This window comes from Chrysemys picta, chromosome 11 (assembly GCF_011386835.1).
Source record: "Chrysemys picta bellii isolate R12L10 chromosome 11, ASM1138683v2, whole genome shotgun sequence".
NCBI lineage: Eukaryota > Metazoa > Chordata > Testudines > Emydidae > Chrysemys > Chrysemys picta.
This window is the reverse complement of record NC_088801.1, coordinates 53,798,814-53,942,992: the sequence shown is the minus strand read 5'-3', so window position 1 is coordinate 53,942,992 and position 144,179 is coordinate 53,798,814. Positions and strand designations below refer to the sequence as shown.

General features: G+C 40.0%; 1 protein-coding gene and 1 long non-coding RNA gene across 4 annotated transcripts; both read left to right on the top strand.

Annotated features, from left to right (window-relative positions):
* Window positions 1-67,942: 67,942 nt before the first annotated feature.
* Window positions 67,943-70,548, top strand: LOC135974376 (uncharacterized). Its single transcript, XM_065562022.1, has 2 exons — window positions 67,943-68,884; window positions 69,879-70,548. The coding sequence occupies exons 1-2, from the start codon at window positions 68,308-68,310 to the stop codon at window positions 70,352-70,354; spliced, it is 1,053 nt and encodes a 350-aa protein (XP_065418094.1). The 5' UTR covers window positions 67,943-68,307; the 3' UTR covers window positions 70,355-70,548.
* A 3,911-nt stretch (window positions 70,549-74,459) lies between these two features.
* Window positions 74,460-128,179, top strand: LOC101935863 (uncharacterized). Of its 3 annotated transcripts, XR_010591630.1 has the most exons (6): window positions 74,460-74,813; window positions 84,434-84,603; window positions 85,809-85,848; window positions 119,287-119,341; window positions 123,226-126,636; window positions 127,630-128,179. It is a non-coding gene; the product is annotated as an uncharacterized LOC101935863 (long non-coding RNA). The 3 variants fall into 3 exon arrangements; XR_010591629.1 differs by having other exon boundaries at window positions 123,226-128,179; XR_010591628.1 differs by lacking the exons at window positions 84,434-84,603; window positions 85,809-85,848; window positions 119,287-119,341; window positions 123,226-126,636; window positions 127,630-128,179 and adding an exon at window positions 78,381-80,909.
* The last annotated feature ends 16,000 nt before the right edge of the window (window positions 128,180-144,179 follow it).

Sequence of the window (144,179 nt, the reverse complement as noted above, 5' to 3'; positions counted from 1 at the left end):
TAGGAGGTACACAGTTGTATATTTTAAGTATTCATCATGAATTATTCTAGAGGTAGCTCCATTAATTTAACCAACAAGGAGCAGAGAACCACAGTCAGACAATTTGATCTAACAAATGAGAACATAAAACTTTAAAATCTAGCAATTTATTTAATGCCCAGCTCTGATCTGATCCTCAGTAGAATCCTCATGCACCAAAGGTTACAACAAGCAGTTTTCATCATTCAGTGTGTTGCCTGGAGGAGGAAAGAGTTTAGTCAGGGGATTTAATGGGGGTAAATAAAAATAAAAAGAGACAGTAGATTTCTTGAAGATAATGCAGAACGCTACAGCACATGGCTTTAGATCAGCATTTAATCTTTGTATCTATTCCTCTCCCTGTGGGTACAGGAGCTGAAATATACCCACATCTTTCACATAATTGCTTGTTAGCAGAGACGATTGGATCTGCAAACAGTTCAAATCCACTTTTTTCCACAGAATGCTTACAAAAAATCTAGAATGCCTTAGATGATCTTTGATGTTTAGCTACAAGTTTTAAGAAAGCTACATTATTTTCAATAAAAAATATTCAGTTCACATGAAAGATGTGAGAATTACAGTTCTAGAGTCATGTTTAGCCACTTCTGCTTCAAGGTTGGAGCTCTCCTTTGCTTCTGTCAGGGCCTGTTTTAATGGCCTGTCCAGTGACATCAGTGGATCAGGTAGCATGATCCATGGACCATGCTATCAATTGCTTGAGTCCTTGGATTTCCTTGACCTCTTTCAATCTGTTTTTAGGCCTGGATATAACAGAACTTGAACTATTGTCTTTGGTCATTGATCTATTTCTAGTACTGGGCAAAGATCAGGTAACCAAGCTGATTCTTTTATTTTGTCAGCAGAATCCTTCAAGCCCAATCAATACTTTTTAATTATGTCTAATGTAGATGGTGTTAAGTCATTGAGCATTCATTAATTTAGTATCTTTGTCCACCTTTGAAACTTTTGTCTAAAAGCTTGATCATTTGCATATGACTAATTTGGCATAAAGCTTGAGATTTAGCATATTAATCAATCCTTAAATTTTAGTCCATGGTGACAGATCTGTTACTAAAATTATATATTACTATATGCAGTGTTGTTGTAGCCATGTTGTTTCCCATGATATTAGAAAGAAAAAGATAGACAAGCTTGTCACTCTCACCAACAGAAGTTAGTCCAATAAAAGGTACTACCTCACCCACCTGGTCTCACTAAAATCATACCTTTATTTCAACTTAATTATAGTCTCAGGTGATTCCTGTAAGTATGCCCAAATAGGACAGGGTATTTTATACAGAAGAGGAAAAAAGGCTTCAATTAAACTTGCAAAATCACAACCTCCAGTAAACAGAGCAGCAAACCTGCCTGAAAGTGCTATCTACCAGAAGATTTTCAGGCTGTGGTAGTTTAACACTCCATTGGGTTCCAGAGAAAAAATAACGTTTTCTTTGTTTGTACTCACCTACAAAGTAAGAAGTTGTAGAAACATGGCAGTTATTTATCAGCAAAAGACCTGAGAACTAAAACCTAAATATGCAACTTGTAGAGACAATGTCAGGTGATCTTCAAAACTTATACGTCAAAAAACTGGTTTGTGTGATGAAATATATTTCTGATGAAATTCACAACTCAGAATGTAAAAAAAATTACTATATTAGCCAGATTGGACTGAAACAACGTATAAAGTTTAACTTACGTCTGTTTAAACACAGATTAAACACTGAAAACCTACAATCAATTATACATAGTGACAGGCAAGGCATTTTTGTGAATATCTTCATGACAAATGGTTTGTTTCGTTTTATTTTTCTAAAAAGCACTGGGCACTAATCTACTTAGCCCCCAATTATCATCCTCAGATGACTGTTTAATAAAGTCAGATTTTTAAAAGGACTAACTTTCAAAAATGATAATGATCTGATCAATAAAGTATACACATTTTTAGAGAACTAGTTGGGAGACAGAGAAATGATCAGGCCTTTGCATTCAAATATACCCAAAGTATCAAACAATACTATTTATTCACCAAGAGTTACTACTACACAAAAGCTGCTGACTTCCAAATTAGTATTACGAACCATACCCCAATGAATTAAATTAATACAAACATGCTTCTTATGGCTTCGAGACAAAGCCCAGTGAAGTCAATAGGGGTGTGTCATCACTGCATATATCTGAACTATGCTATTGTTCCTGTTGAAGTTATTGTAAATTTTGCTTTTGACTTCAGTAAGCCTATAATTGGGTTCATTGTATAAAAATAGTATGATTATGTAATTAAAGACAATCAGCATGCATATATGCAGAAAAGGCCAAATTAGGGTTGCACACACAACCTTAATTCTGAAATTTCCTAACTTTTGAGTGCTTGACTTTGCAACCTTAACATTCTTTTAAACATAGGTTTTATTTTGTTTCCTTTTTCTTTCTTTCTTTATTTTATATACAAATAAATATTTCCACAGACCGACTTGCAATTACATTTTCTGTCATTATTAATTTTGGGATCAAATTTTCAGGGTCACAAAGGGATTTATATCCCCTAATACATACAGAAGTCACAGTACTCAAGCTGGAGTGAGCAGATATGAGTCATTATACCATATATAGTCTTCTCATTGTTATTGGAAGAAAAAGGGAGAAATAAAGCTGAAGCATCTGCTGAAAATATCTTTCCAAATGAAAGCACTGAATAGCTGTCACCATCCTGTCTGCCAAAGTCAGTCTGCAGAGGCCCAAAGGGAAGTCTGGGATTCAGAGCTGGTTTTAATACTTGGAAGGAAATGAAATTCCATGACAATTGTTGTGATTTCACCCATTCCTGGCATTTTCTAACCAGCTTTAATGGCATGTAGGGACAGGGTCAGAGCTGGAGACAGCTACCTTCTGAATCATGTTCCCTTGAACAAATAACTCCAATTTGGGCCTTTGATGGAGGACTTTTGATGTAGAAACTCACTCCCATCAGACATTAGGTTGAGCCCAAAATCTTGCAGACCTTAGAACACAGTTCAAAACTTGCCTCCCTTAAGAGCTAAGCTACCCAATAACTTCAATGGTATGTTTCTTTGAACCTAAACCTAGTTACCGATAAATAAATACCTTTAAAAAAAGGGAGGAGGGAAGGAAACCTGAAGTCTCACTGATATACATTCTAATTACAGACTGGCATCTTGATACTACAGTGGTGTGAGCCTTGGAAATGTATTTGATAGATGCTGCCTTCTATATTTTTACTCCATCACAAAATCTAGGAAGTGCCCCTCCTTCATATTTTGGCAATGTCATTTTACCTGGTTTGTTCCTGTTTATCATTTTTGCTTTACAGCTAATAAGAAGTTTGAACACTAACACAACACCTTGTATACTTTTTTTTTTAAGAATTCCATTAGAAAATAGTTGCATTTTTTAGCCATTAGATTTATCTGAAAAAGCATTAATAAATGTCACTCCACGGTCACCCTAACTAGACCTATTAAGAAGAGAAGCAGATCAGCGAAAGCTTTCATACCACACCGCCTGTGTGACAGGCAGCTGTATGGTGTACATGCTCAGCATGTTCATTCAGCAGTTACCACAAATACCTTCAAGTGTGGAGAGGAAGAAGGGGAAAGATCCATTTTATCCAAACAGCCCAATCACAGAACAATTGTTGTTCCATGTAAGAATATTAAACAGTTCTTAGAAAGGCTAATTCATAACAGACAGCACCGTATGGAGTTTGTAATAAGTGCACTTCACACAGGTATAGAATTATTTTATATGCATCTAATATTCAATAGAATAAACAAAATAACTCTAAACCTGTCATCTGCATTAGCAATGCTGGCTCTAAAAGCAATCAAAATAAAATCTGATAACCTTAACTGTACTTAGGCTGCCAGAGAACACTCTAATTGTGCTATTTAAGTGGTTCAGTTTCAATTAAATAGAAAAAATAATAATAATAGAATTAAGTACTCCCCCATTTGCAGTACTTGAGTGAATACGATTTATGCAATCTAGACTAACACCACATTAGCAGTTCTCTGCTAAGGAACCATAGTGATTAAATCTGTGTGTGTGTTATTGGACTATATCCGATGAGAATGAGCATTCCCATTGCTATTAGAGGCCTTGTTGGGATTTTAAACAATTAGAAGCATCAACAAATTTTATGGATAGTAAAGATTTCTAAGCCAGAAATGTTTTAAAAATGGGTTAAAATGCATGTAATGGTACTATATTTTTACTCTAATATGTTTCACTTCCTCCTTGGCTCATTAACATTGATACCAATTACGCCCACTTTTAGTCATTAGATTTCAGTTCCGCAGTCTAGTCCTCCCAGCACTGGCCATTAATCTAGTTTCATACAACCTTTCCCTCCTCCATCTACTTTCCCCAAAGGGAGCATACTTTTCAATAAGTGATTCCCACACTGATATCCGGAAACTCAATCCTCATTACTATGGTTACATATCCCAAAAGGACTGATAATGTTATGAAAATAGGCACAGCAATCTTCCAGTTTTTCTGTTTCCCTCGCCCAGTTTAGCCAATCACAACAAAGAAGAATATATGCGCCCCCCAGCACAATGGTGCAAAAAGCCTTTACTAATATTCTAGAATCCAGAGACTTATTTATGCATTACTGTCCTCTTTTTGTTAAACCCTAACAGAATTATCATCACACACTAAAAGTAGTTGATTCACTAAAAAATACCAAATAGACTAAAGCCCTGATTCTGCAGCCTGTTGTGCATGGGTACAAGGATTCACCTGCACAGGGTCAGTGCAGGATCAGGGCCTAAAGTTATATCATTAACTGAAAATGTTTATAACTGCACATTACAGCTAGAATTATACCATGGTCCGGTATTGCTTACCTGTTATGAGTTAGGTAGTGCAGAGATAACAGATCTATGGGTAAGTTTATGAACTACATATCCTGATCATGGGCATGTTTACCTGTTTGCATTCAGGCTTTCAAATGTTCCTTTTGCTGAACAGTAAAAAGGAGCAAAAAAAGGAGCACACAGTGCAAACTAAGGATAAAATAGCAGTTGGTTCTCCAGGTGAGTAATAGTAATGGTTTATTAATAGTGACTTAGGCTTGGGCCAATGCGCAGAAAATAAAGTATTACCATAAAACTTAAAAACTAAATCCAAAATTCTAAAATATTAAAATACTTATGGTCAACCATATCTGGGTTGGCAGTGGATGGCCAGGCTGCTGTTCTAAACAAGAGGTGGTTTTTTTATAGCATTTTACTTACACTTGTATATGAACTTTGACATCGAATGTCAAACCTTCTGAATTTGGGATGTGTTTTTCTCCCCATTTGAAAGCTTGTTTTATTATGGTGTTACTTAAAAGCACCCCAATTTCGAAGGGAAATGTGCTGTGCTCCCTGATATCTGGTAGAGAGTTTCTGCTGGCCTGACCAGTTCAGTGTACCGCAATTCATTAACATCATAAACTGGATCTGATATGTGGCATGTAAGGCATCACTGGAAAACTAAAAACACACTGATCATTAATATTCTTGTATGGTATGTGTATAGTAAATGCCCAAAGGATCATACAAAACTGAAGGAAATATGGTACTAAAATGTGTTCACCAAACAAGTCTGGGAAGTGGGTAAACTGGGTTCTTCCAGACAAAGGACAAGCTGATCCCTCCAGCCAGGTGTCATTAAAGTTAACTAGCAATCACATGTCAAGTGGCTATTTATTTACATCAGAGGGGGCATTTCAGATCATTTTGCATTATAGGAAACACCAGCAGGGGAAGAAACCAGCAGGGAACTTCCTTCACCACCAGACTCCATGTCTCCTTCCTGACTGCTCGAATAAACTTTATTTTGGGAGGCAACTTCAGAAGAATCCATTTCAAATGTCTATTATACTATAAACAAGGAACAAAGAGCCCCAAGTTATCTTTCACCCAAGACAACAAAGAAACCAAGCACTTTGGACTTTGTGGGAGATCCTGACAATCTTGATGGAAGGTAGTGGGGTAAGAATCTTGCCTTGAACTAGGACTGTGGTTTTGTTGAATCATAGTCACTAGAAAGCATATTTTTAAATTTTGTTTGTTGTACTTTCTAGCTTTATCCCTTCTACTTGGTATCACTTAAATCCTATCTCCTTTTGTTATTAAACTTGTTTTATTTTTACCTGAACCAACACAGTGCAGTGTTTGAATTAAAGTGATAGTGCAATAAAAGTGATAAACTATGCAGATTGTCTCTTTAGAGGAGCAGACAAACATTATGATTACTCTGACTATTCCAGGAAGGGACTGGACATTGCAAAGTACACAGTTTGAGGAAAATTTAGGACTAAGGAGTGCTGGGGGTCATCTTGCCAAGTGTAATCAAAGCTTGTGAAAACCAGGGAGTGACTCTTTTGTTGCAGGAGGCAAACTGCTGATGTCAGAGTATTGGATCAGGGTTGCAAAGCGTACAGACAGAGTGCATGCTTATTGCTGACTCTGAGCATCCCAGGCAGGGAGCTGCAGCAACGGAGCATTTAAAGCATGGAGGGTTACAGATCAAGTGATGACACAACCACTCACTAGTCTGATTTGTATTCACAAGGTTACACATGGTCACCCCAATAGTCTGGATGCACAATTTTCAGCTCATGGTGTTGAGAAAAACTTATTTTAACTTCACTATTTGCTGTTGGTCATCTAGTGACATGGCAAATTCTCTTCTCAATTACCCTCCTGAAATTCCAGAGTAAACCTGTGGAACTCTTTGCCAGAGGATGTTGTAAAGGCCAAAACTATAAGAGGGTTCAAAAAAGAACTAGATAAATTCATGGAGGATTGGTCCATCAATGGCTATTAGCCAGGATGGGCAGGGATGGTGTCCCTAGTCTCTGTTTGCCAAAGGCTGGGAATGGACAACAGGATGGAACTACATTGAAATTACTTGAGTTGAAAGAATTTGGTTCTAGATATAGTATGTATATTATAAAACAACATATTTAGCACTGTCATAAACATACAGCTAAGGGTAGCATACAATCCCTCCTTTACCTGTAAGGAGTTAAAAAGCTCAAATAACCTGATTGGCACCTGACCAAAAGGACCAATAAGAAAATAAGATATTTTCAAATCGGGGCGGGGAGGGGGAAGGTTTTGTTTGTGCTCTCTTTGTTTGTTCTCTCTCTGGACGAGAGAGGGACCAGGCAGGAAAAAAAATCTCCTAAAAACCTACCTGAAATGAGCATCTAAGATTACAAAAATTGTAAGTAAAGGCAAGGCAATGCATTAGATTATCTTTTGTTTTAGCTTGTAAATTTTCCCTATGCTAAGAGGTAATTTCATTCCTGTTTTGTAACTGGAAAACAGAGTCAGAGGGGAATCCTCTGTGTTTTAAATCTTTTTATTTACCCTGTAAAGTTACCTTCCATCCTGATTTTACAGGTGTGATACTTTTACTTTTTTTAAAAAAATATTTTTTTCTTCTGAGAACTTGATTGATTTCACTGCTCTACAGCCAAAATGCTTCTGAAATAAATGTAGTCAAACTTTACTAATTCTGGGTCACTGAGAATGAAAATGATGCTTAAAATTGTTGATTGGCTCTAGTTTTCAAGATATGCTATTGGGTCAGTATATATGACCCTTGACTTGGGAATGGCGGAGGATAAGTGAGTTATAAAGGGAAGGGATCTCAATTTAAACCAGAAATCACTAAAATACATCTTTGACTGGATCTATGAATAAATCTGTGACTGGGTTTGGACAGTACTTGCTTTTTAAGCAAAACAATGAATGATGCAATCTGAAGCTGGTATTGTGTCATACATGATATGAATTGCATCATGTTATTCCTAGAAGTCATGGATGATGCAATCATAACGAAGCTTACATCACTCTGCTGAACAAATTGCCCTGTATCAGCTCTAGAAATCATAGAGTGTTGTGCTCTCTTATTTGTCAGTGTTTGATTTTGCAAAGGGACACATTTCTGTTTAGCCAAAGTGAGCAGAGATGCCTCGTACTTGTGTGAACAGTGCAGATAACTTCTGCTATGTTTGTGGTGAAGTGACTTTTGCATCACAAAAGTGCAGTATAACCACTATGGTTAAAAAAGCCTATCACCTTTATTTTGGCTGCAAAATTGGAGATCAGGACAAGAGGTGGGCCCCACACATATGCTGCAACACTTGTGCAACAAATCTTCGCCAGCGGTTGAACAGGAAAAGGAAATCTATGCCTTTTGCAGTGCCAATGATTTGGAGATAGCCAACAGATCATACTAGCAATTGTTACTTCTGCATGGTGCCTCCAGTTGGGAAAGGTGTGTCAAAGAAGAAAAAGTGGACTGTGCATTATCCAAACATTCCATCAGCTATACGCCCAGTACCCCACGGAGAAGGACTGCTGGTTCCTGATGCACCAGAATCATGCTCACTTGAGTCAGACGAGGAAGAGGATGAAACTTCTGGTCCTGAACCATCAATGTCACAGGACCCACATTTTCTCCCATCCTCCTCCTCTGAACCACACCTCAAAACACAAGGTGAACTGAATGAGCTTGTCAGGGATTTGGAACTACCCAAGAGTAAGGCAGAGCTGTTGGGCTCCAGACTACAGCAGTGGAATCTCCTGGCAGGTGATGTTAGGGTTTCCATATTCCGTGACCATCAAAAGGATCTTGTCCCATTCTTCTTCATGGAAGATGATCTTGTAGCCTGCCACAACATCGATGGTGTGATGGCAGCCCTCAACATCGTTCACGATCCAGATGAGTGGAGACTGTTCATTGATTCATCAAAGACGAATCAGCTGTTTTATTGCATAATGGTAATGTTTTACCATCAATTCCAGTTGGTCATGCAGTCCATATGAAGGAAACCTATGACAACATGAAAAAACTTTTGAGGTGCATAAACTATGACCAACATCAGTGGCAGCTTTGTGGCGATTTGAAGGTTGTTGCTCTCTTGCTTGGTCTGCAGACTGGATACACAAAGTACTGCTGTTTTCTCTGCGAATGGGATAGTCATGCAAGAGATTCCCACTACATCAAGAAAGATTGGCCACTCCGACAGTCATCAGAGCCTGGGAGGAAAAGTGTTCAGCATCCACTACTTGTTGAATCAAGGAAGATTTTGTTACCACCCTTACACATCAAGCTGGGTCTGATGAAGAACTTTGTCAAGGCCATTGACAAAACACAAGCAGCTTTCAAGTACCTCTGTGGAAAATTTCCAAGGTTAAGTGAAGCTAAGATAAAGGAAGGTGTCTTTGTTGGTCCTCAGATTTGTGAACTTTTTCGAGATGATGCATTTGACCATGCACTGCGTGGCAAGGAATAGACGGCATGGAAAGCCTTCCAGTTGGTGGCAATACATTTTCTCTGAAACAACAGGTGTTGGTGGAAAACAACAAGGCAGACAACTACAGGTGTTGGTAGAAAACCTCCTCGAGGCATACAAAAGCCTTGGTTGCAACATGTCACTAAAGATACATTTTTGCACTATCATCTACATTTTTTTCCACCGAACTGCGGAGCAGTGAGCGACGAGCATGGCGAGCAATTTCACCAGGACGTTGCAACAATGGAGAAACGCTATCAGGGCAAATGGAGCCCATCAATGCTTGCAGACTATTGCTGGACAGTGACAAGAGATGCTCCATTTAATGAATACAAGAGACAAGACAAGAAGCGCCGAGTAGACACTGAATAGGACTAAACTATGTACATAATAGTTTTTTGTCTTTTTTGTTTCATAGTAAATTTTATTTATATAACCCTTTTGCTGATTTTTAAAGCGTTACCTAAACAGGACAGGTGAAATATTATCATGTAAAGCAACCATAAACACATGAAAAGACCTAGGTTTACAATTTATGATTAAAACTCTACTATCTACACAATATACATAGACATAAAATGTAAAAACTTAAATATCTTAGAAACAGTAGCCAATCAGTTGTTTTAATTGTCATATTTGAATTCAGCATATCAAAATACATAATAAATAGCACATTTTATCTCTGAAGCAGACGACTTCTCAGAAATTGTAGACCACTGTTTTCAGTGTCCAAAAAACCCAGGGGTTTGGTCTGTACTCACTTTGTAACCAATTGCTTAGTATATTATTCTCAAGCCTCCCCAGGAAAGGGGGTGAAGGGTCCTTGGGGGGTATTTGGGGGAAACAGAGACTCCAAGTGACCACTTTTCCTGGATTTTTATCTAAATCAGTTGGTGGTGGCAGCAATACCGTCCGAGGACAGGGAAAGGATTTGTGCCTTGGGGAAATTTTAACCTAAGCTGGTAGAAATAAGCTTAGGGGGTCTTTCATGTGGGTCCCCACATCTGTACCCCAGAGTTCAGAGTGGAGAGGGAACCCTGACAAGCACACAACTAGCTTGAGGCACTTTTGAAAAAGAGAATTTTTGATACAATAGATGTCAACAGCTCCTTTGGAGCGGTTATCGGCTTATTTGTAAACCCTTCCTAGTTCATGGATCATTGACCTGAAAGTATACGTTTATAATAGAAATGCTGACACAACCTTAGTCACAGTAGCATGAAGATGATGCTATAATTTTAAAGATAGTCTTCCAATTTCCTTGTAAATCTGAGTAATTTGAAAGTCTAAATACAAACAGATGAGGAGCTAGGGAGACTGGGAGAGTTTTTCCCCTAAGAGAAAGCACTGGTGTTTAGAATTGCGCAAGATGTAAAAGTGAGCAATTTTAGCTGTTTACACAACAGATGTATGGAGGAAAGATATTTTATTTTCAGCATAGGTGAAAACCAGACTTTTTGCTAGAAAAACTGCTTTACTGTTACTGAAAAATGCCACCCATTTGACTTGATGGGCTTGGAAACTTGGTGGGGCCAGTGGTGAAAAAAGCAGAGGGTAAGAGGCAAGGAGGAGTGATAATATAGGGTTGAACAAACCACTGTTGATTAACTAAACCTTTCTCTTCAACTTACTTATTGTTCACAACATTTCACACCTCTGCTATATCGCATTCTCCTCTCTGCTCTTCCTGAAACTCAGTTCTTCACTCTCCAGTCTGCTGAAAACGAGGCTGAGAAAAACATTTAACTTTCCTGGTGATACAGTCACATTGAACCCCGTCCTCAATCTCTCTATTGGCTCCCTGGTCTATCCTGCAAATATGCAATGCTGCTTGTTCTTGTCTCCCATGCCCTCCACAACTTAGCTCCCTCCTACCTGTTTTCCCTGGCCTCTTCATTCAGCCCACGCTGGTCACCCAGAGCACCACCTGTTTTGTGTACTTCTCCCATGCCCACCACCACATCTTTTTTTTAAGACCTCCTCGAAATCTGATACTCCATACCTGACGCCATCTGCTAGAACTCATCTCCTCCTCCTTTAAAAGTTGCTTCTCAGACCTGGATTCCTAGACTTTGCTTAGACAGTATTGACTGAATTTTCAGGTGCACTAGAGCAGCACACAGTTTACCTGATGGGGAGACGAAAAAGATGGCTTCCCAACAACTTTGTCTCCCCAGTCTTAAGGTGCTACGAGGGGCTGATTTGGCTCCAAGGATAACTTAGTGAAACCATAGGACTGCTCTAAATTGCACCTACTTGTAACAGTCCCATAACTGGATGGCATAACAGGCTTGTTATGCCATCCAGAGATCACCCTCTCTAGGCTCTCCCTCTCTACTCCAGGGAGCAAGCAATGATGACAGAGCTGTATGGAGGATTCACTCATGCCAGTTAAATCCTCAGCTACCCTCTCTGAGCAGCTTTTAGTTCCTTTTCCACTGCCTCTGTGCTGCAATGGGAACTTAGAGTAGCTAAGATCTGGCCCAGTGACCTCTAATGAAATGAAAACAATTAACTCAAATTATATAAATAAGCCACCAATTGCATGCTGTACGTGGCCATGTCAGACTGTCTACTTTACCTCACTGAAATGCTGCATTACTGACACATTCTCACTGGTCAGTGAGAGGGCCCATTGTCTGTCCATTTGTGTATTTATTCATTTATGTCAAATAAATACAGATTAAAGATTCATCCTGTTTCTGCTTTTCTCTCTCTTGTGCTTTTGGTGCCCAAGACACTTAGAAGTGCTGTTTTAATATTTTTATGCTCATGTCACACCTGCCTCGATTTTCTCCTTCTCTGTCTGTGTCTGACACAGTCATCAGTCTGGCCTCATGCTGTTCACTTCTCATACCCAGTCACCATTAGATCATGATAAACTGCTCTCATTCTGAACATGACCTTAATGTTCCAGCAGAGATGGCTCCAGGGGGTTGAAAGTTTAACTGTACATGCACCTCTGTAGCCCGAGCATTACCACTTTGCTTGCCTGTTCACTTTTCATCATGAGCCCAGTGGGTTCATTAAAGTTTGCAACAAAAACGGCGTCTACCAACATCAGGCAAGTGTCAGCAAGGTTATGAGCTAAATAGGACTCCTTCATTCAAATAAGTCCAGCAATAAGTTTCCTTCATAAAAGTCTCTCACTGAAATATTAACCCTGTTCTGACTACGCTACTGCACTCCATTGTAAACTCTGTCTTTATCAAATGACTTTCAAAGCATTTGTCATTCATGAGGTGATTTATAGGGAGATGTTAGTGTAGAAAATATGCAAGTGGAAATAAAATAACTGGGAAACTGGTTGTAGGGAGGGTTTTTTTTTTTTTTGCTGTAGCTTTGGGAAATAATCTTAAAATCACTTTCTCTGGGAGAGACTAGCAATAATAATGAGCGCAAGTGCCTCCATTGTGTGATTTCAGCATTTGGCTGGCGAACAGCTTAATAGGTTCTCTATATTAAGTAAATAAATGCCACTTTCTTTTAGCATTCCTATTGTTTGTTAAATGAAACCAATGCATCTGGGAAAATTTATGACTCTCGGGTGACAGCTTTTTGTACAGATTATACCCTTTCATTCAATAAATGCAAACTCAGACAGTGCAGTGTCCCAGCTGTACACATAACAAATCCCTGTGAGTCTAGCCAGAGCAGACTGCAATCGTTTTTACTTGTTGCACAAGTAAAGAGCAATGGGGTTTTGGCAAGATCGGAATTCAGAAGCATTATATACAGCAAAATTGCTAGGCAAATGCTAAAAATTCTCCAACAGCTTCATTAGGGATATACATGTGTTTTAAAAATGTCACAATAGCAAAATGTAATCCATAAGACAAGTGATTGCAGGATGCTGATGAAAGAAACTTTATAGAAACTTTTTCTATTGTCCATAGAAGCCAAACTCTTCAAACTTGGGTGCCTAAAGTTAGGTACCTAAATCCATATTTACACACACATGCATTTGGCCTGACATTCAGAGATGTGTTGAGTTCTTATGGCAGATGTCATTGGGAGCAGTGGAGACTCAGCACATCTGAAAAATCAGACTGCTTGCTTAAGTATCTAAATATGGCTTTAAGCATCCAAATGTGAATATTTTGGCCATTTCTTTGTAGTAGTTTTGTTTTGTTCACATCAGTTTGCAAAATTTTCAAATGCACCTCAGCCCTTACAACTAAAGCATAGTTTCAAAATAGTGACTCCCGTCATTTTATTAAAATATGAAATAAAGTTTAGAACAGTAAAATGGGTATCTCATGATGTTTTGCTGTAAGCATTTTATCCATTTTTTTGTTTTTTTTGGGGGGGGGGTTGTGACAATCAAAGTTCAGGCATCTCAAGGGAAGAATAGAGGGGTCTGAACCCCCCCACCTCCAAAATTAAGCAATTTAATCAACCGTATGTAGGTAATGTTACTGTGTATAAAAATATGTTAAGGTGGATGAGGTAATACCTTTTATTGAACCAACTTCTGTTAGTGAAAAAGACAACAGAAGTCAGTCAAATGAAATATTATCTCACCTGCTTTATCTCTCGAATATCCTGGGACAAAAATGGCTATAACAACACTGCAAACAACAATGTGTAATAATCCATCACAACATTGCTCTAAGCTATTCACTAGCTTGCTCCAGCACTGTTTCTGCCAATATTATATTTTGGAAATCCCTTTGCTGCCTTTGCCCTGGGAGACTCTTGGAGACCAGATGTGCCTTTTCACCAGTGGTTGCTGTTAGCTACTCTCTCTAGGTTCAGCATGCCAGCTGAGACAAGGTCCCGTAGGTTGCTGCAGAGCCTGCACAGCTGCTTGGAGACACAGTGAGAGTAAAGTAAGTTTCCAGGAACAACTGCAAGCAAATTCCCCCTTGCTGGGATCTACTATGCAGAGGTACCACCTTTTGCATATATTCCATATATCCCACTAGGAGTTACCATTATTTTAGATCATTCCCAAGAAGAGCTCTGGCCCATGAGCATTGTGTGGTACTGAAAGCAATTCTTAAAAATGAAGATTTTGAAGGTCAGTAAATTCCAGGTGATGGTTCCTGCTAGTTTGGAGAAGAGTAGAGCAAGTATTATCATGTAGCCATGTCTACATAGCGACATCTGGAAAATTAATCTAAATTAAGTATGAATTTAAATTGGTTTAATTAAACTGCATGAAACCCCTGTATGGACACACTCATTCAGTGGCCTTTATTCAGATTAGCTTAATTAAAGGGTTTCTTGCACTTTAATTCATCCACTTTAAATTCACACCTTTAGTTAATTTGGATTAATTTTCCTGAGTATTCCCATGTAAACAAGCTTTATGTTGACTTTGAACATCAAATGACCAGGCCATGCTCTGGGAGATTCCTTTCTCCCTGTCCCAGGTCTATGGATCTTCAGCAGTCAATATGTACCTGATACTGCCACCATGAGGCTGCAATAAGGGAGAATGTCTTGCTAGATCTGTGCCAGTGATGGCTCAACCAGAATAGCCCCATCTTCAAACAGCCACCCCAATCCCACGTGACAATATGTTATATATTCAGCCATGCACAATCTCTGCTCTATGAAGGCTCCTCAAATATTGCTCTCACTTGATTCCACTGCATATGAGGACTGCAGTCCCCTGGAGTGTGGGCGGGTGACAGGAGTTGCTACTATGTACGGAGATATCTAATCTCTGCCTTATTTATTCTTTAATTTTTACTACCCGTAACTTATTTACATTGCTCTACCCTAAAGCAAGTGCAACAGATTACCTCAATATGCAGTACATAAATTTAGAAAGTGGCAAAAAACGTAAAGAAGAGTATAATGATCAACTGTGGAAACCTGCAATCAATTCTGCATGAATCCATTTTAAAAGTGATTGCAGATGCAGTAGCTCTCAAATGAAATGTAGTTGAAACTTGAATGAACTGGAATTGTGAACCCAAGCACTATACTTCACTTACTGAAAATCTCCACCGTTAATGGGAAAGAGATAATGTATTATGGATGAACTCCCAACTAAAATAAATCTCCTCAAGCATTACTCTAAACAGGTATCTGCTTAAGTATGTGACTCCCTTTTTAAAAAAGCATCAGGTTATTTTCATTAAGATACAAATCTAAAGGAGAGCAAATGTCTTTTTAAAAGGCCTCAGAATGATTGTTGGTCATAAATTCTAAAGACCAGAAGATGTATTTTTCAACTCTAAGTGGCACCTTCATTTTATGCTGGTTTCTGCTGGGTTTTTTTGTTTGTTTGTTTGTTTTTGTTTGGTTGTTTGGTTTTGTTAGATCTAAATACTCTGACTTATTTTGAAAGTGACAAGGAGCCAAGAGCATAGAATTAAGTCTCAGCCCTGCAAGCTGATTCAGACAGGTTAAGACTACCTGACTTCAATGAATGGTAACGGTCAATCCTCATTGATAAGTTTCAAGGCCTCAACAAGCCAGAGCAGCAAATCCATGGCTATTCAGGGCTCAATGACACAAGGTGTTGGGCACTCAAGTCCCAAACCAGCAAAGCACATGTTTAACTTTAAGCATTTGCATATTCTCATAGGTCTATAGAACTACTGTGCTTTAATCCTTTGCGGGATTAGGATTCAAGCACTCAGCAGCTTCAGAATTAAGCCCTCACAAAGAAAATTCAGTAGCAAAGTGGATTCACTAATTAGTACTCAATGCAAATAAAATGCTGGTCACCTTGGGAACACATGATTTTACTCACTGTTAATGTCTTAGATGAAAATGCTAAAGGATCTTCTTTACATTACATAATTCATATCAGTTGATTTTATTTCACAATATTAACATCTAATATCTACAAATGGTTTGACCAAGAGGAATAGGTTCTATTGAACCTGTTGGAAAAGCAGGAAATATCTGCACTATTAATATACCGGTAACATTAGTTAATCAGATACAATACATATCACCAAGCACCAAAATTATCATTTCTGCCTGAATCTCATGAGTTAGCTGAACAGACAATTTAGTCGGTTTTAATATGATACAATAGACACAAATTAGTCTTTTGAATCCCTGCTGCAACCTAACAGGCAGGAACCACAGGGGGAAAAAATGTTAGTTAAACCTGTCAAGTGTACTGCAGAGCTAACGTGAAAAGCATATGGTGGCATGAACAACCCGCCAATCGCCCGTGAAGAAATAAAAAAAAAAACAACAATAAATGAAGCCAAGCAAGACAATCACAGTGTCTCAAAATATACCCAGATGAATCTCACACTAACTGCATCAAGCAGATAGAGAAAACAAATACAGTGACACCCAATCCCCCAAAGAGAGTCAACATTGATATAACAAAAGAGAACCTGAGTGATTCGGTAATCACCGTGCAAGGAAAAAGGAAATGGGGTGTTAATGCACAACTTGGATGCCTACTAAGTAATGACAGAAGGAGGGATAAGTAGACACGGAGTGCCTGGTGATGGGCATGGTATAAAAATCTGAATAGAACAGAATGGGGGGGGGGGGGGGAGGGAATCTGTTTAGATAAAATAAGCAGCAACCCATTCACTGAGAAGTTGAATCTAACCCATTTTGTACATGTTCAAAAAGGTTTTTTTTAATACCATTTTTCATTTTCACTAATCCTTGCACTTCTGGTTCCTTCTAGGAAAAGAAGTGTCAAAAATTCAGTGGCGGGTAAAACATAACTTTCAAAAATTTGGTCCATTTTTCTATTTGTGTATTGTCCTGAATGGGCAAGAGAGTTTGCAGATTTGTTCTAGGCTCACATTTATTCAAAAACTATCTTGTCTGAATGTACTTCAGCCTACTGATGATTTGCAGATTGTCTCTTGTGAGAATTGCCATGGATGTTTCATTATTTTCAATTCTGCATGGGAGATCTGAGTCACATGTTAAGGGAGATCTGAGTCACATGTTAAGGGTTTTGTTCTCTGATTGAATGACTGACTAACTTCTGTAGCTGGTAGGAGGGCCTGAATAAGTCATTGGGCTTTGATTCTGTCAGGGAGAGGGTGGGAAGAAGCTCCATAATCATTCCTCACAGATCTAGACAATATCACAGTTATAGAGAATAGTCTGAGTATCCATGCACCCACGGCATCTGGCACATCTAAACCTGCCCAACCCTAGGGTCTATCAGTCACACTCCACTGGTGTAAATCAGCAAAACTCCACTGACTTTAATGAAACTACTTTAGTTCACACCAGTTGAGGATGTGGCTCAATTTATTTGTTCTACCTTTACCATAAATGTCTTTCATGTACTGTATCCGTAAAATATTCACTATTAGCTTAATGTAAATATACACCTCTACCCTGATATAAGGCGACCCGATATAACACGAATTCAGATATAACGTGGTAAAGCAGTGCTCCGGGGGGGGGAAGAGAGCTGTGCACTCTGGTGGATCAAAGCAAGTTCGATATAACGCGGTTTCACCTATAACGCGGTAAGATTTTTTGGCTCCCAAGGACAACGTTATATCGGGGTACAGGTGTAGTGGAAAATATATGGTCTGATTATGAAATCATGTATTCTCTTACTATATTGTGAAATATAGTAATTATAGAGGATATAAATATTCACAGATTTTTAAATGAGAAAAAAAATATGCATTATCTATTTTAATGTATGCCATGTATTTAAAAAAATATACAGAGCAACAAATAAGTGGAAAACTTATGGCAATTTCTTCTTTGATAGAGGAGAACAAAGAAAGGGCTTAAAGGCTGTGCTTACTTCCCCACTCTCTCATCTTCTCTCATCCAACTTAAGGCATAACTTGCTTGTCTTTAATTACCATGATGTCGGATGAAAAAACCCTGAGACAAGAACAGAGCAAAAAGACAAAACCAGCAAATCTGTCAGACTTCCAGAGAAGCATTTACCAAAAGACTGTGCAAACAGAGATTCACCCTTCAGGAAAGCATTGTCAACCTCGGGGGCTGATTTGGGGTCGGTAAAATAATGTTGCATCTTCACTAGCTGAGGGAAAGCAATTATAGTGGGGGAGGGAGGGAAGGAAATGAAAGACATGGTAAATTAAACCTGGTACAGTAAAGATAGTTATAATTGGAGCAGTACAAAAAGTTTCACACACAAAGCACGATAAGAGACTTTGGAGAAGTAGCTAAATTTTGCAATAAGGCTGCTTTTTACTTTGCAACAATGAGATTTTACGTTTAACTTTCAGGAAGGATGAAAAAGAAGGGAAAGTCAGAAGGCACATTCAACCTAATACAAAAATTATTTTTAGTCCTGATTAGAACCAGGTGACAACAGATTTTTCAATTTACTGGCAATTCCGAAAAATGAGAAAAAATTTTTTTGGATTGAATCAAAATTGAATTTTTAAAATTGTTTGACGCAAACTATTTTTTAATTTTTTTCTATTTCCTAAAATAAACTGTTTTGTTCAACCCAAAACTAAAGATCATTTTGATTTTTAGCATTTTTTATTTAAAAAAATATAAAATTAAAGGAAATGTCTAAACAAAGTAATTTTCAAATGAAAAATTAAAATAGTTCATGTACAAAATATGAGAATTAAATATTTAGGTTTTGTTTTGTTTTCAGACCAAGACAAAATTCAGAAAAATCATCAGGAATTCACAAAATGCTTTGGTGTTACTGAATCTTCATTTTTCACTGAAGAAAAAAAAAGGGGGGGGGTTAAAAAAGTGTCACCCAGCACTAGTCCCGAAACAAAAAGCAAAGACTCATCATATTTGTGGTGGTGTGAAGGACGGTGCCCAGAAAAGTTAGCTCAAGTTTGTCAGTAACCATTTTACAACTAACAGTCATGAGATGCTCAATCCACATCACCAATTCCGACTGGTACCAAGTGAGCATGATATTGCCTTAAATTACAGAATGATAGAAATATAGTGTTGGAATGGACCTGGAGCAGTCACCTAGTCCAGCCCCCTGCACTGAGGCAGGACTAAGTATATACTTAGACATCCCTGAAAGGTGTTTGTCTAACCTGTTCTTAAAAACCTCCAGTGATGGGGAGTCCACAACTTCCTTTGGTTGCCAATTCCAGTACTTAACTATCCTTATAGTCAGAAAGGTTTTTTTCCTAATATTTAACCTAAATGTCCCTTGTTTCAAACTAAGCCAACCACTTCTTCTCCTATCATCAAGGACCATGGACAATGACTGACCATCCTTCTCTTTATAACAATATTTTGCATCTTTGATGACTATTACCATGTCCCCCCCCCAACCCCATCCTTCTCTTCTCTAGATTAAACGTACCCAGTTCTTTCAATCTTTCTTTATAAGACATGTTTTCTGGGCCTCTTATCATTCTTGCTGCTTTCCTCTGGACTTTCTCCAATCTGTCCACATCTTTCTTAAAATATGGTGCCCAGAAGTGGACATAATACTCTATATGAGGTCTTACAAAGAGCCAATTAGAGCAGGACAATTGCTCCCTGGGTCTTACATATGATACTCCTGTTAATGTATCATGGAATGATATTAGCTTCTTTTGCAACTGCATCACATTGTTGACTCATATTCAATTTGTGATCCACTAAAACCACCAGATCCTTCTCAGCAGTACCATTGCTTAGCCAGTTAGTCCCCATTTTATAGTTATGCCTTTGATTTTTCTTTCCTAAGTGTAGTACTTTTTACTTGTTTTTATTAACCTGTTGATTTCAGAACAATTCTCCAATTCGTCAAGGTCATTTTGAATTCCTAGCCTTTCTTCCCTCTATCAATGTCTCCCAGCTTGATATCACCTGCAAATTTTATAAGCATACACTCTACTCCTTATTCAAGTTTATGAAAATATTGAATAGTACTGGACCAAGGACAGACCCTTACAGAACCCCAATAGATACATGTCCCCAGTTTGACAGCAAACCTATTTATAAGTATTCTGAGTATGGTCTGTCAACCAGTTTTGTACCCACCTTATAATAATTTCATCTAGACCACCTTTCCGTAGTTTACTTTTGAGAAAGCATGTGAGACTGGGTCAAAAGCCTTATTAAAATCAAGATTATATCATGGCTACAGCTTTCTCCCCAGCCTGTAGGACAGTGAACCTGTCAAAGAAGGAAATTAGGTCTGTTTAGCATGATTTGTTCTTGACAGTCTCATGTTGGCTATTACTTATAACCCTAATGTTCTGAGATTGCTTCAGCTAATTCCTTACGTTTATTAGGGTGAATTTCAACTTGAATACTTCTAATTTATCTAAATATTCTTTAATCTGTTCTCTCTTTACTCTGGTTTGTATTTCTTCCCCTTTGTTGTTAACGTTAGTTGTGTTAAGCATCCAGTCACAATTAACCTCTTTAGTGAAAACTGAAGCAAAATAGGCATTGAATACATCAGCCTTCTTGGGGTCATTCATTATTTATTCCTCTTTCCAAGTAAGTTGTGGACCTACATATTCCTTTGCCTTTCTCTCACTCCTAATATATTTACAGAGTTTCTTCTTATTGCTTTTTATGTCCCTTCCTAGATATAACTCATTTTGTGCCTTAGCCTTCTGATTTTGTCCCTAAATGTATGTGCTATTCTTTTGTACTCATCCTTAGGAATTTGTTCATGATTCCACTTTCTGTACAGTTCCTTTTGTATTTACAGGTAATTACAGTGAAAGCTGTGTTATCCAGCACTTTACCAACTGGAAAGCTCTATAAACTGGCATTTCTGATCTTCATTGAAAGTCTGGTTTATAGTTCGATAGGTGTGGGGTTGGACAAGCTCCCTACCTGACTCTGTAGAGCTCCCCCGAAGTAGCAATATGTCCCTGCTGCCCCTAGGTGTAGGAACAGTCACAAGGGGTTTGGAGTGCAGGAGGTCTGAGGGGCTAGGGGATGGGGTGTGGGAGGGGTTGTAGGCTCTGGGAGGGAGTTTGGGTGCAGGAGGGGACTAGGGTCAGGAGGTTGGGATGTGGGAGGTGTTTTGGGGTGCTGGATTCAGGCAGCGTTCACCTCTGACGGCTCCCCGCAAACAGTGACCTGTCCCTGCTGCTCCTAGGTGGAGGCACAGCTAGGCGGCTCTGCACACTGCCCCCGCTCTGCCCTGAGCGCTCACTCTGCAGTTCCCATTGGCTGGGAACAACGGCCAATGGGAACGGCGGCGGATGGTGCCTGTGGGCAGAGGCAGGGATAGGTTGCCACTTGCAGGGAGCCGCTCGAGGTGAGTGCCACCCGGATCCCGCACTCCAGCCCCCTGCCCCAAGCCCCCTCCCATACCCAAACTCCCTCCCTCTTAGTTAACCGATATTTTTCATTTACTGGCACCCCCCATCCCCCCAAACATGCCAGAGAAAAAAGCTTTTACTGTAAATAGCTTCTGGTGCAGCCACATTGGCCTCTTCCTATCTTTCCTTTACATCAGAATAGTTCCTGTTGAGCCTTTAACAGAGTGTCTTTGAGAAACTGCCAGCTCCCCTGAACTTCTTCTCTTAGATTGTCTTCCTATGGGACCTTATATACAAGTTATCGGAGTTTCTTAAAGCCCACTTTTTTAAAAATCCATTGTCCTTATTCTGCAGCTCTCATTCTTTTCTTTCCTTAGAATCATAAAAATCTATCACTTCATGATTATTTTCACTCAAGTTACCTTTTACCTTCAACCAATTCCTCCATTAGTCATAATCAAATGTAAAATGGCTGTGCCTCCGATTACTTCCACCACCTTCTGAAACAAAAAGGTGTCCCCAGTATATTCCAAGAATTCATTGGACATTTTTTGTTTTGTCATGTTACATTTTCAGCAGATGTCTGGATAGTTAAAGTCTTGTGTTTTGGATATTTCTGTTATTTGTTCTAGAAATGCCTTATCTACTTCCTTCTCCTGATTTGGTGCTGTATAGTACACCTTACCATCACATCATCCCTGTTTTTTCTCCTTTTATCTCCAGCAGTGTGCATGTATTTGATTTACTAGCTAGATTTACAACATTTCATGTATCTTGACGATGTATCTTGCCTTTTAGCAATGAAGAATGATATATTTATGTACTTAGTCACATTTTTAATCATTATTCAGTTCTTGTAGTGGATTTATATATTGGGGAAAGGTGCTAGATTTCTAACTCCAGTGCTGTCAATCTTCTCTTTAGGTACAGTACATGCAACACACTTCCATGTCAAGTGTCCTGAATCATGGAGGGACCACTTTAATGCCCTCAGTTAATTTTCCTATATGGCGGATAGGGGGTGTTGAAAGGGATGCAGATGTTGTATGATGGAAATGAGTTGCTGACAAAGTAAGGGTTCCAAAACAGTGGAGCCTTGTGAGAATACCCATTAAAAGATGCATGGACATGGCCCAGTTGTGTTATGGGAAGACTTATGGCAGTAAAACTCAAAGGTTCTGCATCACTTTGGTTACAGATTGAGGGGAACTGGCAACAGGCTGTGGAATCTTTCACCTCTAGGTTGCTGGTAGTGCATGAAAGTTATGACTATCTGAGCTATATGACCATCAGTAGAAATATGTTCACATCACAAAAACCAATGCCACAATTGGCATATTGGTTGGCATTCTTGAAAGAGAGGCCAAATACTGAATTACAATGGTGCCTGATCACATTGTTGGACTATATTAGCAGGGTGGCATGGGGAAGTTTGTATTGCCATCGTACCTGTTCACATGGATAAACAGAGGACTCCAAATGTCAACTAGGCCACCACCTTTCATGAGCACTAAACTGACTCAAAGTTGAGCCCAGTATTCTTATTCGTATTTACTTAAATACCAAATACACAAAGCATTACAAAATACAAAAGAAAAGAACCAAACCCTCAAAGCGTGTCCATTTAGAAAACATCCTATACAAGGACCGTATAAAAAAACCCATCCCCAGAAGAGTCAATACCTGACTAGTAAGAGATGGGGAAAACAGATGCCAACAACAGGGTGAGGGAGCCCCAAATAGGTCAAAAAAGTGTCCTTGAAATAAGTGGTCTTGAACTCTGCCCTAAAGGCAGACTTCCTCTGCATCAAATTCTTTCAGGCAAAGTCAAACATTCATTTAAACATATTAAGGATTGTGAAGTACTTTGAGATCTACTGATGAAAAGCACTGTATGAGGCTATGTCCTCACTGGGGGTGTGTGTGTCGATTTAAGATACGCAAATTCAGCGACGCGAATAGCATCGCTGAATTCGACGTATCGGAGCCGACTTACCCCGCTGTGAGGAAGGCGGCAAATCGACCTCCGCGGCTCCCCCGTCGACGGTGCTTACTCCTACCTCCCCTGGTGGAGTACAAGCATCGATTCAGGGATCGAATGTCGCGTCCTGACGAGACACGATAATTCGATCCCCGAGAGATCGATTTCTACCCGCCAATTCAGGCGGGTAGTGTAGACATAGCCTAAGAGATAGGCATTATTATTATTAAGCCATATGCAAAAGAGGAACTACAGTTTGTAAATTATGCCAATTAAAAAAAAAAGATTATGAATTCTCCACATCCTTTTTGGAATCCATTGTTTCTAAAATTCTAAACCTCTCTACAGCGTGTGGGAAGAAAGCACAATTTGTTAGAAACTGCCTCACATTTTATAAGAGGAGCAGATGTTTTATTGTAATTAACTCACCTCCATTTTGTACAAGGTGACCTCTTGGAGGATGCATATAAACAAATATACTGTCTTGCTTTCATATGAATTATGATGATCCACAGCTTTCTTGTAAAGCTAACTTATATAGTAGTTACTTTTAATAAAATCTCTATTTCAGCTCATATGGCATTTCATTTTATTGCTTATTTAAGCCCTAAATAAATTCTTTTAGTTACTATGTCTTGAATCTTTATGGGAAACCTTCCCCCTATAGTATAAAAAATGAAGCATAGACTTCTGAGATTAGTTACCAAATGAACTCAATGTAGGGTTGATTAAAACATGCTTAGTAGCAATGTATTGCATTGTTACACTTGTATAAGCAATTTCATGTAGTTAGAACTATCCAATTACTTTTTAAAATGTATTAGTGAAGCACTGTAAACACTGCAGTGTGCTAGTTTAAACAGACAGTGAAATATGCATTAAGTTAAGTAAATCACTGTGTTCCTAGTTCAGCTTCTCTCTCCTAGCATTTGTAATGTCAAAGTCAACTTGAGGTCAAGCTAAAATAAGGACTGTATGAGGTTTACAAGTGGGAACCAATTGGATCATGGTAGTGAATACAAAAGCCTTAGAAAGAGATAAAATATGGAGGTAAGGGGGGAGGAAGAAAGCTTGTAGGAAGCTCTTCTATTCCTTGAAGCTAAGGAGTTTACAAAATAAAGCAAGGGTTGTTTTCCAAGTTGTTGTTTTTATTATAGACTAATACCTGGGGGGAGCAGAGTACTGGTTTTATTATGGATGTCCTTATGAATGTCAGTTTTATTCAGGGTATAGATTAAATAAACTGAATCACAGTTGTGGTGCCATTAAAGGGCAGAACTTATGTAACAATACCCTTAGGTGTGTCATCAGCAGGGACTGACTTGTGAATATAAATGCATGAACCTCTACTGGCTGAGCTAAAAGGACTGCAGTAGTTCAGAGGCAATAGCAAACTTACAAACCTCTCTCTGTGTTGTAGTCACTGGAGCAGGACAGAACACCACAGTATATTAGTTTGATTTGCAATTGCATACAATATATTTTATTAATTAGTTCGTTGTTTGTGTCTGAGAAAATTTGAGCTATTGAGTCTGAGTGTCAAAGACCTTCCAAAACAATATTTAAAGACGAGTTCTCTTTGTCATTCCACAAACTTCATCAACTTGTTTCCTGTCTGATTTTATGTCAGTCTGTCACTTTTATTTCATCTAGGGAAAAAAAACCCACAATATGATTGGATGACTTTTTTTTGAGCTTGAAAGTAGCTACACGTTGCTGACAGTTTTTAACTATGAGACACTTTTTTCTTATGTTTAAGTGTGTGCAACAGCTAAGTCACATGTTAGCATACAGGTTTGTTTGTCAGCCTGAGATATAATTTTGGATTTGACTTTTTGATATTTTTATATCTTATACTAATATGTGTGAAGAACAATGAACATTGTGTGTTGCGTTTCCCACAACCAGATGGGGCTTTTAGTACAATGGGAAGAGATAAGGGATAGAGTAGTTAAAGCATTACTGGGCATGGTGGGTATGTAATATATGAGCGCACACTTAAAAACTGCCTCAACTCCTTATATCAAGGCAAGGTCAAGCAACCAGTTAGGAGGAGTAAGAGGGGTTGGGGCCAGGGGCATAAGAAACACTAAAAGCCCAAAAAAACCTGGCCTTGGCCAGAGCACAACCTCACTCCTTACCCCTCCCATGGGGTACAAAAAGGGTGGGATGAAGACCCCAACTCACGACCCTCCCAAATGGAATATGACCATAAGTTGTAAGGGATGTGACTAGGGGTGTGCACTGCAGTTATATTTGGGCCTCCTAAGGAGGAGGAGAGGGGAATAGGGAATGGGGAGGGAAGGGGGACACAGGCAAGGCTCTGCGGCGTCAGAACTAGGAAGCGGGAATGGGGAACAGGGACATAGGCAAGACATAGGCATCAGAGCTGGAAACGGAACACTGGGAAAGACTCTGCCGGCATGTAGAGCGATGGATATGTTTGCTTGGAACTAACCCCAATAAACATTGAATCGCTTGCACTTCAGACATCTGGTCTTCTGTTTTCTGTCTGTGTGATAAGGACCAGGGGAGGGGGTGAAGGAAAAGCCCTCTAACACAGGGGTTCCCAAACTTGGTTCGCGGCTTGTTCAGGGTAAGACCCTGGCAGGCCACAATATGCTTTGTTTACCTGAGCATCCGCAGGTACGTCCGCTCACAGCTCTCAGTGGCCACGGTTCACTGTTCCTGGCCAATGGGAGCTGCAGGAAGAGGTGGCCCAGCCAGCGCCGCTTCCCGCAGCTCCCATTGGCTGGGAACGGCGAACCATGGCCACTGGGAGCTGTGAACGGCCATACCTGCGAATACTCAGGTAAGCAAAGCATCTCGTGGCCAGCCAGGGGCTTACCTTGAACAAGCCATGAAGCAAATTTGGGAACCCCTGCTCTAACATTACCATCTGACTTGCCACAGTGATAGGTGAGGTTCATACTGCAGCATTTTGACTTCAGAGGTGGAAAATTTGCTAATAATTTATGTGATGGCTTTCCTGGAGGAAATGATGCACCAGATGAAAAAAAAATGGCAAGTGATAAATTTCCTTCTGTTTGTGAATTGAATGAATTTTTTAGCATATTTTTAATAAATCTGAAACTCCAGAAACTTTTAAAAATCTTTAAGCATACATTAACTGATACGTGTTCTGTTAACCCACCTTTACATACCTCAGCACTATAGCAACTCTCTAAAGGCTGGCTGTAACACACACTGAAGCCAATAGAAATCTTTCCATTGACTTTAATGGATGATTAATCAGACCTTAGGACATTGATCCTGTTCCCACTGAAGTAACTCCCATTGATTTTAATGGTGAGGGATAAAGCCATAAATGGCTTTAGTGCAACTGCACATAGATTATTATATTCCGTTCTGGGCTTCACATTTTCAGAAAGATATTGACAAATTGGTGGAAGTTCAAACTAGAGCAATAAAAGTGACGACAGAGCTGAAGTGTTTAGCTTAGTTTGGAAGGTTTAAAAACACAATAAAACCAAACAAAAAACGTGTGTATATAGATAGCTCTGCTAAGCAATGACTTAGGGGCACATGCTAACAGTATAGAAATAAGTTTGTAACACACTACAAATTATCTTGAAGGGTGTAGAACAGCAAGGAGGGCAATGAAATATTTAAGGTGGGACCTTGGGTTATAATTAGTACTAATGGAATGAAATCAAAAAAATACAAATTGAACACTGGGGAAAAATTTAACAATGAGGTCTATTAGATCATGGAATAATTTTCTAGGGGGAGTGGTGGAAAACTCATAGCTTGAGTGTCTTAAAACTAGACTGGACATAAAGAGTGAAAATATAGTATAGGAAACAATCCCACATTGGATGGACAAGATTATCTAAATGGTCATCACCAGCTGTAACTTCTGTTGGTCTATGACTACTTGAATATGTTGTTTTATTAAATATCAAAAGAAAATTGGATTTTCTGTAAGGATAGGATTAAACTGGAGGTAGTTAATAGATGTGATAATATCCAATATACAATACCTGAATACAGTAGAGGTGGAAATTATAGTGTATTTTATAACTGGAAATATCACCTCCAGAAGGCAATACTTTTAGAAATGATAGCACAGCATTAAGCAACTGGTGATGCTGTAATATCTTTCCTGAAAACATTGTTTTCAGGAATAATATTTATGACAATGTTAACCTAAACTGTTCCTATTTGTACAAATCCCTGTTGAAAATGGGGCAGAAAATAAGTCCTATATCCAAGAATAAGATACATCTTACAAAAATGTGAACTTTCAACCTTAGTTCTGGAGAAATTTGATTTTTAGTTTGTTAGTCGCTTTGTTTTTTGGCTTTGCAATATCTAACTCAGCTACTACCGTAAAGTAAGGTAAAGAAAGGCAGAGTAAATAGCACACTGCTGCATCTTCTTGGCTGAAACAGAATTTTTAATCACTTTTATATGGGCCATTTTGCCATCAGCAAATGTGTAAGCACATCTTATTTATAGCATACTGATCAACATCATCTAGATAATTGACTCTAGCTTTCAGATCAGCTCACTGAACTATAATCTCTTTCAATTGTATGCATTCTAATTCCACATTTATATAAGGTAACAATGTATGCTCTAAGTTGAAATACAATAGCTATTGTAGCACAACATTTTTACAGTCAAGTTGGTACTGTACACCTCTAAGTAGACCTCCTGATAAAAGCTTTTTATAGGTAACACTTTATTCTGAGTGCCCATTAATGCAAAATTGCAAAGGGATCCTTATGGAAACATGTAAAAACCACTTAAAAATGACTGCGTTAAAAGTGACAGGAAATGTAAAGTGTTTTCCAATAAATGAGGATACATAAGGATAAAAACAAACAAGGTGTTTGTTATCTTAACAAAAGATCATCCTATGAATTGGCAAGACAAGCTTTTGAATACTTGTATCTTGGTTATTTCAAGTCACCTCGAACTGTATTAATTGCATAATGAAACTCATAGTATAGCTTGGAGGAATGGTTGATTCATTGTCTACTAAAATGTGCCCTTCAAACTTGCTTCAGCATCATGTTTGTTTTGAAATTAATAAATATTTGTAATCAAACTTGAAGTCAAGAGATTTAGACCAATGGACGATGCTAGTCTAACTTATATTTATAGGAATGGTACAGTGAAGCAAGGAAGCAATTCCAATAAAACATAAATGGGTCTGAGCTATTATCCCCCAAACTCAACCAAAGCAGGAATGAACCTTCTTTTCAAAATTTAATTAATTATTTTTTTAAATTAAACTTATTGACATCTCTGCACGTCCTGGTTGTGTTATAAATAAGCAATCCGGCGTATATTTGTCCTAAGATTTCTAGTCCAATTGCTTTTTTGGGGGGTGGGGTGGGGGAGGGGGCAGGGAGGAGAACAGAGGGTGGAATTGGTAACATTTTATTGTCCATTATTTTATTAATTTAAACATAACATCAAGCTACAGAGAGGCTAAACCAAACTCCAGTTTTCAGAGTGTGAGATTGTTATTTATAAACAACATTTAAGGTCAACTGTTCTCTTTACAAGTCTTGTCATATATCCAATGCTTGGGGATAGATGGCCATTTTCAAAAGATTATATCTGTGTTCCCTGGCTATTGTAAGGTAGAAATAAATCAGTAAAAAATACCAAATATGCAGACCCCTTTAAAAATCTTTATACCAGGAAGTATTTTTAAGTGCAATAGCATTAATAAAATCACCAATTCTTATACAGATGTCCATTCTTAACATAAACAAAAGGTTGGTCAAATGCCCTACTTTTCTTGAGTAAACAGATGGAATCAGATACAGCGTAACAGCAAATGTAGTTATCTATCTCAACTGAATATCTGCTTCAGCAGGTCCATTCTCAGAGACTTTTTCCTCCTCTGTAAATCTTTTTCCAGATAATTCCCCCTGCCGTAGTACTTGTCCTTGTGCTGAATTCAGAGTTTGGCTGAATACAGAAGTGGTACTTGAGTGTTCAAGTTCATGAAAGCAATAAGTCACATCCTTTAACCTGAGTAGTGAAATCCTGGCTTTGCTGAACTCAATGGAAGTTTTGCATTTCAATTCAGTGGGGCTAGAGTTTCAACTTTACGTCTGGGTTGATAAGATTTTTTCCCCATATATGCTGAATCCCTTTCTTTTTCTTGGTGGTTATTATACATTTTCTTAACTTTCTAAATCCATAGTGTACAAGTGTCTGAATGTCTATGTGGTTTAATCCTATTAATATTAAAAAGAACTCTTAAGAGAATCATCCTGAAGTTTATAGACCAGACTTTTGGGAAACTTTTTTTTCCCCAAAAAACAAAACCAACAATGTGTGCATGTTGTCTGCATCTTCCCTTTCTTTCCCTATCAGCCTTTAGAACTGGAGACAGTACTCTCATTGATCATTCACATTTACATCTCAGTTTTATTTCCTTTTAAGGTGTCACTACTCACGGTGGTCCTGATTCAGCAAAGCTCTTAAACACGTTTAACTTTTAGCACATGAATAGACCCACTGACGTCAACTGAAGCCAATTAAAATAGATAACTACCCGTTTTTGTAGTTTGCATCTGTATTTGTGGGGGGAAGAAATGGATGGAGCAGGTAGATCTACAACTATATAGACCCACTGGTCACGCTTCTCCCATCAATGCTGAGAGAAGAGGTGGTCATAGAAAAGAGGGTGTTACAGCAGCTGGTCTCCCAGTCATTAATGTGTATGTGTACTAAATAACTCACAGACCTTTAAGTTTAGTTCCATGAGTAGCAGCACTATATTTTTCATTTTAGCTTGTAGAGTGTGCATCAGTGACCAGCCTATACTTGCCATGTCACAGGTGCATCTGTAGAATAATGGCCTGTATATGGTCATCAGCTTCACTGTTGGATATAATAATGGATGAGATCTAATAAACATCTCTTACCGACTACCCAAATGGCAATTACAGCCATTTCCTCATTAGAATCTGCAATCCCTTATTTTGTTGGCACTAAAATTATTACCTCTTTTAAAAAGTTGCAAGATGGATTAATCAATACAAATGCTCTTTATATTGTCCTGATAATGATCCATTACCCTGTAATCTGATTCTGGAGCATCCTCAGGGTATGAAGACATTTTTTAAAATATGAATATCATATCTTTGGTAATGGGCACACTGAAAAGCTAAGTGGACTTTCTTCCACAGCCATATTATGCAATTCATTTTCTCTCTCAGAACAAGATACATTTCTGGAACAATGCTGCATTCAGGAGAAAAAAAAAACAATAATGTAACACATGTAATACGGACATGTTTAAAGTGATGAAGCCAAATATAGGGTGCTGAAATATTTTCTGAAATGTTGGCACTGAAAACAAAAGTTGAACCCAAAATATCACGACATGGAGTAGGATTTACAAAATATATCCTTTTAGTAAGTGAGATCATGAGCAAGGTTAAGTCTTTACTCCATTCCCAGATGTCAATTCTGTGTTACATGGACAATGATCTTTAATACTTACATTTACAATTAGAAAATCATGTTTGTTGTTGTAAATTGAGAAGTTAACACATAACAAGAGTTTTCCTGCTTGTGAGATCAAGTTAATGCTAATTATTTCTCTTGGAAATGTAATGATTTTAGTACATACAAAGAAAATCAGGGTTAGATGATATCCAATATTCAGATATGTTACCACTTTCAACATGCTAAGAAGTGCAAATATAGATACACAGTAGGGACCTGATCTGATCCTGCAATGAACTCTATGACACGTCAGAGTTCTGTCTGCACAAAGCTCATTGAAAGACTGGGACTTAAGGATCTGACTATAGTTAGACAAAACAGCTCAAGTAAAACAAGGTAGCCCATTCTTCCAACCCCAGTGAACCATGCTAATGAACAGTATTAGAAGTCTAGGGCCATGCAGATCAGCTTCTCCGTGCAGGAGAAATCAGTGACATGGAGTCCGGGTATGTGCTAAGTGTAACTTATTTTATTTTCACATTACACCAGCCCTGGAAGAGAGATGGTCGAACAGCATGCAGGCCAGCATTCCAAACCAGTGCCCAGTTCCCACAGAGCAACGTTGTCTCAAGAATTGACTCCCATCAGAAAAAAAAGGCAGAGACAACAAACTTTTAGAAACAAAAGTAAGCCTGGCAGTTGTACCCTAAAATATGAAACCCAGGGATAGCATTTTTTTAAAAATTACTCACTAAGCTAAGAGTGAGGGGAAATGGCAAAAGGTTAATTAGCAAATATTTGTTGTGCTCCTCCCATAATTTAAATTTGGCTTCATGTTTTTAGAATTAAATTGTGTGGGCCATTAGTTAGTCCATAATACATAATTTAAAGCCTTGAACTATTTCAGGAAAAAAATGAGTGCTTTTATTTTAATTTAGAAAACCAGCTGCTGTGCACTGTAATCTGTTTGTCAGCCAGTATCAGTAGTGTGTGTTCTGGTAGCAAGTGACAGGTGGTCTGTTAAAAGTTGGAGAGGACTCCTGGAAAGTCAACTTGTGCATGCTGCGTCAGTAAACGAAATGGGAATGATACTTTACATTGAGCACAGATTTCATGGCATTTCTTCTACTGTATCCAACACAGAACTAGGTTACAATGGCTCTTGCTTTAGCATACTACAGATTATTATTTATTATAGCCAGAGTGCCAGCTACAGATATACTTAAGGTTGCTGAAATGTTTCCAGTATAAACATCTGTTTTCAGTTGCTTCTAATTTTCCAAGTTTCACTTGGTAGACTGGATTTATCCTGTGCTGGCTTTTTCCTGAAGGTGAATATATATTACCTGGAAAGTTTGAGCCAAACCTATTCACCATTTACACTCACTATAGATAGGGATAGAATCATAGCCTTTAAGGTCAGAAGGGACCATTTTGATCGTCTAGTCTGACCTCCTGCACAACGCAGGCTTCAGAATCTCACCCACCCACTCCTGTATCAAACCCCTAACCTTTGTCTGAACTACTGAAGTCCTCAAATCGTGGTTTAAAGACTTCATGGTGCAGAGAATCCTCCAGCAAGTGACCCCTGCCCCATGCTGCAGAGGAAGGTGAAAAACCCCCAGGGCCTCTACCAATCTGCCCTGGAGGTAAATTCCTTCCCAACCCCAAATATGGCCATCAGCTAAACCCTGGGCATGTGGGCGAGACTCACCAGCCAGACACCCAGGAAAGAATTCTCTGTAGTAACTCAGATCTCACCCCATCTCACATCCCATCACAGGCTATTGGGCACATTTACACTAATAGTCACAGATCAATTAATTGCTAAAATTAGGCTATCCCATCATACTATCCCCTCCATAAACTTATCAAGCTTAGTCTTGAAGCCAGATATGTCTTTTGCCCCCACAGCTCCCCTTGGAAGACTGTTCCAGAACTTCACGCCTCTGATTATTAGAAACCTTCATCTAATTTCAAGTCTAAACTTCCTGATGGCCAGTTTATACCCATTTGTTCTTATGTCCACATTGGTACTGAGCTTAAATAATTCCTCTCCCTCCCTGGTATTTATCCCTCTGATATATTTATAAAGAGTAATCATATCTCCCCTCAGCCTTCTTTTGGTTAGGTTAAACAAGCCAAGCTCTCTGAGTATCCTTTCATAAAACAGGTTTTCCATTTCTCGGATCATCCTAGTAGCCCTCTCTCTGTACCTGTTCCAGTTTGAATTCATCCTTCTTAAACATGGGAGACCAGAACTGCACACAGTATTCCAGATGAGGTCTCACCAGTGCCTTGTATAACGGTACTAACACCTCCTTATCTCCACTGGAAATACCACGCCTGATGCATCCCAAGTCCGCATTAGCTTTTTTCACAGCCATATCACATTGGCGGCTCATAGTCATCCTGTGATCAACTAATACTCTGAGGTCCTTCTCCTCCTCTGTTACTTCCAACTGATGCATCCCCACTTTATAACATGGGCCAGAGAAACATGGGATTTGATAAGGAGAAGGGCCTTATGGAAAGGAGTTGCTTCCTGACCCTTGAGTGCTTATGCAGTCAACTTTAATGTTCTCTCAGTATAGTTGTATTAATTATTATTTATATATTACCATAGGTGTGCACGGTACCTTAAAGGTAAAGAAAAAAGACAATGTCCCTGTTACAGATTCTCACAGTTTACCCGGGGAATTAATAATCTAAATATAATTAGAAACCTGGCTAAAATGAAAAGTAGGATTAAGAGTAGGAGGTTTCCAGTGCATGAAAGGCCATTTAAACTCTCTGGGAGTCCAAAGCTTAGGTTTTGAACCCTTCAAGACAACATGCAGAGCTTGTTTATTTGGTTTCGTATTTTGGTGGTTAATCTGAATGACCTTTTTCCCAGCACAACACACTATTTGGTTTTCAGCATATTTCTTGCAGTGACATTACCAATATTTCATTCAACCTACTGTTGTTTGCTGATTTAGTACATTTAATTTCCATAAATAACACCTACTTGCTATAGATATGGGGATAATATAATATAATAAAAAGTAAAATAACCACACACCAAGGATTTGACTTAGTATATTAGACCTAAGGTGCATAGTATTCAACCATATATATCTTAAAAGTTTGCTTCTGCATAAATTCAGTACCATGTTTTTTGGGCTCTGCATTGACATAAATCATGAATTTCAGATTAGAATTTAAATTTAAAGCTAAAGGGCATGATAACTTGGAAAATACATTTATCATCTATGAGGAAAATGATCCGCATTTTTAAAAATCTCTACATAATTACCAATTACAGTATACTTCAGTGGCTCTAGAGGAAGTACTTTTGTCTATCAGCTTAACAAACGTTTCTTAAAATGCCTTCAGATCATGTGATAAACATGTGTTGTGAAGTTGAGTGTCAACTATGTCTCTCCAATTCTAGCCTAATAATTTGACACCCACTTTTTATTAGAAGAATTTTGACCAAGACACCCCAAATAGAGTCTGGTGATCCAGCAATCTCTAACCATGAGTAGTGATGATGACCAGCAGTGACCAAATCTATTTGTGACCATGACAATAGTAAGTATTAAGTGTAGAATAAAACATTTTGCAGCAGGAAGGATAATTAGAGTTGGGCAAGTATCTCAAATCAATTTACATTAAGAATCACATGAATAAAATAATCAAATTTGCTTTGACTATGTTCATTATCCTTTTCTATTAATTTCCCATGAATACTATTAGTTTACTGGCAGTAATTTTAAGCAAACATTAGAAAAAATGCATAGTGATTTTTGAAATCACTACTCCAGAAACCTGATCTTAATTTGCCACTCACCCAATTAATGAACAGAGACTCTGACCTTTATGTCTAATGAAAACTAAACTGAATAACAGATTTTGAATGAGCTGCTCATGAACTAACTACAAAGATGTCTTCTGAGTAAAAATATCTGAAGAAGAAACTGTTTTTGTGGTAAAACTCCCGTCTGATCAGAAAACAGTTTCCAGAAATCTCTTCAGAAAACCTGATCCAATAAGATTTCCAGACACTTCTTGATGTCAAGTAGCAAAGGGAATGGATAGGATTTTACAGGGTTCCCTATGGTTGGATATATGCATCATAATTCACTAAAGGGTGGCATGTGAGGTCTCTGCCAAAAGCCAGTAACTGACCGCTCAGCATAATGATTGTGAAATGTACGTAAGGATAATATTTGAGTTATGTGTCTATACTGAAAATTATGTTAAAGGCAGATAACCAGGAGAGGTAACGGACTCTTATCTCCCTGTCTGATCATTGTGTGTCCCACAATTTATACTTATTTACATATTGAGCCAGGTGCTGATTAAGAGATTGTGAACAGAAAGGAGCATACACAAAACAAACAACCTGCAGGCAGTAACCTGCTTATGAATAAGGACAAGGGATTGTTCTGAAATATCTGGGAGTGCAGACAGACATCCAGGATCTTTCAGTGTGGCGGCAAGCTGACAGCATGACTTCATCTCATGAATGGAAGTTCACAGCCAAGCCTGGGTGTAAGACACTGGAAGGACTTGGAGTAAACATTACTCTGAGACATAAAGGTATCTAGTTAGGTAAGTTGAGGTTCTAGATGCATCCTATTTTATAGGCAACCATTTGTTTCCAATTCTTCTACTTGCTCTCACTTGAATCTCTACACTCTGTTTAATAAACTTTTACTTGATTTCATTATAAAAACATACCTGATTGGTGTGTTAAGTGAAGTAGTAAGCTGAGGTGAAACTGATAAGCTGGGATGTACTACTTCTTTGGAAGCAGTGCATTTGTGAATACTGTGAGTGTCCAGTGGATCGGAGCTAGACACTCCAAGGAGGTGTTTGCAGGACTCGAGGGTTGGAGCGTGCCCATCTCTAACCTTTAGAGAGAGAGAGGGGGGGGGGGGGGCCTACATAGGACTAGAGGGACTGCTTGTATGTCCCATGGCTGATGGAGCCAGGGAGATGACCCCAGCAGACACCGACGAGGCTTCCTTATGGTAAGGGCAGGGGGTAGTGAAGTGCCTCACAACCCTGGGTACCCCCCTGCAAGCATCACACAGTCCAAGACTGAAAAGATTCAGATGAAGTCAGAATAAGCATCTGAAACTTGGGTGCTTATAAAAGCAGAATGAAAGCTCCAAATCCTTGGACATTGCCCATCACCAGTGCTTGCAAACCACTTTTAATTATTGTAACCCCTTCAAATAGGCATCAATAGAGTTGACATTTACATCTTGTCCTTGTTCTGCTGGTGTTATTTGTCATACTCTTTCTGTGAATTTTGATTTTACATCACCACGTTTCAAGTAAGCATACAGAAAAGAGAACATATTGGACAATAAATCTGATATTCAATGACGGAGTGTATATTCAGTTCTACTGCTGAGGAATCTCTACTGTGAGTAATCCATTCAGTGTGGAGGCCTGCATCTCATATGAATACTAGACAAAATGATGCCGCTGGTAAACGAGGGAGAAAGAAAACCAGCATTTTACTTCAATTGCTCTAGCAATTCTGCTTTCAGCAACTTTATAAGTACTGCTTAGCAGAAACAAAAATGTCAATGTATATATAGTACCCTGATTAAGAAAGGCAGGCCTAAGCAAAAAGAGTGATCATTTGTAACTGTGCCTCCTGTCCTTTTCCAACATTAATGAATCATTAAGTATTGTTTCTGGAAACTCCCATAAGTGATTAAATAGCTGATATTACCCCACTAGGGTATTTAAATCTGTTGGTAGAATCAGCTTAAAGCTTGTGCCTACTTTATATACATTATGTATAGATTACATATTGATTTCCAATAAGTGTTAGAGAAGACAACCATTAAACTCATGCTTGAAAAGTCTAAGTAACACTACTTATTCGGGCTTACAAATCATCAGCATTTGTCAAATACCAGTGACAGGATAGCATAACTATTGTGTGGTGAGCACAAATTACAATAACTCTGTGCTCAGGATTTTTGAAGATAAGCTTATTTATTTATTTTATTTTTTAAAGACCTATTCCATAGTCCCACACTTACTCGAAAAAATTATATATTTGAAGATAGAAAGAATTTATTTCTGTAAGCTTTCGTCACACTGCCATTACTATGCAGATCATTTCTTTTCAGATACAAATTTCCCTTATTTTAGCTTTATTACATTTCCAATCAAGAAAATAAAAAGCACTTTAGCTCTCCTTTAAGTGAAATGATATCTTTCCAATTCTTAATTTAATTGTTTGGTGATGTCTGGGGAAGATAAAAATGGATAGAATTAAAAGTATGAACTTCTGGTCAATCAAATCAGCATTAAAAATTCCAACCCTGTCTGAACTGAATGTATACTACTAATGCTCTAAGCATATTTTAAATTATTAGTTCCTCTGGTGCTATAGTCTGCATGATGGTTTGAATTTATAGTTATAATTCCATCTATCTACCAGAGAGATTTTATTATGGAACAATTAACAAAAATGTTGTGATATACCACTGGAATTAGTGGGAACAAGAAGAAAGGAGCAAAGAAAGTTTAAAAATCCACCTAACTGATAAAGGCTAGAAAAAATAGCTGGAGGAAGAATGTAATTGTATAGAGACAATAATGATCTAGATAGTGTAAGTGCTAGTTATTGCTTTTTACACAGCACATGTGACAGGACAGAGGATACAAACAGTAAATGAACTTAGAGCAAGACAAATTCCAAACACAGGAGACTTTTCATTATTTTAGGTTAATCCATTTTTAGAATAGTAAGGGTGCCCTTTCATTGATTTCTGATTGCCCTAACAATTAGATGCTGTTTAATTAGAAACAGTTGCAACAGTTGAATGAAGTACTAGGGAAAACAGTATCCTAAATACTAACAGATATCAAAGAGCTTTAAATAGCCTGCAGAATTTCTAAATCTTTTCTCATCCATTGTCTCCATGAAAAGTATTTGCCTATAACTTTATAGAACACACAAATGTTCCTAAGCCCTTTCTTTTATGAAGTGTAGCCTTAGCTCTTAGCCCCTGGCCTCTAGCCCCTACCCACCTATTTTCTATTAACTCTCTGCAATGCAGCATTCTGCTCTTAAATAAACTTTTTTCCCAACATGCATTTCTGGGGGCTGGGCCTTTAAATTTGGCAAAGTCAAGCACCTACAGCCCTAAATTAGCCATTTTGAAACTTACCACTGCTGCAATTGTTTGTTGGTGAACCTCTTTCTCTTCTATTTGGAAACTATTCTCAATTCCCTTTACTTCTTCCTGGAAAACTGATATTCTTGCTAAACTGTGTGTGTATCTATATTTTTACTCAACTATATGTGGTAATTTTAAAATTTGAAAGTTACAGTAGTACACAGCAATTATAAAATGTGTACTGCATGCATAGTGGATCTTAGATATCAAGCTGATATGTGTTTTATGAATGCAGTTGGACTTTGTGGACCTTTTGAAACCCATAGCTATGTTCTCCTCCTTTAATTTGGATGATTTAGAAATGTAAAGCAGATTTTCTGCCTCCATTTAAAAAAAAAAAAAAAAAAGTCTAGCCCTTTTCCTAGTGAAGACTGTCCTGAAAGATTAAACTGTTCACTAGCACAGAAAACTTGTCATTCTAGAGATCCCATGCTGGGGTCCAGAAAAGACATGTTTATAGAATCATTCATTGGGCTGTACTGCACCCTACAGCTGTAAACTGATCTGGTGTCTTCCCAAAAGTCAAAGTACTGTTGATGGCATAGATCCACCGCAAGTTCTTTAATAGCTAACTGCTTGAAACTGATTCCGCTCCTTTGCAGTGAAACCAGTATGAGTTCTGGCCACAAGGGGAGGTATCTCAATAGCTCTACAGGAAATTAGGCTTAGAAGACTAAGCAAGAGATTAATCTCAGCTCTAAAACTGACTTTCTTCATGGCTTTTGCAGTTCATATGGGGCCAATACTTTCATACTTGGGCAACCACAGGTCCACTGACTTTGATGGGGTCTGTTAGTGTTCAGCACTTCTGAAAATCATCCCACGCTCATTTGTCTTTTACAGTAAACATGCAAATAGGTGGCTACATTTATATACTCAAGTTCAAAAATTTTGGACTTCATTGCATTCACTGATTTTTGGTTTTGTTTTTTCCCCAATCTGTGAAATGGTAACAATATTTACACACAGGGGGTTGCTAGTAAGTAAGTAGTTCATATTTGCAAAGTACTACCTAAATCCTAAAACTGAGCATGCAAAACACACTAGTGGCTGGGACTTAGCTGCCTCAGAACCTTGATTTATTTGGACAATTACCCTTTGCAAAACATTCTGAATGGTGCTAACTGTGTGCAGACTCTAGTCCAAGCAACTAGGCTGTGCGTCTTCTGGAGCAGAATTGGGAAGATGATATCAAAAGAGCCCTTCCCTCCCACATATACTATTACATAAATGATTTATCTGTATTATGGTAGCATCCAAAGTATGCGAGGTAGTGTGCAAACATAGTAGGATGCAGTCCATGCCCAAGAGAGCTCATAGTCTACCAAGAACAACAAGTGAGTTCATTTTATTCCTGGGCATCAAGTGTCTGGAACAAAATATAATTATTAAACATAGGAGTTTCCCTGCTGGATGAGACCAATGGTCCACGTAGTCCAGTATCTTGCCACTGACAGTGGTCACACCAGCTGCTTCAGAAGAAGATATAAGAAACCCAGCAGTTATGGACCATTCTTCCTCCAGAGGAAGTTTCCTGAGAACACCCAATAGCTGGAGCTAGGTTTATGTCTTGAAGCATGAAAGTTTCTATCTTTTAAAACTCTTATTTTCATATGTACTGTTACAACACAACCTTTTCTTATTTTTCATCAATCTGGAGGCTATGTTTCAGTCAAGGCTGGCTTTGGGTAAGTTACTTCCCTTTCTCTGCCTCTGTTTTGCCTCTTACCCGTTTGTCTTCTCTATGTAGACTCTGTGTACAATGCATGCTTATGTCAGTAAAACTATGAAGGCTAGGGGTTGTACTGGTATAACTATATCGGCTTAAAAATCCAGAACTAGAATATTTGTTACAGAAACTGTGCAGACTAGACACAATTGCTTTGGGGCCGGGACTGTCTCTTACAATATGTCGGTACAATGCTTAGTACAATGGCACCCTGATTTTGGGTGGGGCTTCTTGGAACTACTCTCATAAAATAAAACAACTGTAAGATTACAAATTCAATAAGAAAGAATATACTATTTCATCACTTTTTTTTTCACTCTTTGCTCAGCTTGCAGGCCAACAATGGCAATATTCTACATAATTTACTATTTGTTGCTAAGACTTGTATCCAGTAACACTGCTAGTGTAGCTTAATGTTGGAACAATAAATTTTCCACCAGGTCCAGATCCCTAAAAGCAGCTATTTCAGAAAGACCAAGTCACATTGCTCATTTAGAAAATGGGCTAATCAGCAGAATATGTAGCTCAACAATGGTGTGATTAATGTATCCTTCAGGGTAGTAGTCCTTTTTTTCCTTTTCTGTTCCATTCATCTCCAGTGTGTCTCCAATTCATCATACATCAAAGTATAGCCCTGCAATATGGCAAGACATTCTTGCTGCATTAGTTCAAAAATTTATTACTGTAATTCTCTATCTTTAATTTTCAATGTTTTCTTTACAATAGCAATTCAGCATGTGAAAACCAACCGTTCAGTTTACCAGATCTTATAGGGCCAGATTCTGCCTCCTTTATTCATGATGAGTAGCACTTTACTCCATGAGGTTGTTGTATTGGAACCCATGAGAAACTCACAGAATAACTTCAATAATTAACATGAGTCAGGACGGCAGAATCTAAACTGTAGTGATTTACACCTTTCTAAATCAAGCTATCCTTCAAATGTGGGAAGGAAGGTACTGTACTCTAAATTGTTGCAGGGAAAAGACTGCTACTCTAGTTTAATAGATCTGCAAATCATGATAATGTTCTTGTTGAACTTGGAATAACATTGGCTGCTATTTGAAGTAACTTCGGGATAAATTTGTAAAGGCAGGCTTTACTTTCTGTTCTTGCAGACCATAACAATGATCCTAGAAGAAATGAACTGCCAATCAGAGAATAGACAAGGGCATTTTTTTTCTTTAGTGTACATCTTTTCAGAGTTAAATCAGCTAACAATCTACTTTACTATTTAATCTTCACTGGCAAGCATTATATCTCAGGTAGTATTAAGCATTATTCTACATTCTATGCTGCTTATTTAAGAAGGCAAAACACTGGATGATACAGTGATTAATGGTATGAAAGATTAGTTCAAGATAAGGATAATTGGGATTGATTGTGCAACTCAGGATATATTTTAACACACTTTGAAAATTGGAAAACTTTCACTATTACTTGTTTTACATTAACATATGGCCATTTTTTTTTTCTGGTATTTCCCACTGAAAATATTCTGAGTTAACATCAAGGGAAGGTTTGCTTATTTCTTTAGGCAAATAGCAAATAGTCTGTTCACTTAGCTGTGTTAGGAAGAATAGATTAGACTTTAATTGTCTTGGTGTCAAGGAACCTATTATTCTAATAATGTTATATGGAATGAACAATTTTAAGAGACTTTATATTCTTAATATTAGGAAGAAAAATATAATATATATTAAAAGGAAAAGAAGGCCTGTTAATATTGAGGAACAGATGTGGATTTAAAATTATTTTGTCGTCTTATGTGGTCCAAGAATATTAGTCCTTCCCCGTGTAGTGCCTAAAACCACACATACAAAAACAGCTGTAAAACTCATTATGGTAAGCCACATATCAAAAATGAGAGTTTTGAACCTAAACTTAAGAGAGTTTAATATATCTTGCTCAAAGAAACTTCATTTAGAGTACTGGGTACTTAGCACTTCTGAATATCAACACCAAGTTGTCCCAGTTTGGACATCCAAAATGCATGGGCACTTTCAGAAATCTTGGGTAAATTTGTTAGGTAGCCCTTCATTGACTTTCTCCCTGCCTCATTCACATCTGGGGAGAGACGTATATGAGTTCCCTTTCCAATACACTCTGACTTTGTTAGCATGTTGTAATTGAATCTTTACCTGAATAAGTATAGCTCTGCAAAGTAGAATAATAAAATGACCAGTGCTATTGTTATATATTCTGGCTAGAGTCAGTACATGTCCCATGAAAATTATTAATAAGCGCTTCCAGAATTAACCATTTTATATCTATATATCGATATAGATATGAATGAAAGTGAACCAGACTCTGAGCCTGGAGATTCTCCCTGTCCTCCCTCTCATAGTATGTTATTCCTAACTCTTGGAAAGATTTTTCATCAGTTATCTGTGTCATTTCCTTTATGTCTTTTTCAAAGTGGCTACAGAACTTTCTCCATTCTGTATCCATAAAGGTGAGTCGAACTTTACCTACTTATGACATAGAAAACAAGGGCACTGTTTGAGCCACAGTTGATAGCTGGATTTGTACAGTAATATACTTCTTTCTGTATCTGAGTGCAACACCTGTCTACATAAGAGTAAGCATCTGCCTTCAATCATGAAGCGTTATCTGGTTACATTGGTTTTCAGAGCCAGCACATCACCAAAATAACCTTCAAAGACTGCATTTAAAAATAAAATTATTGAACACTCATCTGTTGAAGGGATTTGAATGATCTTCCCACTTGACAGAAACAAAAAAAATCAGTGCTACAGCTGCAGTTCCTGTCGGGAATGATAGTTGTTTCTGTAGTTAGGTTATCCATACCTCTGGGCCTCAACTAATTAATTTCCTTCCTAATAGTTTACCTGGAACAGGTCAGATCATTAAACTTTGTATGAAATAGCTTAAGCCACAACATTTTGACAGGGAATAATAAGCACCTGCTGTTCTCAGATTCCTAGCAAAGAAGCATTGCTTATAACACCGCAGATGATGTGCTCTCTGCTTTCTGAGAAATGGTCATATGTAATAATGACAGAGGGCCATATGCTTAAAACAAATTGCAGTCTAACTCCCACTGCCTTCAATGGGGAGTTCTAGCTAAAATGAGTAACACGAAAAGGCTCAGGTTTGGTGGTTGGAATATGGGATGAAGAACCAGGAACCTCTGAGTTCAAATCCTGGCTTTTACATTTACTCTTTCTATGGTCTGGGGCTAGTTGCTTAGCCTCCATCTGTCAGTTTCCCCATCTATAAAACTGGGGATTATAATACATATATACATACCATACCTTGCAGGGGTATTGGGATAATTAATTATTAAAGTGTGCACAGCCTCTTGAAGATGAAGGACACACGGTGTGTAACTATGGGCGAGATTGTTCTGCAGGCCTGCACTCTGCATATGGTGATAGGGTGCCTTGGGAAGTACAGTGTCTGTGTGAGGCACTATTAATCCGAGATGCACGAAGTGATGGTACCTGCTGCATTTCTCCTCAGGGCCATGTAACATCTGCCCCATTCAAGGCCAATGAGGTGTACAGAGGGGATGGTGGGGCCATTTTCTCCATGTTCCCCTTTCTGTAGTAAGTAGAGGGCACTCCCACTTTTCTTCCACCTGGGACTGTTTCATATTGTGATGGATCTCCAAAGCTGGGGACTAAAACTCCTAGCAGTCCCCTTCCCACTGTACCATCTCTTTCTTCCTGGCTAAGCAAAGAGTATGTTTTTATCCCCATTGCACTTCCCTTTCCCCATGCTAGATAAAGAGAGGTCCTGAGCCAGGAATTGGCCAGGTCGTGTATAGGAGTGGGAACAGGAGGGATCTGAAGAGAAGCCCCAGAAACTGTGGAACAGGTTGTGACAACTGGACATCACAGCCAGTGGCACATCTGTGTGGGTTTATGGGGGAGCAGCAGAGCCTGGCTAGGGAGCCAGTGCAGAGAGGCCCCATCAGAGACTGGGCTTGGAATCCTACAACTGCTTATTTGCTTGAACTGGAGAGGGCACTCCAGGCACTAGGCCTGAAGAGCCCTGACTCTTTACTGGACTGCCCCATGAAGCCAAATAAGAACCACTGTTTCTCACTTTGAACTGTAACTGTTTAAGCATCTGCAACCGTTCCCCTTTCCTGCCTAGTAAAACGTTTCCCTTGGCCATGTGTCTGAGAGGTTATTGGGACCCACCAGGACTAGTGCCTATAAGGTCTAGCTGCTCAGGCACTTACAGTTAGGGTGGCCACTCACACATTACCAGAATACCAGACATTCTGGTACTTCTGGGAACAGCATGGGTCTGTCCCCCCTGGTGTTCCCCTTCCCCCCTGTGTGACCTCAAGAGCGTGGTGCATGCAAGGTCATGATAGCTTAGTGGTTTGAGCATTGGCCTGCTAAACCCAGGGTTGTTCAATCTTTGAGGGGGCCATTTAGGGATCTGGGGCAAAAAATCTGTCTGGGGATTGGTCCTGCTTTGAGCAGGGGGTTGGACTAGATGACCTCCAGAGGTCCCTTCCAACCCTGATATTCTATGAGAGGTGCTACATTAGGCACACTACTGCCACACCTTGGGGTAAAGAATAATCCCAGTGATAATATTAATCTATTGATTTTGTGGATCACTATTGTACAGTTTAATACAAGGCACAATTGTGTTAAAAAATAGTACTCCTTAAGAGAGGGTGGATGCAACAGTAGAGATGGATGGGAAATGATTTCTTTTTCCTATAAAAAAAAATTACAACAAAACTAATGTTTGTTGTTGTTAGTTAATAAAGTCTTTGAAATTTTTAAGGTTTTCTTTCAAAAACAAAACCTGACTTTCTAAAAAACAAAAATCAATTTATTTGTGTGTGGGGGGGGGGGGGGGAAGACAAAAGACCCATTTCCCATTTAAATAAATCATTTTGCTGTAAAATGCATAGCATCAGTCAAACAAGGGTTCCATTTCTATTATACATCTCCTCCTCCCAGTCCCACAAACACACTAAAATTGTTAACAAGTCACATTACAGCTTTTAAAGATAACTCAAGGGCAGCAAAACAGGGAGGACCTCAAAGGAGGTAATTCACATGGGGGAGGTCATTCATCTTAATAGTGCTTAATTAAGGAAACCAGGACAAGCTAAGATTATTCTACTTTACTAGGTCTTTTTTTAAAATCTGGTTCACTAAGGGAGGGTAATTTAATTTTAAAGGATCAGAAGTTCGGTGAGATAAGCACACTCCTAGGTATTTAATAGAATTAAAAACACAGGGGAAGGGAAACTTACTCTTAAATTTATTCAAATCTTCTTTAGAAAATCATCTGGGAAATGCCTCTGTTTTTCTGGAACATGTTTTTGAAGCTAGAGAAATTACCCCCATAATGGCATTTTAAAAATGATTAGGAAGTGATGTGTTAGGATGTGCTTGCAAAGGACAGAGATAAAACAGGCATCAGTGTGTGCCCATCTGAGAACAGTAATTGTGTTGCATGGAATAGTGCAAAGAATTGTGCCCTTTTATTAAACTAACCCATTTAGGGCTTAAATCAGCAAAATCTATTCTATGGATAGGGCGGCACATGTGATTTCATCCAAGGTAAATCCTTTATTGAAGATAATCCAGGAGTGACACAGATAATCAGCACTGCTTCTCAGTCAGTCCCCTAAGAGCTTGCCAATACAACTTATACCAGTGTAAATGTATATGTAAATATAAACATTTATTCCACAATGGGTTACAATGGTGTAAAAACAGAGATCAGAATTAAACCCAAAATTGCAAGGCCAAATTCACTGGTCACATAAGTGGTGGCATAAGTTACACGGAGTGTGTAATTTGGGTCAGAAGACTGGTGCTGGCAGAAAAATGAATTAAACCGTCCTGCTATGGCTGTGACCTGTGTGACTCTACCGGGTCTGAATCAGCACAGAATTTGGCTGTATGCGTGTAATATAAGTGTAGCAGCCAACTGGAGAATGTAAAAGTGAAGGCTACACCCTGCCAGTTGTTTTGCCTTGTATCTATCATCTTCCATTCCAAACAAAAAGCAAGTGTTTTCCTTTACTGTCTCCTCTATTCACTACCTCATCTTAAAAAATAATTTTAAAAATCACCATCACTGTTTTCTGGTGGTATTAGTCATACCTTTACTACCAAAATTACAGGAAATTAATTGCTTTGGGTGGTTTCTAAATTGCACATATTTTGAGCTTGGGCTGTATTTATTAGCCTGAGTCAGATATCTTTCACTGCTGTGTTTAGCATTTTCAAAATGTTTTGTTTTGTTGCTTTTCAGATTGATCTGGTGGTGTGTCAAGCTGGGCCTGGATACTTTAGAGAGACATGAATTGTTACTTTCCTAGAGGTAAAAAATAACCCTGACAATGATCCATAAATTTTTGCTAAATGTACTAACTAGCTAATCATCAAATTGGCTCCAGTCCTGATTGCCTCTTTTAAAAGCTCTTATCCTTTATCCTTTTGTACAATATTCTGACTACATTTTATCATGACCCGTTTTCAGTTAACTCAAATATATGTATTATGGCCCAAATTTTGCTGCCCACGTTCATGCTTAGAGCAGTACCTTACACTACATATATCTGCCCCATCCGTGGAACAGCCCTATTGGCTGCCATTGTAAATTAGAGCGGCCTTCACACAGCTCTAACGTATGCCCAAGGGTCCAGGGGGCTCACTGAGGACATTCACCTGGGTTGTTCCTGAGGTTAGAGGAGGTTATAATGAAGATCTTTTCTGGTGGTCACCAGCTGGTAGATGGCTCTTTGGGTTGCTCGAAATTACGAATAGCCCTGGGGTTGCTCTCAATTATGCTGATAATTGAACTGCCCTGGACAGGCTGAGGACTGGGGAGCTGCAAATGGCTCTCTTTGGAGTTCCTCAATGAGGCATCCAGCCTATACTGGTCATAGTTGAGGATTGAATCCTTCCAGTCATTGTCCAGCTACTTCCCACTCTACTCATTGCTACCTCATGCCCACTCCCACTCAGCCCTTTCCCACTTTACTTACTTCTGCTTTCACTTGCACAGCCTACCTTAAAGGGTAGAAAAAACTCCATCCGTACTCCGCCAGAATTCTATGATGGAGCACTCACAGTAGCGGGAGTTTCCCCAGTTTTTTACAGAGTGCAGCATGCATTTCTTTGGCCCTGCTCAAAGGAGTTATGGTGAGTCAGTCACAGCCCTCCTCTTGCCCTTTTGGAGTTTTGCATCAGACTTCTGCAGTTGCATTCACTAAACTGGTTGTTCCCCCTTAATGGGCCCTTTGTCCTAGATAAGACAGGCAGACAGCAACCCATTTATTCAATACAGAAGAGGAGTAGGATGGTAGATCTCATTGAAAATGAGGGGAAAATACACCTAATCAGGTATTTCTAATGGCTACCAGCTATTGCCCCAGTGGATGGGAAAAGCAGCTTTGGAGGATATATTTTTTCTTTTGTTGTCTAAATGGTGTATTTAGAGCTAATGGTGGTTCGGTCCAAATGTTTTCTCTGTGTACATACAATTTCCTCCCTCACTGGAACTAGAAATCCATGGGATTACACTGAGATACACAGCTGGATAATATAGATCTTACTGCACTCAAGAGAGTGTAATTCAGTTATGGTTGCTATTTCTGTTCTGTTTAACTCATTCTGTGACCCATTCTTTCCCATGCCTAAGCCATAAAACCATTTCATTTTTTTAATATTAGTTTCTCAATGTGCCCCTGCCACACACACACCTCCTGCTTTCCCACTGTTTTTGTGGGTGGACAGGATGTACAAGAAGTCAGTACAAGCTTTAGTATTAAAACTCAGTTTCTGGATCTTGAAAATATTAAACTCCTATCATAAATCTGGATGTACCACATGTATAAAGGAGTGGGTGAGAGCAGAAATTACGTATTTGAAAAGCTGAATTGCCGTATGACATTGGAACAAAGAAAACTAAGATTAGGAACATACTTCATGGGGGCTAGAGAAGCATTACAAGGTCTTTTCTTTGTCAGTGCTGCAGTATACGTTTATCACAGACTTCTCTCCCTGATGTCTCAGCTGCATGCATTCAGTTCTCATCTATATGACACAGCCTGAACCTCTATTAGACTCCCATAGTTGTATCACTGTCTGTACCTGGCCCCCGGTCTGGGCTTGGAATGAGAAAAGGGACTATGATTCAAACAGTTTGCCTAGCTATAATAAGGTCAGAACACATTTGGTGTTAAGGGACTGGTTCTCCCTTGGGTAATTTTCCTCTGGATGATGCAGCTCTGGGAGAATACACTCTTAATTAAAATGCAATCAAAGTGATTTATACTTATAGCACTGATTAATTATTTCCAAGGCAAAAAACTAAAACCGGAGATGAGTTACACAACTCTCTGTGGTAGGGAAAGCCTTCCACAGTGTGACATTATGCAGGATAAAAAGGGTAGTTGATGCAAAGCTTAGAGAAGAGGCTGTATTCAGGCCCAAGAGATCCTATGTAGATCAGCTAGTCACATAAAGAACATTGTAGAAGAATGTATAGAAAGGCAAACTCCTCTCATCAATTTCACTGATTTTCAAAAGATATTGATGGCCCCCCATTGTTGAATAATTCTTCAGCCCTGAAATTGCTATCACCATCAAGAGTATGTACAGAGATGTGACGTGCTCTGTAAAGATTAAAACCCAGACAACAGAACAGTTCAATGTGGACACTGGCATCAAACACAGCTGCATTTTATCTCTGCTATTATTTGGCATTGCCATAGACTTACCAATGAAGTATACAACAAAAACACTGATAAAGCATGGGTATATGGCAAATGCCTACAAGACCTACGTTTTACTGGTGAGATTGTGCTCTTGAGTGACACCACCTGAAACTTACAAAGACACACAACCTGGCAAAGACAACAGGCCAAACAGGTCTCAGAATTAGTTATTCTAAAACATCCTTGAAATCCAGATGTCAAACGGTAGCTTCACATTAGAAAGCAAAAATATCAAGGGAGTAAAACAGTTCCCCTACCTGGGCAGTACCATAGTGGCCAACAGAGACATGAAGAAGGAAATGACATCTAGGATAGGAAAAGCAGCCACAGCATTTACTAAATGTAATGATGTATGGAAATCAAAGACACATAACACCAGCACAAGACTGAGAAGTTTCAATTCAAATGTAACTTCAGTGCTAACAGACAGCTGTGAGAGCTACCAAAACATCTGACAGAAAACTAGAATCCTTAGAAAATGTACCTATGAGGGACTCTGGGCATTGGTTGAAGACTTCATTATCGGTGAAAAGATCCAAGAAATTACCAATTAGTAGCTCATTTCCACCAAAATCAGAAGGAAGTAGTGGACATATTTGGGTCATGTACTCAAAGGTAATGTCAATGGTAATTTTTAACTCATGGTTTTGGATCTATGTACATAGTAGTGTGAAATTCACCCTTGTGCTAAGGATCAGCATCATTAAGTTCCACCCAAGTTTTCAAAGTAGGAGTTAAGTGGTATTAACATTGTGCATGGAGCTTGTGCTGGCCTTATGCACAGGGGTGAATTTCAGCTGATGTGAATTAATATGAATTTCAGATCTACAATAATTGGAGGGAATGGGGGAGAAGGAATCATTTACAATGATGTTTTTCATTTTCCTCAAAAAGAAGAAATCAGACCTTTACATAGTTTACCTTGTAATTTGATGCAAACTAGTAACATTAGATTACTCCTCCCATCAAAAACCAACAACAAATATAAGTAATTAATATATTTTATGGCATTGCTTCTGTTCCATTTGTCTTGGGAGCATTAGAATGTCTCTATGAATCTTGCAGTCATGTCTTCATATGAAAAAAATAATGCATGTCCTAGAGAATAACATGAAAGAGTTTAATAAGCTCTGGAACCAGTTTTGAACGTTATAGGAAGAATTTGCAAACATTTACTAAAGTTTTAGATATACTGTTTTGTGTGCTGGGTATAAGTAAGAATAAAATTAGTATGTGCACAAGTTATTAGAATGGGGATGGGGCAGGAAAAGGGGATGTTATTTCTATTTTAGCTTTATATACGTGTGTGTGTGTGTGTATATAACACAGGTTAATTTACAAATTAAACAGTAATGATGGAATACATGATTTGGGAATTAGTATATGATTATAAAACCAACAAGGAGTCCGGTGGCACTTTAAAGACTAACAGATTTATTTGGGCATAAGCTTTTGTGGGTAAAAAAACCTCACTTTTTCAGATGCATCTGAAGAAGTGAGGTTTTTTACCCATGAAAGCTTATGCCCAAATAAATCTGTTAGTCTTTAAGGGACCACCGGACTCCTTGTTGTTTTTTGTGGATACAGACTAACCCGGCTACCCCCTGATACTTGAGTATATGATTATGTTTTTCATTCATTTTTGGGAAGGAAATTTAACTTATCTTTTCTATAGTTTTGTTTGATTTTTGTTTGTGATCTAAAATTAATGAAGAAAATAAACAAAGAAAATGCCCTTCTATGTTGTTATGATTGTTTGGTTCTTTCAGACCTAATGCCACATGGGAAGTGGTGCAGAGGGGTTTCAAACTCTCTTCCAGTCACATGCTGGAATAGCAGCTGTACTCCGCCCCCACCTCCCAGGGATAACTAATGCCTTACAACCTGCTTGTGGGGGAGGAAGCATGTTGGATTTTGCTTCCCTGAACCTGGCACATGGCACTCATATAATTCTTGATTACTGATGCTTTCTGTGGGTGGAATGAAAAAAATGCAGCTGAAAGCTCACTTGTGACAAGAACAGGTCTGTTAATTAAACATTTTTCACATATATTGCAGGGCATTGCATGTGAAAACAAAACAATAGAGCTTCCTTGAACAGACTCCTGCAAAATGATTAGATTGTAAGATTTTCTTGTGCAGCAACATTCTCCTTGGTATAGATTTGCACTGTACTTACAAATATCATGCTGCTCATTGACACACATTTATACCACACCTTCCTAGGTATGCCCTGCCCAGCCAAAGGGACAGTTACCATGTCTGCCACTAGGCCAATCTCCATTTACAAAACTACCAATGCTTTTCATAGGGTAGGGATGACAGAGAGCCAGCAATGTTATTTGCCTACCATTGAAACATGGCCTATGGAAACATCTGCTCTTAGTTCCGGTGCACAGTGTCGGCAGATGAGTGTAATCAGGGAAGGTAGAGATTGGCAGCTGGTATTATTATCCTGATACTGTCTTTAAGTATAGAATGGGGAAAACAGATATTTTGTGCAGAACACTGCAAGTAAATATGCTACACATTAAACCATTGAACATGGTATATAACTGGGTTGTGACCAGCCCTGTGTGGTTCTGTCCCCCTTGCAAAGCTGGCAGGCATAGGCCTGTTGCAGAGAACGTGAACATCTCTCTACTAGTGCCCTCAAAGGTGTAGCTACCTGAAAAGCAGTGGCATGATGGAAGAACCAAGAATTTGCCCTTCCTCCATTTGCACCAGCGAGTCACAGAGGGCAGCCCTTAAAGGCCAGACAGAACTCCTCCTGGGATTTAGTCAGGCTAGTGCCTGTGCCAGTATGACTGCTAGCTCCCAAAAGAGATGAGGAAGGGCGAGGATATGACCATGATCCTGTCTCTACTCCACACCAGTCAAGAGAGCAGGGTTGGTGTAAAAATGGGTTGGGGAGCACATGCTGCTCCTTTTTTAAAGGGGCAGCTTTTGCCCAAACTCTCCTGGCCCTCTTAAAGTCATTGTGCCTAAGTCTGGCATGGTGGACCAATTTCTGAACTTAGTTATACTGGTGTAAATCTGGGGTAACACCAGTGAAGTCAAGGGAATCACTCTGAATACATTCTGAGCTGAACATGAATGAATGTCTCTTGCAGCTCTCTCTGGGGTTGTTCATTTTTGCATTCTTTTCATACTCCAGCCTCCCATTAGTTCCTGTGGGAGGTTCTGGTGTGTATGGAGCATTGGCCCTTTAGCATTCTATTTTCCTTGGTTGGTGAATGTCAAATATTATCACAGTATGCTAAACGGTAAGAGTACTGGGCCAATCAAGTCATATGTTAAATGAAGCTTGAGGGTTTTCTTGTTATCACAGTGAATCATTATTTTAAAATGTGTTTCATTATCTCCATAATTTACTAGGGGATTTGCTGAGGAGTAAAGAGAAGAGGATCCGTAGTAATAATCTGTTGCCATTATTGCTATCATTATCTGTTGTGTGTGACTGCTGTCTTTAATTCCTCATCATCTTGTGTCTATGGCTTGGTCTACACTACCCCCCTAATTCGAACTAAGGTACGCAACTTCAGCTACGTGAATAACGTAGCTGAAGTCGAAGTACCTTAGTTCGAACTTACCTTGGTCCACACTCGGCAGGCAGGCTCCCCCGTCGACTCCGCGGTACTCCTCTCGCCGAGCTGGAGTACCGCAGTCGACGGCGAGCACTTCCGGGTTCGACTTATCGCGTCCAGACTAGACGCGATAAGTCGAACCCAGAAGTTCGATTGCCAGCCGCCGAACTAGCGGGTAAGTGTAGCCAAGGCCTTGGAGACATCACATCCTTTCCTGAGCAGCTCTTGAATGATAGACCTGAAGGACCAAGCAGATTGCTCCTCTCCCTCAACCACACAGAAGGTAATAACGGTAAATCTACAGTTCACATGAGATTGCAGAAAATTTTGATGTACAAATGTACAGATTATTTTTTTAAATAAAAACTTGCTTTTACAGATAAAGTAGGAAGACAGTTTTAGCAAGACCGGTTTTCACATATAGAGCAACAGAAGCAAACCTATTATTTTTAAACACCTGAACATGGATTGGTGAGAAGTCCCCAAATGGCATATTGTGAAATGATCACTTCAGGCGTTGCTGTCGCAGTGATTAGCTGGTGTCTCAAATCTAGAGCTTTAGCTGAGATAGCACTGCCATTAGAAGTTTAGAACTGTAACTTAACAAAATATAAAGAGACTTTGGTCTGACAGGTCTTAGAGCTCAGGGGGAAAATCATTTGGCTGCTTGAATTATTACATTATGGAGACAAAAAAAAAGTGCTTGTTACCAATTAACAAGGATGACTTAAAACAGGAAATGAGTGCAAAACTTGCATTGACAGTGAGTGCCTCTGTGCCCCATTAGAAGGAACTGGGCTAAATTTCCCTCAGCCCCACTGAATCTGCTTTGCATCATTCTGCCAGTGCAAGTAGTCCTAACCCCACTTCAGACAGCCACTGGAGGATTTACCTTGTATAGGGGGATCCTCGAGTGGTCTAATGCCTCCTCTGCCACTTTTCCTTGGTCCTGGTGAAAGGGAATGTTACTGGATCATCCCTACACCCAGGCAATCCCCGACTGCTTGAGACCATAGGCAGCCATCATAACGCAGACCAAGCTGAAGACTCTATTATGCCAAGAAATTGATCCATCACTAATTGGTTCAAGGATCAAGGGGAAGCAAACATGTCTGAAGGCCACCCTTGCACCTAACACCCCACCTGAGCTTTACCGGGTGCGGACCCCAGCATATGTCCTCTGATCTAATTTCCATACATATATCCATAATTAGAGGCCAAGTTGAAAACCTAGATGACAGAGCTAAAGTTTAAATAAATGTCAAAACAACACATACAACATAGAATCATAGAATTGTAGAACTGGAAGGGACCTCAAGAGATCTTCCAATATAGTCCCCCGCACTCAAGGCAGGATTTAGTATTATCTAGGCCATCCCTGACAGGGGTTTGTCCAACCTGCTCTTAAAAATCTCTAATGATGGAGATTCCACAACCTCCCTGAGCAATTTATTCCAGTGCTTAACCACCCTGACAATTAGGAAGCTTTTCCTAATGTCCAGCCTAAACCACCCTGGCTTCACTTTAAGCCCATTGCTTCTTGTCCTATCCTCGGAGGGTAACGAGAACAATTTTTCTCCCTCCTCCTTGTAACCAACTTTTATGTACTTGTAAACCTTTATCATGTCCCCACCCTTAGTCTTCTCTTCTCCAGACTAAACAAACTCAATTTTTTCAATCTTTCCTCAGGTCATGCTTTTTAGACATTTCTGTTGCTCTTTTCTGGACTTTCTCCAATTTGTCCTCATCTTTCCTGAAATGTGGCACCAGAACTAGACAAGGTACTCCAGTTGAAGCCTAATCAGTGTGGAGTAGAGCAGAAGAATTACTTCTTGTGTCTTGCTTACAACACTCCTACTAATATATCCAAGAATTATGTTTGCTTTTGTTCATATTTAGCTTGTGATCCACTACGATCCCCAGATCTTTGTCTGCAGCACTCCTTCCTAGGCAGTCATTTCCCATTTTGTATGTGTGCAACTGACTGTTCCTTCCTCAGTGGAGTAGTTTGCATTTGTCCTTATTTAATTTCATCCTATTTACTTCAGACCATTTCTCCAGTTTGTCCAGATCAATTTGAATTTTAATCCTATCCTCCAAAGCACTTGCAACCTCTCCCAACTTTGTATCATCCGCAAACTTTGTAAGTGTACTCTCCGTGCCATCATCTAAATCACTGATGAAGATACTGAACAAAACCAGACTCAGAACTGATCCCTGTGGGACCCCACTTGATATGCCCTTCCATTTGGACTGTGAACCACCGCTAGCTACATTTTACCTTCTTTAACATTTTAACAGTGTACTAAAGTACTGTTCTCCAGATGTACAAAGGAGGTGTATTTACAGCAGCTATTCCAGCTAGATTTACTTCAAAGCTTGAAACTTAACTACTTTTACCGAATTAACAAATAAAGAAAACATAATTTTTACTAGTTACGTGTAACGTCAAGCAGTTGCATTGAATGCTTTGCCTCCATGGACTACTTCAGGGCATCAGAACATTTATTGGAATGTGCCAAATCAGCTAGGGAAGGGGCTAAGCAGCAAAGTTTGGATCCAAAGTTAAAGGAGTCATCAGATTTGGGATTCTGGTGTAGACCCATCTGGTATAAACCTATGAGTTTTATAATTCACAATTATATTTCAGGAAGGTGAGTTGAGGAGACGCATTACTTCTTACTAATGCATAATGTAGCTCTGCATTGGCTTGACTCCTAAGGATAGTCAGGCAGGAGTAGGAGAGAGCTTGGTGTGTATGGGCCCCCCTCTCTGCAGGAATGAATTGTGAAACCACTTGTGAGACAAGTACATCACACAAATAAATGAAGTCCCGATCATGCTTGCTATAGCCATCAATTGTACAAGTTGCTCATAGTTTTTATTCATTTTATGCAAAGTCGGCATTCTCTCTTAGTAAAATGGATAATAAAAAGAATAAAAACTATGGACCAGATTGTTGGTTGGTGTAAATTGGTGCAGCTCCACTAAATTCAGTGGACCAATTTACACCCACTAAGGACCTTGCTCATAATTTTAATGCATTTTATTATCCATTTTATTAAAGATAATGCAGTCATTTTTCTGTCATATTTTTAAGATGGCTTTTACCTCTAACATGAATGAATCTATATAGACTCTAGGACTGGAAGGGACCTCGAGAGTTGATGAAGATATTGAACAGAGCCGGTCCCAAAAGAGACCCCTGCGGAACCCTAATTGTTATACCTTTCCAGCAGGATTGGGAAGCATTGATAACTACTCTCTGAGTACGGTTATCCAGCCAGTATCCACCTTATAGTAGCCCCATCTAAGTTGTATTTGCCTAGTTTAGCGATAAGAATATCATGTGAGACCTTATCAAATGCCTTACTAAAGTCTAGGTATACCATATCCACCACTTCTCCCTTATCCACAAGACTTGTTATCCTATCAAAGAAAGCTATCAGATAGGGAATAGCCATTATGGATTTGTAAAGAACAAATCATGTCAAACCAATCACCTTACCTCCTTCCAAGTGTTTGCAGATGATTTCCTTAATTACTTGCTCCATTATCTTCCCTGGCACAGAAGTTAAACTAACTGGTCTGTAGTTTCCTGGGTTATTTTTATTTCCCTTTTTATAGATGGGCACTATATTTGCCCTTTTTCAGTCTTCTGGAATCTCTCCTGTCTCCCATGATTTTCCAAAGATAAGAGCTAGAGGCTCAGATACCTCCTCTGTTAGCTAACCACCTCATATGCTAGAAGTCTCAATCTGTATGCTTAACAGTTGCTTACTCCAGAAGCCACAACAGTTTTTAACACGCGTTATTATTTAAAAAGGTGCACCAGAGGCATCAGATACCTCTATGTTTGCTACGTTCCTTGAAATATAAAAGCTAAAGGCACCTATTCAAACTGGTGGAAGGATGCTTCAAGTGACCATGCCTATGTATATTTGAATTAAAACTCATTATTGACTATCATAAAAATCAGCAGAAATTGAGTGATTCCATTGTCTTATAATAATTCCAGTCTATAACTATCATACAGTGAAATTCATGAATGGAATTTGTGATTCTCATCATATAATTAACGGCATGAGTTCCAGGAGCAATGATTGTAATACAGCACATTTAAGAGGTTCTGAATTTTTGGAGTTCATCGGTTAACAGAAAACAGGCAGGAGAAATCAAGTGATGTGATTGGTCAATACGAATTCTGTGAGCAGTGACTATAACACACAATATATTGACATGGAGCTTATGAGACACACACACACATTTTGACAGTATTCTGTCTTTGCAGATGACACTTCAGTGAGAATTGTGTTTGTATTAATTCACACCTAATTGCTTGACAGCACCATGCCGTCAGTTTCATGCCCACTGATATAATAGCTATGAATTATAATAACAAAATATAGGCCCTGTCATGTCATATTACTTAAGTCTGACATCCAAATAATAAATTAAAATTTTTGGCCTGATGCCACAGACATGAATTATAAACATATATTTTTAAATGTTGGTTGGCTGTGAAAGGCTAAATGGAGTAAATATGTTATAGATACTGAGCTCTTAACCATAGAGGCAGTTCCTCTAGGCCATGGTGATGTTTGTTTTCCGGTTAATGTGAAAAGCTTCCTTTGCTGCTGCCAATGTTGTAACTATTCTGGATAAAGGGTACATTTTTCTAATTTGCCTAAGTGAGTGAAGTGCCCAAGGATGAGATTTTTAAAGGCATGTATGTACCTAAAGATTGTTAGTAAATATTAACCTTTTATTATTCTTTTTATATTAAAAACTCTCGTGATTTCTTGGCCAGACATCCCAGAATCTTTTCTGCATTAGCCAAGGGTGCTGGCTAAACTCTTATGTTAGAGAGTGTTTTGTTTTGGATCAATGAATGTCTTTGCCTTAGTAGGCCTGTAGTTTATTATCCACTCTGTTTTACTTTGAACTTTAGCTGGACCCTAGTGTGTTATCAATAAGCTACATTTTAGCTGGACCTTAGCATGTTATTGAATAATGGATTGTTACCTGTATGGGGCAGGTGACTTCTGTAATTAATAAACTTATAATCATCAAAGGACACTTTTAGCCTCTCAGGAATTATTCTAGCAGTTTATTTCTATCATAATGACTTGGTGATACATATCTTTTATAATTGATAAAATAGTGGATGTTTGAACAGATGTCTTTAGTTGATCAATTCTGTAAACCAGATACCATGAAAAGAAGTCCATGGTCAATGGCTCATTTTTGTTGTCTCGTTTCACACATAGAGATGTCTGTTGTTATAGGTGTGTGGTAATGGTTAAAATCGTGTAATTGATAAGGGATGTTCATAAATGCACTCTGATCAATAAACTTAGTAATTGACAAAGTAGTAAAGGAACATATGGTATAGCAGGTGTGTTCCATAATCAATGTATCAGCAAAACCTTAATGTATGGATTAATGTCTAAGCATTAAGAGCTAATTGTGGTCACAGATGGTCCTAGTAATGATACATTAGTTACAAATATTATGAGCTTGCTGATTCAAAATCAGATCAAGCATGAAAAAAGATGTTTGTTTTGAACAGTATATAAGGATTAAGTTTTAGGGAGTTAGTCTGAAGAGAATTCAGGTAGGCTGCCTCACTTCTCTAGTGTCATATTTGGTACACGTTTCCTTTTCTGTATTCTGTATTGCACTGCCTTAAGTATTCCTTGATTGTCTTACTTAAGTAAAACATCAACTGAGTTAGTTATTTAACAGCATGATTTATTAAATCCAAACACACAACAAGATGCAAATAGGTGACCACTAAGATTTTTCAAAAGCACCTAAGTCAACGAACTCCCCATTGAAATCAATGGTAATTAGGTGCCTAAATACCTTTGAAGATCTGGGTCTAAGTCACTTATGAAAATGAGACTTAGAGCCTAAGTCATGTTTACAATGTTTACCCAACTCTCCATAAGGTTGTCAATCTGACAACTTTCACTTCCAAATTTAATTTAATTCCAAATATCAATAAAGAAAAGTAAGCAAAGAAAAAAGGTACAAATCTATTTTAAAGATTAAAGACCTTTTTGAGGTCACTTTTTAGTAGACACTGAAGGAGAATAAAGATCTCTGCTTGGTCCCCAAACCAGAGGTGTGAAGAGGAATGATCTGGCATTAAAACAACACAGAGAATAGGGCCCAATAGTTGCCTCAATGTAGCGAACCTTGAATATGCAAAAGACCAGTTTTGTGTGGACCTTTCACCTAGTGCTCATGGAAGCTGATAGTGAATTAGGGCCAGAGAAGTTAGAAAGGAGATGCACCATGAAAATAGAAAAGATCAGTGCAGAGGTGAAAATTATGGGACCAGCATTAGGGTGTTCTCAGTGCTGAAGCAGATCTGTCTGTGGCTTAGCCTAACCTTTATCAGAGTCCACTGCAAACCCTGCCTTTTTCACAGCTGCATATCAATAGCAACAGGTACTGAAGAACAAAGATGAAGAGAAAGGTAATGAAGTATAAGAAGGAAGGGACTTCTCATTAAGATGGCAAGAGCACAGTGTATTTCACATACCCTTGTGATTTGTGTTTGGCACCTGCATCCACCCCGTGAATGCCTAAGATCTATAGATAGTAAGATGCCAACACATCTTTTGACATCCTTTCAAAATGCTCTTTTCTTTTTAACTATATACAGAGAAAAAAACCTTCACTGAATTAGAGGTGCAATTGTACATTTGTATACTCCATAGTAATCCCATGTCACATACAGACCAGAGATAATCAACTGCAATGTTCCCAGAGGTATGAGGGGGGAAAAAAGCACATTGAATAACTCTGGAATTAACCTAGCAAATATTACAAAAGTAGTTAGGGCAGCAGTCTGCACTGAGGATGTAACACCAAGATAGCACCATATTTTCAGCCATTTTACATAGCATGGGCACCATATTTTCAGCCATACATTACATAGGCCCCATTCCTGGAATGAGTTCCACACAGCTAGACACCTGCACTCATGCAGAGCATATTGGAGCCATAGATAGAATGAATCAAATTTGGAGTTTCTGGGCTGAGTTGGGGTTTTCTGAGCCACAATGTGCCAAACATATGGTTTTTTTTTTCAAAAGTCCATCCCCTTGGTTTTTTTTTTTACATTTGCCAAATGTCTTGTCTGAATATCCTCATTTTTCTTTTCTAAAAGATTCTCCAAAGGCAGTAAAAGTCTGTCTGGTTTAGTTTGAGCCAAGTTCATAGGTAGGAGTGGCACTTTGTGCCTCAAAACAGCACCCTGGAACCCCCATATTCACCACTGTCATATAATTATGATATGTTTTGTACAAAGTATGCCTTGTGAGGTATCATTTTAAAAGTCTTGATCTGTTGAACATTAATATCCTGTAGGATTTTATGTGCTATCATGGTACATGAATTTATGAAGTTTTGCCATGTGTGCATTACTGAAATATGTTGTGAGATTGGGAACACCCACAACCAGCCTTTCAGGTACAACAATGCAGGAGCCAAACATGCTGATGGCCCATTAAGAGGAATCCACACTCCCAAGGACAATCCCAAGAACTGTATACAATGGAGACTTCTCAGAGATAGCCTGTAGAAAATGGAGACTGCTTGGCCCACTGCTTAGCAAAGGATCTTTACGGCAAGCTGGAAGAAGCTACAAAAAAGAGGGAGTGACATTATCACTTGGCCTCACTCCCACCACAACTCAACATCTGGAAACACAACTGGACAACAAAGACTGAGCAGGGGAAGGTGGTCCTGTGTGGGAGGAAAATTCCAGCTTCTGTATTGAAGATCTGTAACTTGATTATACTATCTATCAGGGGGAGACTGCTTGATTCAAATCCTGTTTAGTTTATAGAACTTAGACTGCAAATTTATTTTTTCCTTAGATATCCAACTTTGAGCTCTACGCTTGCTACTTATAGTCACTGAAAATCTATCTTTCTGTAGTTAATAAACCTGTTTTATCTAAAACAGTGTAGTTTGTTTGAAGTGCTTGGGAGACGTTAGCTCAAGAACAAAACCTGGTGCATGTCCTCTTCTCATTGAGGGAGGAGTGGACTGGGTTATAAATGTATTCTGGCCAGGCTTCTGACCAGAGCAGGAGGGTACATCTCAGGAGAGCACAGTTGGGGAGCTGGGGGGAATTGGCTGGAGCCTCCCTAGTGTTAGTTCATGAGTGGCTGGGAGAAGCATTCATGTAATTCAGCTGGGTGTGTCCCTGCCTGTGGATGTCTGTATGAGTACAGTACCTACCAGAGCTGGAGTCAGCAACGTTTGGCACGCGGCTCACCAGGGTAAGCACCCTGGCGGGCCGGGCCAGTTTTATTTACCTGCTGACGTGGCAGGTTTGGCCAATCGTGGCCCCCACTGGCCACGGTTCGCCGTCCCGGGCCAATGAGGGTGGCGAGAAGCTGCGGCCAGCACATCGCTCGCCCACGCCGCTTCCCGCCACCCCCATTGGCCCGGGACGGTGAACTGCGGCCAGTGGGGGCCACGATCGGCCGAACCTGCCACGTCAGCAGGTAAATAAAACTGGCCCGGTCCGCCAGGGTGCTTACCCTGGTGAGCCGCGTGCCAAACGTTGCCGACCCCTGTACCAGAGGTTTGCAGCTTGTCACAGCATCACAGGGTGAGAGGGAGCCCAGGTTGATGGGACAGAGGGCTCAGCAGTGCCCCAGTTCTAGGTTGCAATCTGGGGGCACCAATCACAGTAGGTCAATATTAGAATTATAGTCCTAGGACCTAAATATGCATGTATCTTGCAGGAGTTTTCATTTCCTGGATACTGAATAATGATCCCCCTTCTTGCAAGACAGGTAGAATGTTAAGGCTCCAGAAGTGTACAGATAAAAGCTAGTAAAAACCTTAGCTAGGGACAGACTACCATCTTTCCATGATATTTCCTCAGTTCATAGAATCATAGCATATGTGGGTTGGAAGGGACCTCAGGAGATCATCTAGTCTAACCCCCTGCTCAAAGCAGGACCAATCCCCAGACAGATTTTTTTCCCCCAGATCCCTAAGTGGCCCCCTCAAGGATTGAACTCACAACCCTGGGTTTAGCAGGCTAATGTGCAAACCACTGAGCTATCCCTCCCCCCCCCTGCTATGGTATGTAATTAAGAGAGTCTAAGTAGAGCTGGCTACATTTTTTTACTGATGAATTTTTATAAAAAAAATATGTTAAGTTTCACAACTTTCCACAAAATTGTTGTCCCATTTTTAATCTCTGCTCAATAGCTATCTTATGTATCTGTCTAAATATAACTATTTCTTATATAGATATATATTTAGTATGCATCTTTGCTCTGTAGATAGTTTTAAAAATATGCTAAAACTAAATACCTTTTGTCTATATCCTACTTAAAAGAGTAGTTCTTGAAAGATGCATTCTGCGCTTTGTAAATCTGTTGGTGTCCTAAGTGCATTAGCCAAGGAGGCGGTTTGAAATGCAGACATAGTCAGGAGATCACACACAGGCTGTTACCTGTGCATTCAGGCTGTTTCATTGCGATAGAGAGAGAATTGAGGTGTCTGCGAAAGAAGTCTGTGATAAATAGCCAAGCACTTCTTTTATTCCCCTGCACAGGCTAGACAGGTGTTTTGGCACACATCATTTAAAACTTGCCCAAATGCTTCTGCAGAGTCTGTAGCTACCCTCCTACTATATTCTTTAACGAATTAAACAAGAGAAGTTTTATTTTTGTCATTGAAATTTTTCAGGTGTCATAGTCTAGGCACAATGGGCACTGAATATCTGATGCCTCCTTTCTAACAGGAATGCACCTGGAGTTTAAGAATAAATAAATAAATAAATGTTATCCCTGTGTGAGAATAAATGAATCCCATTTGGCTCAAGGAAGTGTCAATTCCTTCAAAAACAAAAATAAATTGTGGTTGGGGAAGTGTTAGTTTCTTTAAAAAAAAGAAGAGTCTGGAAAAAAAATCAGGTAGCTCCTGGTGCCCGTTTCAGTGGCTTTGCACCGTGCACTCTAAATTCTTCCTATGGGTTTATAGAGAGTATAGGGCCAGAATTTGTGGCAATTTAGCTGGATCGTTCAGAAAACATACAATATAAAGGACTGATATGAAAAAACTGGATATGGAAACTTTACATTGGCCTAGTATGCAGGCTAGGTGGTTGAAAGGGACCCAAGAACCAAGAAGTCCAAAGTTAGAACCTCAGATTTACAGTGGCCATGAATATACTACAGCCGTGAACGTACAATTACAGTAACTAATTCACTGCTTTTCTAAACTACACACCTACTTAGACTGTAAGCTCTTTGGGGCCGGGACAATATATTTGTTGTGTATGTGCATAGTGCCTAGCACAGTCAGCTCCTGCTTCTTGACTGAAGCTCAGAGGTGCTACTGCCATAAAATAATAATAAAATACTGTCTGCTTCCACAAAGGAAGCCACAGACAAACTAGCTAATTCATATTTCTCCTGTGTACACAATGCACAGGGAGCAGGTCTGAGCTCTTGCTGCTTCTGATGTAGCAAGAAAATGTCACGCTTCACACGATCTATTATTTAAAAAAATAGTGCATTTATATGTATATTGTGTACATAAATGCAAGGCTTTGGGGAAAATGGAAAACCTCTATGGGGCAAACCCTGCTCCCCTCCCTCAGCCTTCCATGGACAAAGGAATGCTGGTGCAGTGGCTCTGCACAACCTCCCTGCTGGCCACCAGAAAAAGGGATTTGTGACTGGGGTATAAGTCAAGTGGGTGGATCCCCTAGCAGTTGCTTCTTCCTCGGGCTCTGTTACTATCTGGCAAAACGTGCAGCCCCAGGATCAGGTGGGCATAAAGTAGTTTTCAATCCTTCCCTCTTCCGGAGAGAAAAGAGGTCCAAAAATCAGACACTGTGATTTTCTGGGAAGATTTGAGGGCTTCTTATTGTATCCAAAGCAGTTTGCCTATCCCTATACATTATACAAAAAAGTGAGTATTTGTAAATAAGTATCGCACAGTGGTAATCAGAGACTACAAGAGTTTCCCCTTAGACATAGAATAGGAGATGTCTGTCATAACTGTGTCGGAACAATTGGCCTATTGTTGACTTTTTAATGGCTTCTATTCTGCACATTGTTCTAAACATTTATTTGTCAGGTATTTTTCATTTGTCAGATTTTTGTGTGTGGGGGGGTGAAAATGTCAGTGTTCTTTAGGTTAAATGGAAAAGAGATTTTTTTTGTTCACTGTTCGCAAAGTAAGATTTAAATCGCAAAGTTGCAAAAAATGATAGACATTATTTTGAAGAAATATATATATATATATATATATAAAGACTTTCCTTGTTTATGCTTTCATTTCTTCCATACTAGAGTAAAAAAGGTGACACATCTTTCTGCCTTCAAAGTAGACAGGTAAATGCTTGCAAGTGCAGTCTGTAAGTGGTTTAATCACACAATCACTACTGCTCAATGCATTAAGCTTCTGAAAGCATTGTCTTTTCACCTATTCATATATTCAATTGCATGTTCATTTATAGCGTTCTTGAGTGAGCATTTTATCATGCACATTCCCTCTGGAAAGCATTGTCCAAAATCTATCCTTAGTCATCAGAAGCATGCTAGCCTTAATCTTCTTGGCATAAATGTAGAATGCTGTCATCTCCTGAGAATAGGCTGTTTTTTCATCTCAATGTTTTTTCAAGTGATAAAGCAAAACTGGGGCTTCTTATCTGGCATTGAACCACCAGAGTGTTAGCCACATGGGGAAAGATTTCAGGCATTCATAAAAGTTAAAAAAACAAAATGAAATGCAGACAAATAACTGTGCCTAAGGTTAATTTCTGTTTTCACGGCCATATATACAACAGGAGTAACTTGATAGTTTGGCTTCATATCCTGATCATGAGAATGAATCAGGTGCTTCTGTCTGAAAACAAATTGTCACAGTATGACTGACCTGTTCAGACAAATGCACTATTAACTCAGTGTACACGCCCGGTGTCTGATTAATCATGGAGAGATGATTGCTCTCTTTGGGACAAGAACTTAATATTTTGTGCAGGCTTTCTTCTTACTTACTGTTTTTCATTCCTCCTCCTCCCCTTTTTTTTCCTGTTTGTATCACAAAGAGTTCAAGCAAAATTGAATTTTTATAAAAATGAATTAAACTTCCTGGGCCAGACCTTCAGCTTGTGTAAAATGATGGAGCTCCTTTTAAGTCATATTTACCTCAACTTCAATGGAGGTAGATTAGTGTACACCAGCTAAGCATCTAGTCCCATAAGTGCAATAAGAATGCACTTTTAGAGCCATGTGTTGTTGATTTTGTACATGCATTTTTGTTACTGAAACAGTGACCAAAGGGAGTGGTTCAGGACTACAAAATTCTATCCCATCAGTCAGTGAACCAGTTTGGTGGCTACTAGAAAAGTACACACCACACCACAGAAACACCAATCCAAGAACCAATCCCTGTAGCAAACCTAGTTGCCTACTCTGTCCCCATATCTACTCTGGCGACACCATCAGAGGACCCAACCACATCAGCCACACCATCAAGGGCTCATTCACCTGCACATCTACTAATGTTATATATGCCATCATGTGCCAGCAATGCCCCTCTGCCATGTACATTGGCCAAACCGGACAGTCTCTCCGCAAAAGAATAAATGGACACAAATCAGACATCAGGAATGGTAACATACAAAAGCCAGTAAGTGAACACTTCAATCTCCCTGGTCATTCTATTACAGATTTAAAAGTCACTATCATTGAACAAAAAAACTTCAGAAACAGACTTCAAAGAGAAACAGCAGAACTAAAATTCATTTGCAAATTCAACACCATTAATCTGGGCTTGAATAGGGACTGGGAGTGGCTGGCTCATTACAGAAGCAACTTTTCCTCTCCTGGAATTGACACGTCCTCATCTATTATTGGGAATGGATTACATCCACCCTGATTGAATTGGCCCTGTCAACACTGGTTCTCCACTTGCGAAGTAACTCTCTGCTCTCCATGTATCAGTATATAATGCCGGCATCTGTAACTTTCACTCTATGCAGCTGAAGAAGTGAGGTTTTTACCCACGAAAGCTTATGCCCAAATAAATCTGTTAGTCTTTAAGGTGCCACCAGACTCCTTGTTGTTTTTGTAGATACAGACTAACATGGCTACCCCCTGATACTAGAAAAGAGAAAGAAGCTCCCAAAAATGTAGCTCCAGTCTCTTTTGGACCTGAAATCTCACTGATTATCCTGAAAAGGGCTGTAAGATACAGGTGCTCGTTTGGTTTGTTTGTATTTATTTTGCAATGAGTTCCATTCCAACTGCACAAATTGCCTCCTGCTGTGAGTTTCAAAATGGCAACCCAGAAAGCTCACACCAAGAGCCAGGGACAGATCTTCAGCTGGTGTAAATTGGCATAGCTCCACCAATTGAAGATTTGCCCCCAAGTTACATATGAATCAAATAAAACATCCCTTTTTTCTCCAAAAATATCAGATTGTATATTCAGAACAGAAGCATGAAAGGATTCTGATAAAGTAAAATAATCATTACTCTTTATTGTCACCCTGGAGAAAAAATGACGGTGCAGAAGACAAACAATAGCTTAGCTCCGGTTTCAGCCACCCACCAAGACCTTTTCTCCTTTCTCCTTTAATTAGTTTTCTTCTCACATAATCCAATTTTCAAAATAAAAATAAAACCGAATTACTTCTTTTAGAACAAAGTGATTCAAAACAAGCACACAGTATAGAGTAGGATACATCTATAATTACATAGATATGTTCCCCTGAAAGCATTATTTAAAAACGAAACCCTACAGATTTGGATCACCCCATTTCCATAGAAAGATCTACAGGAGATGGTCAGAAGGAAGAAAACTCCATAACCTTTTCTACACAACAGAATTACACCATTGTAACTGGGCCAGTCTGATTGAATCAGTGTAAGATGAAGGGATGCATTACATCCCCGTTAATTATGTGGATTGTCCATGTTAACTATTGCAAACCCTGTGATTGTTCAAACTATCCCCAAATGACAAGTGCAATTAAGTGGAGCAGGTGCACATTGTATATAATGTCTATTTCCACCTGTTCACTGCTTGCTTTGATCCATGAGATGCTGTGAATGAGTCTGTCCTGGCAATTAGCTACAAACATGTCCTGAGGGATAGGAGCTAAGGGCTTGTCTACATGAGAAAGTTGCACTGATTTACCTTCAACTTATTTTTAAACAGATACATTTAAACCAGTGCGCAAAACAAAAACAAAAACAAAAAAACACCTGTTTGGACACTTTTATATGCAGTGTTGTAGCTGTGCCAGTCTCAGGATATTAGAGAGAGAAGTCGGGTGAGGTATTATGTTTTATTGGACCAACTTCTGTTGGTGAATGAGACAGGCTTTCAAGCTTACATAGAGATGAATAAGATAAAAGATATTACCTCATCCACCTTCTCTCTCTAATATCCTGGGACTGGCATGGCTACAACTACACTGCATACTCTTATTACAGTCTAACAGTGTCTTACTTTGCTTCAGCTTAAACTTGCTACTAATTTATTTAAGAGGGTCACCAGGACTTTGAAGACCTTGAGCTTGAGGATGAGAATCATAGAATATCAGGATTGGAAGGGAACTCAGGAGGTCATCCAGTCCAACCCCCTGCTCAAAGGAGGACCAATCCCCAGACAGATTTTTGCACCAGATCCCTAAATGGCCTCCTCAAGGAGGGGGCTCACAAATGTGGGTTTAGCAGGCCAATGCTCAAACCACTGAGCTATCCGTCACCCCTGGAAGAAGGGAGGCAACAGCTGGGTTTAGAAAAACAAAAACCCCACTGCCTTTTTCTAACTACATTTTTTGGAGAACGTTACATTTATGTTGTGAAAAGCCAGTAGTGATTTTTTAAATTTAAATGTATTTATTTTACATAGCTCTAGAACTTGTACAGGTCACTCAGCAACCATCTTATGAGAAGAGCTGGTCATAAAATGGGAACAGTTTTCATGAAAAATTCATCTCTTTTTCCCCATCAAAATTTTGAATTCCAATGAACAACACTTTAAAAAAAAAAAACTAAATTCAGAACATTTCAACCAGCTTCAGTTATGTCATAATGGCATAATAAATTAAATTATACAAAACGAATTAGATGTTTATATAAATAAAATATCTAGAGTTACCATTTTTAAAGTAAGTTTTAGAAAGGATGTAAGGTATAACGTAACCTCTAAACTGATAGGGTTTAGGAGGAAACTTTTCCTTTTAAAACTATTATTGCAGTGTTTCTCGTTCCTTCCTTTGGAGTTTCTGATACTGGGGACTGTCAGAGACAGGACACTAGATTAGATGGACCTCTGATCTAATCCAGTACAGATTCCTTTATTTGCAATGTTACCTGAGCTCATTGGAAAATTAGCCCCTGCCCTCCCTGGTCAAATGCAACACATTGCTGTGACTCTTCAGAACAAAGTGGTTTGAAATAATAAATAATCAGATATTAAGAGTGAACTTCGGCAGATGGTTGTTCAACATATTAAGAACATGAGAACGGCCATACTGGGTCAGACCAAATCTAGCCTCGTATCCTGTCTTCCGACAGTGGCCAATGCCAGGTGCCCCAGAGGGAATGAACAGAACAGGTAATCAAGTGATCCATCCCATTGCCCATTTCCAGCTTCTGGCTTTGGCAAATATTTTGCAGCATTAGTTAAATGCAGTTTTTGTGCTTCTCTGGAAATATTGTGTTGTTTTCCTCTCTTACTAAAACAACACTAGGCGTTTATGTCGAAGTTAGCGCCGTTACATCGAATTAACCCTGCACCCGTCCACACTGCGATGCTATTTAGTTCGACATAGAGGTCTCTTTAATTCGACTTCTGTACTCCTCCCCGACGAGGGGAGTAGCGCCAAATTCGACATGGCCATGTCGAATTAGGCTAGGTGTGGATGGAAATCGACGCTAATAGCTCCGGGAGCTATCCCACAGTGCACCACTCTGTTGACGCTCTGGACAGCAGTGCGAGCTCGTATGCTCTGACCAGCCACACAGGAAAAGCCCCGGGAAAATTTGAATTGGAATTCCTTTTCCTGTCTGGCCAGTTTGAATCTCATTTCCTGTCTGGACATCGTGGCGAGCACAGCAGCACTGGCAACGATGCAGAGCTCTCCAGCAGTGATGGCCGTGCAGTCTGTGAATAGAAAGAGGGCCCCAGCATGGACTGATCGGGAAGTCTTGGATCTCATCGCTGTGTGGGGCGATGAGTCCGTGCTTTCCGAGCTGCGATCCAAAAGACGGAATGCAAAGATCTACGAGAAGATCTCTAAAGACATGGCAGAGAGAGGATACAGCCGGGATGCAACGCAGTGCCGCGTGAAAATCAAGGAGCTGAGACAAGGCTACCAGAAGACCAAAGAGGCAAACGGACGCTCCGGATCCCATCCCCAGACATCCCGTTTCTACGAGGCACTGCATTCCATCCTCGGTGCGGCCGCCACCACTACCCCACCAGTGACCGTGGACTCTGAGGATGGGGTAGTGTCCACGGCCGGTTCCTCAGACATGTTAGGGGACGTGGAAGATGAGGAAGGAGATGAGGAGGGCGAGGCAGTCGGCAGCGCTCACAACGCTGATTTCCCCGACAGCCAGGATCTCTTCATCACCCTTACAGAGATCCCCTACGAAGCGTCCCCAGCCATTACCCCGGACACAGAATCTGGTGAAGGATCAGCCAGTAAGTGTTGTAAACATCTAAACATTTATTTTTAACAAAACAGGAATATTAACAATTAAAAGAATGGGTTGTTCATGATTAGTGTGCCCTATGCGCTTAACGGTTTAGTCATGGGCAGTGCAAGTTTTGAACAAAAATCTAGCAATGTCCGGTTTTCAGTGATTGTCCTGCACAAGCCGCTCTACTGTTTATTCCCTGCTACTGCAGCTACAGTAAAATGCGGTCTATATGTCCGGGGATAGAGCAGTAGTCCTCCTGGGATATCTCCACGAAGCTCTCCTGGAGGTAACTTGAAAGCCGTTCCATGAGGTTCCTGGGGAGAGCGGCCTTATTGGGTCCTCCGAAGTACGAGACGTTGCCGCACCACGAGACTATCACGTACTCGGGAATCATTGCTCTGCATAGCAGGGCGGCATACGGCCCTGGTCTTTGGAGGCTTTCCCGGAGCATTCTCTGTCTGTCGCTCTCAGAGATCCTCATCAGGGTGATGTCGCCCATGGTGACCTGCTTTTAATTAGGTAGGGGAATGTTAGTGTTGGAACTGCTTTCCCGTTCCTTGACAGAACTGTAACCGCTGGTTTTTAGCCACGCGGTGGAGGCGGGAGAGGGGCAGCTGAAAGGGATCGTTCCCGGGGACAGCCGCGAGGGGGTGGGACAGGGGCAGAGTTCCCGCTTGCCGGATTGCTGGCTGCAGGAACTGAGATAGCTTTAAATGTGAAATGAGGGCAGTGGTAATCTAAAAGTTTTAAACTGCCACAAGTGTACTGCTTACCATGTCTGCCTGCAACAGAAATTCCGTTGTGCTGCCCCGCTTCTCAAATGTGCTGTGCAAGACCCCAGGCACTGAATGCGAAGGCCGAAAATTCGACCTTGTGCTGAGTGCGCATGTGATAGGTGCTGTGCATGGTCTTGTTCACAGAGAAAGACTATGTTCTTTGTTCACAACTACATTTTTCTTTCTGAGGAATTCACTCCCTTTTTCCCATTTCCACAGCCCCATCTGCGACTGTCTCACAACCTAGCCTGGAATCACACTCCCAGAGGCTAGCACGGATTAGGCGTAGGAAGAGGAGGACACGGGAGGACATGTTCTCTGAGCTTATGGCCTGTTCCCAAGCCCAGGCAGCACAGCAGACCCAGTGGCGGGAGAACTTGACCCGAATGCACCAAGCCAACATGGATCGGGAGGAGAGGTGGCGGCAGGAAGACCAGCAGGCGACTCAAACGCTGCTTGGACTACTGAGGGAGCAAACGGACACGCTCCGGCGCCTTGTGGATGTTCTGCAGGAACGGAGGCAGGAGGACAGAGCCCCGCTGCAGTCCATCTCTTACCGCCCTCCCCTGCCACCAAGTCCCATACCCACCTCACCCAAAGTGCAAAGAAGGAGAGGCGGCAGAGTCCCTGCTAAGTCTCACTCCACCCCTGCAGAGAGCTCTAGTAGCAGAAGGCTCTCATTTCCCAAAATTTGAAAAGTTCTTTCCTTCCCGCCTGACACAAGCCCCCGTCCAAGTTTCACCTCCCAATGCCATGTGTAGTTGATAATAAAAAATACGTTTCTGTAAACTACTGTTTCAATCATGTTCTTTTGGAGGAGGATGGGAAAGGGGGTTGGTAATTGGACAGGACAGTCACCTTTGGCAGGGTACATAGTCGGGGGCAGGCACAGCAGCAGGGCACATACACAGTGCCGTGATGCAGTGACTAGTTACCCTGGTTAGTCTGGGAGGTTGTTTTCATGTTATGTGGTGGGGGGTGGGTTGCTCTGTGACTTTGTGGCAGGGGAGGGCAGTTACAGATCTTAAGCGGCGGTCCTTAGGCAGGATCACAGAGCCACACAGCAGGGGATCTGTAACCGTCCTCCCCCTGCCACAAAGTCACATAGACCCCCCCATACACACAGTCCCGATCAGGAGGGGTGACAGGCTCCGTTGAAACAACCATCCCACCGCAGCGGAGCCTGTCAATCCTTGAGTTTAGAAGCTTCATTCGCGTCACTACACTACACCCGCTCCGCACCACAGTCTGCGTCCCAGTTTTAAAAAATTCCCGCGAAAACAGTATTAAAGAAAACGGTGTGCTTTAACAAAGTAGAACTATTTTTATTTCGCAACGTGTGTTGGAAGGGGGGTGAAGGGGGTATGTAACTGGATAGGATAGTCAACATTACCTGGGTAAAGAAACGGGGGCAGGTTTAGCTTCTCAGTACACAAACTTTAAAGTCACAGGTTACCCTGCTCACTGAGGAACTTTGCTTTCAAAGCCTCCCGGATGCACAGCGCTTCCCGCTGGTCTCTTCTAATCGCCCGGCTGTCTGGCTGTGAGTAATCAGCAGCCAGGCTATTTTCCTCAACCTCCCACCCCGCCATAAAGGTCTCCCCCTTGCTCTCACAGAGATTGTGGAGCACACAGCAAGCTGCTATAACAATGGGGATATTGGTTTCGCTGAGATCACAGCGAGTCAGTAAGCTTCTCCATCTCCCCTTGAGACGGCCAAAAGCACACTCCACCACCATTCTGCACTTGCTCAGCCGGTAGTTGAAGAGTTCTTTTTCAGTGTCCAGGGCGCCAGTATAGGGCTTCATGAGCCAGGGCATTAGCGGGTAGGCTGGGTCCCCAAGGATGACTATAGGCATCTCCACATCCCCAACAGTTATTTTGTGGTCCGGGAAGTAAATACCTTGTTGCAGCCGTCTAAACAGACCAGAGTTCCTGAAAACACGAGCGTCATGAACCTTGCCCGGCCATCCCACGTAGATGTTGGTAAAACGTCCCCTGTGGTCCACCAGTGCTTGCAGCACCATGGAAAAGTAGCCCTTTCGGTTAATGTACTGGGTGGCCTGGTGGTCCGGTGCCAGGATAGGGATGTGAGTTCCATCTATGGCCCCACCGCAGTTTGGGAATCCCATCGCTGCGAAGCCATCTATGATCGCCTCCACGTTTCCCAGGGTCACTACCTTTGGCAGCAGTACATCAACGATTGCCTTGGCTACTTGCATCACAACAACCCCCACGGTAGATTTGCCCACCCCAAACTGGTTCGCGACAGACCGGTAGCTGTCTGGCGTTGCAAGCTTCCACAGGGCTATGGCCACTCGCTTCTGTACACTCAGTGCAGCTCGCAACCGGGTGTCACTGCGCTTCAGGGCAGGGGACAGCAACTCACAAAGTTCAAGGAAAGTTCCCTTCCGCATGCGAAAGTTTCGCAGCCACTGGGATTCATCCCAGACCTGCAGCACTATGCGGTCCCACCACTCAGTGCTTGTTTCCCGTACCCAGAATCGCCGTTCCACGGCATCAACATGACCCATTGCCACCGCGATGTCCTCGGCGCTGGGTCCCCTGCTTTCTGACAGGTCCGTGCTACTCTCAGACTTCAGGACATCACCGCGGTGCCGTAGCCTCCTCGCCTGACTTTTCTGCATCTGCCTCAGGGAAAGGTGTATGATAAGCTGCGAGGCGTTGAGAGCGGCCACAACTGCAGCGATGGTCGCAGCGTGCTCCATGCTCGCAGTGCTGTGGCGTCCGCGCTGTCAATGACTGGAAAAGTGCGCGAAATGATTTCCCGCCGGCGCTTTCAGGGAGGGAGGGCAGGAGTGATGGACGGATGACGACAGTTACCCAAAAGCACCCTCGACACATTTTGTTACCCAGAAGGCATTGCCGGCTACACCCAGAATTCCAATGGGCAGAGGGGACTGCGGGAACTGTGGGATAGCTGACCACAGTGCACCGCTTCGAATGTCGACGCTTTCACCATTAGTGTGGACGCACAAAGTCGAATTACTGTCCTTAGTGTGGACACACACGTTCGAATTTGCAATATCGATTACAAAAATTCGATGCAAGTAAAATCGAACTACTCTCGTAGTGTAGACAAGGCCTTACTGGACTGCATGCATAGCCTTCAAGTGTTTAATGGAATAGTGGCTGTTACAGATGTAGATGCAATGATCTAAGAACAGTGACTTGTAATAATTTTGTATGTGATTTGGCCAGTGAGATAAAGTTAGTGTATATTGGGTGATGTATGACTGTATTGTTTAAGCTTAATAGGGAGTTGTGGGGAAAACAAGCAGGGGAAACCACACGAGGGATCCAGATAGGCAAACTCTGAAGAAACAATTGGGGTCAATTACAAGACACTGGGGAAACTATTAACTTTGCTCATCATAAATCATGTCTCCAACAAAGTGATACAGCTGCCCTGCCAATGCTGGGAATGAAGAGTTCAGAAGAACATGAAAGAGTTAAAAATCCCTTCAGGGGCTGACGGTGGGACAGGTTGACAGAGACCAACTCTGTGGATGAGTCTGAAAGAGTTGGGTCTTTCTGCAGGTCCAGGAAATGATAAGTCATAGCAACAGACAGGCAGCTTGTAGCCTTTTTTTTTTTAATTAAGGTCTGTTTCCCTGAAATGTTTTTGTCCTAAATAAATAATACTCTGCTTTAAGAAAGCTGTTTGGTTACTGGATATCACTGTCATTGCTCCCGGAGGGGATGGATCTGCAGGTACTGAACCAAATTTAGGCCTTTTGAAGTAACCATGGTTGATCCCAGGGGAGTAGATCCCAGGGACCAGTCTGAAAATGGGAGAATTGTGTGATTCAACTACAAGAAGAGCAATAGCTCAAGGTCTAAAACCTGAGGGGGTGGGAGGTGCAGTTGAAGACAAAAGGGTCAGGAGGTGCAGTTAGCCTGGGAACTATAACATTGGCCATATGTGTGGAAGATAAAACTGGTTCTATACACTTCAAGTACATATATATTTCACTTGTGTACCATATCTGAGGAAAATGCTTGAAATTGCATGTAAATGATACATTACTGTTGGATGTATTGGATTCTGAGATTGTATTTCTCAGGATGTGGGTGTTAAAAGTTCTTTTAAGTAAAGTGATATGAACTATGCCTCTTGCATTTGGACAAAATAATACTTAGTTCTGCATACTGTTAAACATGGGGCTATAGCTATCAGCCCTGAAACTATGAGAAGTTTCTTCATCCCTGTATCCCCACAGGGCTTCCTGGTTCTTAAGTCTTTATGTGGTAAAGGTACAATAGCTGAAACAGCTGAAATGATTCAGACCATAGAGAATAATGTTTTTATTTTAGTCTTTCAAAAGGTCAGTAAAGCCAAACAGCAGTAAATTACACTGCTAAAAATGCATTGTCTGTCAACACAACACACTTTCACAGTTGGTTTCCTCACTGTTTGTTAGGTTTGTATTTATTCAATCAGCATAATGTTCTGGTTGTGGGGCAGCTTTGCTTTGTCACTTTGAGCACAGAATTGGGGGATTTAGAGAAGGAGAATTTTCTTCTGTTTAGAAAAAGACATTTCCATTCCCCTCAAATTATACACATATATTTTAAAAGAATTATCATTAATAATAGTTACTTGGCCCAAATCCTGAATTGCTCTGAAGCAGCTTTGTGATGCACTAGTACAAAGTGGCTCTCAAACCAACATGCTTTGGAAGGATCATCCTACTACAGGGAAATCTCCCATGACAAAGAGCAAGCATAGCAGTTCCTACCCTAACCTACTCTATGCTGCCAGAGTAGGGCCACGGCAAAGAAAGAGGCATGGGTGGGACTTCCTTATACCTGAGCAATCTTCAGGCATTGTATTGGCTCTTTGGGGCTGCTGGCAGCTGGCATAAGTGGGACAGTTTTAGCACACAGCCAGCACAAAGTCCATCAATGCTCACAGAAAACAATTAGTGTGTGCGTAGCACCCACCACCAGCCAGCTCCCCCTATCGTCCCCCAGTGCCTCCCATCTGCCGGCGCCTCCACCGATCAATTCTTCCCCCTCCCATCCGCCGTAATCAGCTGTTTTGCAGCGTGCAGGAGTCGCTGGGGAGGAGCGGGGATGAGGCATGCTCGGAGGACGGGGCAGAACTGGGCCGGAAGAGTCGGGGCAGAGGTGAGTGGGGATGGGAAGAAGTGGGGTGGCGGTGGGAGTTTGGGGGAAGGGGGTGAGTGGAGGAGGGCGGAGTGGGGGGTTGAGCACCCCCGGTGCCTGTGCCCAAGGATCTGGGATGCTTTTGGCTATGTGAAGATATATTATACAAGTAAATATGAAAAATAAACAGCCATTTCATGTTTTGAAAGGTACTGTTTCTAGCAGTAACCACAGGTTCCAATATATACATATAGCAGTCAGCGACGTATTATCGCCTAGGCCAACAAGGCCTAGTCCTAGGGCGGCAAATTTGCCAGGGCACCAAATTTGCTCTTGCCCCCTCCCCAACTCCGCTCCTTACCCAAATCCCCGGCCCGCCTCCTCCCCCCAGGCTTGCCGCGCTGGGAGGGAGGGAGAAGCGATTTGCAGCACGCTCGGAGGAGGCGGAGCAGAGGTGAGCTAGGGCCCGCGGGCACGGGGAGTAACGGGGGGCCGGGAACTGCTCCCCGGTCCTCCCCAGCTCACCTCTGCTCCACTGCCGCCGCCATCCCCCGAGCGCGCCGCAACTCCCCTTCTCCCCCTCCCTCCCAGGCTTGCCGCGGGGGAGCGGAGGTGAGCTGGCGGGGGGAGGGGGGGTGGCAATTTTTTGACGGCCTATGGGCGGCAAATTTGTTAATCCGCCCCGATAGCAGTGCCTGAAGTATATTTTTGCTAATCAGATTAAGACTAGTGGTTGCCCAATTCATCCAGATGGCCAAATGCTGCCCAGGGATTTCTTCAAATGTGCAGCCTGTAGATTGAACAGTAGAGATAGTTTAAAATGGTCTTTTAATCATGATGATCTTTTCAAACTATTGTATGTCTTTTTTTTTTTCCATTTTCACTGATTCCAAGGCCAGAAGGGACTATTGTGATCATCTAGTCTGACCTCCTATGTAACACAGGCCATAGAACTTCCCCATAATAATTCCTACATCACGTCATTTTGAACATTTTTGTTTTGTTTCTGTGAGAAAGTCTCACTCTGTCACTTTTATTCTTCCCTTCCCCTCCTTTTTCCAGTGGGGAAAAGGAGGGGGAAAGTAAGAAAAAGTATGTGTGCAGGGGGAAATTTCTGTCTCACTTCTTAATTATTTTCCACTGGACAAAAAGTCAGTGTTAGTTTATTACCTGCTCCCACAGAAAATTAAAAACCGAGAGAAAGGGGTTTTGGTTTTTGTTTTTGTTTTTTAAAATTAGTGTGTTACTCTAATGGTGTTAAAATTTCACTTTTGAAAGTGAAAAGCGAACACTTTATGAGAAAGTTACTTTCACTTTTACATTTTCTTTTTAATTAAATGGTTAATTTTGAATTATTTTGGTAGAATGAAATCGAATCTGAAAAATTCATAAAAAAATAATTTTGATAACCACTCTTTTTGAAAAAAAAAAAAAATCTTAGAAAAGATTTGGAAAACAGGCCACTTGGATCATGGCACATTGGGACCTGTTGTTGCTAAAGTCCACATTTTCCTATTAAAGATTAAGGTAAATGTATTTCATTCTGCTCTAGTTCATACAGATTATAGAAAGCCCTTAGGCATCTGCTAAATTACCAATTAGGCCCTTGTTTGGCTAAAATTTGGGTGCCTTGATCTGTGCTTTTAGTTCCTTATGTAACACACATTTTGTTTTTAACATAATCATGCAGAAAAAATGAGTAGCTAGTCATGATTTATACCTAATCAAAGTTATAAGAGGAAACTTGATAACATATCTTCTAGTATAAAGCCAATTGAGCACTTCAGAATGTGTGTGTATTAGATTAGACCTCCTCTACAATTACTACAAAAAAAAATCACACAGGACTCAAACCTCTGCATGTGGAACAGAGATAAATTCTTGCTAACCTTATAATACAGGCTTTGAAGGGATTTCTTCCAGAAGTCAGGGGGGTTTTGAAAAACAAACAGGACACTCCAATTAACTGGAAAATATCTGTTTGGCAGGGCTTGGAGGCTTTGGGTTTTTTTTTTTTCTGCTAAAGGTTTTAATCACAATGATCCCATATTGGCCTAGGTCATTAGACTCTAATTGTGCAAAAGGAAGTGGAATGCACCACCATTAATACCACAAGGAAATGGGATTCAAAGACATTTATAATCTAATACAGAATTATAGCAATAATGTGGTAGATCCTTCAGGCAATATGCATGCTACTGAACTAGGGAGGTGACAAATAGTGCCTTTATTATTTATCCAAGTAAAAAGTATATTATGAATATAAATAAAGAACACATTTTGCAGAATTTTATACATCATGCTTAATTGGCAAGACTTAGTATATCTGCCATCATTACAGGATAGTTATAGAAATATTTTTTAGAAGTTCAACTTAATAAGAATGTTATAATTCTATTACTTTGAGATTGTGCAATATTGCTGTAATTCATTATACACACAAGCATTAGTAATAGAGCTGCAAGAAGAGTTTGGGTAGAAACCTGAAATGATCCAAGTTCAGGGTCTCTCTGAGTTTTACCCAAACCCACAAATAATTAGCCAGGTCCTTTAAAGTTATGTGGCCAGGCTATCCACATAGGCATCACATTGCAGGGCACCTATACTATAGCTTTCCTCTTGTCACAAGGACATTTTGACTGACACCCACCCGTGTTTGCTATTAGACGTTTCCATTAAGAAATAGTTGCCCCTGTGTCCTGCAGGCAGGTTACCCCTCTGTTGCCTCTGAAATCTCAAGTAACTATCTGTGCCCCAGATGAGGACCAAAACTTTATGGATTCTGTTTGGATAATGACCATGACATGAACCTTGCAGGACATGCACTGGCCTTGATCCAGCTTGCAGCAAAACACTGAGGACCACTCCCCCTCCCTCCCACGCACTCCCATTGTGCATCTGGGAGTGATCAGCACTTTGCAATCAATGTCTAGGGGACACAGTGTATTTGATGAGGTACTTATCATTATTATTAAACATTTTAATGGTAAAAATAATCAGATAGGTAATGGGCCATATCCCACAGGCATTTCACCAGTAAAACTCCCACTGACTGTAAAGGGAGCTCCAGATGCAGAGTTCTTCCAGGTTGGGTCCAATATAGAGGAAAAGAATCAAGTACTATACAATGAATAAGATGAGTCAGACAACAGCTAAGTGTCTTCCTTATAGGGAAAGCAAAATAATATGCAAGATAGTGGACTCATTAATCACATAACTAGTCCCATTGATTTCATTTGGGATTACTTACATGAGTAAGGTCTATGGACTATGGTCCTATCACTAACACTGTATTTGGTTATATTTTCAGGTTAACTAGCATTAAAATTACACTCTCTCTCTCTCTCTCTCTCTCTCTGTCTATTAAATACAACCCATTACTAAAACGAATGCAATGACTGATATTTTCCATAGCAATACAGGAAAGTTAGCCACACATTTTCCATTACTTTTAAGATGAGTGGCTAATTCGACTACCCCAAAATTACTACAAAGGATGTAAAGAAAATTATGATTGCATTACAGTGCATTAGATATTTCTATGGCAGTAAATATAGAACATTAGTAATCATGTTTTGTCCCTGACAGGTACCATTTTATAAGTCAGCCTCTGCAGACTCTAAGGGAGAAGTTTGCTTCCATAATAATCATCAGCTTAAACCTCTTCAGTACTCAGGAGTCCCTTGGATATTTACAACTTAAATGTTTGATCAGCCCAATGTGAAGTTAAACAAGGAATGGACAGTGTTTGTTACCTGAGTCCACAGAAAAGCTTCTGAGATGAGATTTTATTTTGTGATTTGAGAATATTGGATAGGTTAACATAACCTGGGTCCTTCGCGGTATAATAAAGTTTAAATCTCTTCTGAGTATCTCACTACGAGAGGTGCCTTCTTGGTCTTCCATATTCTCAGTGCTTCCATATTCCAGGGTCTCTTTTGAGCAGCACAGTTGTCAAACGTTTACTGGACTTGACTGACTTTCTGAAGAGTTATTCCATGTTTCTTTGTTAACCCACTGGTTGAACTCAGGCCATGTTTCTGAATTGTATACGGCTTATTACAGAACCTGACGTATGAAATCACATTACCCTGAGAGTGTGTGTTTTTATAAATGGCTTTTGCAGAATTATTCCCATATTGGTCCTTCAAACATATTTTAATAGAGACTGCCAGGAGCCCCTATTCCTTTCCAGTCTTATGAGGGAAGAGTTTATATCCCTGGTTCCCTTTCACAGTATCCCTTTTCATGGCTTACAATTCCTAGCAGTCTCCCAGAGCACAACTCCCAAATGACCCCTGTGCTGGGCCAAAACTAAGACTAGAATAATGGCGGACCTGGAGGCTGCCTTAACAAGCCAGTACATCCTGTTCCAACATGATAAAAAAAATTCAGGTCAGAATGGGGATTTTCAACACAACTATTTCTCGTAAGAATTCAAAATGGAAACCTGTGCACAAGAGCATTGCAATTAGCTATATTTTAATTTTGTCTAATTTGCCCAATATCTTGTCTTGCCCACCTGATGCTGATAGGCAAGGTATCAGCTCTTGCCAAGGCTGTAGTCTTTAGCTGAGCACTGACAAATTCATAGCTGGAAATCAGACCAGTTCACCTGCATGTTAGTATTGTTCAAGATAGGTGTTAAACTTGTCAGGGTGTGTTTTGTGATTAGACTCTATACAATGTTGCTGCATGTATTAATCTAACTTGTAACGTATGTATCCCATGCTATAAGGTAATATGTAAGTTTTGCTTTATAACTGTAAAAATGCCTGCTCTGAACTTGTGAACCCAGGCAGGAGGAGTGGTTCTTCCATCCATCAAGGAGGACTATCAAAATTAGATGGGCCACTTTGAAACATCATGATACAAAGACTGGGTTAATGGTCATCTCACATTCGTGAAAGTGCTACATGCAATAAAGCTCATCCCACCAGCTTGAATTCTGAAAGCAGGAAAAAAAGATAGCAGACATTAAAATTTTTCATCTCTTTGCTGTTTGGATTCTCACATGGCTGGAGCTAGGAAATAAAAGCAGAGATTCCCTAGGTTCAACATGAGTTGGCCCTAAAAGACATTCAGTGCTGACAGATTAGTACAACTCTGTCACCTTTTGGAAGACTGTAACTCATCTGTGTATATCTGTTTGCCTGCTTTAACCTGTAAATAACATTCTCATTTCTTTTTCCCAATGAATAAATCCTTAGTTAGTTTACTATAGGATTGGCTATAATGATCTTTGATGTGGGATCTGACATACAAATTGACCTGGGGTAAGTGACTGATCTCTTGCGACTGGGAACAACCTGAATATTTTGTGATTTTTGGTGTATAGCGACCATTTATCACTAAATCCAGCTTGTCTGGGAGGCAAAATAGATTGAAGTGCCCAAGGGGACTGTCTGTGACTTCATGGTAAGACTGTTATAGTGTTTCAGGACTTAACATTTGTTACTGGGTTGGTGAAATCTAATTATTGAACATACAACCAGTTTGGGGTGTCTGCCCTGGTTTTTGACAGTCTGCCCTGCGGTTGGCACTCATGGCTGTGAACCGTTATAGACAGTGTGACAGCCCACATGCCACCAGAATGGTATGGCACTCAAGAATGATCAGATTTATCATTGTGTCACCAAAGAAAAATCTGTTTAATTGCCATGTTTGTTGTTTTGCTTTTGTTAATTGTGTCTTTTCATTGAGCACAATTTGAGCAGGTACAAAGAATGGAAAATGGGCATTATTAATACACAATGTGAAAATGAATAGCTATATTTCATCACATCCCTTATTTAGCTCTTAGAAAGAGGCATCTGGATTAAGGGATTTTAGAATGGTGTCAGGAAGAAGTAGGTTATTGGAGTGTATTTTCATCTGTGCTGAATGACTGAAAAAGTTCTCTAAGAAAGAACACAGTCAGACAACATCCAATGTGTTTGTTTGGTTTGTTGCCTGAATACTTACAAACCAAGTTCAAGACAAATGGACTCTGTAAGTATACTAAGGACTGACAAAGGATCAGAAGGTGCTGATGACTCAGAACAAGGACAGAAGTTGGCATAAAGCTAATACATAACTACAATATACAACATTAAAGCACTTCCCAAATAGGAAAAATGTAATTTGTCTATACTTATTGAGCCAACACCATTTCATGCCTTTGGGATATGCACAAAGACACAAGATGCTTATTGATTGGAGGGTTCTTTTACAGTGTGTGTGTACTTCACCCACTGGTCATTTGAGAAGCAGATATTGTACAAACAATTCCACCCAGAGGGCTTAGAATGACCTTTTGGATCTTCCCTAATGAATAATGGTATAATTCTGGAAGTGTCTTTTCTGAAAACTGAGCTGAAGAAGGTGATCGGTTGGTAGTTAGAGAAAGTCATAAGGAGAATGGGCATCATGAAAGACTTCCAGGATAGTAGAAAAAAAGCAGAGGTGGAAAACACGTGTACTTTGTGCCCTAAGGCCAAGACTGATAAATACAGTTAGCTCGCTCTGCTGATGTTGAATAAGTAAATAATTCCCCAGTACAAACCAAGCAACAGCAACAAAAAAATTCTGATAAAAGATTAACTCTGTAGCCAGACTAGGTAACATTTCAAAAGGAAATAAAGGAGGTAAGCTCTCCAGGAGAGGCTCCATGCAAATAGCGCAATGGGACCCAACCCTGACTAGAGCCTTTGTAGATTACTATAGTAAGATTTATTATTAACCAGAGCAATGGTGTTTTGCTAGCATATTTATCGTGTTTGCATATGGACTGCTTAACTAAAGAAAACCCTAAGATTACATTGATATTTGCAGTATTTAACATAGGAATATGTAATGTAAATATAAATGTGGCAGCTTGCAAGAGGTCTGTTTGATGATATAAAGTGCTTCTGCTGCCTTGTATGGTAAGCAAAAACATTTTAAATATTAAATTTTCAGAGTAAATGTATTAGAAACTTATTTATGTATAGAGCTTAATGCCTGTGGGGTGTTTTCTTTTTAAAGAGAGTCATTTCCATAAGAAAAAGCTATGCAATGCCTGTTGAGTGATACAATTTTTTTTGTCACTCTCAATCTCATTCCGAAGCCATATTGCTATGGAGGAGAAATTTTCTTCCTTGGGCTTATAAAAATGTATAGGGCCATGGTTTGTGATAACTTACAATGTAAAGGACAGGTGTAAAAATAAATAAAAACAAATCAAGTAACTTTACATTATACAGGCTGGGTGTTTTGAAAAGAACCCCAAGACCAAGAAGGCAAAAGATAGAACTTTAATACTGCCCTCAAATTTATAATGGCCATTGCCATATAAATCAACGGTAGTGATGGGCATACAAATGCAACCACTAATTAGTTGCTGTTTTAAGCAACACAGCTTGAATGTTGGAATGTGTTTCAGACACTGGAAATTAGGTAATTTTTACAGGACTTGGCCTTCTATACACAGTTCTCAGGAAACAGATTTGATTTCTTGCTGCTTCCAATATAACATAAAAGTTTTTACATCTGGTTTTTAAAAAAGTAATCATCTTATTGGTGTCTTTTTATGCATAATGTTTGCATAAGTGAAAGGCTTTGGCTGAAAATGGGAAACTCCACTATAGAGCAAACTGTGCTCCCTTCCCTCAGAACTCCATGGGCTCACAACAGCCAATAGGAGCGTGTAGCATGGAACATTGTGCTCATGCGCCCTGATAAACTGACAGAATGGGTTGGGGCTGGCTGAACCTTACTATGGAGGAGGGTTGTGATTGTGCCTGAAGTGTGTCTGGTAAATCCACAACTACCCGTATTTATAACAAGGTGGAGGTCAGAGGTGCCTCTCTTGAGGAGGGTCTAGGGCTGTAACAGCAACTATGCAATTATATCACTATCGCTCTTCAGGCTGAAGGAGGAAGCCTCTGATCCCAGCAATACTCTTTGCAGAAGATTCAGGGTTTGGGACTAGGTATCCTACAAGTGATAGTAGAGGCCTAAATAGGAGAAATTGAGAATTGAGGTCTCTTCAAAATCTGCCCCAGGAAGTCCAATTTCTAGCCCTTTCTTAAATAGAAAAGCATGTATGACAGTAACTGTTATATCCCTTGAAATCAAGACAACTTTGTTCAATAAATTTCAGCTGTCCTATTCAAATATTTCCCAAGCTTAGTATTTCTGGTTTTGCACAGTAAAAAGATTCTTTGAAAATTAGGATTTTTAAAGGTGCTCTACCCATTTTAATAGAAATGCTGGTAAACTGCAGAAAGTTGAGGTTTTTTGTTTCTTTTCATTTTGATTTTTTTTCATTTTAATATTGGAGAATATTATATAACTTTTAATATGACAAAATATTGTAATATATACTGTTTAAATATGTATATAAATGTATAATATTTAATAAATTTATGTTGTCAGAAATCCTTTAACATCTCATTTGCAAAAAATGAGTCCCCTCCCTCCTCATTTTCTAGTAAGTGACCACAAAGCTTAACTGTGAGATAACAGAATGCATTGGCAAGTGGTAATTAACGTACATCTTCTCCTGCAGGATAAAGCAGCAATTGTGAAGTAGCATATAATGCATTTGTAATTCTCAGAACAACAGAGGTTTTTTAACTAGAGTGAATGCAGTTAACAAGGGAAAAGCAAAACTTAGTCAAAGCATTTTCTTGGACCGAAGGTCAAGTGAAGTAAAAGCCCCAGGGGTTTAGAGACTCTAGCAGCATTTAATGCTGGCAGCATTAATGCAATCAAAGTTGTCTATATTGTAGGTCTATTTTGATATCTTGGTGCAGGAGTCCAGGTGGAATACACTGGCAGCTATCCTCTCAGACACTGGTGTTTACAAATTAAACAATTCAAGAGAATAGCCTTTTAAGATGTTTCATTATTTTGCTTAAGCTGGTAAAATTAATTACAAAAAGCAGCCACAATAATTTTCTATTAAAGAAATGCTTTTGTTAAATAGAAAATCCTATGTCCTAACCAAGTAAGGAAATAAATACTCTTTTAACAAAGGACTTTTCTTTCAGGCTTTTCACAACATGATGTCAGAGATAATTATATTCCAATGCTTAGCCAATTAAAAAAATCTGCTCAATACAATAATATTCACTGCGTTATTTAAAAGATATTACCTACCATGACCCATTATAGTGGACTTTGGAGCTATTTTAAATTTTGCAAATAAATAATTTTTCATTTACTGTCAACTAGAAACACTGGCATGATTCTGATTGAAACAGAGGACTGGTTCTCACTTAAACAGATATAAATCAGGAATCACTTCACTTAGCGTTAATGGAGTTTAGCCAATCAGAGAATTGGAGAATCAGGCCCAAAATATTGATGCACGGATTTGTTAAGCTGTAATGGATGGACATGATACATCAGGGAAACAAATACTTCTGATTATTGCAGGAATAGCATCATGCCTACTGTAACATTTGAGAAGGTGAAATACAACACAATTCTGTCTTTTAGTCTTTAAAAGTAAGGAACTAATGTCATGGGCACCATAAAGCATATCCAGTACTCACACTTTGATTACAATTATAGCATGTTGTTGCATCTTTATTAAACAATCATATGAAGAATATTGGAAAACATAGAATCCCACAGCTAAGTTCCAATCATATGCTGCCTCTAGTTTTTATTAGAGAGACAATGTCCTGAGACTGACACGGCTACAACTACACTGCAAACAACAATAGAAGAGATCTTGTTTGTATTGTCACTCATCAATTATGTGCTGAACATAGAAAGAAATTGAACAGAATTCAGAACACAACACTGGTGACAAAGTTGATGGCAATGGAACGTGCATGATGCAAGTGTGATTTCTGTTGGTTTAATTTTTCAAATAGTAGGAAAGTGCTAGAATGTTTGAGTATTGTTGCTGGCGTCAATCAATGGCATGAAACTGTAATTGAGTGCATTCAGGCATTCATTTGAGGAATTGCTTATCTTTATTGAATATCAGTTTCATATAAGTGACAAGTCCGCTGTAATTTTCAGGTGGAGAATAAACCCCTGAAATGTTAATGGTTACTAAATACAAACCCATGTGAGAAGATATGCTACAGTTTCTGGTGAATAACAACAACAAAAAAGGCTAATTTATTCCAGTAGTTCAACAACAGCAAATTCATAAAACCACACTATAGAGAGTGCTTTTAAAAGCTAAACCAATAGAGCTAGCAACTACTATACATAACATACCTCCTCATATCACACCAAATTCAAAATTTTGGAGGTGTGATGCTGTATGATTGAAATATGATCACTTATATCATGGATATTGCCACTGTTAGACAATCTTGTACAAAATAGGTCATTTAAGGTGTTAATGGAAAAGTTATGATTCGCTAAATAAGATTATTCTGTTTAAATCAATGTATCATCACTGTACAGGAAATTATTAATATTGCCTATGTATCTATATCTCAAATGTGTTTGTTGCTGGCTGGGGTAACAGACACAAGGTAGTTTATATCCAGTCTAGCCAGCACATTTGTGAATGGACTAATCAAGTTTGATGGCCCATTAAATACCCTTCACTCCACCAATGGGCCACAGAAAAACTCATTCCACCCACATAGATCTTCCTGTAGATGCCTCAGCATGGATATGAGCAATGGCTTTCTCTGGGAGTCCTCAAGTCATGTAAGAATATGTGATATGCTCATGTGACACTGGATTCCATCTTGGGTCAGTAACTTTCCACAAACTGAGCTGTGAACTTTGTTTGAAACAGAAAATTTCCAGGCACATGGCAAAGGGTATAAAAGACCCCTGGGATAAGTACATTTTGCCTCTTTCCTGCTCTGATTCTCTGGATTTACAACTAAAAGGAGCATATTGAACTATGGAGTGAGGACCTTCCAATCTTTTGGAAGTCACCAGAGATACTTTATAAGTCAGCAGCCTATAACATCACTGCTACAAACCTGATAAAAGGACTTTGCAATTATTGTATGTATATGATCTATAAACCATTTTAACTCTCTTCTTCTTTTCTTAATAAACCTTTAGATACCAGTTACTGAAGGATTGACAGCAGCCTGATTATTGGGTAAGATCTGAGTTATATATTGACCTGGCTAAGTGGCTGATCTCTTGAGATTGTAACGACCCTATATTAGATTAAATTGGTTTTCAGTAACCACTCGTCATAGAATCCAGTGTCTGGGTGGTGAGACAAAGGCTGAAATGCCTAAATAGACTGCATTTTTGATTTCTTGTTAACCAGTGTGGTGAAATAGAAGTTTATTTTTGGTACAGGTTTGGTATAATCTAATGATAGAATAACCACCAGTTTGGGGTGAGCCTGCCCTATTTTTCAGCAGTTTGTCCTGAATCTGGAATTCTCAGCTGTGACCCACTGAGGGATGGTGACAGGAGGGTGTCACACAATGCCATTTACAGTATTAATAAAATACAATATTGCATAAATTAGAATATGTAAAGCATATGATATATAAACTAAGTGGCCAGATACTAAAAATGGCAAAAGGTCACTAAAAATCAACATTTAATATTGAAATGAATTGGCCAATTTTAAATTGTATCCTGGCTGACTACAACATCTATACACAAAATATCAGAGTATTTGGCATGATCTGAATAGATAGCTTTGGAATTGCTGTGCAGAGCTCCAGGGAAAGACAGAATGAGAAAAGAAAGTTTGGGAAGACTGATAGAATTATGGTTCCTCCAGCCTGCAGAGTCAGTTTTTTACAGCATATTGGCCTTTGAAAAATACAGAGAATATCCTCTTTCCATAGCATTTTCATTAACAGTATATCCTAGCAATTATTAGTACTAAGTATTTATATAACGTGGTCAGCATACATATTGTACAATCAGTGAGCTGTGCAACTAAAAATCAGTCCATAACTTCCCCCAGATATGTTACACACTTCAGTCATATCTGCTCTGCTTTTCTTTAAAGATTTCATAACAACTCATCTTCTGTCTTCCATGTTTATTTTGGGTTCTTCGGTTTTCTGGTTCTTTTTGTAGTTGAAAAGTGGCACTGATCTTAAAATGAAAGTCCAAACTTTTTCGGTCTTTCATTAGGCCTGAAATGGATTTTAAAAATTATATTTTCCTGGCTCTAATGCCTTCCTCTGGGGCTTTTTTTGTTTAGGTGCACTCTCAGTGCTTGAACTCACCACAGCAGTGGGTCATACTGCAGGCTTAGCAGGAACTGACCTTGCAGGATGGCACCTCAAATGGATCCGGGATAGCGTCTGTAACATTCATCTAGGATTCTGTTAGTGAGTTGATACTATTATTTCAAACATGAAAGTAAAATCTTCCCCTCCCCCACCCACTCAACAGCCAGTTTCTTAACATGTTGTTATTGAAGTTCCACCAGGTCACAACAGCTGGAATCAGTTGTAGAAGAGCCTATCCTAAATCCCTTTGTAATTTAGAGACAACAGAAGAGTGCTTGACATGTCTAATCAGCTTCTGGTTTTTGTTCTAACCACACTTCCTTGCTGCAAAGCAGCCGGGCATGTGCAAAATATCTATGTACGTTAGAATCATTTGCACCTTTTATTCTGCTAGGGACTATGTAGATGTTACCAATATCTTTGTCAACCTTTCATTTTTCAACCATGGCAAAAATGTTTCCAAAATGGCAGCTCCTGTGCCTTTGCTGTGAAGTACAGCTCTTCTACTTGAGAATGCAGGTGTCCAGCTAGCACCTCAACCACAGGACCATTCTTCTTCTTGTGGTTTAAAGTCATGGAAAACAACTTCTGGCTATGCTGTAGTTATTTTCACTTGTAAAGTCTTACCTCCAGACAATCATAAACTCAACTACTCAGCTGGCCTCTCTGTCTTCAAAAGCAACCAATCATGGGATTTAGCAGATTTAGCATGACACCTCAACATACCCTATTTGATAGTCATATCTTTTTTCAAAACATTGTCCAAGTCATTTGAAATACCTTTCCTAATGATAGATGTGGATTTGCGTACAAAATCAAAACTGATTTGGGCATTCATACCATCCCTGATCAATTCACTATTGTTCAGCAGTTTAGCTCTGGGGTTGACCTAATATACATATTGAATTTTCCAAAATATTTCCATTATTTTAATTCACTGGGAGTCAGGCTTTTTTTGCATGGTTATGCAGATATGAGTGCTCTTTATGCTCTCCTGCTCTACTTTATGGCTTGCTCACCTACAGATTGGCACACAACAGGGCAATTACCTGCAAACAGTCTATCTTGATAGATACCAATTTTGTGCAATTTATATGGAGGAGGCATCCTTCATGATTTTTCCATATAAATTAAATCTAAATTGTCTCTAGATGGGTCATAAATCATTCATGAATGAAGTCATAGGTGGATAACTACTTGGTACTAGCAATGATATTTTACTTTAGGCAGAGATAGTATATTTCTTCTGGAAATATACTATAGATCTATATGTCCACAGGAGAAATGTTAAATCCAAGTCTCTGATGTCATTTTTATTTGGGAATATCATAATGTTCACAGTAAACTCAGAGCAACAGAGCATTAAATAATGTAACTGTAGTCATCATATGGATAAAATGTTTCCTAAGAGATGGCAGAAACCTCCAGTGGGAAGTCAGTGAGAGCTGACAGCACTCTGTCTTGTTCAAGAAGCATTTGACACCTTGCAAATCAGGCCCATACTAAGCAGTGGGTTAAGAAACAAAGCCACTTGAATAGCAAATCAACAAAAGATATCAGAAATCTTTACAGATTATCTCCTTGAGAATAAAATGTAAATATAAAAATGGGGATTGGATGGTAAATATTATATATATATATATATATATATATATATATACACACACACACACACACACACACACACACACACACACACACACTTTAAAACCTGTATAGTTCTTTTAAATTCAGTGCAATAGACTTTTAACTGTAAGTTCATATAGACATAGGGACAGATTTAGGCACCTAAAGATGCAGATAGGCACCTAGTGGGATTGAAAAAAGTGCCTGAGTGAGTTATGTTCCTAACTCATTCAGGCACTTTTGTCAATCCCACTAGGCTCCTATTTGCAGTAGGTGCTTAAACAGCTGTGTAAATATAGCCCATAATTCACAGAACTTTACTGTGACAATAAAATTGTATTGCTCTTCCAAAATAAGTATGTTGGTGACAAATACTTAGAAAATATTATCAACATAAACCAACATTTTCAAAGTTAGATGCCTAAAATTAGGTCCCTAAGCAACAAGGAACCTGATCTTCAAAGATACTGAGAAAACACAGCTCCCATGAGGTCAATGATGCAACATATTTATTTTGAAGGTGGGAGATTTCCATGGAACTAAAGGCAGTGGCAGTTGTTGGTGCTGAGCTCTGAAAGCCAGGCCACCTCTATTTACCTGCCTAAATATGGATTTAGGTGCCAACTTCAGGTTACCCAAATTTGGCTGGAATGTATAACTAAATAATTGTGATAAAAAATAAAACGTTTGTTTGTTTTTTAAACTAACTCCACTGTTCTGAAATTAATTTAATACTAGACAAAGTTATGGATTTTTTCCTTTCACATTATTCATGATGAAAAAGTACAAGATACTTGAAACAATAGTGCTGATTTTCCTCACATTTACCTTTTTTATTTATGCTGGTGGACTTTATGGACTTCAACAGAGTTCCTCCAGACTTAGGGCCCAAACCAATTCCCATTAAAAATCAATGGAAGGCTTTCCCTGGATGCTGGATTTGGGTCTCAAACCTGGCAGAATCAGACTGAATAATATATTGAGGTGTAATCTGACATTACCAGCCAATGTAGTTCTGCCAAGGAGTAAAGTTTTAGTATAAGGAAAATGAATCTGTTGTTGTCTTTGTCTTGTCCTGCAATAATCATATCAGATCATAACATTTGAGAATAATGTCCTTTGTTAGGGCTTGATCCAAGCTGTTACTTTGCAGATATGGATCCAGAAATCACTGGGTGGGATTCATGCAAATCACAGACTTTCAACACTATTCCAATTTTTAAACATACCAATGAACACTTATTTTTAACTTGCGAGACTTCATTATAAAAAGCATCATAGGTCTTTATTCTTTATTTCATTTACTTATTCATTAAAGAAGTTTCAAACTCTGCTCTGTGCCATTCACCAAGCCCAGGTTGCAGTAGGACTGTACACTGTGCATGACTTAAGTGCTACATTTTTTATTTCTAAAACCATCGACAATTATTAAACTCTTTAGGAATAAATGTCCTTATTAGCATGAAGATTAGAGCATCCAAAGTGCTGTGAAATGTCAGCTGCTTGTCAGAAGTCATTTTGAGTGGGCTCTCTTGACCCATCCCAATTTAAAAGTCTGTTTCGCTGGAACAAGACAGATAATGAGGGCACACAAAAGCAGCTCATTAAATGAGCTATACAAAAAATTTGTCTTACTAATTGAAAGAGCATAAGCTAAAATTATGGTACCTTAGTTAAATATCCAAAGTGTTCAAAAATGTCATGAGAAATAAATAACTTCATTTTAGGACTGACTTTTTCAGAAGTCTGGAACATTATGTATTAGAATAAATGAGAATATGTAATGAAGCAGAGTCAGAAAGCCTATCAGGCTCACAGGAACTTGGTCAGAGAATGAGAGACGGCGAGATCACAACTAGGCGAGTCAGGCAGGAATTCAAATCTAGGATGCAAATAAAGTCCTTCATCAGAAGAAAGAATGTGATGGGTAAAGACCTTTGATGTCTACCTCTTTTAGAGGAATAGCAACAACATAGCAGTAGATCTTTATATTAACTAGAGTAACATCTCAGCCCGAAGAAAATGCACACTACTAATAAAAACAGCTTTAGCCCAACTAAACAGTCATCCTGAAAGAGTCAAATCAGTGGTGATTATACTCAATGTCACTACTGAGCTAAGTCATAGTGAATATGTAGGTCCTGATTTGGATCTCATTTATATTAGTGTAAATCAGGAGTAACTCCAGTGAAGTCAATGAATTATACCAGTGTAAAACTGGTGTACACAAGATCAGAATCAGTTCTTTGGTTTAGAGATGTCAGGTTTGCTAGTCCCTTATGGTTTTGGGAGACATTGAATAGATAAGCATTTGTTAGGAAAATTATGGCTCATTTACTGTTCTTGAACTATTACTGTTACATACCATCACTATCTGCTTCATCTATTTCTGATTTTATCCTAGGCATACATGTCAGTGTGTATGTGTGTGTGTGTGTGTGTGTGTGTGTGTGTGTATTTATATTCATTCACTGATTTATAAAGGTTGTATCTCAAATTGTACTGCTAACACACTTAGATTGCGATAGGTATGTACTAAACACAAATCTATATTAATAAAAATAAATACTCCCATACAAACTAGGCCAAAGTGGAGACAATTTATTCCTTATATATGAGTAATAACCTAGATAGATAGATAAAAATTCTAACCTATATCTATCTTTTTTTTTTGCCAAGAGTGCTTGTTTCATTCAGGGACATCATTTCGGGGGCGGGGAGGGGAATTGGGGTGAGGTGGGACAAACTTGTGTCAGCACATAGAACATCATATGTGATAATAACCTTGGGCCAATGTAAAAAGTGACCTATGAAAAGTCTGGGGGGAGGCGGACTACTACATCCCTTGCCTCATAGCAAATGATGCCCTATATTTTATTCATAAACTAAATAATGCATTGGAGGGGGGAGGAGGCTATTTTCATTTGGGCTAAGAGCTGGCTATCTGATTATGAACACAAGGAGGTTGCATTTGTAACTGATTTGCTTATGAGTCAACATGGTTTTTGCACAACATGGAAATTGTGCCTCACCACTCTACTAGAATTCTTTGAGGGGGTCAAACAAACATGTGGACAAGGATGATCCAGTGGATATAGTGCACTTAGACTTTCAGAAAGCCTTTGACAAGGTCCCGCACCAATGGCTCTTACGCAAAGTAAGCTGTCATGGGATAAGAGGGAAGGTCTTTTCATGGATCGATAACTGGTTAAAAGATAGGAAACAAAGGATAGGAATAAATGGTCAGTTCTCAGAATGGAGAGAGGTAAACAGTGGTGTCCCCCCGGGATCTGGACTGGCACCAATACTATTCAACATATTCATAAATGATCTGGAAAAAGGGGTAAACAGTGAGGTGGCAAAATTTGCAGATGATCTATTCAAGATAGTTAAGTCCAAAGCAGACTGTGAAGAGTTACAAAGAGATCTCACAAAACTGGGTGACTGGGCAACAAAATGGCAGATGAAATTCATTGTTGATAAATGCAAAGTAATGCACTTTGGAAAACATAATTCAACTATACATATAAAATGATGGTGTCTAAATATGCAGTTATCACTCAAGAAAGAGATCTTGGAGTTATTGGGGATAGTACTCTTGAAAACAGCCACTCAATGTGCAGCAGCAGTGAAAAAGGCTAACAGAATGTTGGGAGTCATTAAGAAAGGGACAGATAATAAGACAGAAAATATCATATTACTTCTATATAAGATGTGGGCATATCATAGATTTAAGTACTGCATGCAGATGTGGTCACCCCACTCAAAAAATATATATTGGAATTGGAAAAGATACAGAAAAGGGCAACAAAAATGATTAGGGGTATGGAACTGCATGCATATGAGGAGAGATTAATATGACTGGGATTTTTCAGTTTGGAAAAGGGACGACTAAAGGGGAGATATGTTTGAAGCCTATAAAATCATGACTGGCATGGAGAAAGTAAATAAGGAAGTGTTATTTACTCCTTCTCATAACACAAGAACTAGGGGGTCACCAAATGAAATCAATAGTCAGCAGATTTAAAACAAACAAAAGGAAGAATTTCTTCAGACAGTGCACAGTCAACCTGTGGAACTCTTTGCCAGAGGATGCTGTGAAGGCCAAGACTATAACAAGGTTCAAACAAGAACTAAATAAATTCAGGAAGGATAGGTCCATCACTGGCTATTAGCCAGGATGGGCAGGAATGGTGTTGCTAGCCTCTGTTTGCCAGAAGCTGGGAATGGGTGACGGGGGATGGATCACTTGGTGATTGCCTGGTCTGTTCATTCCCTCTGTGGCACCTGGCATTCGCCACTATCAGAAGATAGGATACTGGGCTAGATGGACCTTTGGTCTGATGCAGTACGGCCGTTCTTATGTTAACTACTCATATTTTTCAGCCATGCTGAAATTGCAGGTACAAAAATGTGAGCACAGAAGACTATTGCTCTATCATTCATTCAAGAGCAAAATGGGTTGGATAAATCTGTCCATGTAGACTTATGAATTTCCATTTGATTTTATGAACTCTATTTCTTACTATGACCTTCAGTGTGGGTTAAAACTTCTTTTATATTGCAGAAGATAGACCATGCCTGTGAATCTGAAACAGGGCCATCAGGAGTCATCTACCTTGAATAGTTCTACCCTGGTGGGACAATGGGGATTACCTGCCGAACCATTAGCTTTTAGTGACCCTCTGATAGCATTCCTTTTCAGGGGCTGGAGAATGGAAAATCACAGTATATGAACAGAAGCAGGAAAAGGTTTTAGAAGCCTGTTTACGGAGAGAGGAGGTTCTGAAATCCTCCCCTTTAACTCTCTCTTCCAGAGCAGGATTGAAAGAGCTGCAGTTTTTTCTCCAATTGACCACCTGGTAAGGTGTTCAAGCTGCTTTTAAAAAGAGACATGAGCTCTGAGGAGGGGATCCATATCATCACCAGAGAGAAAAGACATGCTGAAAAGTGAAGCAGGAAGGGCACGCCTTCCTCTGTGAAGGCGCTGACCAAAAACCAAAAGTCTCTCAGGAACTGTGCGGACACTCGGGAGGGATTCATATTCAGGTGTTGGGTTTTTTCCATGAATTTCCATGCTCTCCCAGAGTAAAGTGTGTGTGTGTGTGTGTGTTTAAGAAATTCCTTTGTAGAGTCTCTCTTCCTTACATAATGACAGGTTTCAGAGTAGCAGCCGTGTTAGTCTGTATCCGCAAAAAGAACAGTACTTGTGGCACCTTAGAGACTAACAAATTTATTAGAGCATAAGCTTTTATGGGCTACAGCCCACTTCTTCGGATGCATATAGAGTGGAACATATATTGAGGAGATATATATATATATATACACACACACACACACACACACACACATACAGAGAGCATGAACAGGTGGGAGTTGTCTTACCAACTCTGAGAGGCCAATTAAGTAAGAGAAAAAAACTTTTGAAGTGATAATCAAGATAGCTCAGTACAGACAGTTTGATATGAAGTGTGAGAATACTTACTTCAATGTTTGTAGTGGCTCATTGAATCTCTCCCCCCTTGTAAGTATTCTCACACTTCTTATCAAACTGTCTGTACTCCTCAATATATGTTCCACTCTATATGCATCCGAAGAAGTGGGCTGTAGCCCATGAAAGCTTATGCTCTAATAAATTTGTTAGTCTCTAAGGTGCCACAAGTACTCCTGTTCTTTCTGTTCCTTACTTTATCTGTCATGTGTCCCTGAAGAGTTCAGCTACTCATCAGAGTGCTTGTGAGGATGATGCTCTGGGGGAGGAGCATATATAAAGCTGCTGGGGGACTCAGGAGGGCTGAGGCACTGGTTTCAGGGTCTAGATGGCTGAACCACAGAGATCTACTGCCAAGAAAGGGGTCAGACCTAGAGTCTGCACCAGTGGAGCATGCTCTGAATGACCCAGAGATAGGAGCAGTGTTCAGTCACTATCTAGACCGAGAGAGCTAGCAGTAGCACATGGGATACAGAAGCTTGAGTCCAATACAGTAAGTTGGTGCCCATCCACAAGGGGAAGTGGGTGGCAAACTCAGCCCAGGGCTGTAATAGTTGTGCTCATGTCAAGACAAATGCATCTGTTATTATGGAATTCAGAAACTACTCTGTACATATTAATACATCCAATAAAATCCTCTCAGCTTCCCTGCTGCTGATGCTACAAGTGCCTCTCAAAATGTTAAACATTCCCAACTCCCATTCATAAATTTATTTAGGTTTATTTCAAACACACCTCCAATTGTTTAAATGTTCAGCAACTTGACGGATCAGTCCCATTTAATAACCTACAGTCCCCCCAAAAATCCTGTTGTCTACCAATGGTTTAAATGCATCATGTTAAGTGTTGATCCCCTCATTTCACATGTAACATGGCACAATTACAGCTTAATAACAAAAAAAATAATTATTAATTTAATTCACTTAAATAATCCCAATATAACTGAGTTTATCAAAGGACAGGTATAAATTATTCTCACCCACCAGCAAGGACAGAAAAAGGAGAAAAAGGTAGGTGTGTGTGTGTGTGTGTGTGTGTGTGTGTGTAAAACGGGTGTAAGACATTCACTCTCAGCCTAGAGCCTGGGCTCTAGGTCCCAGAGCCCGGGCTCTAGCCTGAACGGCTACATTGCAATTTTACAGCCTTTCAGCCTGAGCTCCTGGAGCCCAACTCAGCTGACCCAGGGTAGCCACGAGTATTTAATTGCCACCAGTGTGGCTTCTTTCAGTGCATGCTTAACTTTACTCTCACTAACACAGGATTGCTCCTGCTCACCATTGAAGCCAACGAGCAGATCCTCAAAGATATTTAGGCTCCTAACTTCAAATGATTTAATTGGGAACAAGATCTGGCCCACAACTGATAAACCTTAACATCTTTTGTATATATACAATTTCTGTCACCTGTGCACATGTACAAGTGCTTGAAGAGTGTGAGTGCAGTTATCTGCAGGTGAAACGGATAGAAAATGAAACCACTTTCTGAAATTCAGCTCCCAAATCTATGAAGAAAGCTGGTTCATTAGAGGTCTCTTATTTCTAACCAAGGGTTTAGTTACATGAAAATACTTAATCCTTTATTTCTGAATGAGAGAACCCACACAGGACTTCAATGTGCATAAGTTAAAGTGCATTAACTTCACAGCTTTCATTGACTCTCTTAACTTTCCTAAGTTACAGTGAGCGACTTCTGAATGAGGGTGTTAACTTGTGCACATTAACTTCACACCTTTAGTTGATTCAGGAAAGTTAAACTCAGTGAGCCCATGTAGACAAGCCCCTAATGATTCTATCATTTAAATGATTTCAGAACCACTAGTTTCACCAGTCCCCTGCACCAGAACTCTGCCCAGCTTATCACACAAGCCTCAGAAACCAACGACTTTGGAATATTGCAGAGTAGTGTCTTTTGTAACGTGAAGATGTTGGGGAACCAAAGTGCCTTATTACAGCAGAATCTGTAACTGTAAATCTTCTAATGAGTGTACACATATTCATTAAAAAATGGTGTGGGTTGCATAAGTTACAGTAGCCAAGGGCAGCTGTAACTTCCAGTGCATACATTATTGTGCATATGACTCTGTGCAAGTAATTACCCTGCCAGTCAATAAAAATGAATAATTACCTTAGCAATAAATGTCATTAAGTATATTTCTGAACAGTACAAATGAATACATTGGTTTATTCCAGTAACATTTTTAGTTTGCATTCTAATTTTTAAGAATAGTTTTAAGAAGCAAAAATGGCTGATACAGTAAGGTTCATCCCCTTAAGACAGGTGCCATGTAAGAAAATATTCATAAGTTTCAGCTAGCAGAGGGTCTGTTTTTAGGACTGTCTGTTAAAGCCAGTTGCATTGCAGTCTTAAAAGCAAGGTGATAATTTTGTACAGAAGTTCCACTGAAGTAATTTAAAGAAGTCATTTATTTCTCAATTTTTAGATTAAAGGTGTTTCTTCCAAGTCTATATCAGGCCTTCTCTCTCTCTGATTCTAGTCATCAGACACTAATATAAGTTTCCCATTCCTTGTATTCAAATGCTCACTCACTTGAATATCTCTAAAGCTACCAATACCACTAGCATAATACAACTCAGTATCATAAGAGACAACTGTAATAAACTAGTCTGATCTGCTACATAACACAAAAGTCATAGGCCTTCCCTGTACAGGTTGAACCTCTCATGTCCGGCACCCTCAGGACTTTACCGTTGCCAAACCAGAGAATTTGTCGAACCACAGGAGGTCAATATTGTAGTGAGCAGGTCTCTTTTTTTTTTTCTTGCTGAGGCGAATAAACAGAATAATGCTTGCAATGCCGTCTAGCCAAGGCTTACCAGCTGTCTTCATAATAAAGCGTTAGTGTTACACAATTTTACTATACTGGTACAAGGAAATAAGAAGTAAAGCATAAAAACAAAAAAAAACAAAAAAAAACACATAACAAAATCATGCCAGACCATGGATGTTGCCGGACCAGAGAGTGCCAGACTAAAGAAGTTCAACCTGTATTAATTTCTGTTTGAACTAGAGCAGATCTTTTAGAAAATCCTACAATCTCAATTTTAAAAGGGCTAGAGATAGAGAATCCACCACAATCCTTGGTAAATTGTTCCAGTGGTTAATTACCTTCACTTGTTAAAAAATTCGGTCTTATTTCCAGTCTGAATTCATCTAGTTTCAACTTCTAGCCATTGGTTCTTGTTATATCTTTGTCTGCTAGACGGAAGAGACCATTATCCAGTTTTTGTTCCCCAAGTAGATACTTTTAGACTGATCAAGTTACCTCTTAACCTTCTGTTTGTAAGATAAACCAATGGTACTTCCTGAGTTTATCACTCTCTACCATTTATCAACATCCTTCTTGAATTGTGGACACTAGGACAAGACACAGTATTCCATTAGCAGTTGCACCCTTGCCAAATACTCCTATTAAAAAATCTACAGTTTATACATCCATTTATACATCCAAGGATTGCATAAGCCCTTTTGGCCACAGTATCTCAATGGGAGCACACCTTCAGATGATTATCCACCGGCACCCACACATTTTTTTTTAGTCACTGCGTCCCACGATAGATACGCCCATCCTATACACTTTGGCCAAACATAATGTTATACATCTAGGATCATATATAATAAATTACACTTGTATTTCTATATTTATAAATGTATGATAAATACATGACCTTTGTACGGAATTTCCTACATAGAAAAAAATTCCACCATGTTGAACAGTTGAGACACAGCATGAGAACAGACTATAGGTCAAAATTGGTATAGAGAGGCAGGACTCTTACATCATTTCAAAAGCATCGTTCTGTGCACATAGATGAAAACAGGTCTCCTTTCAAGCCCTGCCTCTTTCATTGATGCTTCAACTATTTTAGGGGAAGGAGGCAGGGCTCTTTTTGAGCCTAATCTTCATTCATACACATCTTCAGCGATTGTAATGAAGGAGTCAGGACCCTTTCAGACTCCTTGACTTAGCACAAAACATAACAAATGTCAGAGAAAAAGGTAAAGCTCTGAGAAAGTGCACAGTATAAATCATTGTAGAAGACTGAAAATGCACCTTTACTGTAGGTTTTGCTATCTACAATTCATTCAGTCATTAATGACTAGAACATATTCTGATCCAAAGTGGATGTACGGTAGGAAGGGTAGAAGAGGGGGTCAGTGTGTGTGTGTTTATTTTTTATATATATATTTGAGAGAGAGAACGAGAACCGTGTACTCGGTGTTTCTAACAATCCCGCCAAAGGAACAAGCGGGCAGGCCATGCAGGGGTGAGAATTCTGCACCATTTTATGGTCCCTAGCAACTCACTTCTCTCCAGCACTACAGGAGCTAGTGCCTCAAAGAGAAGACTTTGAAGCATGAATCCTTCCAGTGCTACTCTGGGGAACTGGGGACCTACATATGATCCCTTGCACAGCGTGGTGTCTAAGGGAACAAGCTAATCCTAATTTACTAATTTGAATAACAATTGAAAAGATGCCATTGATAACTATACTAAAGAAACATGCATTAATGACAACATTGTTTAATTTTCTCAGCCAGCCAAGGTGAAATGCTGATTGCTATTTCCCCACTATATTGCAGGCTAAATTAGGGAACAATAAAGTTATGTAGTTTTGAAGCAATATGGAAATGTACAGTGGTGGCTCTAGCTAAACACTAGTTAAACACTGGTGCACAGTATGAACCATTGTAGAAGACTGACTGATGAGATGAGGGCCTACAAAATATGTTTTTTTCTTCTTCCTTACGTTAGCTCTGCTTTTACATATTCGCTCATGTGGATCCCCCCCCCCCGCATTAATTCTGTTAGGAGGGACAAGTAGTTTAGACAAGACCCTCTTTAAATCTGACAGCCTCCTCTACTGTAACCATGTGTATTGTCAAGTCACTCTAACAATAGTGTAGGTGTAATTTAAAAGGGCAACTTAAATATAAGTGTGATTGTGGAGGTTGTGATGATGCATATAAATCTCTCTCTAGATATTCATCTCAATATGCACATGTGAATCTGTTGTGCATTTGTTGGCATCTTATTTATTTTTAAGATAAACAGGTAATCATTTTTCTCACTCCTTGGGTATAGGCAAAAATATTAACAAGGGTCAAGGCTGCAAAATGAGAGTGATGAAAATTCACTTCCGACACCAAATACATGATGGACTTTCTTAGGGACCTGATGAGATTATCATTAAATTGTCTTTTTAGAGAGGTGAGTATTCCTGTATTTTAGGGCCAAATTCTCAGGTGACGCAAATCAGTTTAGCTCCATTGACTTCATATTTCTGTCTCTCTATTGCATTGGTAGTGATTTAGATATTTTAAACTATCATTCTACCTTTCAAAAGTATTTTGCATTTCATCTGCAGTTTTGTCTATATTTTATGTTAATAGCAGTTCTATAGCACTATAAATCTTCAAATACCCATAAACAATAATTAACCAATCCTTTTAACACCCCTATGAGGTAGGTGTTATCCAAGTTATAGAGATGGAATTACTGAGACTAAGGCTATCTCGACACTGCACTTTTGTTGTTAAAACTTTTGTCATTCAGGGGTGTGTTTTTTTTCACACCCCTGAATGCCAAAATTTTAACAATAAAAGGTGCCGGTGTGGACAGCGCTTCGTCGGCAGGAGATGCTTTCCCGGCGACAAAGCTATCACCCCTGGTTTTATTTTGTCGTCAGGAGAGCTCTCTCCTGGCAACAAAGAGAGGCTATGCTGCTTATCTTACAATGGCACAGCTGCAGAGGCATAGCTGCACCGTTGTAAGGTGTGCAGTGTAAACATAGCACAAAAACAGTTTAACTTACCACAGACCTCTGCAGGAGTCATCATCACCACTATGATTAGGACAACTGGATTTCCCATTCTTTCAAATGTTTTGAGATTTCATAAGATTTCTTGCCAGCAAGTTAAAGAAGTATGGGCTGGATGAATGGACTATAAGGTGGATAGAAAGCTGGCTAGATCGTCGGGCTGACTGGGTAGTGATCAATGGCTCCATGTCTAGTTGGCAGCCGGTATCAAGTGGAGTGCCCCAAGGGTCGGTCCTGAGGCCGGTTTTGTTCAATATCTTCATTAATGATCTGGAGGATGGCATGGACTGCACCCTCAGCAAGTTTGCAGATGAGACTAAACTGGGAGGAGTGGTAGATATGCTGGAGGGTAGGGATAGGATACAGAGGACCTAGACAAATTAGAGGATTGGGCCCAAACAAATCTGATGAGGTTCGAAAAGGACAAGTGCAGAGTCGTGCACTTAGAACAGAAGAATCCCCATGCACTGCTACAGACTGGGGACCGAGTGGCTAGGCAGCAGTTCTTCAGAAAAGGACCTAGGAGTTACAGTGGACGAGAAGCTGGATATGAGTCAACAGTGTGCCCTTGTTCGCAAGTAGCCTAACGGCATTTGGGGCTGTATAAGTAGGAGCATTGCCAGCAGATCGAGGGACATGATCATTCCCCTCTATTCGGCATTGGTGAGGCCTCATCTGGGATACTGTGTCCAGTTTTGGGCCCCACACTACAAGAAGGATGTGGAAAAATTGGAAAGAGTCCAGCGGAGGACAACAAAAATGAGTAGGGGCTGGAGCAATGACATATGAGGAGAGGCTGAGGGAACTGGGATTGTTTTGTCTGCAGAAGAGAAGAATGAGGGGAGATTTGATAGCTGCTTCTAACTACCTGAAAGGGGGTTCCAAAGAGGATGTATCTAGACTGTTCTCAGTGGTAGTAGATGACAGAACAAGGAGTAACGGTCTCAAGTTGCAGTGGGGGAGGCTTAGGTTGGATATTAGGAAAAACTTTTTCACTAGGAGGGAGGTGAAGCACTGGAATGGGTTACCTAGAGAGGTGGTGGAATCTCCTTCCTTAGAAGTTTTTAAGGTCAGGCTTGACAAAGCTCTAGCTGGGATGATTTAGTTGGGGATTGGTCCTGCTATAAGCAGGGAGTTGGACTAGATGACCTCCTGAGGTCCCTTTCAACCCTGATATTCTATGATTCTATGATAATATTCCCCTTTCTGCTTTGGGATAAATCCAACACTCTGTGGAATATTTAAAGATGGGGGCGGGAGTGAAATAAATAGCTTAGTGGTTAGCACACTCAGAGGTGCTAGAAGTAGGGGTGCTGGTGCTGCGGCAGCACCCTCTGGCTTGAAGTGGTTTCCATCAGATGCAGGGATTACAGTATGATTCAATTGCTTTCAGCACCTATGAGTGCACTCACGTGGGAGACCCAGCTTCAAGCCCCTGCTCTGAATCAGGGGAAACTAATATTTTGTTGAACGTTTCCTGACCAGTTTTAGCTAGAACTCAGGCATTCTTGCTTCCCAGCACTGTGTTCAGACCACTGGATCATATTTCTCTTTCCTACTTTTTGATTAGTTAAGGGCATTGCTAGTGCTGTGCATTTCTGAATCTCTTCTTCAGCGATTATTTTACATTACCTGAAACAAAATAGTTCTCTGTAACAATAAAACAGTTTCATATAGATTGATCTGTTAAACACAATTTAGAAACCACTGCCATCATAATCAGGTGTATTAGGAGAGAAGACCCAACAATTTCATTAACTGCACCAGTACTTAGTTCAGTCTGGGTCATCTCAGAATTCTTGAAACATCTAGTTCACAGCAAGAATGCCCTGGATTAGCATAATTACTCCCATACTAAGAGTGCCCCATCTAATATTCATAGTCATTCCTTTGTTAGTAACTTTAAAGGTGCAAATGTACCTTGCTCAAATCTGCCAGAATATTAAATTGTTTAAGATCAGGACAGCTAAAAGATTTTCATCAAAAGCTCTCCAAAATGTTTCTGATAACCCAGTGGGCCAGCAAAGTCATTTCTCAGACCTTCAACAAAGATATACTGGTTCTTATAACCTTTCCCATTCCATGGATTATTCTAAAGAAAGTGTCTAATCTGGGTTTTTTATGACCTGCCGGTTACTAGAATTCCTGCTGCCTGGATCCCCAGTAGCAATGGAATCCATTGGGAACATACTATTTTTATTCTTCACCACTTCTTCTGCATCTAGCACTGACATCCAGTACATTTTTTTCATGTTCTGCATTGGCTCCTTTGTAACCAGCTCTTCACACTAGATCACTTATTTTCTCCATTATTAGTAGCCTCATAATTGCAGTAGCTCTCTAATAACTATGCACACAGCCAGAAATACTCCTTTCATAGGGTCACTCAGTCCAGTAAGATCAAAAGGATTTTGGGGTCTCCCTCCTCATCATTTTCACTATGGGCTTTCATGAATCGACCTGGGAACAAGAGGCGTTCTGGGACCTGATATCTTAAGACAGCAGCTTTAACACATTTGCTATCCCCAAAATCTTATTGGTCATACTCCATTCTTATTCAAGAGAAATTACCATTGGAGCAAATAATCCTCTCCTCAGCACACAGATCAGATAAGGGTTCTGCATGGCAGGGAGGTCAGCAAGGAAGGATACAGAAGCCTCCCTACAAGTGTTATGGTTGCCACAGTCCTGCAATAGCCTTGTTGTCTACTGGTCACTAATTATTGATCTATTTCAGAGAGAGATATATTTGGGGTCAGTTATTTTCTCATAAATGTGATCTCGAGAAATCACATGTAGATAGTAGGTATTGTTTCTTCAGTTATGTTTAAAATACAGCCAGTATATATATTTTAGCTTTAAATTGTGCAAAGAAATGTACATAAATGTACCATGCATGAATCTGGCTTAACACATGCTTGTTATAGGAAATACCATCTCAAACCAATGTTTTTTTAGCAGATAGTTTTTTAATACGATATCTAAATCCACCATCAGTTTCTGCAGCTGACCATACACAACAATTCATATGACACCAGGTATGAGCTCACTTGATAATAGAAATGTAAGATGTCTAGCATCTAATTTAACAAGTATTACTTTATGTTATGAGCCATTAATAACCCAGAAAAACAAACAAAAATGCCCCAGAAATGATAGGAAATGAGTAACTAATGATAACTAAGTACTATCACCACCATTAAGCAGAATCATATCAAATGAAAATTGCAATATTACTCATTTATGAAATTCACTTAATATTTTATCATAATAAGTATGCAGTAATTATCTTTACATACTGAAGGTGAATTTCAGTTATTACATACTTGTTATTTAAAAATTACCCTTGGATCACTATTACAGGGGATAGAATTAATATATCTTCTCTTAAACCTTTTAGTTAAAGAACTGTCATGATAAAAAAACATGTTCTTTTAACTGATACAGTCAGTTTTGGGGTAACAACCAGGTCATTTTACAAGGACAATACTTCACTTTTGGAGAATTCATTAGATGATCATGCCTGAACTGCATAATTACTGGTGATTTTGCAATTGTTTTGTTCCATTTCTCTTACTGCAATGGTACTTAGAGTAAGGTCATTATTCACCTAATTATTTAACATGGTTATAATGAAACAAGCATTTGGACTAGTTATTGATGACATTTGAAAAATGTACTTTGAACCCGCCAATATATAGGCAGAGTGTCATTGTATAACTACAGTGGGTTTTAAAAAAAAAAATAGTTACCCATGTTATAATCGTAGTAAGATGGCCCTGGGTTGTAGTTAGTAGTGCAAAAAATGACCAGTTTTCAATTTAAAAGTCTATTTGTATGCAAAACCTGGCACAGTAGCTGTAGATTTCTTATAGACCTCAATTTCTCAACTTCCTAAAGCACAACCCCCTTCCAAAACAAACAAAACCCCAATTTTGTCATGGTAAGAACTATAAAATTGTGAATCAGGGTAAAAAAATAATCAAGATTTTAAATGACCGTTTTCTCAATGAGTAGTTTCCATCTTCTGTCAAATTCTCATGATGGACCTAATTGTGTAGCTGAGTCCAGGGCCTGCTCTATATTCTGAAATGAACCCTATTGATATCTATGTGGAGCTCCCCATAGACTTGGGAATTCAGTCACGTGCAACCAATTGCAGAACCTGGGCCTATGTTGTTTCACTGGTTTTGTCAGTGGTGAGAAACTTTTCATTCAGCTCCACATTGGCAGACTAGTTGAAATGAAATAAGATCCAAACTGAGCATGTACCCATCTGTGACCCTAAAAGCCCCTCAATGCCAACTGGGAATGGGTTCACTGTCATGTAACAGCAACTCCCATTAGGCCTGAAGAACTCATTACACCTAAAACGTTGCTCTCATAGTATTTATCTATGAAAAATATTGTGTAAGATATCAAATAAAAGCTTATATCATACTGATCATCGTAAGCATTACAAAATGCATGTGCAGTGTCATACAAGAAGCTGTAGGTATGTACTAAAAATATGGTTAAACTATGTAACCAGGCAGGGATGGTGAATAAGATTTTCCCAGACAGAGGAATTTGATGTACCACTTTGCCTAGATCTCTGATGTAAAGTAAGCAGGATATAAGCCAACACAAAGGAAGCCCATGTGAATATTAATTCAACAGGAAAACAGGTTGAAGGTTGGGGGTAGGAATGTGAAATCACCATAGGAGACCAAGTTCACAGGGAGTTATTCTATTTCTGGGGCCAAAACAATGGAGAAATATAAGGAGAAGCAAAAAGGCATTTTGTTATCTATTTAGGGAGGAGATCTCGGATAGTGCATGGGAAAATCATGAAAATCTGAATCCTGATTTAATTGAAAATCAGCAAGCTCCACAGAAGCTTGCGGGTAAGGTAGCTAAGTGGCAGGTGTTCATGCAGGTACTTATTCCACAGAGTGTGCAGTTCCCTGATAAACCAGCACTGGAAGTGTACTTAGCGGACGGCATCTCCTCAAGAAGCTGGGGAACTGTTTGAGGGCTCCTTATGTCTGGTACAGTGAGAAGATGACCCTTTCCCCTAGCTTCTCAACCCCTCTATAAGGGGAGTCCCAACAACAGGCGCAAGGCCGGCTCTGGCTTTTTTGCCGCTCCAGGCAAAAAAGCCAACGGTCTTTCCCCCCTCCCCTCAGTGCGGCAGGGGAGGGCGGCCGGAGCCCCGGGGGGAGGGCGGCGAGCCCCAGTCGGGGCTCCGCTCTCCCCGGCGGCCAGAGCGCCAGGGGGAGAGCGGCGAGCCCCGGCAGGAGGGCGGCGAGCCCCGGCCGTGGCCCCGCTCTCCCCGGCGGCCGGAGCCGGAGCACCACGCCGCCCCCCTCCAGGTGCCGCCCCAAGCACAAGCTTGGTGGGCTGGTGCCGGCCCTGAACAGGCTGGAACCAGTGGTGGGGGATATTGTCTGCTCTTCACCAGGAAGAAATGAGGGAGGAAGGAATCATGCTTGTATGGTATGAGTTATGGTTGGGTAGTTCCCAGATGAGTTATGTTAATAAAGTTTCGGCTGGATTAAACCACGTTGCTTGCAACTTATCCAATACCTGGAGTCCAAATCGAAAATATTTTTGCAAGACACTGGAGGTGCAAAAGTGTCATATTCTGAGTCTAAACAGTGTCTTTTTATTTATTTTAGAAGCAAACTTAGATAATGAAAAAGTAAAAAATTTGCAAAAGTGAATAAAGAAATACAAATAAAAATAATGATTGGTTTATGGCTAACATTAGTTTCCTCCTCTTTGGATGATTTAATTTACCAGTACCTGGTTGGAAGTGTGAGATAACTAATTTGTTTTCAAATACGAGGCATTTCCTAGAAAAATGTTGAGCTCCTGGATCTGTTCAAAAGAAATTATTTTGGCGCCAGAAGTGCTTTGAAAGCAAAAAAATACATATTTGGAACAAAACAGAATAGACTTATCCTGTGCTCATGCATTTGGGGCTTTGTTATTTGTATGTTTTTTAAATCTTTCAAGAATTACTTAATTTAGAATCAAGCTCTTTAATTCTGGATGTCTGACAAGAGACTGTTCAAAAATTCCTGTGAAGGGCTAAGCACATAGTGGCATTTTATTCTGAAAACAGAAATGAGACATTTACAACCGTATCTGTGACAGAGAATTGCCAGCCAGGGAGAAGTATTTGTGACTTAGTGCAACAGCATCCAACAAAAGGAAAAGCAAAGCTCTCTTCTCTTCAGATGCTTTCCTAGGGCTTTCAAATTCAAGCAAAAAAGTCCCCATTTTGTAAATTAAAAACATGTTTTGCAAAATCATGATAAAGAAGAAATAAAAAGGGAGAAAACATATTTAATCAAGATAACAACTCACAAGAGAGAAGTAAATAGATTTGTTCCATGATTATGTTTTTCAGTCCAGCTGAGATGGAGGCATAAACTATCAGCTATTTTCCATGACGATCCAGTATTCTATGGCCCAAATTTTGATAACTCATACACTGGTTTATTAATGAAGGGGGAGAAGTGGAAGAGGGAGACTTCCATTCCCCCAGAGTGCCTACAAAGGAGCCATTCACAACTGACAACTTTAAGACTTATGATAGGAGCTTGGCTCACTAGACAGACCGTATAGGATACCCTTAACCCAACAGGGTGAGACAAGTTTGGTTCAGGGCTTAGCATTGTGCCTATCCTCACTGAATTCCAGCTGGCCTCTGAGGTAGGCTGCAAGGAGAGAAGAGGGATTCATTTTGCACCTTTCCAAGGCCATTGGTGACAATGCTCAGCCTGTGCCAAGGCTAGCAAGTAAGCTACACCCTTGAGCAGACATTGTGCCTTAGACACACATCTGAGTTGCAGTTCTTCACTTGATTCCTCCTTGCTTCTAGAGGGCAGCAATTTATTGGTGGTCTATACAGCAATAAATGACCACACCTAATGCTCTGCCTCAGCTCCTCTGACCAGTGAAAAGGGGGAAAGCTAAAGTTCTGTCTATTCCCTGGACCATTCCCCTCCCACCTACTCCAGGGAGAATGTAATTGGGTGAATAGCCCTGTTTGCTTCTGTGTTCCCAGACCCAATATAAAGGCAGCCTATGTAGAGGAGGAGTTCTTACTCCCTCTTGCTTGGGTATGTAGGCCAAGCCAAAAATCTACTCAGTAGAATTTAACAGAACCCTATAACATAGATCAAAAATTCTTGCAGATATCCATTATATTCTATAGGTGTATAGAGAAATCAAGAACATTCATAGATTCCAAGGCCAGAAGGGACCATTTTGATCATCTGGATTGACCTCCTGTATAAAAGAAGCCATAGAACTTCCCCAAAATAATTCTTTTGAATAAAGAACATATCTTTAAAAAAAAATCCAATCTTGCTTTAAAAATTGCCAGTGATAGAGAATCCATGATGACCCTTGGTAAATTGTTTCAGTGGCTAATTACTCTCATTGATAACATTTTATTCCTTATTTCCAATCTGAATTTGTCTAGCTTCAACTTCCAGCCATTGGATCTTGCTATACCTTTGTCTGCTAAATTGAAGAGCCCCTTATCAATTTTTTTTTCTATATAGGTTCTTACAGATTGTGGTTAAGTCACTCTTTAATCCTCTCTTCGCTAAACTAAATAGATTCCAGGGGCTCAGTCTATCACTACAAGACATGTTTTCCTTTAATCATTCTTGTGGCTCTTCTCTGTTCTTTAATTGTAGATGGCAGAAGTAGACATGGTATTCCAGCAGCAGTCACAGCCGTGTCAAATAAAGAAGTAAAATAACCTCTCTCCTCCTACTCAAAATTCCCCTATTTATGCATCCAATGATCACATTGGCACTTTCGGCCAGTGTTGCACCAATTCCTGGCCAGCTCAAATCTTTTTCAGAGTCATTGCTTTCTAGAATAGAATCCCCCATCGTGTAAGTGTGTGCCTATGTTTTTTGGTTCTAGATGTATACATTTAGCCATATTAAAACACATATTGTTTGCTTGCACACAACTTGCTTACCAAGAGATTCGGATTGCTCTGTATTAGTGACATGTCCTCTTGATTATTCATTAGTCTGCAAATCTGTGTGTTATCTGCAAACTTTGTCGGTGATGATTTTATGTTCTCTTCCAAGTCATTCATAAACATGTTAAATAGCATAAGGACAAGGACCCATCCCTGCAGGACCCCACTAGAAATATATCTGCTTGATGATGATTCCCTGTTTACAATGTTGAGACCTATCAGTGAACCAGTTTTTCCATCCATGTAATGTATTCCATGTTAATTGTGTATCATTCTATTTTTTAAATCAAGATGTCATGGTGTACATTAAACATCTTATAGAATTCTAAGTATATTATGTTAACACTATAACCTTTATCAATCCAACTTGTAATCTCAGAAAAAAATATCATGTTAGTTTCACGGGATCTATTTTCCATAAAGCCATGTTGATTAGCATTAATTATATTACCCTCCTTTCATTCATAATGGTTTTCCATTATATTGTATGGGATATTTCCACATGGTACAATGGTTTAAAATAAAAATATATTAATATTTTAATGAAAATTGTGAAAGACCTATGGGCATGGAATCAAAAACATCTTGATTTAAACACTACTAAGCTCTGCTATTTTTAAATTGCCCTTCTTAGTTTCTAAACTAAAGCAATTCTTTAATATCTTCTGGAACTCTGAATGTGTCTCAGACTGAGTCATAGCCACCACATTACAACACTGATTTTTTCCCCTCCCTTCAATTTATGCAACATTAAATGACTTTCAAATAAATATGATATATGTTTCATCTAAAGGTTCTGTCAGGGTCCTTTGAAAATGCAGGTCTGTTGAAGCTAAGAGGGAAAAAAATATATAGAAGAAGAAAACAAAAAAGGGATTTCAGACAAACAGTTGCAGGCTGTGTGATGCCTGTTTAATATCAGCATGGAGCCTCAAGATCAGAAGTTTACTACTGATTACTGAATAGCATGTTAAAATATAAATATCACATAAAAGTTTCAGACTATTACAATTATACCCCCTAACACTTCTTTATCTTTCAACTATTTGGCTGCTTAAAAGTCACTGGTTTCAAATTAAGGTTCGAGAAGGTATAAAATATTTTCCTTTCAATTTTAGTATTTTGATACATTGTTTTGGGGCACAATTTTGATTAACTCTAGCCTTAAAGGAGATGTCCACTGTGCTTTTAAAAAAAGACTCTGCAGTAATAGTATTGTAACACATTTTTCTTGTGATTACTCAGCATAGCTCTACTGAAGGCAGAGGAAAATGATAGCTAGTCCCAGGTATGTTAATTCTTGACATCATGAGAATCTTTAGTATAGCTATTGTAACAATTAACAAAATATATACAAGAAAACAAAGGAATATGCTGAATTACCATTGTTCAGGAGGAATCATACTGCCTGCTACTCTTATTAAAATAAAAAGAAAGCATTTGTGAGCAGTGGCATGAGGAGACAGAATACTTTGGCATAAGGAGAAGAATTACTTGGAAGAGGATTTCTTGCGTGTTTTTCATCATGTCTTAAGAAAATAAGTGCATTTAATGCTCTACCTCGCACACTGAGTACCTAGTCCATAACTGGGGCTCCTAGGTGCTATAACAAACAAACAAAATACAACAATGGAATGTCACCCCTGGAGACCAAAGTCCTCTGTCTACAAGAGCGCTATTACATGAAGTTAGGAATACAAGTTTCCTCATAGCACCTCAATGGGTTTTAATGATGAGATGAAGATGCCACCTCTACAGCTATGTTCTCCATGCCCATTCTGGCCTTGACCTCTCTGAGACCACCACCAACTAGGAGAACACATTCAGGTGCCATATGGGGAGGCCCAATATGGGGAGTCCCAGTTAGTGTCATATCTAAATTCTGACAAAGTTGTTCTTTTCAAAAATTCAAACATTCTGCTCACCCACAAAAATCTCAGTTGTGTGTGGGGGGAGGGGAGAAGCAGGGAACCCTGAGGAATTAAAATTAGCATTTTCACGCAGTTGTAGTTTTAAGCATCATCTGTTAAATTATTAAATTCAATGACTTGTAATATTTTGCATGACTCCATGCACAAATATGAATCCTAACCCCATCTGAGGTTTGACCATGAGAAATGTCAAAGACTCTATGAAGTCCACTAGGAACTCTATTGTTTTCCAGTGATTTTACTGAAAAGTACTCAGATACTATGATATAAAATCCTAATACAGATAGATATGTGAATTCAGCTGAAGTACCTGTAGGGCTGTTTAACATGTGCAAATTAACTACAGAAATTCATGATTCCAATGTAAATGAATGCAGGTGATATATAAAGAAATAATTAGCAAAAATATGACAAATTCATTGATGTTTTTATCCCCACTGCAATAATGCAAGTTTAGTTATTAAGCTTAATGTTTATTTTTCTTCAGGATTTTACACTTTTTTCCAAAAATACCTTTTCAGGTGCCAGAGATTCTGCCTTGAAAACAAACAAATGCAAGAACCAAAACAAAACCCCTCTAGAGAACACTTAATGAATAGGATTGCATTAAATAATAAGCACTGACAATAAGGGAATGAATTAATCCCAGAAATAGAAAACGGAACAACTTTTCTGTGATTGATATTAAAAAAAAAACTATTTATAGAATGTATTGTGCACATTTCAGGCTAGAGAAACACACACACAAAGAAACCTGAAATGCTCACTTGTCCCTCAATAATTTAGTAACAAATACATTTATAATCTGGGGACAGATTGTGCCTGGCTTTTATGTGGCTGCACAGTGAAGAAAGGGAAGTATCCAAGGAGTCTTCTTCCTTTGCTTAAACCCATATAACAATCAGAGAAAATTACAATACCTGCCTTCTGGGGAACCTAGGGACAGGTCCACTCCTACTGCCAAATTGGGGAGGTGCAATACCCCAAAAGGGACAAACAGCAGGGTGGGGGCATACCTCTGAGCATACAGCATTTGATTACAAACTACACAATACCATGTAAATTTTTAGCAGTCATTAATGAAAAAAGTTTTATGTCCTCTTTAGTTGGAAAATACAATAATTCATATAGGCATCCTGGTAATATAAATTGTAAGATGTGTTGCTATCATGATTCATATTTAGACTATTTTATGCATTTATGAGGGACATACAGAAAGTTATTAATGCACTTATTGCATGCCTTTGAATCTATTGCACCATTCTTTTGCTCTCAGATCTAGTTAATTAATACTCATTCAATAAACTCACAGTAAATTTGTATCTTTAACCTTTTTCATGTAAAAAGTAAAATTTGGCTTAAAAACTTATTTTTAAGACAGTGGAGAATCTAACAGCAAGAGAAAACAAAAACATCTTTCTTTTAAATCTAACTAACTTTTTCTGAAATTGCAAAATAAAATGGGCTTTTACAAACTTCTTTTGCTTTTTCTCATTTCACATATTCTTTAATTTCTTCTTTTTGTTTTAATTGCATATCAGAAGTAGATTAAATTTACATTTAGATGCCCAGGGGTCCCTCGCAGACAGAGAAAACAAAATGAGTACTTGATAACCCCGCTTTCTGATTGACTGCCAGACAAATTGAGAAATACATTAGCCAGATGTCATGCTGAATACCCCCTCTAGAAACAGCCAAAAAAAAAAAATTACATGTAATGCTAAGTGATAAAAGAGTTGATCACACAGCATATATATCCATATCGCTCTATTGTGGCAAAGCATCTCCTTCGTCTCACCAGATTTAGTGCTTCTCCCTCTGGCGATGGCAGGCCTGGGGTAATCAGCCCCACTCACAGCAGGGTTTGCCTTCCCTCTTCTGTGCTCTATTGGTTGTACTTTCAGGATAGGCCTGTTTGTTTCCACCAAACAAAATGGAAAACAGTCTAATAAACAAAGAAAACCCAGAGGCTATCTTTCATTGCCTTCTCCTGGTGCAGGGTATCACCCTGTTGGTTGCCCTGGGGTGTCAGTCCTCCCCCAGCAGGCCTCAGGTTTGGCAACTTTCCCTATAGGAAGGAGCCCTACCTCCCACCCTAGAGAAGCTTCTATCTCTACTACCACTAGCTTAGCAGTAACTTGTCTCTCTCTTCCCCCCCCCCCCTTTGCTCACAAGGGGCTGGAGGTGGGGGGGGGAGGGTTAAAAGGCCTCAGGCAGGCCTTAATTGGAATCAGGTGTCCCTCATTGATCTGAGGTAACCCCTTCTCAGCTAGTAGGGAAGAGGGCTTTTAACATTCTGGGGCTAATGTATCTACCTTCTGTGGGAGGATCCTTTAGCAGTGGGCAGGCTTGCGCCCGCCCACTTCCTGGAATCCAACATGAGCACCCTCTTGGAGCCTTCCAGCCTGACTTTGTCACACTATCTATATATGAAAAGTAAAACTGAATATTTTGGTCAATAAAAGTACAGAGATTGCTCACTATGATTTGTGAAATTATTTTGGGTTTGAATTTGCAACAATATACTTGTATTGAAAATGCCAGCTTCTTTTATATGGACTTTGCATAAGAGCGAGAAATTCTTGCTCATAGTTCCTTTCAGGATAAAGCTTATTATTTATTGCTTGTGCATATTTGGACAGTGTCCCGTGTTTGTAATAATGTTTGAGGATAGGAAGAGTTTCTTCATGAAAGTGTATTTTCTGAAAAGTGTGAACCAAAAAATGAATTATTTATTTGTTATTTGTTATTTTTCTTTTTAAACCATTCAGTCAGAAACATAAACAAGACCATGTAATAGAGCTGGCTGAAATGTTTGGAACAAAAAGTTTTTATTAAAAGAGGGAGAAGCCCTTTTAAGATTATCCCACATCTGTCTGCTGCAGGGTTCGTACACTTCCTCTGAAGTATCTGATGCTAGCTATTGCAATAGACAAGATACCTGATCAGACGGACCTCAGGTCTGATCCAGTATGCAAATTCCTTTGTGCCTATGTTACTGAGACATTTACTACTGCTAAGTGAATATCAAAAGACTTGAAGGTGCAAATTATGATGATTTCAAATATCATCTGTTTACCTGAACCTTTTGGCTCTGCAAAGCTGGGCAAGAAATCCCTTGGGAATGGGCCTTGGTGTGAGATTTCTGAGACTCACACATTTCAGTCAGGCTGGGAATAGCATATGAACAGCCTATTTTACAGCATTGCCGTTTCCAGCCCCAGGCAAAACCCAGAAGTGCTGCTGCACACAAAATTGATAACTATGAAGACAAAAAATTCTTGGTTCAGGTTTTGAGTGAGAGTTTTATTTTAGTGTAACCTTTTTACCCATGCTATAAATTACCTGTCTTCCTTTGAGTTAAATTTGCCAGGGAAAATGGTCAATAGTGAGACCCAGGGCCGGCTCTAGGCACCAGCAAAACAAGCTGGTGCTTGGGGCGGCACATTTTTAGGGGCGGCATGGCCGGCGCCAGAATGCCGCCCCTAAAAATGTGCCCCGGCCACCCTAGCTCACCTCCGCTGCTGCTGCCACGGCGCATGAAACAGCTGATTCACGCGCCGCTACTCGCCCTCCCTCCCAGGCTCTCAAACCTGGGAGGGAGGGGGAGATCCCGAGCGGCCGCGGCGCAGGCGCCGCTTCTCCCCCTCCCTCCTTCCCTCCCTCCTAGGCTTGAGAGCCTGGGGGGAGGAGGCAGAGCTGGGGATTTGGGGAAGGGGCGGAGTTGAGGCGGGGCCGGGGGTGGGGTAATTAAAAAACGGGGTGGGGGGGCAAAATTGTTTTTGCTTTGGGCGTCAAAAATCCTAGAGCCAGCCCTGGTGAGACCATATCAAAGTGAAAACAAATTTTGTCTTCTCAGTGTACTCTTCCCTTCTAATTCCACTGTCTCATATCCATTGGGATCTTTTCCCCCCCTTTATCCTGTAACAGAAATGCTACCTGTTGAGGCAACTCTTAGTTTAATTCCAGGTACTTTTGAGAAATTGGGTAATTTGAATATCTATGTCCTGCTCCAAAACCCATTAAAGTCAGAGGGAGTCTACTAATTGGCTTCCGTGGACTTTAGATCAGGCCTTTAATGCCCGCATTTTAACAGAGCCAGTCAGGAAGTTATTTAATTTTCCTGTGAAATTTGACAAAAATAATTTTTTTAATGATTCTCAATGTTTTTTTTTTAATTTTTAAGAGTTTTGGAAAAATCTAAATCTAAAAAAAAATACATAAAAGCCATTTTCCATCAAAAGAGGATTCAATTGAAAAATTTCAACCAGCTTTAAATTGAGGATATCTGCCAGGTTTAGGTTAGGACAGGTTAGAAACCTTAAACATTTTTCAGGACAGCTATGTAGTTCCAATTTTTCAATTCCAACTCGTCTCCAATTTGTAAATATTGAACATTAGCCTCTTTGTGGGAACTGATTCATCTGTACGTGGTTAAGAGATAGAATCTTATTTGATGCGTGTCATATCTAAACCTTATCTGCCTATTCAGGAAATAAAAGCTTGACATATTTAATTTTTTTGTAACTGTATGTATTTTAAATTAGCACACCTGCCACAACATTTAAGGCTGTCCATACCACTTTATCCAGTACCCGTATCTTCTCAAATGAATTACTTATTGGAACTTCTTTATATTTACTATCATACATTTATGCATAGCATTGAGCAAGGGGTAGTGCATTAACTGCATTACCCCAGCAACAGCCCTAGGAAGAATTGTGACTCTGAAACACCCCTTTAAGGCACAATTTCCTCCCTGCTTCCACATTTCACACCTATCTGACCAGAGTTTTAAGGCCACACAGTTCCCTGGATTTACACCTTTGCTCTCTCTCCAGAGACTATTGTATCATCTGTGGTTACAAATTACCAACCAGCTTTCTAAGCAAGCATATGTATTCTTAAGGTGAAAGCATTATAGAGAAACCATGTTAAAACAATACAAGAACCTACACATACTTTAAAAAACAAAACAAAACAAAAAAACTTAGAGGTCACCCATCAGTCTTATGGGCGCTGGTAGGTCAAGTCCTTCCACCCCTTCCACAAAGGCCCCCCTTTGGACAGAAGATCATGTCCATTTGCTGGATCAGAATGAAGGTCCTAAATCAATTTAAATTCAGGCTATTTATTCAAAAGTCCTTTCTTTGGCTCTTTGTAGAATCCAGTTTGAACCAGTATAGGCAAGCTTCTCCAAGTAGTGGAATCTCTCTGGAGATGTTGCAAACTGAGTGAATTTGCCTAATCATCTCCCACTGTTCTTAATACCTGTATGAGCTGTGGTTACCTCCCCCCCTGGAATTACATACAATCCCTGGCCCATAATTATACATAAACTTAATACAATAAGATCTCCCACAGGAATTGAAGGAAATTGCCATATCAGTCACAACCAGAAAATATTTTTAGAAGAAATAAGGGTAACTGGAAGACTCATATTGAGAACACAATCATATTACCTAATTGTGACAGGGATTGCCATTGTACTGATGACACAGAGGTTACACTAATTAGCCTCAAGAAATACATATCTGTGATTGCTATTTAAAGCCTTACTAGGATGTTTAACCAGTGATTTTTCATCTCAACTGCCATTTACCTTTATTTTAATTTGTATGCAAATCTTAGTAACAATGATTTGCACTTGTGCTATTAAAACTAAAACTTAATCCAAATACATTTGTTGTAGGCATGGGAAAAGGTTAATTTGGGCTCAGTATGATATTTCTGAATTTTTGGATGTGATAATGTGTCATTACTTAAAGCTGTTTAAAAATATACAGAAATTACTAATTCCAACTGATCAGAAGTAAATAAGCTCAAATAAATCTTTTGAGCTTACTATAGTGACTTTTTAAATCTGATTCAAATATGACACCTCAGTGCTGCTGAAATTAGTCATCAACTATATTTTTGTACTTACAAACAGATGTGAAAGCATTATTATGAAAGTGGTATATAGAAACCAATATTTTATTTATGCATTTATTTTATTTTAATTTTTAATCTAAGAAAAATAACACAACAACAAAGGGCCCCCATCCAAAGCTCTGTACACTTTTGACAGACATTTAAGAACTTAGTACTAAAGAGGTTATAACATAGATCATTCAAAACAAAAGCACACCACCTTCTCTCCACCACAATAAACCTCCTCTAACTACCAGTCAGTAGACCAACATGACTTAAATCCTGAACTTCCCACCACACATACACACCAAAGAAACAGCCCATCTTCTGTTCCACCACGGTCTCAGTGCTCCATCAAGCTTCTCAATCAGATTGGTTGTTCAGTATGCCTGAAAGGTCAACAGATCGAGTCTGCTTTGGACCAGGGAAGGAAAGGAGAAAACATTCTAAAGGAAAGAGGCCTTCATAGAGAGCAGTAAGGAGATGCAAGGATTCTGTCCTCCTCTACATTTGGATAAAATCCCTGCCCAAGAGAATGTACATCATTAAAAAAAAATCTAAATATTTAGCTTTGCCATGTTTTATTTAAAAAAAATCATAGTTTGATGAGTCATGATTGATCTCATGAAGTTTTAACTTTTTTAATTAGTATACAAACATGCTAATATTCAAAGGCAAAACATATAACAACTCTCTCATTTCCAAATGGAGAGTATTGCAAATGGGACAGGATTTTGGAAAACAGCACCTACTTACATTTGTCATTCTTGGACATTTGTCATACTTTTCTGGTTGTGAACTCACTTAACTCTCTCATTGACTTCAATGGGCTTTGGTTCAGGCTCTGGGTGTTAGGAATTAGACTAGGTATTGTCTCAACAATTAGTATCAATGTTACAATATAAAGAAAAAAGATCCCAAAAGGATATGAAAAAGTGGAAAGATAAAGGGAGAGCAGTGAGAAGACAAACTTTGTTTTCAACTTCATTGTGATGTGGTCTCTGTGTTGGCCTCTTTCCTTACCCAATTTAATGCAAATCAAATTAGGTACACCACTGTGTAACTGGAATAGATGAGAGGAGAATGAGACCTCGTATTCCAGAAAATGATGATGCGTCTCTGGAAATTTTGCTATGACTAGTGCCATTCGCTGAAGTAGACAGTGTCTCCAAGAATTATATTGAATTTACTGAGAAGTAAAATTCAGCACTCTTGGTTTACAATGATTTCATTTTAGCCTTTTTGTGTTTATTTCAGTTTGTCTGGGTTAATTGAAATTTGAGGTTTGGGACTAAATCTGTGGCTTGTGTAAAAGTTGCCACTTAATTTAAGTCTGTAGGGCTGGGAAATTTACACCAGCTAAGGATCTCATTGACCCTTGAAAGTCACATGTGAAAGTGAGTGACCCTGGTGATTTTCATGGTTTCCATTCCAAAAACATCTCTCTCAGCAACACAAAATCCAACCTAGAGCTGTCAGAGGGAAAAAAATGTGGTTTATATATATATATTACTTTTGAAAAATTTTGACCACTCTATAACGTGGTCAAAATACAGCAAAAATGTTTTGCAAATGTTTTTAATTAACTTTCAAAAGCTTAGTCCTTCAGCTCAGTTGATGGACAATATGCTTTTAAACACTATAGTTCAAAGTTCAAATCCTGATCTAGGTTCAGGCAATATTGGTTGTATTTTGCCTCTTAATTCAGTTAACAAATAGATACAGGACTAGATCGTCACTGGTTTAAATTAGTATCAGTTCAGTGTAGCTATGCTGATTAATAAGCATTAAGAATTTGACCCTATAATGCCGCATGACTGATCTGTTCAATGACAACAAAGCTAAAATTTTGGATATTCGTGATCAATTTGTAGAGTTAAAGAATGCAAAAATATATGTTTGTTGTGTACATTTAAATAATGAATAAATTGAAGGAAATCATGGTCTACTGAGTGTATCAAAAAATGAGACAAAATTATTAAATTACCATATTTATTGAAAATCACATCTAATTTCAAAATATCATATTTCCAAACATTAGATCATATTATGTGATATTTCCCACCAACCAAAGTTTCCCTTAAACTACCACATATCGTTAATGACAAACTGAAAATCACCAGTCTGGTGAACCTGTGGAATATTTAGCTTTATGTAGGCTTGCAAATTTCAGTGAACTACTGTTTTTTGACAGTGCATATTTGACACATTGTATCTATTCATTCTAAATAGTCACAACAGTACATGAAGCATTACTATTGAATCAATTCACCGCACCTAACTGAGCATCAGCAAACTGAAATATATATTAACATCTTCATGAGAAATATGAGAGATTGATGTTAAATGAAATAAAGTCTCTGTGTTGCTCCAGGGATGCTTTTACAAATTGCAAACTAAATCTTGAGTATGCTGCTATGGGCCAAATATCAAAAGGGTGGTGTCCCATATAAATGCAAGCTGATTTGCAGGAGCAAATCTGAATACACCATCCACCTCTAATTACCGGGTGGTAGGTGCAAATCAGGTAGTGAGATATACAAGTATTTTATGTCATCTGCAATCCACTTTGGGGCTCCAAACTAGGAATGCTTTTGCACCAGAAAAGTGACAAAAGACTCAGCCCTTCATAAACGTCTACATTTAAAATGTATTACTTCCTGTGTTCACCTGAAGTTAATACTATCTCTGTTCCTCACCCATTCAGGGCTTACACAGGACTTAAGTTCTATGTGCACCTTGTCCTGATCTTCTGCATAAGGGTGAATTTTTAACTTTTGACATTCCTCCAAGCAGCAGTGGATTTAAAGAGCGCTTATCAATAAATCATCATCATTAAATTTGCATTAACATTCTAATAACTAACATTTTGCTGATTTTAAAATCCCCAAACTGAGGTCATCAACTTCCTTGCTCCCTACTGAAGCTAATCTTCAGCACTAGTAGACTTCTCCAGTATAGGTGAATTCTGCCTGTGTCTTTACATCCCAAGACATCCTATGTGCCCAAAGGAAGTCCTCATCCATGTCATGCCACACTTCCATCTTCCTATGGAGACGGTAGTAGCCTAGATATCCAGAGATATCTCCTGTTCTCCAATTTGTGTTAAATCTTGGGCTGGGATGCTGGATTGCTAGTTAGTGGCTACCAGCAACAAGCTGTCTATTGAATCCTACCTGTCAGCTTCAGGTGAATAGCTAACCACAGTCATCCCTAATTAAGGCTATTCTCCAACTGGTGTGTAAGTTGATACAAACTTGCCCTGAAGGGACATTACTCATCAACACAGAGTGAGAGGATGCAGAAGATGATGCTCTCCTCAAGAAATGAATAGTTGCCTGGTGTGAGACTATTATGCTTATATTTCATTCTTTTCTTTTTTAAAGTGAGACTTTGGGGTGTATTTTTGGCATCTGGGTAAATTCTTATTTTACTTTCTCTATGGAACAGGTTTTGTGCCCTTTTCCATCTTCCACTTCATGGGCTTTGTTTGTTGTATTCATTTGATTTCTACTTACTTTCCTCCTTCACAGTTCCCGGTCACTGCTATCACAGAAAATAGACTCAACTCAAAAGGGTTTACAGAAGGTAATTGTTTGTTTCCCCATTGGCTGCATAACCTTGCTTTCCTTCTTGTTTTGACAGTATGTTCATGTCAGTAAGTGTCAGCCTGAGAGCAAGCGATACAGCAAGCTGAATTTCATCCTTGTCCTTCAGCTCTTCCAAATCCACTGAGATGAAAAACTTTCATTTTCTGAAAGTTTGGTCTGGTTACAAAAAAAAAAAAAAATCACAGTAGACTCTTTCACTAATTTTGCCTTATGTTCAAAATCCTTTTTTCTGACAAGTTTAACACGTCAATTGAATTGTGCATCTTAAAAGATTACGCACATTAGATATGTTCCTTTACTTCCAGCACTCTGAGCTAGTTACAGCCAACCTAGCATCTGGGGGAATATATGACTTGTTCTTCAACTTGTTATATATATTTTTAAAGAGCTTTAAAAAAAGAAAATGCAGGAAAATGAGTGACCCAGCTCCAGGGCCAAACTTGCAAATGTTATGCCTTCCAATATATTCTATTCAATTTTGTTTTGTTTTGTCAATGACAGCTGTTGCGCTACCACCAGTGTTCCTTTATGAATCTTCCCCAGCTCAGAAGTCAACATTAAGATGTTGAAAGGAATGGTTTTCACTCCCTGGTTTGCCTCTGCAAAGTAGTGGCAACCCATTCAGGCTTGATTAACATGAAACAATATGATTTTGTAAAAACTAATCCTTGTGAATTTTTATTAAATCAACCAAGTTTACACTAGCTCTTTTTCTATACGATCCACTAAATCTTAAAGATGAAGAAAGTGAGCTCAGTTCTTTCCTGAAGAGATGTGCCATTTCTGTGCTAGAAGAGCCACTCTTCTACAGGAAGGGATGCAGCTGATTAACGCCCTAGAGAAGGGCAGGCAATGTTGACATCATCATCCATCCAGGAGACTGCAGTTTAAAATTGTGGTTGAAGTTCCATAGCTAGGGGTAGAGGTGCTAGGCATTAAAGCATTCTCCAAGCTTTCCAGGGCCTATGTCTTTCCTATCCAATGCCCCTCACCTTTGGGGGAATCACACAGAAATCATGTGCTAGCTGGAGAAAACAAACAACCCCCCTCCCAAACTTTAGTTCCTGTTATAGTGCTTTGCTGAACTAGCACAATGAAGTTTCCAGTTTCAGCACTCAGCATCTTGTTGACAATGATTTCTACACAATTAATGTGACATTTGCTTATAAAACATAAGTAATGTATCATTAGTTATATATCAGGAGGTAGCTGTGTTAGTTTGTATCCACAGAAACAACCAGGAGTCCGATGGCACCTTAAAGACTAACAGATTTATTTGGGCATACGCTTTCATGGGTAAAAAACCCACTTCTTCAGGTGCATCTGAAAAAGTGAGGTTTTCACCCACAAAAGCCACCGGACTTCTGGTTGCTTTTATTAGTTATATACATGCTCTTTATAAGGAGTGCCGTAGAAAAGCCCTTCAACAATCAATAATGACCAGATCCACAGCTGGTGAAAATCAGCGCAGAGCCATTGACTTCAGTGGAGCTAGGTCAATTTACACCAGCTGAGGATCTGGCCCTTACATTATAAAACATAGCAAGAGAAGAGAAATCTAACTCAATTGAAAGATTTGTTCTCAAACCCCAGGCCCACAATAGTGTCTTATCTGATTCCGTGTGCAGCGCTGGTTGTTTTTTTCTCATACAAGTTCTGACAAAATTAAATTGATCGAGTCAGGTATAGAAACTAAAACAAGCTGCTTCAGTTTGCATACCACCATCCCAACCTCGCTTGCAATCACAAAGTTCACATAGAGCAGTTGATTGAATTATCTCAAATCTTGCTCAAGTCTCAAGCTGAAAATATATATATTTTTCTCCTTTCCCAATTCTTAGTCAATCTATTCTGACCCCCATCTTGCCTGGCTCTGCATGCAATTTCCAATATGTGTTGTTGTTTCGGGGGAAGAGAGGGAGGAGGCATAGCAAGATCTAGATTGATTTGCATTGGTACTTTGGCCAGTCCCCCATTTCCCATTTGCCTGTTGACAGATTTTATGAAGGACACTGAGTGCACAGTTGCCAGCCTCTTTTATGAATTCATCTGTAACATTGTACCATGTGCCTTTCCCAGTTTGAGCTTGTTTACTGCAATTTCAATCTCTGCCAGAAAAGGTGAAGGTTATATTATGGCTCTGTTGATGATTGCCTCACACTCGGTACTGTCTATAATGTCCCTTGATGCTCCCTGAAATATACTTTCCTGTGGCTCTTGATGTCGTCCTGTGCTGTTAACACTGTGCCATCTGCTGCCCTGATACCGCTGCAGTGGGGAATGAGCCTCTCAGACAGTTCCCTGACAGTGTGAAAAAGCCCTTTCACATTCAAAATTTCCTCTGTTTCCATCTGTCTCCTAAGCCATCATTTTTCATACTCTTGGGCCCCCATCTTCTCAGTGGGCATTACACCGAGAAAAGTTGTGCCTTAATCTACTTTGAAGTGGGAAATGTTGCAATGTCACGACCATACAATTAAAATGCCCAAAGCCAGCAAATAACCTAGCAGGAGTGGCTAATGGTGGTGGCTAATGCAGCACACCACCCTGTAAGGATAGGGAATTGTTGTTGGTAACTGTTATTAAAAAAAAAAAAATACCGCCACACACAATGGTAGCAATAATGAAAAGAGAGCATGCCTACCAGTATAAAGAAGCAGAGTTACCAGTTTCACCAAAGAGGGGAGATTATAAGGGCTACACTGAACAATTTGCAAATGCTGTTAAAAAGACGGACACTCCAAACAGAATATGCAGAGACAACACCACAGATAGCAGAAGTTTCTAAAGATACCTGGGGAAGCTTTATATTATCCATTCCTTGCATGTTTCCCTACCACACTGGAAATAGAAACACATAGCACGGCTGTGGATCCATTCCTTCCTTTTCACTGTGGCTTTCTGCCCTTGCTTTTGCAACACTAGTCCTGCATATAGCAATTGTGTAGTGGTGGGCAGGTCACTCTAGTGAGTGGTTTCCAAATGCTTGAAAGATGAACTCTGTCCCCTTCCAGGAAATTTAACTGATCATGCTTCCCATCATAACTCAACTATATGTTATTAAAAGGTATAATTAATACATCTTCCATGTCCTCTGGCAAGTCCTTTGTGGCCTGCTACATTCCCACTGTGGGAAATGCTGATGTAGATCTTCAGAATATGATACTTTAATTCCCTTATTATGGTGAAATAGTTAACAAGGTAAATATTTAAAGCAGGGGTCAGCAACCTCTGGCACGCAGCTCGCCAGAGTAAGAACCCTGGCGGGCTGGGCCAGTTTATTTACCGGCTGATGCAGCAGGTTTGACCGATTGCGGCCCCTACTGGCCACGGTTCGCTGTCCCAGGCCAATAGGGGTGGCGGGAAGCTGCGGCCAGCACATTCCCTTACCCGCGCAGCTTCCCGTCGCCCCTATTGGCTTACCCTGGTGCTTACCCTGGTGAGCCCCGTGCCAGAGGTTGCTGACCCCTGATTTAAAGAATCATCATTTGAGTGAGTTAGCATCCACTAAAATGAATGAGGCAGTTCACGTTAGAACTAATTTTTGAGACTTTGCAAATTCAGGAAGTAGTCTGCATCAGTTTGACTTGGGTCATATTTTGAAAGCTTTCTTCACACCCATAAACAGCTGATATTCTGATATGCTGAAGAATAGCTGAGAGGACAGTCAGCTCTCTCCTGGCTAATATTTGATGACCTCCCCCAATGGGATGTGCCCCACATTCTGAAAAATGCTGCCCTAAACACTGTTTGTTGTATGCTACACATCTTTTATCTCTTCTGATCTTACTTGCACCTTTTCTTGTGCACACTAGCTCCACATCTCACAAAATGACAGATCCTATTTATTGTTTGTTTCAGCACAGCCGATGTTTGATCAAGGTCTGTATTTTAAAATTTCACCATTCCACTTCCTCACTGATCAACCACCTTTCTTTCAGTCATAATTAGATATATACACATTTATTTAAATGCTTGCACAAGAAAACACAGGGAATCCTTAAGTGTTTCAGAGAAATGAGTCTCAGGTCACAAAGTAGCACCCTGAAGATAGGCAATGATGCTTTAAATTGTTTAGAAAATAAACACTGTGCCAAGAATATGCTGTATTATTTCACACAATATAGGCATTTTGTTATGAGCATGACATACAGGATTTAAATGCTCAGCAGCACATTGGAGTTTTCCAAATGTTATTTAAGTCTTTTAAATAAATCCCCACTACTCTATGAAAACAATTATCATCCTATCACCCTATTTGCACTCCTTACCCCCAAAACTATCATTGCTGACAGTTCTCTGAGACATGTTTGGACACATCTGACACTTCCATCCAAAAATCCATTGCTCATAAAGTGCAAGACATTTTCGCTTTTGACAAGTCTGTGAGCATGCGTGTGCATTTATGTAATATCCATGTGAAAAATTGCAGAACCAAGTGATAAAGAATAAGTCTCAGTAATATGAGACTTCAGAGCAACCTTTTGCTACTAAATTAAATGAAAGGTGCATGATACATTAATTTAACAAAATACACTTCAGTCCAATTAATATCATATTAAGCATTACTAGAAATAATTTAAATGAAACTACAGTCAAAATAAGTGAACAAAGTACATTTTGTGATGCATTATCCTTGGGGTTTCTTTTATTGTGCTTGTTCACTTGCATACTGCTAACTTGCACATTAATCACACTACATGTTAATTTGCTAAGTGTTCTAAGGACTGATATTCAGATATATAGTTAATTACAACAGTTAGTTGTTTTCTTTTGGAACACAGATTATTACTGTTTGGAAAAAAATACTTTGTGATTAACTTTGATTCATTTACTTTATAAAGACAGGAGATTAAGGCAAAGATAACTCCTAAAGACCTTGTCCAAAGCCCACCGAAATTCCACAGTCTCCCTAGGCAATTTGTCCCCATATTTTACCATCCCTGACAGATGTTTGTCCAACCTGCACTTAAAAATCTCCAATGATGGAGATTCCACAACCTCCCTGGGCAATTTATTTCAGTGCTTAACTACCCTGACAATTAGGAAGTTTTTCTGAATGTCCAACCTAAATCTCCCTTGTTGCAATCTAAGCCTGTTGCTTCTTGTCCTATCCTCAGAGGTTAAGGGGAAAAAAATAGATTTCAGCTGGAGTTTGATCAGGCACATGCTTTATTAGCCACCATGTGGTGATCTTCACATTAGGCTTTATAGAGAGTGGGACCTCAACTGCTAAATTCAGAATAATTTTCAAGCTTTTACTCTCCTTCCCCAAGCTTTCTAGATGGAGTTTTGGCGTGAGCCATCTTTAGCTATAATGATACAACTCATTAAGAATGCAGGCATTTATAAGCATAATGCTGCGGTACTTCCTTTATACGTTCCCTAAGATTATCACCTGAGGAAATGGTGCTTATTTTTAAACCGTGCTGCTTGCATGCTTTGGGAATTTGTTAGGAACAAAAATGCCTACCCATAAATTATACTTCTTTGCTATGAAGTTTTAGCTTAAAAGTAAAAGAGAGAGAGAGAGCTCCTGCAGTTGCTATTAAGTTCTTAAACTCATGCATAAACATTTTGTTAATTCCTGGAGGCACATCTAAAGGCAGGTTAGTTTGCAGCTGTGAAATTTGAATACTTTTTTAACATTCATTATTTACAAAGATCAGAACCTAAATTGACTTGTTATATTGCACTATGGCAAACATACAGTAGTTTAATTCGTTACCAAGGCTAGTGCCGTTTCACTATAGCAACAACAGCTTAACACCCAGCCATGGCATTTCTAAATGGAAAATTAAATTATACATTTGCTTTATCTCAAACTAGGCATCGATATATTAGACAATACAAAATAAATATAATTGAATAATAGATTTCTGTACTGATATGTCAGTTTTTTAAAGTATTAAAATAAAATGGTTAGCTTCATGGGGGGCTAGAGGGGGGAAGAAATCACAACTGATAGGTAAAGGACCAACCAAAATTAATGGTATGAGCAACACAAATAATTACAGACATGGGAAATCTCTCATATCAAGAGAGATTGAAAAGTTTGGAACTAATTATTTCAGCGAGGACATTTACAAGAGGGATCATGATAAAAGTGGAGTGGTATGGAGAATGTGGATCAGGAACCTCCATTCTCCCTCTCTCATAATACGGGGATAAGGAGATGGTAACAGGGCACTGGGGTATATGCACACATCCCACTGTGCCTGTTGCAGCCTTTAGCCCTTCAAAACTGTGAGTTGCAGGGCACATGATTGAGAGCAAACATGTGACCTACAGGAAGTGAAATGTAAGGCCTGGTCTACACTAGCAGGTTATGTCGAATTTAGCAGCGCTAAATCGAATTAACTCTGCACCCGTCCACACAACAAAGCTATTTAGTTCGACATAGAGGTCTCCTAAATTCGACTTCTGTACTCCTCCCCAAAGAGGGGAGTAGCGCTAAATTCGACATGGCCATGTCGAATTAGGGTAGGTGTGGATGGAAATCGACGCTAATAGCTCTGGGAGCTATCCCACAGTGCACCACTCTGTTGACGCTCTGGACAGCAGTCCGAGCTCGGATGCTCTGACCAGACACACAGGAAAAGCCCCGGGAAAATTTGAATTCCTTTTCCTGTCTGGGCAGTTTGAATCTCATTTCCTGTTTGGACATCGTGGCGAGCTCAGCAGCACTGGCAACGATGCAGAGCTCTCCAGCAGAGATGGCTGTGCAATCTCAGAATAGAAAGAGGGCCCCGGCATGGACTGATCGGGAAGTCTTGGATCTGATCGCTGTGTGGGGCGATGAGTCCGTGCTTTCGGAGCTGCGATCGAAAAGACGGAATGCAAAGATCTACGAGAAGATCTCCAAAGCCATGACAGAGAGAGGATACAGCCGGGATGCAACACAGTGCCGCGTGAAAATCAAGGAGCTGAGACAAGGCTACCAGAAAACCAAAGAGGCAAACTGACGCTCCGGATCCCAGCCGCAGACATGCCATTTCTACGAGGCACTGCATTCCATCCTAGGTGCGGCCGCCACCACTACCCCACCACTGACCGTGGACTCTGAGGATGGGATATTGTCCACGCTCGCTTCCTCTGAGATGGTAGTGGATGGGGAAGATGAGGAAGGAGATGAGGAGGACGAGGCAGTCGACAGTGCTTACAATACTGATTTCCCAGACAGCCAGGATCTCTTCATCACCCTCACAGAGATCCCGTACCAACCGTCCCCAGGCGTTAACCCGGACCCAGAATCAGGGGAAGGATCAGCCGGTAAGTGGTTTAAACATGTAAACATTTATTCTGAAAAGAACATTAATATTAACTGTGGGTTTTTCATGATTAGATTGTCCTAGGCACTTAAAGTTCTAGTCTTTGGAAGTGCAACTGCTGCAAAAAAATCTAACAATGTCTGGTATATCTTGATTGGTTTGCCCTAGGCGTTCTACTGTTTAGGCCTTGCCAGTGCAGCTACAGTAAAATACGGTCAATATGTCCGGGGATAGAGCAGAAATCCTCATGGGACATCTCCATGAAGCTCTCCTGGAGGTAATTGGAAAGCCTTTGCATGAGGTTCCTTGGGAGAGCGGCCTTGTTGTGTCCTCCGTAGTATGAAATGTTTCCGCGCCAGGCTACCATCAAGTACTCCGGTATCATTGCCTTGCACAGCATGGCGGCCTACAGCCCTGCTCTTTGCAGGCTTTCCCGAAGCATGCGTTCTTTGTCGCTGTCTGAAATACGCATCAGAGTGATGTCGCTCATGGTGACCTGCTTTGAATTAGGGGAATGTTAGTATTGGGACTGCTTCCCTGTTCCTTTACAGAACTGTAACCGCCGGTTTACAGCCATGCGGTGGAGGCAGGAGAGGGGCAGCATAGAGGGATCTTTCCCGGGCACAGCCGCGAGGGGGTGGGACAGGGGCAGAGTTCATGCTTGCCAGATTGCTGGCAGCAGGAACTGGCCAACGCTAGGAGCATTGCTTTGAACGTGAAAGTAGGGCAGTGCTATTATTAAAGTTTTAAGCTGCCACAAGTCTACAGCTTACCATGTCAGCCCGCTACCCAAATTCTGCTGTGCTGTTCCGATCCTGTGATCTGCACTGCAAGACCCCAGGGACTGAATGCGAAGGTCGAAAATTCAACCTTGTCCTGAGTGCGCATGTGATAGGTGCTGTGAATAGTCTTTTTCACAGAGAAAGACTATTTTCTTTGTTCACCCAAAAATTTATCTTTCTGAGGAATTCACTCCCTTTTTCCCATCCCACAGCTGTGGTTGTCTCCCGACCTACCCTGTCATCAGACTCCCAGAGGCTGGTGGAGATTAGGCGTAGAAAGAAAAGGACACGGGACAACATGTTCTCAGAACTTATGGGCTGCTCCCGAGCCGAGGCGGCCCAGCAGACCCAGTGGAGGGAGAACATGTCGCAATACCAGCAATCACACAGCGAACGGGAGGAGAGGTGGCAGCAGGAAGACCAGCAGGCGACTCAAACGCTGCTTGCACTTATGAGGGAGCAAACGGACACTGTCCAGTGCCTTGTGGATGTTCTGCAGGACCGGAGGCAGGAGAACAGAGCCCCGCTGCAGTCTATCTGCAACCACCGTCCCCTGCCACAAAGTCCCATACCCCCCTCACCCAAAGTACCAAGAAGGAGGGGCTGCAGAGCCCGTGAAAACTGTCACTCTACCCCTGCAGACTGCTCAAGTGGCAGAAGGCGGTCATTCCCCAAAATTTGATAAGTCCTTTCCTTCCTGCCTCACCCAAGCCCCCATCCCAGTTTCATCCCCTAACTGTCCATTTGCTAATAAAAAATACGTTTCTGTTAATTGCTGTTTCCATCATGTTTTTTTAGAGGACAGTCTGTTTTAAGGGGGGGAAAGGTGGTTGGTATAGACATGGGGGCAGGTTCAGCAGCAGGTCACACACACAGTGCAGTCACTAGGCACCCTGGTCAGTCTGGGAGGTGGTTTTCATTGTCTGGGGGGGGGGGGTATGAGACTTTGTGGTGGGGGAGGGCAGTTGCAGCAGTCCTTATCCTGGATCACAGAGCCACGCAGCAGGGGATCTGTAACCGTCCTCCCCCTGCCACAAAGTCACATAGCCCCCACACACACAGTCCCGAACAGGTGGTGTGGCAGGCTTCGTTCAAACAATCAGTCCGCCAGTGCGGACCACTGTAGAAGCAGGAGCCTGGCATTCCTCGAGTTTAGAAGCGTCCTTTGCATGAGTACACTACACCCGCTCCCCACCACAGTCTGTGTCCCAGTTTCAACACTTTACCGCGAAAACAGTAATAAATAAAACATTGTTCATTAACAAATTTTCAGTGATTTTATTTTTAAACATGGGTTGGAAGGGGGTGAACGGGGTATGAAACTGGAGAGGATTGTGAACAGTCACTGGATAAAGAAACGGGGGCAGGTTCAGCTTCTCAGTAAACCCACAAAATTGTCACAGGTTACCCTGCTCACTCAGGAACCTAGCTTTCAAAGCCTCCCGGATGCACAGCGCGTCCCGCTGGGCTCTTCTAATCGCACGGCTGTCTGGCTGGGCGTAATCAGCAGCCAGGCAATTTGCCTCAACCTCCCACCCCGCCATAAAGGTCTCCCCCTTGCTCTCACAGAGATTGTGGAGCACACAGCAAGCTGCAATAACAATGGGGATATTGATTTCGCTGAGATCGGAGCGAGTCAATAAGCTTCTCCATCTCCCCTTGAGACGTCCAAAAGCACACTCCACCACCATTCTGCACTTGCTCAGATGGTAGTTGAAGAGTTCCTTTTCACTGTCCAGGGTGCCTGTATAGGGCTTCATGAGCCATGGCATTAGCGGGTAGGCTGGGTCCCCGAGGATCACTATAGGCATCTCCACATCCCCAACAGTTATTTTGTGGTCCAGGAAGTAAGTACCTTCCTGCATCCGGCTAAACAGACCAGAGTTCCTGAAAACACGAGCGTCATGAACCTTGCCCGGCCATCCGACGTAGATGTTGGTAAAATGTCCCCTGTGGTCCACCAGTGCTTGCAGCACCATGGAAAAGTAGCCCTTTCGATTAATGTACTGGCTGGCCTGGTGGTCCGGTCCCAAGATAGGGATGTGAGTTCCATCTATGGCCCCACCGCAGTTTGGGAATCCCATCACTGTGAAGCCATCTATGATCACCTCCACGTTTCCCAGGGTCACTACCTTTGACAGCAGTACATCAACGATTGCCTTGACTACTTGCATCACAACAACCCCCACGGTAGATTTGCCCACGCCAAAGTGGTTCGTGACTGACCGGTAGCTGTCTGGCGTGGCAAGTTTCCAGAGGGCTATGGCCACTCGCTTCTGGACAGTCAGGGCTGCTCGCATCCGGGTGTCCTTGCGCTTCAGGGCAGGGGACAGCAACTCACAAAGTTCAAGGAAAGTTCCCTTCCGCATGCGAAAGTTTCTCAGCCACTGGGATTCATCCCAGACCTGCAGCACTATGCGGTCCCACCAGTCAGTGCTTGTTTCACGTGCCCAGAATCGCCGTTCCACGGCATCAACATGACCCATTGCCACCATGATGTCCATGGCGCGGGGTCCCGTGCTTTGTGACAGGTCTGTGCCACTCTCAGACTTCATGTCCTCATCGCGCTGCCGTAGCCTCCTCGCCCGATTTCTCACCATCTGCCTCTGGAAAAGGTGGCTGATAAGGTGCAAGGTGTTGACAACGGCCATAACTGCAGCGATGGTCGCAGCGGGCTCCATGCTCACAGTGCTGTGGCATCCGCGCTGTCACTCAGCAGAAAAGTGCGCGGACTGATTGCCCGCCGGCGCTTTCAGGGAGGGAGGGCGGGAGTGACGGTTGGATGACGACAGTTACCCAAAACCACCCTCAACACATTTTTTCCCCCAGCAGGCATTAGGGGCTCGACCCAGAATTCCAATGGGCAGCGGGGACTGCGGGAACTGTGGGATAGCTGCCCACAGTGCCCCGCTTCCAATGTCGACGCTTGCCCCGTTAGTGTGGACTCACACAGTCGAATTACTGTCCTTAGTGTGGAAACACACGTTCGACTTATGTCACTAGACCCATTGGGTATGTCTATACTTACCTCTGGGTTCGGCGGTAAGCAATCAGTCTTCTGGGATCGATCGCGGAAGTGCTCGCCGTCGACGCCGGTACTCCTGCTCCGCGAGAGGAGTAGGCGGAGTCGACGGGGGAGCCTGCCTGCCGCGTGTTTACCTTTAGTAAGTACCTTTAAGTTCGAACTAAGGTACGTTATTCATGTAGCTGAAGTTGCGTATCTTAGTTCGAACTTGGGGGTTAGTGTGGACCAGCCCATTGATTTCAATGGGATTTTCATAGGTGCCACTCAATTGAGTAATCTGCTTCATAAATACTTGACAAAATAGGGGCACTAATGTATAATCCAGTGGTGGGAGCTCAAGGAAGCATTGCCTCAACTACACAAAGCCTCCTGGAGCATCCTTGACCCACAAAAAGAATGCACACTTCTCTTCCCTCTTAGGAAGGGGCAGTGCAGGCTCCCAGCTGCAGCTGATCACCTCCACTCAGTGCTGTAGTGTGAGAATAGGGCAACAAAGCTGTTCTCTTTCACAGTGGGGAGTCCAGCTCCAGGGGTCACTAGCAACTGACATTCTCTCTGGTCAAACAGCTTTTGTGCCAGGCCCATGCCCTGAGCCAGACATGATCTGGCTCTACATGTCATAATCCACAACTAACATAAAAACATCTGCTATTTTTAAACCTGACATTCTCCCTGAAGAGTCACTGGCACCAGCCTAGGCCATCACTGGTATCCCCAGCTGCAAGGCTGCCTTGCATTCTGCTGTATGGCTTCAGCACTATTTGTGGTTGTGCAGCAACAGCCGGGAATCTCTGATTTTATCTCCTCCAAACCACTTCAGCCTATATCTGCATCTGTAGCCAGGGCCGGCTCTAGGCACCAGCAAAAGAAGCTGGTGCTTGGGGCAGCACATTTTTAGGGGCGGCATGGCCGGCGCCAGAATGCCGCCCCTAAAAATGTGCCCCGGCCGCCCTAGCTCGCCCTGGCGTGCGAAACAGCTGATTAGCGCGCCTCTATTCGCCCTCCCTCCCAGGCTCTCAAACCTGGGAGGGAGGGGGAGAAGCGGTGCCCGCGCCGCGGCCACTCGGAGTCTCCCCCTCTCTCCCAGGCTCTGAAACCTGGGAGGGAGGGGGGGATCCCGAGCGGCTGCGGCGCGGGAAACAGCCATTTCGCGCGCCGCTTCTCCCCCTCCCTCCCTCCTAGGCTTGAGAGCCTGCGGGGAGGAGGCAGAGCTGGGGATTTGGGGAAGGAGTGGAGTTGAGGCGGGGCCGGGGGTGGTGGGGTAATTAAAAAACGGGGGGGGGGGGAATTGTTTTTGCTTTGGGCGGCAAAAATCCTAGAGCCGGCCCTGTCTGTAGCACAAGTACAATAAACTGCCAGCTATTTTATATTAGAAAGGAGCCTTTTACTGCATGCCAGGAGACTACTTATAGAATTTGGTTTTGTGAAGGGACTAAGAAAAATAATGCCTGGCTTAGAGGGAGTAAATTAGCTAAATAATCAAAAGCTGATATTGTGTATTTGGATCTTGTATCCAATATAATTGAAATTACAGCAACATGCCTGGAGGGTGATAATATAATGTTAATTTAATTTTGCATGAAAGCAAATGTAAAAATATAAACCACAAAACAAGCTCTTTTACAAGTCATCATGCAATAACTGCAACTAGAGTGCTAGTAATAATGCTTCCCTGGCACAGAGCTGGTCAAACTTCTTCCTTTACTCAGAATGGAATGGGAGATAGGTTGGCAAATAAATGGTATGGTCCTTTTGTCAGGCATTCATGCCACAATCTGTCTCCACTCTACTGGACATTAATTACAAAAGCCAATATTATTAGATTCAGTGGCATATTTATCAAAAAAATAAATTGTGAATATCATGCCCATAGGAAGAACTTAAAAAGGGGTCATTTTATAAAGGATTTACAGGCACTCAGAAGCCTGACTTTATGGGGTTGTTAAGCTGCATCTTGGTTCTTCATGTTCCTGTATTTTGCTTTAATGCTCTGGGAATCTGATCAGGGAAAGTGAATGGAATGATAACAAAAGGAATATTAGGCCAGAAGGAACCTGCTGTATAACACAGGACAAAACATTTCAGTCAGTTATTTCATTTTTAGTTCAATAACTTAGAATCATAGAAACATAGGATGGGAAGGGACCTCAAGTGGTCTTCTAATCCAGTCCCCTTCACTCATGGCAGGACTAAGTATTATCTAGGCCATTCCACCAGGTCTAACCTGCTCTTAAAGATCTCCAATGATGGAGATTCCACAATCTCCTTAGGCAATTTATTCCTGTGCTTTACCATCCTGAGAGTTAAGAAGTTTTTCCTAATGTCCAACCTAAACCTCCCTTGTTGCAATTTAAGTCCATTGCTTCTTGTCCTATCCTCAGAGGTTAAGGGGAAAAAAATCTTCTCCATTCTCCTTTTATGTACTTGAAAACTGTTATATTCTCTTTCAGTCTTCTCTTCCCCAGACTAAACAAGCCCAATTTTTTCAATCTTCACTCACAGGTCATGTTTTCTAGACCTTTAATCATTTTTATCGCTCATTTCTGGACTTTCTCCAATTTCCTGAAATGTGGTGCCCAGAACTGGACACAATACTTCAGTTGAGGCCTAATCAGCACAGAGTAGAGCAGAAGAATTACTTCTCGTGTCTTGCTTACAACAGTTTTGCTAATATATCCCAGAATGATGTTTGCTTCCCCCCCATCCAACAGTGATACCCTTTTGATTCATATTTAGCTTGTCATCCACTATGATCCCCAGATCCCTTTCCTCAGTACTCCTTCCTAGGCAGTCATTTCCCATTTTGTATGTGTGCAACTGATTGTTCCTTCCTACATGGAGGACTTTGGTCAAACACAAGGATAAATGCAAAGTATATCTCCTGTCATGCTTCATGGAGAGCACTGATCAAATCAGCCAGTTTTATGGGACCGTCTGAGTTTACCGTACAGGTTAAAGGGGAAATAAAGCCGCTAGAATTTCATCATGTAAGAGTGTAGCACCTTCTGCACTTACAGCCTATACAAAGGTAAATAGAGCTAAGACAGCCTTTTTTTCCCAGCAGTCAGGTGTGGAGAAAGAAGAGACTATGAATGTCATCATATGAGGAAGTTGTGATGATATAACATCATGGAATGGTGGAATGTCATGATGTAAACAGAACATACAGGGGTTTAAATAATTTCAGAAGTGTCCAAGATAGGATGGTGCCATCATACAATAAGATGTAGTTTGAATGACACCAAATTGTGTTCATTTAATTTCCTTTGAAATAAACGAGGTTAAAATATTGTGGTGGTCATTTCCAAAGTAGTACAACTGATGTGAAAGCAGAGAAGGAAAAAAAATGGAGAAAAATATTGCTACTAGACTGAAGACCTGCTATTACATTATACAGCAAGGATTCAATCCAACTTATATTTGACAGATAAAAAGTAAATGAACAAGGGAGTTCCATTTACTTTATGAAGTAGTGACTAGCAGTGTTCGTAAGCTATCCCAAAATGTTTTCTTTGTAGGGAATAGTGTTTCTTCAACTCCTTCAAATCCTGCTGCTGAAGAACTGGTCACTCTGTAAAACCTCAGAATATTTTGAATATATAGTAAGACCCTGATCCTGCAGTGAACTCTCTGTGGATGCAACCTGAGCAGATCCCCCATTGACTTCAGTAGGGTTGCATGAAGACAAGGGTTCACCTGCATGGAAAGTACTGAAAAATGCTCTAACCTGCACAAAGAAATGTATTATGAGGTGCAAGGTTACTTCCCAAAAAGTTAAGCTAAAGCTTATCAGATTGGCAAAGGATTACTTCAGTTACAGCCATGTAAGTAATTTAGTGACACAGTGTTGAAATAAGATAAGACTGGGAGTAATTAGATACTTATTTAACAGACAAAACAGAATACTGCACAGAACACAGACTTTCCACCATCTGCTGCAGGCCCTTTAAAGGTCATCTGAATCACCTAAAAATGCACTTGTGGCTAGTAAACATAATTAAGAGCTCAGGGTAGAGTTTGACAAAAACAAATAATATCCAAGTCAAAAAGGCAAATATATATTTGCCAAGCCTAGCACTTTCTAAGCTTTTTTTTGACTAGAGGAGTTTGCTTTGTTAACCCAGTGCAAAAAAACATTATGGCTATTACATAGAATATGTAGGTTTGTTAGCTACGTGTAGAGTTGTTTTAGAAGCCAATGGATTATCATATGCATTCTCCACAGAAAAAGTATTTTTAAAACAAATGCATAATAATTAGAAATATCATTAATATTTGATTACTAAATTTAAATAAAGTCAAAGAATCCAAGTAGACTATTAATTTTACAGAAAAATTTGCAATGGAAAATATGTCTCTATTCTCTTCTGTAAAAAACAACAACAAAAAAGCAAGGAGTAGCACCTTAGAGACTAACAAATTTATTTGGGCATAAGCTTCCATGGGCCAGAACCCACTTCATCAGATGTATGAAGTAAAAGATACAAGAGCAGGTATAAATACATGAAAGGATGTGGGTTGCTTTACCAAGTGTTAGGTCAGCCTAACAAGATAAATCAATTAACAGCAGGATACCAAGGGAGGAGAAATAACTTTTGAAGTGGTAAGAGAGTGGCCCATTCTGTGTTCTCTGTGTTATATGTTAAGAAAGTGTGTATATTGTCCAACCAAACCTGCAAAAAGCCCCCATTCTATCTCGAGGTCTTTGCAATACAGCTAATTGTTTCCAGTCCTCTCTCTCTCTCTCTCCACTGCCTTGTACCCCATTTACACCGGTGTAGAGTGAAAATAAATTCCTGCCATCAATATAGATAGGTGGAGAATTCTGATTCAACAGCATTTCTCTCTCACTTCACACTGGAGTAAATGATTACGTAAATTGCAAGACAGCAGAGAATCAGCCTTACCCTGCTATTTAGATTTTAAATATTTTGCAACAGGGACGGTCGTATTTGTACAGACCCTAGCACAATGTGGTCCTGGGCCTTGACTGGGGAACCTAGTGCTACTGCAGCACTACTAATAATAAATAATGATATTTAACTATTAAATAATGTTTTTTTTTTTAATCTGTCCCTCCTCATGCTGGGAAATCAGGCTTGATCCTACACTCATTTAAGTAAATGATCAGCTCCCATTAACATTAATAGTGCAGAATTAGGGCCAAAAGAAAGTTATATCTACATTTTGATCATAATTTTTAACTGAGTCACATGAATTATAAGAGATGACTTGTAACCAACATCTGGTACTGCAGTAATAAATTAAACAAATTAAGAATAATCATTATTGGAACTCCATCTTCCACAGTGTTTTTACTAGTTCAATAAAATAAACTAGGCAAAAGAATAAATTTCCTTTAGTTCCCTGAAAGACAGCTTCAAAGATAGGTGACAACAGTGGAAACAAAGAAAAAAATCAGTATCTCTGAAAGGGATGGACATATTTCTGAAAATGAGCATTTTAAAAATTGGGTCCAAATTACTAAATTGCTTCTTTTTTTTGCCCCTATTTCATCTGTCCTCAGCTTTGGGATCTAGGGTATAAAATGGATACAAAACAGTCTTGTAATTTAAGTACAGCTCTCAAACATTAGTCACGGAAAGCAATGAAATGTGGTATGCAGATTGATGCAGTTATGAAGTTACCTGCACACAAAATATATGCAAAGGTAACTGACTTGCCCTCATTAAGTACTTGGCACTGAATGCTCCCAGCTGTTTCTGGAAAGGCTTCTGGGGTTTTGCATAGGGTTACCATATTTAAAAAATAAAAAAGAGGACACTCCACGGGCCCTAGCCCCGCCCCCTTTCCACCCGGCCCCGCCCCTTCCCCCCTCCGCCCCCCGCCCCAACTCCGCCCTTTCCCCGCCCCTTCCCCAAAGTCCCCGCCCTAACTCCCCCTCCTCCCTCCCAGCCATGCGAAAAGGGCTGCTCGAGCGCTACTGGCTTTACAGTTTGCCGGGCAGCCTCCAGACCCTGCGCCCCTGGCCGGCGCATCCCCAGCACTGCTGGAGCCCGGGAGGGGAAGCGCCCAGCCGGGGGTGCAGGGTCTGGAGGCTGCCCGGCAAACCATGAAGCCGGTAGCACTCGGGCTTCGGGCAGCCCCTATGCCTCCGGACCTGCGCCACCGGCCGGGCACTTCTCCTCCCGGGCTCCAGCTGCTCTGCTCCTCCTCGGACTCAGACTTCAGCTCTGTTTAAGAGCCAAGCTGCCCGAGCCAGCGCTACCGGCTTCGGGCAGCCCCCGTGCCTCCGGACCCCAGCCGCCGGCCGGGCACTTCTCCTCCCCGGCTCCAGCTGCTCTGCTCCGGCGGCGCAGGGTCCGGAGGCACGGGGGCTGCCCGAAGCCGGTAGCGCTGGCTCGGGCAGCTTGGCTCTTAAACAGAGCCGAAGTCTGAGTCCGGGGAGGAGCAGAGCAGCCGCGGGAGAGGAAGTGCCTGGCCAGTATTTTTCCCGGACATGTTCGGCTTTTTGGCAATTCCCCCCGGATGGGGGTTTGATTGCCGAAAAGCCGAACAAGTTTGGGAAAAAACGGACGTATGGTAACCCTAGTTTTGCACCCCTCCCCCCGCCCCCCGGATATTTCAATTGCTCTTAAAAACAGATTTTCTTTTGTTTTTAAACACCATTGATTTCAGTGTGATTACTCTAGCTCTTCACTGGTGTGAGATCAGAGTCTATTGCCTTTGGAAAATGTAAGCTATTTCCTTTAAGCTCCTCTATGGCACAATTGTGAGTTGGAGGCAGTGTAGTGCTGCACCACCCTAAGAATATTCAGGAAGGCCTCAGGAAGTTGTAATGTTATGTTAAATTAAACTAGTTCCTGAAACCCACTGTCACACTTCTAAATGCCTTTTCTGGAATGCTGTAACAGATCAGAATGCTGTAGCAATTAGTGACCTAACCCAATGCCCTTTAACTTCAGTGAGTTCTGGATCTGATGCCATATAACTCATATAGTCTGCCATTGTTAGGAAACGTGAAACCAACAACATCAGGGTAAAAGTTAAATTAGCCTGTACTCTTCTACTGTAAGATAGACCCTGATCCTGCAAGGTACTCAATGTTGATACAGGAATCCACCTGCCTAGAGAAACATGCAGAACTGGGCACATGGCATGTCAGTGGAAATGGAGATGGGAAAGAGTGCCTTGCATATAAAAGTGTATAGATTACCAATTTGTCAGAAATAATTACAAAGGAATCTCTGGAACAACTTGTTTCCTTGTTGTTCTATAGAAATAAAGTTGTATCTGATTTTCTTTCTGGAACATAAGATTTGTTAGAAGGCCACCCTTTAATTTAATTTGTCTTTAAGCATCTCTGTTAAAGTTATAGGATTTTTCAATGAAGTAGCAAGTTTTCCAGAGATTTGATAGGGTAATTTTAAAATGTATTCCATTAGATATTTAAGAGATGAGGCTTGTTTTTTTTCTTTTTTTTTTCTTCAGTATGATATTGTAAGTAGAGAGAGATTTTCCAGTCAATTTTTAATCTAGGACCCAGCCTAGAAAATGTAGGTCTTATTCTTTTGTTTTAGATCATACATGGCTTTAAATCAAACTGGAAATTCTGCTAGGGATGTAGCATGATAGAGCTGGAAATGTGTCATAATGTCAGAACTAGTAGCTAGTAAATCAAGGGAGGGAATGACTTCAACTGTAAAAACAGACACATATGTTTATATTTGAAAGCAATAGTCTATTCTTTTAAAAAAGTTTTCTTGGTAGTGTAAAGTAGAGAGCTGTAAAACCAAACTACAGTAGCTTTAATGTGTAAATTTTTTAAACTAACAGCTCTTGCCCACTTGACACACGCTATAGCATGCTGTACTAGCTCCTGAAAGCCACTGTCACTCGTCTGAATGTCCTCTGTATGACTAATCATTGTGTCATTAATTTATTTTCCACAGGGCTCTGCTCAAGACACACTCTCCTCTGACTTTCCTTATCGGATAGGAACAGCTGCATGGTCCATTAGCAGTGAAAACATCAGCCAGAATAGCCAGATGTGTTCGCTTGAACACACGTTAACAGAGCCATTTGTGTCCCTTAGACTTCATTGCACTTTATTTCATTGGTTCGTTTTAACCCAGCGATTTGACATTGCTTCTAAGGACTGCCTTTCCTGAAGCCAACAGACTGGTGTTTAATGACTTCAGACACAAGGCCCTGAAGAGTTTTGAAATACTGGAGTGAAGTTTTATTTTGTTCTGTTCCCAGATTTTCTTGCTATCCCCAATTCCATAACTTGGAAAATGTGAGCAGGGGTACAGACTTCAGTAGATAAAGGGTGTGTGTGTAAGCTAGGTGGCTTACAGATGTTTGCTATCTGAAATGCGTCAATCTTGATGACATCTCAGTATTCAGTGGATAACAAATGGACTGCGTCTGCCATGGTGGCCCAATCATATGTGGCACGGCCGTGCTTTGAATGTGCAGCAAGGCATATCAGGTCGAAGCCATCAATCTTGTATTGACCAGCTTCATTAAATAAAACATGAGTTTCTTGTATTCAGATCACATCGATAATATGTTGATCAGCAAGATGGGCTGATCACACTTGTTTCTCTTTTAAAAAAACTAGATAAAAACAAACAAAAAATCTTCCTTGACTTGTTTGATCCAGATTTGATGCACGACCTCAAAACTTATGTTATCATTGGGCTTCAAATGGCACAGTCCGGGTAAGCTAATGATCCTCCTAGCAAACTGAATCTGCAAGCTCATACTTGAAGAATCTCAGTATCACCTCTTTTGGTAGCCCTAAGAACGTGCAGTCCTGCAGTTCCCATACCATCAGGCCCGCATTCCGAGTCTTACAACTTAACATTGAGGGTTTATTGACAGCCAAGTGACATTTAAATCGTCCCGTCTTGCTGATCAACATATTATTCTGCTCCCCTACACTTTATTGTGTCTCTATACCTATAGCTGTCAGGCTATAGCTAATGTTATAATTAATCCAAGTTTTTGATGATCCCTGTCACTTGGCCATGGTGATATCCCTTCAGGAGTCACCATCTTCTTGAACTAGTCTTATGGCTAAAGTGGATATTTGGGGGGTTGCTACAGCAGGTGGATGAAGTACTCTTTGCTCATGTTTAGTACCTAAAAGAGTTCTTGTGAGACCTCTGTTCCCTTATCTCAGGATCCTATGTATAACATTCAGCACCACAAACAAATTTTATGTAGCTTCTGCTGCCATCATAAATCCTTATTTTATAGTTTATTGTGCAAAACATCGGCCCAGTTAATGCCAATTCAGTTTACAATACAAGATGACAAAAAATACCTGTAATGATCTACCTAATGATAGCATCTCATGAGAAATTTTTGTTACGGCAATAAAGTGCCTGTTTGTTTTAATCTTTTACCACTCTCCAGGACCTTATTAACACTCTATATTGCCCATACATACCCGGTGAAGGTTTCATATGCATTAATCTCCTTTGATTATATAACAGATTTTTCTCTTTAAAAGCACTTTGTAGCTTGCATATATCACATTTTTCCCTGATGTCATGCCACAATGTTGAAAACCCTAGGCAAAAGAAGACAGACATCCTTTACACTGAGATATCAAGGGTCTGGAGTTCCAAGGAGCACCTTCCATTATCTGCAGATAAGATATTTTTCAGTCTTGGTTATCACAGGTACTGGAAGTGGTTACTTATACCTCAATCTGAAATGATAAAAGTGAGTAGCGAGGATTAGGTGTCAAAATACTTGAAGTGTATTCCTTTCAACAAGATCAAAATCAAGACTGAACTTTGAATACAATGTGGTAGTACATTTCAATGGTTCTTTTGAAGAGAGGGAAATAATATAAATTTATGAACACGTAACACTGTTGCTATGAATGAAATGGGAAAGTCAATTTCTTATTCCTTCTTCCTCACAACTTGCTATACACACAACACCTGCTATTTTAACCCTCTTGACCTTATAGACTCTTTAACCTTTGTTCTCTGGAAGGTCTCTGAAAAAATGTTTAACACTTATGAATCTTTCAATTCCACTATGCGGTTTTGTAGAGGGGGCTTGTTAGGAATCTCAGGCCTCACACATTTTGCACAAATCTCCTGCTAACAAATTCCTTTAGATTAGTGACCAGAAGAACATGCAATTGTATGAGTTATTTGTGGAAGCACCTAGAAGCCTCAATGAGTATCAGTGCTGCATTTTGCTAGGCAGTGTAAAAACATATATGAAGACACTGTCCTTGCTTCCAAATGCTTGCACTCTAATTTCAGATAATATCCAGCAAGTGTGACATTAAAAAAGAGGGAAGAAACAGAACATAAAAATTAAGATAATGTGCTTACATAGACTGTCAATTGAACACTTTCATGACAAGAAATCTTACTAAAATAAAATAATAAAATTAGCTCCCTAAATTGGTTAGCTTATTTTTTGAATGTGTCATAGCAGAAGTGAGTCTGTCTAGAGGAGAGACCTGAAGGAAGAGAGAGTAGTGATTTTATGATTAACTCAAGAAAGGCCATTCCAAGCATGAAAAAAAACAAAAAGAGCATGGAGATCTTTTTGAGAGAAGCAGACAAATAGGCATTCAAGGTGGACATCCTTATGAAGCAGAAGGGGTAACATTATAGGAGACAAAAAGAAGAGTTTTGAGGGACCTGGAAGGCAATTAAGTGCCTATTGATCAAGAGTCCTTACTGTATGTCTATAGTAATGACATTAAGCAGCTGGCAAGGAGCATATTTCAATTTACATGTCTACTAATGTCTTGTTACATATATCCCACATGAAAATAGATTGATACTTTCCAGGACAGTGCTGACCCGCTTTTCAAAACTTTTCTTTCTCAAAAGGAAGATAGAGGCCTTATTCAGCAATGATTCTTCATCTGTACCATCCTTCAAAATGATTCTGGGTGAGGGTGTTCTGTGCACTGGTCAACAAGGGCTTTGCTTTAGTAGGTTCCAGTTCATTCTAGTTCCAAAACCTGCCCCATATCTTTCCAAAAGGCTAAAATAGATCTGTTCCTGCAATCTCAAAACTTTAGCATAATGACTTCTGTAAACCTAAACAAAGCAACCAAGCTAGCATAGCCACCATAATTAATAGCGGGGCAATGCACCAAAATAAGTTGTTAATTTGCATGTGCACAGGAAAAAAATATGGAAAGTCAACTAACTGGAATAAATAAGAATATAGAATGGCACCAAAAGCCTCCTCCAAGAGCCCCACAAATTGTTTGAGTTTGGTATCACTTGAAACATGAAAAGTTGACTGTCCATACCAATACATGGGGCTGATTCTTCATTGCTTTGCACCTTGTAGTCTGTTAAGTCTGTTACATCTGTACAATGCAAATGCAAAAGGGGTACACAAGATGTTACCATTCTGGCAGTGTTTTTCCTTAACTTCGCAGTGGTCCAAATGACTACTCAAGGTACAATGCAGTAGAAATTCAGGCCACATATGAACAGATGCAATAGAAAAAGTGAATTATAGTAGTTGTACTGGCTTAAAAAGAGTATCCTAACTTCTATTTTCAGATTAACTGCCTGATTGTTCAGCAAGGACTTGATCCCACCCTATTGAACTTGTTGGGAGATTGCCATTCACCTGGTGGTGTTCAGTGATCACAGCCCCTTATCCTACAAACATCAGTGGGCACAGGAGTGGTCACCTAGTCATCCACATTTGTACAAAGTAAATAAAACACTGCTATTTTCACATGGTGGTTTTATACACATTTTTCACTCCCTTTGCACAAGTCTGAGTGATGACAGGTGTACAAAGCAGTGGAAAATAAAGATTCTAATGTTCTCTTTTTATTTAGTATAGTTCAAAATGTTGAGAAAAAGTACTGAAATGATAAGCCAAAACAAATTCAGGCAGAGAAATTACATTGCTAAAAGATGGATGGGATTTTGTCACATCACATTTTGCAAGTATATAACTTATTTAAGCTTATCTACTCCCAAGTAAATAAGTATTATCGTATACATTTTACAACTGTGGCACTGAGAGATTAAGTGACTTGCTCAAATTTACATAACAAATCAGTGTCAGAACCACAAGTCCTGACTCCCACTTTCTTGTTTTGTTTTTCTCAGACCACCCTCTCTATTATATTTTTAGAACTCTCTATTTTTTTTTACAAAAAAGTGAAAACCTGAACTCAATGGGAGTTTTGCAGGGATTTTACCCCAAATATGCACAATTATCTGTAGACATTGTGAGATGATTGTGTAAGCAATGGAATAACTAACTGAACTATTAAGGTAAATGACAACACTGGCTACAGAATAGGAGAGCATGTCAAGAAGGAGACAAAGGCAGTGATGACAAAAATTATATCACTGCAGTATTAAAGCAGAACAGCGTATGAAAGAGCATGTAATAGCGCCTCTGAGTCTGAAAAATAATGCAGGGGTAATAAGACAAAACAGGCATATTATCTTGTTGACATTAGAAGCCAACTTGCTTGTTGCATCATTTTTATAGAAGCAAATGCTATTGCTGACATAGTTTCAAGTGTCTATTTTCTGCCACGCTGTGTCACATTCTAGCAAAAAGGATGTGAACTGCAGTAAAGATAACACAAATCATCACTGTATGGAAAAAAACATGTTGCTCCTCCCTTCAAGATATTATGCATGAAATAGGGCTATAAATTGACACTGCCTGATGTTGCTCAGAAGTTAGATAATTTCAGTTAACATAGCATAATTTAACTGTGCTAATGATGACCTTTGCTAAATGTCAACAAATATAGACAAAACTCATGCTAGTTTAGGAAAGAAAAAGCCTACAAATAAATGAAAATAAAAACTGAAATCATAAGAGCCTGCCCAGGTAGTCTATGAAAGCTCATGTTGAGATGTCACACTCAACCTGCATTCAGAAACATCTGGCATATGCCTGTACATGATACTAGCATCTCTCTGAAGGTAACTTTTATTCTCCAGAATCTCAGCTTTCATTAAAAAAAAATGACTTGTTGCTGTTATGGTTATGAAGAAAATCTAAAAACGTATAACCAATGCAGAAACGAGTCTTCAGAGAACCTGGAACAATGGAGCTGAGAGGTGTGACCTGCCTCACTCCTCTCAGTGAGGAGTTAATGCAGACACCCAGTGATAATTAGAATATCAATATTGTTAACTATTTCCTTCCCTGTGTAAAAAAGGAGGAAGAGGGTCAGAAATGCACACAATTTTCTGAGATTGACATCTCCTTTTGGTGCCACGAGTAGGTGTTATTTGGGAGAAACCATACTTGTTTTTTTCCCCTCCTAATCAAGAAGAAAACAAGCCCAAAGAGTCTTGCAGAGGCCAGGGGCATATTCACTGCAATGATCAACTTTTTGGGGGGCAGGAGGGGACGACAACTCAGTTGGGTGGAATTTATCTTAAGAGTGGAGCTTGGAAGAATATCACTTCCTTACCTTCCCCAAGGGAATTAGGTACACAGATTCCTGTAGAAGTCCATGGGAGTTGGGTCCTAATTCTCTTTGGCCCCATTGAAAATTCCACATTGAAAATAAACTTAAAATGAACTTCACTAAGGAACATGCAAATAGAAAGTAGTTATCACCATCACTGTTGGGTTCATAATAGTTCCATTTGCTCGAGTAACCAAACAGCCCAGTCATAACAAGAACTAGGGTTGTACAGTTTGGACACCAACTAGGGAGAATATGTCACTAATGAGAATTCATAATACAATAAATCCTGAAAAAAAGAACAAAAACAAAAC

Coding starts and splice junctions, on each gene's coding strand:
- LOC135974376 (XM_065562022.1), top strand. CDS start 68,308: ATGCAGAGCTCTCCAGCAGTGATGGCCGTGCAGTCTGTGAATAGAAAG. Junction 68,885..69,878: donor ATCTGGTGAAGGATCAGCCA/GTAAGTGTTGTA, acceptor CCATTTCCACAG/CCCCATCTGCGACTGTCTCA.